General features: G+C 52.9%; 8 protein-coding genes and 2 non-coding genes across 13 annotated transcripts; 6 read left to right on the top strand and 4 right to left on the bottom strand.

Annotated features, from left to right (window-relative positions):
- The first annotated feature begins 19,309 nt into the window (after window positions 1-19,309).
- CLDN3 (claudin 3) lies at window positions 19,310-19,972 on the top strand. The gene has a single exon (XM_060078150.1). The coding sequence runs from the start codon at window positions 19,310-19,312 to the stop codon at window positions 19,970-19,972; it is 663 nt and encodes a 220-aa protein (XP_059934133.1).
- A 19,530-nt stretch (window positions 19,973-39,502) lies between these two features.
- On the top strand, window positions 39,503-41,949 carry ABHD11 (abhydrolase domain containing 11). 3 transcript variants are annotated; one of them, XM_060078382.1, is made up of 6 exons: window positions 39,503-39,669; window positions 39,823-39,958; window positions 40,639-40,812; window positions 40,981-41,151; window positions 41,255-41,436; window positions 41,743-41,949. In XM_060078382.1, exons 1-6 carry the CDS (start codon window positions 39,554-39,556, stop codon window positions 41,789-41,791), a joined length of 828 nt encoding a protein of 275 aa, XP_059934365.1. In that variant the 5' UTR covers window positions 39,503-39,553; the 3' UTR covers window positions 41,792-41,949. The 3 variants fall into 3 exon arrangements, with proteins under 3 accessions (XP_059934365.1, XP_059934362.1, XP_059934363.1); XM_060078379.1 differs by having other exon boundaries at window positions 41,705-41,949; XM_060078380.1 differs by having other exon boundaries at window positions 41,659-41,949.
- LOC132476940 (BICD family-like cargo adapter 1) lies at window positions 41,885-50,268 on the bottom strand. The gene is made up of 6 exons (XM_060079201.1): window positions 50,235-50,268; window positions 47,817-47,884; window positions 42,974-43,069; window positions 42,560-42,654; window positions 42,200-42,320; window positions 41,885-42,115 (listed from the first exon to the last, which is right to left on the bottom strand). The coding sequence occupies exons 1-6, from the start codon at window positions 50,266-50,268 to the stop codon at window positions 41,969-41,971; spliced, it is 561 nt and encodes a 186-aa protein (XP_059935184.1). The 3' UTR covers window positions 41,885-41,968.
- Window positions 50,269-50,386: 118 nt separating this feature from the next.
- TRNAE-UUC (transfer RNA glutamic acid (anticodon UUC)) lies at window positions 50,387-50,458 on the top strand. The gene has a single exon. It is a non-coding gene; the product is annotated as a tRNA-Glu (tRNA).
- Window positions 50,459-53,616: 3,158 nt separating this feature from the next.
- STX1A (syntaxin 1A) lies at window positions 53,617-70,513 on the top strand. Of its 2 annotated transcripts, XM_060120211.1 has the most exons (10): window positions 53,617-53,670; window positions 61,425-61,502; window positions 61,880-61,979; window positions 64,805-64,879; window positions 65,662-65,735; window positions 65,834-65,942; window positions 66,033-66,106; window positions 66,951-67,088; window positions 68,660-68,770; window positions 69,086-70,513. In XM_060120211.1, exons 1-10 carry the CDS (start codon window positions 53,641-53,643, stop codon window positions 69,161-69,163), a joined length of 867 nt encoding a protein of 288 aa, XP_059976194.1. In that variant the 5' UTR covers window positions 53,617-53,640; the 3' UTR covers window positions 69,164-70,513. The 2 variants fall into 2 exon arrangements, with proteins under 2 accessions (XP_059976194.1, XP_059976193.1); XM_060120210.1 differs by having other exon boundaries at window positions 68,577-70,513.
- A 742-nt stretch (window positions 70,514-71,255) lies between these two features.
- Window positions 71,256-82,063, bottom strand: BUD23 (BUD23 rRNA methyltransferase and ribosome maturation factor). The gene is made up of 12 exons (XM_060078752.1): window positions 81,967-82,063; window positions 81,822-81,859; window positions 80,378-80,473; window positions 80,200-80,282; window positions 80,008-80,104; window positions 77,954-78,050; window positions 77,139-77,189; window positions 76,310-76,395; window positions 76,032-76,077; window positions 75,807-75,865; window positions 71,688-71,777; window positions 71,256-71,541 (listed from the first exon to the last, which is right to left on the bottom strand). The coding sequence occupies exons 1-12, from the start codon at window positions 82,012-82,014 to the stop codon at window positions 71,487-71,489; spliced, it is 846 nt and encodes a 281-aa protein (XP_059934735.1). The 5' UTR covers window positions 82,015-82,063; the 3' UTR covers window positions 71,256-71,486.
- LOC132477184 (small Cajal body-specific RNA 20) lies at window positions 72,179-72,309 on the bottom strand. Its single transcript, XR_009530208.1, has one exon. It is a non-coding gene; the product is annotated as a small Cajal body-specific RNA 20 (non-coding RNA).
- Window positions 82,064-82,224: 161 nt separating the features above from the next.
- DNAJC30 (DnaJ heat shock protein family (Hsp40) member C30) lies at window positions 82,225-104,320 on the top strand. Its single transcript, XM_060078442.1, has 3 exons — window positions 82,225-83,389; window positions 86,140-86,298; window positions 104,242-104,320. The coding sequence occupies exon 1, from the start codon at window positions 82,225-82,227 to the stop codon at window positions 82,903-82,905; it is 681 nt and encodes a 226-aa protein (XP_059934425.1). The 3' UTR covers window positions 82,906-83,389; window positions 86,140-86,298; window positions 104,242-104,320.
- On the top strand, window positions 86,273-136,535 carry MLXIPL (MLX interacting protein like; the record flags this gene model as incomplete). The annotated part of the gene is made up of 17 exons (XM_060079200.1): window positions 86,273-86,298; window positions 122,730-122,836; window positions 126,762-126,844; window positions 127,009-127,098; window positions 127,397-127,441; window positions 127,973-128,174; window positions 128,299-128,379; window positions 131,404-131,573; window positions 132,854-133,382; window positions 133,605-133,672; window positions 133,748-133,898; window positions 134,054-134,166; window positions 134,257-134,376; window positions 134,518-134,645; window positions 134,725-134,848; window positions 135,438-135,567; window positions 135,852-136,535. Coding segments are annotated over 17 exons (2,286 nt in total), but the record flags the coding sequence as incomplete, so codon positions are not given.
- Window positions 90,669-94,008, bottom strand: VPS37D (VPS37D subunit of ESCRT-I). Its single transcript, XM_060078430.1, has 4 exons — window positions 93,840-94,008; window positions 92,351-92,522; window positions 91,816-91,898; window positions 90,669-91,203 (listed from the first exon to the last, which is right to left on the bottom strand). Exons 1-4 carry the CDS (start codon window positions 93,975-93,977, stop codon window positions 90,841-90,843), a joined length of 756 nt encoding a protein of 251 aa, XP_059934413.1. The 5' UTR covers window positions 93,978-94,008; the 3' UTR covers window positions 90,669-90,840.
- Window positions 136,536-138,376: the final 1,841 nt, after the last annotated feature.

Genomic DNA, 138,376 nt, shown 5'->3' with positions numbered 1-138,376 from the left:
CACTGCCTCCTGTCCCCCACCTTAGGCTCCATCTCAGAGAACACACATAATCTTGATGTCTCAGCACAGGTGTCCATGTAACAAGAGCCGGCTGCAAAATCACCTCTCCAAGGAGTCCCTGGAATCCCCAGCATCTGAACACATTGGCCATTTCTGCCCCCAGCTGCAGCAACTGCTCCCAGTGTATGTGATTACCCACCTCAGACTGAGACTTCCCAGGGCAGGGCCTGTCTCTTCTCGGCAATGTCTCCCCAAAGGCAAGGCCATGTCTCTCCAATCAGACCAGGGCCTCAGTGTTAGAGATAGCAGGTGTGCCAGACACGATTATTTTTATTGAAAGTTACAAAAACTGCCAGTGTTTACTGTAAGTCCCAAAAAAAAGGTATGGGAATTGGAGGGAATAGTTATAGGGTGAATACTGAGGTTTCTCTCCAGAGCAAAATGAGTCACCAAATTCCAGAAAAGGCATAAGGTGGAACAGCATGGGGATCAGCATATAAATATATAAATTCTCGGACTTCCCTGGTGGTCCAGTAGTTAAGAATCTGCCTTCCAATGCTAGAGACATGGGTCCAATCCCTGGTCGGGGAACTAAAATCCCACAGGCCACAGGGCAACTAAGCCCATGTGCCACAACTACTGAGCCCGCATGCCACAACTACTGAGCCCATGTGACACAACTACTGAAGCCTGCGTGCCTAGAGCCCGTGCTCTGCAACAAGAAAAGCCACCGCAGTGAGAAGCCCATGCACCACAATGAAGAGCAGCCCCTGCTCGCCGCAACTATAGAAAGCCCGTGAGCAGCAACGAAGACCCAATGCAGCCAAAAAATAATTAATTAATTTTAAAAAAAAGAAACTCCAACATGCTGGAGGAAGTGTTGGTTAGTACAACAATTTTAGAGAATCATTTCGCAATATCTGGTAAGGTGGATGACGTATATACATTATGACCCAGCATTTCCACTTCTAGAGAAACTCTCAGGTATGTGTACCTGGAGGACTAGGACATGTGTCACATCTTGTTTGTAATAGAAAAACAATTGGAAGCCATTCAAATGCTCACAAGAGAAGAATGGATAGGAATTGTGACATAGTCACACAATGGAATGCTCTACAACAATGAAAAAAGAATAAACTACTGACATGCACAACAACATGAGTGGACCTCACACACACTGTATTGAGTGAAACCAGGTACAGATGAGTATACACTGTGATTTCACTTATACCAAGGTCGAAAATAAACAAAAGTAATCAATGGTGACAGGAGTTAGAAAGTGGGGAGAAGGATGGGGGTGGGACACCAGGAAACCTTCTGGGGTTATAGAAATGCTCTGTATCTTGATTTGGGTGGTAGGCGCCTGATGTGTTCAAATGTAAAAATTTCAAGCTGTACCTTTAAGATTTGTTCATTTCAAGGACCTCAGTGAATGTATTTTATGCCTCAAAAAAAGAAACTGTGGACTTCCTTGGTGGTCCAGTGGTTAAGAATCTGCCTTCCAATTCAGAGGACGTGGGTTCGATTCCTGGTCGGGGAACTAAGATCCCACATACCGTGGGGCAACTAAGCCTATGTGCCGCAACTACTGAGCCCTCATGCCACAACTAGAGAGAAGCATGTGCGTTGCAACACAGAGCCTGCGCACTACAACTGAGACCCGACGCAGCCACAACTAAATAGATAAATATTTTTAAAAACTAAGCAGGGCTTCCCTGGTGGCGCAGTGGTTGAGAGTCCGCCTGCCGATGCAGGGGACACGGGTTCGTGCCCCGATCCCGGAAGATCCCACATGCCGCGGAGCGGCTGGGCCCGCGAGCCATGGCCGCGGAGCCTGTGTGTCCGGAGCCTGTGCTCCGCAACGGGAGAGGCCGCAGCAGTGAGAGGCCCGCATACAGCAAAAAAAAAAAAAAAAAACTAAGCAGGATTATAATTTAAAATAATAATAATGAGATGCAACTTGACACCCACGGAATGACAAAAAGTCTGATGCTACCAAGTGTTGGCAGAGATGTGTAGCAACAGGAACTCTAATGTGCCGGAAGGAGTGTATAATACTAACAGGCAACAATTTTCGGGAATCATTTGGCAATATCTGGTAAGGTGGAAGGTGCATATACTCTATGATTCAGCAATTCCACTTCCAGAGAAACTCTCACACATATGCACCTGGAGGCATTTACAAGGATGTATGTCACATCTTTGTAATAACAAAACACTTGGAAATAATCCAAATGCTCATCAAGAGGAGAATGGATATAAACTGTGACATACTCACACCATGGAATATACACAGCAGTTACAATGAATGAACTAAAGCTTCCTGTATACGTTTCAAAGACATAACACCATTGAATAAAGCAAATTGCAGAATGATGTGTACAATATCAGACCATCCATGTAAAAATGTTTAATATGCAAGAAGTTCTATGTATTGTGGAGGAATATATACCTAAGTAGCAAAACTATGCAAATCTGAACAGGAAGATGCCATGTCAGCTTCAGGATTGTGTTACCCAGAAGAAGAGAAGTGAGTGGGATAGGGAAGGGGTACAAAAGGTCTCCAGCAGAATGTAACAACTTGCTAACTCTGAGTGGTGGGGTCCCATGGGTATTTTTTATATTATTCTTTGTACCTTCCAGGGTTTTTTTTGGGTTTTTTTGGTGGGGGGGGGGTTGGCCACACCGCACAGCTTGCAAGACAGTTCCCCAGGCAGGGGTTGAACCTGGGCCATGGCAGTGAAAGCGTCAAATCCTAACCACTAGACCACCAGGGAATTCCCCTCGTAATTTTAAAAAACATATTCAAAGGGAAGAGGGCAATTTTACAGTCTGGCTGCAAGCTGGTGGGCTTCCATCTTGGTTTCTGCAGCTGATCCCGGACTGTGCCTTCCCTCCTTCACTCCACATTTCAGCTTTGGCAGCACCAGCTGGGCCAGCATTCTTCTCCCACAGAGATGACCAGCCCTTGGTGGTCCTGCTTGGGGTGGTGGTGGTCTTCTGTGAACATTTATCACTGGTGATAGCAGAATGCAGACATCCAGGAGGGTCCCTGAGTTCTACACAAATTGCCCATGCTCCCCTCCAGTAACTGGGACTTGATTTACCCTCCGTGGTCAGAGTCAATCATCTCAGCCATTGTAGTGATTCCCTTTTGCCTGTTCTTGTAGGCGGACAAGGAACACAAAACAGTCAGGGGGCTTCCTCCCTTCCAGCGCAGTGGGCCTGTTATCATGCAACACCCCAGGGGAGCAATTAACTCCACAGAGTTCAGGAAACAAAACTCTTGACAGTGGGTCATTGGGTGTACTTCAGGGTGATGCCTCCCCCATTTTTGCCCCTCAGTTCCTGGATCCTCAAATAACACTGAGATCCTGGAGATTTAATGCCACACAGGCTTGGTGTCCCATTTACAAAGCATGATCTAGAAGTACATAGGAACCCCCTAACCCCCACCCCACCGTTGAATTTTTTTTTGCTGTGTTGGGTCTTCGTTTCTGTGCGAGGGCTTTCTCTAGTTGTGGCAAGCGGGGGCCACTCTTCATCACAGTGTGTGGGCCTCTCACTATCGCGGCCTCTCTTGTTGCGGAGCACAGGCTCCAGACGCGCAGGCTCAGTAGTTGTGGCTCAGGGGCCCAGTTGCTCCGCGGCATGTGGGATCCTCCCAGACCAGGGCTCAAACCCGTGTCCCCTGCATTAGCAGGCAGACTCTCAACCACTGCACCACCAGGGAAGCCCCCACTGTTGACTTTTTTTTAACATATTTAAAATTTTTTATTTATCAATTTATTTATTTTTGGCTGCATTGGGTCTTTGTTGCCGTGTGCGGGCTTTTCTTTAATTGCGGGGAGCAGGGGGCTACTCTTCGTTGCGGTGCAAGGGCTTCTCATTGTGGTGGCTTCTCTTGTTGTGGAGCACGGGCTCTAGAGCGCAGGCTCAGTAGTTGTGGCTCATGGGCTTAGTTGCTCCGCGGCATGTGGGATCTTCCCGGACCAGGGCTCGAGCCCATGTCCCCTGCATTGGCAGGCGGATTCTTAACCACTGCACCACCAGGGAAATCCCCACCATTGACTTTTTTTTTTTTTTTTTTTTGAGGCACGCGGGCCTCTCACCGTTGCGGCCTCTCCCATTGCGGAGCACAGGCTCCAGACGCGCAGGCTCAGTGGCCATGGCTCACAGGCCCAGCCGCTCTACGGCACGTGGGATCTTCCCGGACCGGGGCACGAACCCGCATCCCCTGCATCAGCAGGCGGACTCTCAACCACTGCGCCACCAGGGAAGCCCCCCCACCATTGACTTTTGAAAGATGTCAAAGTTATCAAAATATGTGGTCTACCACAAGTCAGGTGAAAACCACGTTCCCTCTCCTCTCCTCACACCCCACAATTGGTCCTAAGCAAATCTTCTAGAAGCTGCACCCCCCAAACCACTCTTTCACTCCCAGTCTAACGATCTCTGTTCCTCCTCTGCCCATCGCAACACGTTATCATGTGTATCTGCATTGCCTTTCTTCCAGCAAGCAACTCTTCCTACTTATATTCAATAAGGTGGGAGGGGGTGGGGCAAACTTGGTGCAATTATTGAATCCTCTTTAGCAGGCCAGGGGAGGAGGAAGTCTGATTACACACGTGTTCTGTCGGCAGGAGAAACAGCACGAGGTGTAAGAGCATTTGCAAGATGGCCGTCTGAGCTGCCACGCTGTTGTCTCCCAGGTGGAACCACAGCTGTCTTCAAAGGGCCATTTCATCCCCCCTGCAAGGTCAGATGCTTCTAGATGATGGGGTTCATGATAAGAGCAGGACTCCCAGGACATCACCCCATACTTCTTTTGCTGTAAGGCAACTTCTAGATCAGAAACAATATTGCAAGATTCACTAGAACAGCAAATGAGGCATGAGTAAGTTCATGAATAGTAGTACTGGCAGAAGCATGATGCTCAAGTAAAACAAATCCACATCTCAAATGGGCATCTATCGATGTATGGACACACTGCTGATATCCTCACAACAGGAGTCTGGAGTGATGGCAGTCACATTAGGTTGGCTGGCCCCTAAGGAAGGACAGTGCCATATTGGATTCAGGATTGGTGCTACTTTGCGGCCAGAGGCCACTGGGGTCGGCCTTGGTGAGAGAAAGCCCTACGTGGACTCCCTCCCTGCCGCAGTGGCCGCCACAGTCACAAGGCCATTGAGCAGGGACTGGGCTGTCTGGGGAAGAGGCTGCCTGGTACCCATAGGGCTGCTCATCAGCCAACAAAGATATTTGAGCTCCTTCAGCAGCAAGACTCTTCTTTCGGTTGGAGCTCAGAGTCGGGGCACAGAGTGCCACGGGACTGCCCTGGCTGGGGAACGTGGCCTCTGTCAGTGATAACACGGGAGTCACTAAGGGTTGAATAACCTCTGATAGAGCCCTATCTTAAACCAACTACGCTCTCCTTGGGCCTCAGAAACTGCTTTGTTTAACTTTGTGCTGTTTGCATGAAGATATGATAAGGTTCCCCAAGGTTTAAATAAACTTAGAAGTCAACAGAGTCCATTACCCTCCGTTCCGGGGAAGGGAGGCTTAGTGAGGTGAAGACACAGCACAGTGCAGGGGCTGGGGGCTGGGGTCTCACATGCCTCTCTTCTGCAGTGCCCCCAGCCCCACCCTATCCCAGCTGAGCTTCCCTGGGGTTTCTTTCTTTTCCTTTTCCTTTTTTCTCATTCTGGTTGCCAGTAGGAGACCCAGGGCCAAAACACTAAACTAAAAGGCTAAGCCAGGGGTCTCAAACTCAAGTGGTTACAGGGGCCGAGCAGGTAATGAATATGTGTACAGAGAACCAGGTGAAAGAAAACAGGTGTGTGTGTCGGGGGAATTCCCTGGTGGTCCAGTGGTTGGGACTCCACGCTTCCACTGCAGGGGGTACAGGTTCGATCCCTGGTCTGGGAACTAAGATCCTGCATGGTGTGGCCAAAAGAAAAAGAAAGAAAGGAAGGAAGGGAGGAAGGGAGGAAGGAAGAAGGAAAGAAAGACAACAGTTGGGGGACTGACTCCTGAGAAGATGAAATAGACATACGTATTCCTATTCCTTCTGCCAAGTACAGCTGAAACCCCTGGACTTTATAGATAAAACAGGCATGAGAAGATTGAAAGGTGGAGGGAAGGCAGACCAACTCGGGACCTCTGGACCCAAGGACACATGATGCCCTCATCGTTGTCACCAACGGGCTGCCCGCCCTCAGACTCCTCGTAGCTCATGATGAGTGCCACAGCTTTTCTTTTTCTTTTTTCTCCCAGTTTTATTGAGTTATCATTGATATAGGCACTGTACAAGTCTAAGGCGTACAGCATAATGATCTGACTTACATACATCGTGAAATGATTATCACAATAAGTTTAGTGAACATCCATTATCTCATATAGACACAAAATTAAAGAGATAGAAAAGAAATATATTTTTGCTTGTGATGAGAACTCTTAGGATTTATTCTCTTAACAACTTTCATATATAACATACAGCAGTGTTCATTATATTTATCATGTACCTTACATCCCTAGTACTTATTTATCTTATAACTGGAAGTCTGTACTTTTGACTGCCTTCTTCCAATTCCCCCTCCCCCAATCCTGCTCTGATAACCACAAATCTGATCTCTTTTTCAGTGAGTTTGGTTTTGAAATATAATTGACCTACGACACTGTATTGCTTCCTGTTACACAACATAGCGATATTGCTTCTTGTTACACAACATAACGATTCAATATTTCTATACAATGGGAAATGACTACCATAATAACTATACTTAGAATATATCACCATATAAAGATATTACAAAGTTATTGACTATATTCCCCACACTGTACATTTCATACCCATGACTAATCTATTTTGCAACTGGAAGTCTGTACCTCATAATCTTCCTCACCTATTTCTTTCCTCCCCCCAACCCCTTCCCCTCTGGCAACCACCTGTTTGTTCTCTGTATCTATAACTGTTTCTGTTCTGTTACATTTGTTCATCTTTCATTTTTTAGATTCCACATATACATGAAATCATACAGTATTTGTCTTTCTCTGTCTGACTTATTTCACTTAGCATAATACCCTCTAGGTCTATCCGTGTTGTCTCAAATGGCAAGATTTCATTCTTTTTTTTTTTTTTTTTTTTTTTTTTTTTGCGGTATGCGGGCCTCTCACTGTTGTGGCCTCCCCCGTTGCGGAGCACAGGCTCCGGACGCGCAGGCTCCAGACGCGCAGGCTCAGCGGCCATGGCTCACGGGCCCAGCCGCTCCGCGGCATATGGGATCCTCCCAGACCGGGGCACGAACCCGTATCCCCTGCATCGGCAGGCGGACTCTCAACCACTTGCGCCACCAGGGAGGCCCAAGATTTCATTCTTTTTAATGGCTAACGTTCCATTGTATGTATATACTATATCTTCTTTATCCATTCATCTATCGATGGGCATTTAGGTTGCTTCCACATCTTGGCTATTGTAAATAATGCTGCAATGAATGTAGGGGTGCATCTATCCTTTCTAATTAGTGTTTTTGTTTTCTTCAGATAAATATCCAGGAGTGGAATTGCTGGATCATATGGTAGTTCTATTTTAAAATTTTGAGGAATCTCAAAAAATTTTTTGAGGAATCTCCATACTGTTTTCCATAGTGGCTGCACCAATCTACATTCTCATGAACAGCATGTGAGGGTTCACTTTTTCCACATCCTCACCAAAACTTGGCATTTGTTATCTTTTTAATAATATCTATTCTGACAGGTGAGAGGTGCTATCTCACTATGGGTTTTGTTTTGCTTTTTGTTTGTTTGTTTGTTTTTAAGATTTTTTTGATGTGGACCACTTTTAAAGTCTTTATTGAATTTGTTACAATATTTCTTCTGTTTTATGTTTTGGGATCTTGGCCACAAGGCATGTGGGATCTTAGTTCCCCGACGAGGGATTGAACCCACACCCCCTGCATTGGAAGGCAAAGTCTTAACCACTGGACTGCCAGGGAAGTCCCCTCACTATGGTTTTGATTTGTATTTCCCTGATGATTAATGATGCTGAGCATCTTTTCATGTGCCTGTTGCCCATCTGTATGTCTTCTTTGGAAAAATGTCTACTCAGATACTCTGACCATTTTTCAGTCAGGTTTTGTTTGTTTGTTTGTTTTTTATGTTGAGTTGTATGAGTTCTTAGTACATTTTGGATATTACCCTCTTATCAGATATATTGTTTGCAAATATCTTCTCCCATTAATTGGCAACCTTTTCGTTTCCCTTTGGTTTCCCTCACTGTGCAAACTTTTTAGTTTGATGTAGTCCCATTTGTTTATTTTTGCTTTTGTTTCCCGTGCCTGAGGAGACATATCCAAAAAAATATTACTAAGGGGCCTCCCTGGTGGCGCAAGTGGTTGAGAGTCCGCCTGCCGATGCAGGGGATACGGGTTCGTGCCCCGGTCTGGGAGGATCCCATATGCCGCGGAGCGGCTGGGCCCGTGAGCCATGGCCGCTGAGCCTGCGCGTCCGGAGCCTGCGCGTCCGGAGCCTGTGCTCCGCAACGGGGGAGGCCACAACAGTGAGAGGCCCGCATACCGCAAAAAAAAAAAATATATATATATATATATATATATTACTAAGACCTATGTCAAAGAGCTTACTGTCTATGTTTTCTTTAGAAGTTTTATTTATTTATTTACTTACTTACTTACTTACTTACTTATTTATTTATGGCTGCATCGGGTCTTTGTTGCTGCCCACAGGCTTTCTCTAGTTGCGGCGAGCCGGGGCTACTCTTTGTTGTGATTCGTGGGCTTCTCACTGCAGTGGCTACTCATTGCGGAGCACGGGCTCTAGGCGCGCAGGCTTCAGTAGTTGTGGCTCGTGGGCTCTAGAGCGCAGGCTCAGTAGGTGTGGCGGACGGGCTTAGTTGCTCAGCGGCATGTGGGAACTTCCCGGACCAGGGCTCGAACCCATGTCCCCTGCATTGGCAGACGATTTTTTTTTTTTTTTTTTTTTTTTTTTTTTTGCAGTACGCGGGCCTCTCACTGTTGTGGCCTCTCCCGTTGCGGAGCACAGGCTCCAGACGCGCAGGCTCAGCGGCCATGGCTCACGGGCCTAGCCGTTCCGTGGCATGTGGGGTCTTCCCGAACCGGGGCACGAACCCGTGTCCCCTGCATCAGCAGGCAGACTCTCAACCACTGCGCCACGAGGGAAGCCCTGGCAGGCGATTCTTAACCACTGCACCACCAGGGAGGCCCTCTCTAGAAGTTTTATGGTTTCAGGTCCTACATTTAAGTCTTTAATCCATTTCGAATTTATTTTTGTGTATGGTGTGAGAAAGTATTCCAGTTTGATTCTTTTGCATATAGCTGTCCAGTTTTCCCAACACCATTTATTGAAGAGGCTGTCTTTTCCCCGCTGTATATTCTTGCCTCCATTGTCATAGGTTCATTGTCCATATAAGTGTGCATTCATTTCTGGGCTCTCTATTCTTTTCTATTGATCTAGGTGTCTGTTTTTGTGCCAGTGCCCTGGGTTTTCTTTCTCCCTCATGTATCCCAAACATGGAACTGAAGATGTAGGCAAGTGGGAGATACCACTGGACAAAGACCAAAAAACTCCAATAAAAGTCTGCTTTCTCCAGTCAAAAGACCAAGAAAGAGGCAGCCAAAAAGACAGAAAACTTTTGGACAATAACCATTCTAGGGGAATTTCCTGGCAGTCCCTCCAAAAGACAGTAACACTTCAAATCAGCCTTATTATGGGGTGACAGATTTGGGGCTCTTAGAGATAGTGGTAGCTAGAAGAGTGATACTTCATCCCTGCAGTGGTTTGTTTGGGGGCGGGGTGAGGTGGGCAGAATGCAAGGAGTCATCAGCTGGAATGACCCTTGACCCTGCCTTCAGCGCCTACACAGTGCCTGGCACACAGTAGGTGCTCAATAAATATTTTTCAGCCATTTGTGGGTAGTGGGGGTTAAGGACTCCGCACTTCCACTGCAGGGGGCGTGGGTTCAATCCCTGGTCGGGGAACTAAGGTCCTGCAAGCCATGCAGCACAGCCAAAAAATTTTTTAAATAAAATTTTAAAATAACCATTCTATATTAGGACAAACACCAGAGAAGAAACCGTGGCCTCACCCATACCCACACCACAAAGGCCAATGGGGAGCCTAAGTATGAAATATGAAAACTTTTTTCAATTAAAAAAATTTAATTACAGTATATTATAACACAGTAGTACAACAGGACTCACTCACATATTCATTTGACAAGTATTTACTGAGTGCCTGCCCTCTGCTAGGCACTATTCTACTGCTAAAAATAAAGTGGTGAAGCATACAGACAAGGTCCCTACAGTCATCAAGTTTACATTCTAGTGGACACCACTTTTGAACAGAAATGACTAGAAAAGCATCTTGAAACGTATAAAACCAGATGTCAATAATGGTATCTTTAAATGGATGGGATTATAATTTTTCTAATATCCTATTCCATTTGGACTTTCCTGTATAAGTAGGCATTGCTTTTAAACTTTAATAAATAATAGCCAAACTTGGGAATTCTCTGATGGTCCAGTGGTTAGGACTCTGCACTTCCAATGCAGGGGGCACGGGTTCGATCCCTGGTTGGGGAACTAAGATCGTGTATGGTGCAGCACCCTCCCACAAATAATAATGATAATAATAGCCAAACTCAGCCAATCAAGAAATATATATAGATATGCATTTATTTATTTACTTATATAAATAAATAAAATACAAAAGGTTTTCCTCTCTTCTTGAGTTTTCTAATTATGTTTGACAGTTGAAGCAAAAATCACAACACTGTCTGATGTGGTTCTAAATATATAGAGAGGAAGTGTTTAAGACATATCAGCATGATAAATCGGAGAGGGTAAAGGGACATAAAGGGAGGTAAGTTTTCTATACTTCTCTTGAACAGGTAAAATGATGACACCAAATAGATTGTGGTAAGTAATATACATATAATGTAATATCCAGAAAAATCACAAAAAAAATGCTGTATAAAGTGGTACACTCAAAAACATTATAGAGGGACTTCCCTGTTGGTCCAGTGGTTAAGACTCCACGCTCCCAGTGCAGGGGGTCTGGGTTCAATCCCTGGTTGGGGAACTAGATCCTGCATGCAGCAACTAAGACATAAATAACTATTTTAAAAAGAACAAACACTATAAATAAAATGGATTTCAAAACTGTTCAAGTGGGCTTCCCTGGTGGTGCAGTGGTTGAGAGTCCGCCTGCCGATGCAGGGGACACGAGTTCGTGCCCCGGTCCGGGAAGATCCCGCATGCCATGGAGCAGCTAGGCCCGTGAGCCATGGCCGCTGAGCCTGCACATCCGGAGCCTGTGCTCCGCAACGGGAGAGGCCACAACAGTGAGAGGCCCGCGTACCGAAAAAAAAAAAAAAAAAAACTGTTCAAGTAACCCACAGGAAAGCAGAAAAAAGAAAACAGAAAAAAAAAAAAAACAAATGAAGAGAGCAAACAGAAAACAAAAAGTGAAATATCAGACTAAGCTTTAACATATCAATAATTACATTAAAATGTAAATAGTTTAAATACAGGCATCCCTCAGAGATATTGCAGTTTTGGTTCCAGACCACCACAATAAAGCAAATACAGCAGTAAAGTGACTCACCCATATTTTTTGGTTTCCCTATGCATATAAAAGTTATGTTTACACTATACAGTATTCATTAATTGTGCAATAGCATTATATCTAAAAAACAATGTACGTAACTTAATTTAAAAATACTTCATTGCTAAAAAAGGCAATGAGCCTTTTTTATGAGACTCATGAGCCTCATGAGTCATAATCTTTTTGCAATAGTAACTTCAAGGATCACTGATCACAGATCACCATAACATAATAATAGTGAAAAAATTTGAAATATTTCAAGAATTACCAAAATGTGACACAGAGACACCAAGTGAGCGAATGCTGTTGAAAAAAGGCACCAATAGACTTGCTCAGTACAGGGTTGCCACAAACTTTCAACGTAAAAAAACACAATATCTGCGAAGTGCAATAAAACAAGGTATGACTCTGTATCAATTAAAAGAAATTATCAGAGTGCTTAAAAGCATGACCCAAATATATGTTGTGTACAAGAAACTCACTTCAAATATAATAACATAGGCAAGGTAAATGGAAAAGGATATAGCATGAAAACAATCAAAGGAAAGTAAAAGTGGCTATATTTGTATGACATAAACTAGACCTCAGAGCAAAGTAAATTACCAGAGACTGAGAGGGACATTATGTAATGAAAAAAGGGTCAATCTACCAAGAAGACATAGTAATCCTAAATGTTTATGCATTATCAAACAACAAAACTGCAAATTATGAAGCAAAAGCTGACATAACTAAAAGGACAAATAGACAAAACCACAATTACAGTTGGAGACTTTAACACTTCTCCTGCAACAATTGATGGAACAACTAGATGAAATATAACAAAGTTACAGAACTCAGTGACACCATCAACAAACAGGATCTAATCAACATTTATAGAATACTCCACTCAACAACAGCAGAACACACATTTGTTTAAAAAGCCCAGATAGGGCTTCCCTGGTGGTGCAGTGGTTAAGACTTCACCTCCCAATGCAGGGAACGCAGGTTCAATCCCTGATCTGGGAGCTAAGATCCCACATGCCTTGGGGCTGAAAAAACAAAACAAAAACAGAAGCAATATTGTAACAAATTCAATAAAGACTTTAAAAATAGTCCACATCAAAAAATCTTAAAAAAAAATTTTTAATTAAAAATTAAAAACCTAGATAGACCATATCCTGGGCCAAAATGAAATCTCCACGGATTTTTTTGTTTTTTGGCTGTGCTGCTTGGATTGCAGGATCTTAATTCCCCCACCAGGGATTGAACCCAGATTCTGTCAGTGAAAGCGTTGAGTCTTAACCATTGGATGGCCAGGGAATTCCCTCAACAAATTTAAATTAATTGGAATCATATAGTATGCTCTCTGACCACAATGGAATCAAACTAGAAATCAATAACAGAATGACAACAGGAAAATCTCCAAACACTTGGAAACTAAACAGCACACTTCTTGTTCCATAACTCAAAAGGCAGCCATAGGTCAAGGGAAATTTTTTTTTAAATGCATTGAAATAAGTGAATATGAAAGTACAACATATCAAAATTGTAGAACACAGATAAAGCAGTGCTAAGAGAGAAATTTATAGCACTAAATGCATATATTAGAAAAGAGGAAAAGTTTCAAATCAATAATCTACACGCCCACATCAAGAATTTAGAAAAAGAAGAGAAAATAAACCCAAAACAAGTAGAAATAAGAAAATAATAAAGAAAAGCAAAAATCAAGGAAATTGAAAATTGAGATCAATGAAACAAAGGGCTGGTTCTTTGAGGAAAAAAAAACTGGTAAAAATGACAAACCTCTAGGTGACAAAGACTGACCTTTAGCTGACAGAGAGAGAGAGGGAGAAATACAACTTGCCAACAGAAATGAAACAGGAGCTATCATACAGACCCTACAGATATCAAAAGGATAATAAGAAATATTATGAACACACATAAATTCAACCACTTAGATGAAATGGTCCAATTTCACAAAAAACACAGCTACAACAATTCACTCAGTATGAAATAGATAATTTAAACAGACCTGTAAGTATTAAGTATTTGTAATTTTACAACTCCCAGAAAGTAATCTACAGACCCAGTTTTCACTGGAGAATTCTACCACATTAGTCAAGGTTCTCAAGAAAAACAGAACTAATAGACTATATACAGGTACGCATAATAGAAGATTTATCATAGGAATTGGCTCATGCAGTTATAGGGGCCAAGAAGTCCCACAATCTGCCATTTGCAAACTGGAGAACCAAGAAAGCCAATGGTATAATTCAGTACAGACTGCCCACTGGGGAGAGGTGGGGGCCAGGCTGAGTGTGCTGGGATGGGAGAAAGGGGAGGATGCCACCACTGCAGTAGGGGAAAGGCAGGCCTTGGGGACCTGATGGCTACTTCTGGGGGGCTGAACACTGGGTGGGAGATGGGGAACAGGCTAAACTCCTAGCTGGGGGCACTCTTCTTTCAGTTCCTCTTTTTCTAGCCCCTTGCTTCTTGGAGTTACACACACACAATTCACCCCAAACACACCTAGTCACCTCCACCAGCCAAATCCTTCTCTACCAGCTCTTGCCCAACCTCCTCCTACGGGAAGCTCTCCTGGACCAAGACAGCAACAGAACTCCCCTTCCTATGGTCATTCAGCCCTAACTGGAGGGACTTTGGAGCATCAGTCCCACCTTGGCTCATGCTGCTGTTTCTAGACAGGAGGCTCAGGAATGGAGGAGGGGGAGACAAGCATTGTGCTTGGAGCCCCCAAGCCTCACCCTCCTCTCACCAACTCCCACATACTCTCCATTAAAAAACAGCTTCATCCCACCCTCATTCGCACTCTCTGGGAACACACATACCACACGAATACACACTGCAGCCCCTGCACCCCGCACCCAGCACCATTGTGGTTTCTAACAGCTTTATTGATACAATTTACATACCATACAACTCACAATTTAAACTGTATTATACAATGGTTTTTTACAGCTTTTTTGATACAATTTACATGACCCATTGTGGTTTTTAACAGCTTTATTGATACAATTTCCATACCATACAACTCACAATTTAAACTGTATTATACAATGGTTTTTTACAGCTTTTTTGATACAATTTACATGCCATACAACTCACAATTTAAACTGTACTATTCAATGGTTTTTTAGTATCGTCACAGAGCTATGCAACCATCAACACAATCAGTTGTATCAATAGAACATTTTCATCACCCCAAAAAGAAACCCTGTCCCCATTTAAGCAGTTAGTCCCCATTTCCTCCCAACACCACCACCCCAGCACCACCACCGATCTACTTTCTATCTTTATAGATTTTCCTACTCTGGATCTTTTTTTTTTTTTTTTTTTGGCTGTGTTGGGTCTTTATTGCTGTGCACGGGCTTTCTCTAGTTGCGGCGAGCGGGGGCTACTCTTCATTGCTGCGCAGAGGCCTCTCATTACAGTGGCTTCTCTTGTTGCGGAGCACAGGTTCTAGGTGCTCGAGTTTCAGTAGTTGTGGCATGCGGGCTGTAGAGTGCAGGCTCAGTAGTTGTGGCACACGGGCTCTAGAGCTCAGGCTCAGTAGTTGTGGTGCTCGGGCTTAGTTGCTCTGTGGCATGTGGGATCTTCCCGGACCAGGGCTCAAACCCGTGTCCCCTGTATTGGCAGGTGGGGTTCTTAACCACTGTGCCACCAGGGAAGTCCTGGATCATTTTTATAAATGAAATCATATAATACGGAATCCTTTGCAACTGGTATCTCTCACTTATAATGTCTTCAAGTTTCATCCATGTTGTAACACATATCAGAATTTTATTCCTTTCTATGGCTGAATGATATTGCATGTATAGATACACTCCTTTTTGTTTATTCATTCATCAACTGACATTTAGGACATTTCCACTTTCGGGCTATTAGGAATAATGCTGCTATGAACATTCGTGCACAAGTTTTTCGTGTGAATGTACATTTTCATTTCTCTTGGGTAAATACCTAATAATGGAATTGCTGGGTCATATGGTAATTCTACCTTGTGAGGAACTGTCAGAATGTTTTCAAAAGCAGCTGCAGCATTTTACAATGCCACCAGCATTGTCGGAGGGTTCCAATTTTTCCACATCCTCTGCAACACTTGTTATCATCTTTTTGATTCTAGCCATCCTCATAGGTATGAAGTTTTATCTCTGTAGTCTTTTTTTTTAAGATTTTTTTGATGTGGACCATTTTTAAAGCCTTTATTGAATTTGTTACAATATTTCTTCTGTTTTATGTTTTGTTTTTTTGGCCACGAGGCATGTGGGTTCTCAGTTCCCCAACCAGGGATCGAACTCACACCCCCTGCATTGGAAGGAAAAGTCTTAACCACTGGACCGCCAGGGAAGTCCCTCTTTGTAGTTTTGATTTGCATTTCCCTAATGACTAATGTTGTCAGATAACTTTTCATGTGCACCTTGGCCATGTGTATGTCTTCCTTGTCTACTCAAATGTCTACTCAGATCCTTTGACCATTTTTTTAATTGGGTTATTTGTCTTTTTATTATTGAGTTGTAAGGACCATGGACGATATTGAGCAAAACGCTGATTGAAGCTATTTGCCCAGCGTCCCTGAAGTTTGGCCCCTGGGCAAGAAGCTTTCTGTCTTGCTGGCTTCATCTCCTCACAGCCCTGCCCGGCACATCCACCTCATTCAGGCTCAGGAACAAGGTGCCTCTTCCTGCCCACCACCCCCCTAACCCAAACCCAAGCAGCTCAGAGCAAACCCCTCTTCACAGATGAAGAGACCGAGTCCAGGTGGGAAAGGACTTGCTCAAGGCCACAGGACTGATAAGAGTGGAACTGGACTCCACCTTAGGTCTGTCCAACTAAACCCTCCACCTTCTCCACACTGTTTCTCTGCCCACTGGTTTGTCTGACCCTGGCTGTTTTCTGGTTTGCAGCACACATATGTTTCCTCCGTTCTCATCAATGCCCTGTGAGGTAGGTCATGTAGGCATCAGTCTCCTCATTTGGCAGAGGAGGAAATTGAGGTTAAGAGAGGGGACCTGACTTTCCTCAGCCTCGCAGGTAGCAAGAGACAGAGCTCAGGGCAAAACCAGCAGGAAGCCCACTCTCAGGACAAAAGCATGTGATTTCAGGCGCCCACCCGATACTCAGCCACACTGCCCAAGTGTTCTGCCTCTCCTCCGACCCAAAGCCATGCCACTAACCAGGAAACTGCAGCAGCCAGCAGTCACTGGATGGACCTGGGCTTCAAGATCTTGCTCCATGGCAGCCCCCACCCAGCACCAGCGGGGGCCCTCTTGCTGGGCACTCCCAGCCCTGCCCAACCCAGCCCCAACAGGCCCAGCCCAAGACCTTTGCCCCTGTGAGAAGTAGGACCCTGGTTTCCATGGGCCTCTGGCCCTGTTTACCTCACCCCAGGGCTTGGACCCTTACAGAGGAAGACATAGGCTGCATGCCTGTATTTGAGAGATGTGGGGCAAACCAGAAAAACCCCTAGGCCCGGTTTGATGAGGTTTCTCATCTCGCCTGGAAGTGCCCTAGGTTCCAACTAGATTCCAAAGGCACGTGACTCATTATCAGTGTCTCATTATCAGTCATTTATGCCAGGAGGAGGGCCCCCAGGCAGACAAGGTTGCAGGAACGCAAGAAAGTGATGTTTTTGCATGAACTTTCTAAATCAACTTTCTCTTGAGGACCCAGCACTGTTCTGGGCACTGGAGATACAGCAGTTAATAAAACCAGCAGAAACCCTTGCCTGTTTGGGGACCTTCTGGATGTCCCAGTGGAGCTGACATACTAGAGCAGAGAGAGAGAGTATAAAAAATAAGTAAGAAAAATATAGAGTATAATGCACGGTGTTAAATGCTAAAAAAGAATGTAAAGTATAAAAAGGGGACAGGACATAGTGGGGTGAATAGCTGCAATTTTATTTATTTATTTGGCCACACCACGTGGCTTGCAGGATCTTAGTTCCCCCACCAGGGATTGAACCTGGGCCACTGCGGTGAAAGCAGGGAGTCCTAACCCCTGGACCGATGGGGAATTCCCAGCTGTGATTTTATTTTTTGATTTTTAAAAAATAAATTTATTTTATTTATTTACTTTTGGCTGCGTTGGGTCTTTGTTGCTGCGTGCGGGCTTCTTCATTGCAGTGGCTTCTCTTGTTGCAGAACACGGGCTCTAGGCATGCAGGCTTCAGTAGTTGTGGCACATGGGCTCAGTAGTTGTGGTTCACGGGCTCTAGAGTGCAGGCTCAGTAGCTGTGGCACACGGGCTTAGTTGCTCCGTGGCATGTGGGATCCTCCCAGACCAGGGATGGAACCCGTGTCCCCTGCATTGGCAGGCAGATTCTTAACCACTTCGCCACCAGGGAAGTCCCAGCTGTGATTTTAAATAGTGTGGTTAGGGAAGGCCTGGCTGGGAACAAAAACATGGAAGGTGAAAGGAGTGAGCCATGTGGTCTCTGCAATGTCCCAGGCAGAGGACACGGCAAGAATGGGGGCCCTGAGGTGAGGGGAAGTGAGGAAGGTGGGGGACAGACCTTCCAAGGCCAACTCTGTAGGGCTCTAAGCAAGGCGAGGGATAGCCCAGGTGTGGGAGCAAGGCCATTGCAGGTAATGTCTCTGACTTCCCACTTTTGCCTGGATCAAACCTCTTTCACCACCGTTTCATTAAGGTGGATCCCGGTTCTGACTCCCCGCCCCCAACCCTGGCTCAGCGGGAGAGAGAACCAGGGCTCAGTGAAGGGAGGGGACTCAATGGAGGTGGCTCTGGGAGGGGAGAGCAGCTCAGCTAAAGGGATCAGGGTCACTGCGAGTGTTAAGAGCTGAGAGCTGGAGAGGGGCTAGAGAATCTGAGTTCAGCACTGGCTCAGAGGTGTCTTCTGGGCGCCTTTGCAGGTGGTCCCTGGCTTCCGAATCCAGACGTCCAGGGCTGGCAACCCCATGGCCCTGGATCAGGCCGGGATCCTGCGCTGGGAGCGCTGCCTCAGAGGCCGGAGGGACTGAGGAGCAGGTGCGCAGCTCCCGGGGCAGCGGCCCACTCTGGGAAAACAGCCGCGGCCACGCCCACAGTGGGCCCTCTCTGTCCCCGCGGATACCTGGCAGCTGGCAGCGCCCTCTTCCTCACGCCTCCCGTACCAACGGCGCTGAAAATGCGGGGGAGGCGGAGTGTCCAGCACTTTGTGCTTTTCACCACACACCCCGTAGAATTCGTTTCCGAGCAGTGGGGAACCAGGAGCGAGGGGCGGGGGCGCAGGTCTCGGCCCCGCCCTCTCTTGGCACCCCCCATCCCCGAGCCGTGAGCCACTCCTGGCCAAGTCCTTCCTCCCAGGGCGCTTAGTGAAGGTGGGAAGAGGGGCCACGTCACTGTCCCCAGGCCCGGGAGAGGGCGGCTCCGCCTCTCCCTCCCCCGCCGGAGCGCTGGGCCAGGATCGAAGACTAACCTGCCCCAGCCCAGGGCCAGCCCAGTCGCTGCCGCCCGCCTACAAAGCCACAGGCAGGTGCAGGCGCAGCCGCTGTGCGAGCGGGCAGAGCGGACCCTTTAGGGCGCGCGCCATCCGTGTGTCTTTCCGTCGGTCCATCAATTCGGGCGTCAGTCCGTCGGCGCACCGCCGCTCCCGCCCAGGCCCCAGCGGCCCCGGCCCCTCGTCGTCCCGCACCCGGAGCCGCCCTCCAGTGACGGCCTTGGACCGGCAGCCATGTCCATGGGCCTGGAGATCGCGGGCACCTCGCTGGCCGTCATGGGCTGGCTGGGCACCATCGTGTGTTGCGCGCTGCCCATGTGGCGCGTGTCGGCCTTCATCGGCAGCAGCATCATCACGGCGCAGATCACCTGGGAGGGCCTGTGGATGAACTGCGTGGTGCAGAGCACGGGCCAGATGCAGTGCAAGGTGTACGACTCGCTGCTGGCGCTGCCGCAGGACCTGCAGGCGGCCCGCGCCCTCATCGTCATCGCCATCCTGCTGGCCGCCTTCGGGCTCCTTGTGGCGCTCGTGGGTGCCCAGTGCACCAACTGTGTACAGGACGACACGGCCAAGGCCAAGATCACCATCGTGGCGGGCGTGCTCTTCCTGCTGGCCGCCTTGCTCACCCTCGTGCCGGTGTCCTGGTCGGCCAACACCATCATCCGTGACTTCTACAACCCCTTGGTGCCAGATGCACAGAAGCGCGAGATGGGCTCCGCCCTGTACGTGGGCTGGGCGGCCGCGGCGCTGCAGCTGCTGGGGGGCGCACTACTCTGCTGCTCGTGCCCGCCGCGCGAGAAGAAATACACGCCCGCCAAGATCCTCTACTCGGCGCCGCGCTCTACCGGCCCGGGCACCGGAACCGGCACAGCCTACGACCGCAAGGACTACGTCTGAGTGAGCAGCCGCGGGAAGCCTCTACCACTCCCACGAGCTGGCGCACCCACCAGTACTGCGTGCGGCCTTGCATCGGAAACCAGCCCACCCAGATGCCAGGCAACTATCTCGCTGGACTGGGAGGGGACCTCCCGGCGCCCCCTTCCCCAGCTGCCACCCCTCCTCGGGCCGGGGAGCGGGATTGCGGAGCCCAGGGGCCAGCGAGCATGGACCAGGAAACCTTGCCCCTCTGGAGCGCGGAGCTGGCGTGACTGCCGCTACTTGTTCGTCCCGTCGGGCTGCGGCCTGACAGCCCTCGTTGAGCAGGGACCCGCAGTCTTGAAAAGGGCCACTTGTTATTTTTCAATAAAAACCTTTCGTTTTGCAGTTGCCTGTGCCTCCTTGTCCTGAGCGCGGACAGGCCTCCACCTCCCTGCAGAGCTCTCCCCGCAAGGGCTGGCCTTGGCTGGATTCTGCTCTCCCACCGCCCGGGATGAAGCTTAGAGAGGGACCGAGTTTCGGTAGCCGAGAAAGTGGGGTTGTAAACTGAGCTGGGTGCTCACTAGCTAGTTGGTCCTTTGGCCTGTTCACTGGGGATTCAGACGATGAAGCCCCAATCTGGAGGGGCGGGCATGAGCACTTCCGGGCATGGGGGAGGTGGGAGGAGGATGTCGGGGACCCCCTTCTCCAGGGTTTGCGCCTGGAGCACCGGCCCTCCACAGCGCCCCCCGCACACCTGAATCTCCCCTGTGGTGTGTGAAAGAGCACATTCAATGCTATGATTTCATATTTGGGAAAGGAGAACAAAAAGATCTATTGTTTTGGTAAAACACACCACCAAAGGAAGCTGAGTGGAATCTTCTCACCAAGAGAAGAGATGAGAGAGGGACCTCATTTTCTTCCTGAAACCCTTGAGGGAGGGAAAGAGGGGGGGACTCAGAACTCTCTGGTGACATTCTAATGCTAAGGTAAACAAGGCTGGAAAGCACTTGTGTCTTGGAGAAGGTGTAAGAGGTTCAGGCAGTGGGAAAGGGGGCTGGTGTCCAGAGCCAGGAAAGTGGGATTCCAATGGCTGGGTAGATAGCAAGGTGAGGGAGGAAGTAGCAAATGGGACCCTGGGCCCAGAAGAGGCCAAGTCATGGAGAATCTCGTGTGCAGAATTACAGATTTTGGACCCTAATCTAATGTTATGGGAATCATGGAAGGGGCGTACCTGGTCAAATTTACACTCTAAAATAACCTCTCCAGCTGCCCCTGCAGAACTGGGACTCAAGGAGGGGGATGAAGGCAGGAGACCATCTTAGAGGCTGTGCAGCTATCCCCGTGTAAGATGATGCAGCCCAGAAATAAAGCAGGGACAGTGGGATGGGGGACCAGGCCTGATGGGGAGGGGTGTTGTAAAAGAAGCAAGATGAGCTGGGCTGGAAAACCATTTGGATATGCGGGGTAAGGGAGTGGAAAGAGCTACCTAGGATAACCCCAATTTTCTGCCTTAGGTCACTGACTGGCTGGTGGTGCCGTTTACCAAAATAGGACCACGTTGCTGGGGGAAGATGATGGTTTCAGTTGTGCGTGAACAGAGTTTGGCAAGCCTGTGGGACCTCCAGGCAGAGACGTCCAGGATGTGACAGGACATACATAGAGATCTGGAAGTCAGGAACAGTAAACCTGGCTGTTGTTAGCATACATAGGGCAACCGAAACCAGGGAAGTGGATGAGGTCAGTCTAGAAACCAAAGAGAAAAAAAAAAGAGTTTCAAGAAGGCGGGCGTTGGCAATGGCATCTGAAGCTGCGGAAGTCGTCAGGCAAGAAGAAGCCTGAAGATTAAAAACAGCAAGATGGTCACTGGCGGCCTTAACTAGAGGCGCGGGGGCAGATGCAGTGGACAGAAAAGTGAGTGGGAGATGAGAAGCAGAAACAAAACATGTAGACCAGGCGTCCTAGAGGTTTGGGGAATTCAGGCCAGGAGAGCCACTTGTAGGGGAGCAAGGGTCACAGAACAGGTATTTGGGATTGTGGAGGCTTGCAATTATTTCGAAGTTATTGTATCTCGAACTTCTTGGCCTGCAGCAAAGCGAAAGTGAAAGGCCCCGGGGGCAGGCAGATTTTTTCCATAGAATGCTTCACATAGCTCCCAAAAAATTCTCCTCTAGTTAAGGAACAAGAGACATGTTTTTACCCTTTATGACCCAAGGAAGAGGAAGTAGGTTACCATGAACAGTAAGAGTACCCTGGCTTTAGATCTTTCATTCTCTGTGAGATTCCAGGAAAGGGCTTGGGGTTGCCATTACTCTCTCTCCAACCCAGTCCCTTTGGGAGCCAGTCTTCTAGCCTGGGGGGAAGGAAACAGAGTGACATGGAATATGAAGGTGAGGGGGGCTGCTAGTGATGGACCCTAGGGAGAGCTAGAGGGAGGGGATGTGGGCTCGGGGCAGGGGGTGGGAGGGCTCCATGGGGAGGCCTCAGGGGAAGGGGGCTTAGCCACGGGGAAGTGAGGGGAGGGAGCCCAGTAAGAGGGAAGGGACTCAGAGAAGGGTGTCAGTGAAGGGGAGGGGGCTCCGTGGGGGGAAGTGTCAGAGAGGGAAGAGGCTTAGCAGTAGAGGGGGAGGGAACTGAGATGGGATTTGGGGGTGTAAGCAGAGGACCAAGGGATTGCATCTGCCTTCACCCACCCCCACAGTCTCTTGTTCAGTGGAACCAGGGAGTCAGGTTGGCCCAAGCCAAAACTGAGGGGCACCAGGTGGCTTCTTTGTCCCAGAGGGCCCTGCAGGCAGGAGCGAGGTTATTCATTTACCACCGGCTTCAAGAGGGCAGCCTGGATGCAACGCCTCCCAGCCACACTGTGGCAGAGCTGCAGCCTGAGGCTCTGAGCCAGCCAGCCCACTGTGGTCCATCCCCAGCACACCCGTCAGCTCCCCTGAGCCAGAGAGATGTGGCAGAGAAGGTAGACAGACCCAATCAGATCCTCAGGTGGGGTGAGAAGGGCTCCCAGCCCTCAGACCCTCCCCTGGCTCCCTAGGCTCTCCCCAAGCCTGGGCTCTCCTGCGCTCCCCTAGCGGGTAGTGGTGAGGTATCCTACCCCATCCTACACCCTCCCACCCCAACTCGCACACACATCCTTGCCTGGCTTCAGGATCTGTCCTAACTCAAACTCTTCTTATTCTTTCTGGAGTTTAGGGTCTAAACAGAGGGGGTAGAGTTTGCAGCCTAGAGACCACAAACTGAGGAGTGTCCCACGTGAGGGGTCCCAGGAAATCTTGAGACTTCTAGAGAAGAGAAAGGCATTTGGTGTGACTGGACTGGGAGTCAGCTGGGATCCTCTCCTTTCCCTGTGTGACTCGGAGCAATTTCCTTCCCTTCTGAGTCTCAGTTTCCCCATCATTTCAACATAGGGCTTGGACCAGATGATCCATGAGAGCCCCTGTAACTTGTCTTTTCCATCCCCATTTTTATCCTTATCACCCCCTGCAGAAGAAAATTAGTCAGAACCAAACTGACCAGGTAAACAGGGCAGTTCTCTTTCTGAGTCTCAGTTTCCTCATCTACAAAATGGGTATGATAATAGCACTGAGCTGTGTTGAGGATTAGCTGAGCCATCCTCTGGATTCCCATGCAGTCTAGTTTCACCCCGTCATAGCACATACTACACTATGTTGTTGTTCTGTTTCTTGTGAGATATCCCCTGCAGAAGGTCATCTCCCAAGGTCAGGGGCACTATCCTGAGCTTCTCTCTGTCTGCAGCACCCAGTACAGGCCAGCGCTCATTTGTGCTCCTGTCTATATGCAGGAGTAGCACCTGGCACAATGCTAGACACACAGTAGAACGTCAGTTAACTTGAGTTGGTATTGTTAATATTTTGGGGTATTCAACCAGGCAGGAGTCTGGGAACATGAGGGAGATGGCTGGGTCATGAGAAAGTCCTTGGATTTCTTCAAAATCCACAGACCCTGGAGCCCCCTGCCAGGCCCCTGGGCTCTGTCCCACCCCACCTCCCACTGTTGTGCTGCAGGCTGCCCTGGTCTTGCCACACCTGTTCTAGCTCTTCCTCCTAGCAAAACTAGAAGTCAAGTGTTTTATCAAAGAAATACAGCATTTATTGTGGCTCCCTCGAGGTCTGCGGCAGGCCTGGAGGGACAGACAGTACCTTCCTTCTCCCTCCCCTGCCAGGGTTCCATTCAAGGTCATCCTTGCCAAGACAAGTATGCAATGCAGAGGAGGTGAAGAGAGAGAGAGCGCATTGGCCCTACTGAGGGACCTTGGACAAGTCACTGGCCACCTCCCACTCTCCTCTGTAAGAGAAGTGATGTTGTCCCTGCTCTATTTGATCTCCGTAAGAACCCTGCAAGGTAGGCATTACACGATGAGACCACCAAAGCTCACGAGCTGATGAGGCTGGGCTCCAGGCTCTGCCACCTCCTGTCAATTACCAGCCTGTTATTATTTCTAGATACGTCCACTTCTCTTCTTCCCCACTTGTACCACCGATTCCAACCAGGCTATCACCATCTTTCTGTAACAGCCTCAAGAGGGTCTCCCATCTCCAGACTGCGTCTCCCTACCCTCAACCCTGCTCAGTCCATTTCCAAGCCATTTGGAATAGCCAAGTGACACAGTCCTGAATCTGGCCATGTCACTCCCCTATTTAAAATCCTTCCAGTCCCCCAAGCTGACATGGCTCTTAAGAGCCCCCCCCAGACACCATGGCATGCCTAAAGAGCCCCTACAAGGGCAGAGCCTTGCTTGCCTCTCAGTTTCTGCCTGCACTCTCCGTATTGCCCCACTCTGCCTCCCCACCCCGGCCTCCAAGGCCCAACCCCACTAGACAGCCTTCCCTTCCTCAAAAATCGTGCTCTCTGGACCCTCAATACAAGTCATTCTCTCTTCTTGGCACAGTTTCCCCATCTTCACCTCACCGGTCTTGGGAAGCTTAGAGGTCACTTTATATCCCAGCTGAGGGATGCTTCCCTGACACCCAGCCTATTCCTATAGGGTCCTGGGCATCCCGGGCAACACTATAGCATTTGTCCCTCTGTGTCAGAATCACCTATTTTTTTTCTTTTCTCTCTTTTTTTTTTTTTTGGCCACGTTGGGTCTTCGTTGCTGCGCGCAAGCTTTTTCTAGTTGCGGCGAGCAGGGGCTACTCTTCGTTGCGATGCGTGGGCTTCTCATTGCAGTGGCTTCTTTTGTTGCAGAGCACGGGCTCTAGGCACGCGGACTTCAGTAGTTGCAGCATACTGGCTCAGTAGTTGTGGCACCCGGGCTTAGTTGCTCCGCAGCATATGGGATCTTCCCTGACCAGGGATCGAACCCATGTCCCCTACATTGGCAGGTGGACGGAATCACCTCTTAACTTGTCTTTCTCCTGCCCTAGACTATCAGCTCTGTCGCGGAAGGACCAAAGCATCCTGTTCACCTTTGTATGCCCCAAGCCTACCAGAATGCCCAGCACAAAGCTGATACTCAATAAAGAAGAGACAAGTTAATGTCCATGGTGCCTTTTGGAGACAAAAATGACTGTGTCTTATGTGCAATCAGGGAACAGCAACAGATTGGTTCTAGAAGAGTTCAGAGGTCATGAAGATCTGTAACAGTCTAGGAAGGCTTTGTGGGCGGGGGGGTCCCTGAAAAGGTCTTGAATAAGTAGGTTTTAGATGGGCTGAGCTAAGAGGAAAAGGCTTTCCAGGCAGGAGTCACTGATTGGGCAAAGGCAAGGTGTCAGACCAGAAGTCAGGAGTTGACCAAAAGGTCAACCTGGTTGAAGTACAATATTTGTATACAAGCCAGTAAGAGAAAGGTTGAAAAATTTGAGTAGGGACACGGAGTTACATTTCAACCCAAATTTCTCTGCCTGGTATTCCAGACCCTTCAGTGCCTCCTTCCCAGACCCAACAATGCAGCCACCTAGAGCTGTTCCAGCCTCCACAGTTTTTCTTTTATTGAAGTATAGTTGATGCACAGTAATGCTATATAAGTTACAGGTGTACAGTATAGTGATCCACAATTTTTAAAGGTTATACTCCATTTATAGTTATTATAAAATATTGACTATATTCCCCATGTTGTACAACATATCCCTGTAGCTTATTTCATACCTAGTAGTTTGTACCTCTTAATCCCCTGCTCCTATATTGCCCCTCCTCCTTTCCCTCTCCCCACCCAGTCTCCACACTTTTTTTTTTTTTTTTTTTTTTGGCCATGTTGCACAGCAGCATCAGGGATCTTACTTCCCTGATCAGGGATTGAACCTGTGCCCCCTGCAGTGGAAAAGAGGAGTCTTAATCACTGGACTGCCAGGGAAGTCCCAACACTTTTTACTATCCCTATCCTTCCACCTTGCCTTCTGTCCACATGCTAATCATTGGCAATTCATTGGGAATCCAGATGCATTAAAGGTCTAACACAACAAAACAAACAAGCAAACTAGAAAGAACTAGAAGATAATGCAGAAAGCATTTTTATGATATAAAAATGAGGAAAGCCTCCCTAAGCAAGACACAAACCCCAGAAGTCAAACAAAAAAATGATCAGCTTTGAGTGCATAAAAAATATAAAATAAATAAACAATCTGAAAAGGAAAGTAAGAAAACAATTCCACTTACAATAGCATCAAAATGAATAAAATTCTTAGAAATAAAACCTAACCAAGGAGGTGAAAGACTTGTACACTGAAAAGTACAAAACATTACTGAAAGAAATTAAAGAAAACACAAATAGATGGAAAGACACCCCATGTTTATGGACTGAAAGACTTAAAATTGCTCAGACATCCATACCACCCAAAGTGATCTACAGATTCAATGCAACCCCTGTCAAAATCCCAATGGCGGGCCTCCCTGGTGGCGCAGTGGTTGGGAGTCCGCCTGCCGATGCAGGGGATGCGGGTTCGTGCCCCGGTCTGGGAGGATCCCATGTGCCGCGGAGCGGCTGGGCCCGTGAGCCATGGCCGCTGGGCCTGCGCGTCCGGAGCCTGTGCTCCGCAACGGGAGAGGCCACAACAGTGAGAGGCCCACATAACGCAAAAAGGAAAAAAAAAAAAAAAAAAAATCCCAATGGCACTTTTGTTTTTGTGTTGCAGAAATAGAAAAATTCATTCTGAAATTCATATGGAATCTCAAGGGAACTGAATAGCCAAAAAGAAGAACAAAGTTGGAGAATCTACACATCTGGATTTCAAAATATTACAAAACTATAGTAATCAAATCAGTGTGGTACTAGCATAAAGACAGACATATAGACCAATGAAATGGAATAGAGAACCCAGAAATACACTCTCACAAAAATGGTCAAATGAGTTTCAACAAGGATGCCAAGAACACTCAATGAGGAAAGAACAGTTTTTTCAACTGGATATCCACATGCCAAAGAACAAAGTTGGACTCTTGCCTGACAGCTTATACAAAAACTAAAACTGGATCAAAGACCTAAACATAAGAGGTGAAACAACAAAACTTTTAGAAGAATGTGGGGAAAAAGCTTCACAACATTGGGCTTGGCAACAATTTCTTGGATATGACATCAAAGGCACAAGCAACAAAAGAAAAGAACAGACAAATTGGACTTGATGAAAATTTAAAATTTTGTGCATCAAAAGATATTATGGACAGAATGAAAAGGCAATCCACAGGATGGTTTTGGAATATATTTGCAAATCATGTATCTGATATATGATTAATATCCAGGATATATAGAGAATTCCTAAAACTCAAAAAGAAAAAAAAAAAACAGAAAATAACAACTGTTGGCAAGGATATAGAGAAATTGGAACTTTTGGTGGGAATGTAAAATGGTACCGATGCTGTGGAAAACAGTATGGGGGTAAAAAACTTTAACTACCATATGATCCAACAATGCCACTTTTGGGTATATACCCAAAAGAGTTGAAAGCAGGGTCTCAAAGAGATATTTGCACACCCATGTTCATAGTACTATTCACAATAGCCAAGGGGTGGAATGCAAATGTCCATCTATGGATAAAGGGATAAGTAAAATGTGGTCTATACATACAATGAAATATTCTTCAGCCTTAAAAAGGAAGAAAATTCTGACATATGCCATAATATGGATGAGCCTTAAAGATAAATACTAATTGAAATAATCCAGCCACAAAAAGACAGATACTATATGATTCTACTTATATGAGGTACATAGAGGAGTCGAATTCATAAAGACAGAAAGCAGGGCTTCCCTGGTGGCGCAGTGGTTGAGAGTCCGCCTGCCGATGCAGGGGACACGGGTTCGTGCCCTGGTCAGGGAAGATCCCACATGCCACGGAGCGGCTGGGCCCGTGAGCCATGGCTGCTGAACCTGCGCGTCCGGAGCCTGTGCTCCACAACAGGAGAGGCCACAACAGTGAGAGGCCCGCGTACCGCAAAAAAAAAAAAAAAGACAGAAAGCAGAATGATAGCTACCAAGGCAGGGAGAGGAGGAAAAAGGGAGTTGTCCTTTAATGGGTATAGTTTCAGATTTACAAGATGAAAAACTTCTGGGGACTTCCCTGGCATCCCAATGGTTAAGACTCTGGGCTTCCACAGCAGGGGGTACCGGTTCGATCTCTGGTCGGGGAACTAAGATCTCAAATAAAGAAAAAGAAAAAGTTCTGAATATACGTTTCACAACAACATGAATTTATTTAAAATTACTGAACTATACTCCATAGTTAAGGTGGTAAATTTTATGTTATGTGTTTTTTGCCACAATAAAAAAATTTACATAGAAGGGAAAAATGATCAAATGTCAAAGATAAGCAAGAAACAGGGAGAAAATGTTTGCATCATATGTAAGAGAAAAATGGTTAAAACACCTACTATAAAGAGTTCCTGCAAATCAACAAGAGAAAGTATAGCAGTCCAAAAGAATAATCGGCAAAGGAGAAGAAGCAATTATAAAAATAACTATTTATGCTAATAAACATATGAAAAGATGTATAACTTTCCTTTTAAGTGGTATTTCTCTAAATTCTCTAAGTGAAACAAATTTTCCCCCCTTTTAGATTGGCAAACTTTAAAGATTAATTGTATCACTGGGGGCCTGGCAGAAAGCAGACAGCATGCTGGATTTTATTCTATCTATTTATTTATTTATTTTTTGGCCACGTGGCCAGCGGAACTTCCCCATCTAGGGATTGAACCTGTGCCCCCTGCATTGGAAGGGCAGAGTCTTAACCACTGGACCACCAGGGAAGTCCAGCATGCTTGATTTTAAAGAGACTTTATTGGAGGGACTATGTACAGAGAGGTATGGGTAGAGCTAGGGAATTCAGTAAAGGATATTGAGGTACCAAGAAACTAACAATTTAAAAAAAAAAGGAAAGAGGGCTTCCCTGGTGGCGCAGTGGTTAGGAATCCGTTTGCCAATGCAGGGGACACGGGTTCGAACCCTGGTCCGGGAAGATCCCACATGCCGCAGAGCAACTAAGCCTGTGCGCCACAACTACTGAGCCTGCACTCTAGAGCCCACAAGCCACAACTGCTAAGCCCACGTGCCACAGCTACTGAAGCACACGCGCCTAGAGCCCATGCTCCGCAACAAGAGAAGCCACTGCAATGAGAAGCCGCGCACCACAACGAAGAGTAGACCCCGCTCGCCGCAACTAGAGAAAGCCCGCGCACAGCAACGAAGATCCAATGTAGCCAAAAACAAACAAACAAACAAACAAACAAATAAATAAAAAGAGTTGCATCCCCAGCAGCATTAAAAAAAAAAAAAGAAAGAAACTAACAATAGTGAATAGTGGGGAGCCATTACCCCCCCCAAGCCTAAAGAAGCAATGGGAGGAAACCGAGTTACAGGGTTGAAAGAGCCATGGGAAACAGGGTTGCTGGACAGTAGCCACAGCTATAGAAGGACACACCCTCTGCTGGAACCACAGCAAACCTGGGAGCAGCAGGAGAAACAAATAGTCCAGCATCTCTCTCTTCTCGCCCTCAGAAGCCAGAAGACAAGTCTAATACAGCCTGCAAAGGTGAGCCTCCCAGAGGCGCAGTCAAGAGCGGAGAAAGGATCTGCGACACTAATCAGCACTTTTATGATATCCCATATGAAAGAAAATACTAGTTAACAATTTCTAAGTGTACGTGTTGACTGAATAGTGGTATTATCATCATCATCCCCATTTTATAGATAGGAGAACTGAGGCACAAAGAAGTTATACTAGTTGTCCAAAGTTCACACAGACATTACACAGAGACGCTGGGCTTTGAACTCAGGCATCTGGTCTTCTAGAGCCCAAGTTGTTAAGGACTGCACTCCTCCGCCTCTTGTTTTCCTTTTCCCTTGTTGGTGAAGTATATATTGATACAATAACCAATTTTTTGGAGGGCAATTTGACCACTTCTACAAAAAATAAGGTCCCTTATAAGTATAAAAAAATAGTCTGAGATCCAGTAACTCCACTTCTAGGTAACATCATTCAGAAATATTCAGTGTGCAAAGATATGGGATATTCATTTTATGCCTCTATAGATAACTAGAGCAGACCCCCACCCCCAGCTCCAGTGATAACTCCTGATTAGACTAAACCAATCATGGTGGTTGGTCTCTTTCCCTCCATGGTGATTGGCTCAGACTGGGTATGTGACACTTTTACAGCCAGTGAGACAGGAGGGAAGGTCTGTTGCCAGGCCGCAGGACTAGGCTTCCACTTGCCTAGGAAAGAAAGCACCCCATCTTCCCCTGGACGTCCTGTCAGGTGGTGACATCTGGAATTTTATGCCAGCTTGAACCTCCAAAGAGAATGAGCCCGAGGACTGCGACCAATGATGAGGACATCGATCTGGAGAGGAGGAACCTGGAGCCCTGGAAACATTTTCTATCCAGTAACTGTCTTCTCTTCGGGGCCCTGAATTTCCTCTAGATCTCTTGGTTGTAGGAGATGCGGCTTTTCTTATTGGTTAAGCCAGTTTGATTTGGGGTTTCCAGCCAAAGGGGTCCTAACCAGTACAACTTGGCTGCCGTAAAAGAAGAATCAAGTACAACATCTCTTGTGGAGTACACGTACAGAAAAACAAAAATAAAAATAGCAAATAAATAAGTGAAATCTGAATCTAATCAATCTTCTAGATCAGAAGATCAATTTACAGCACATGCAAAGGAGAGAGGAACACATATACCCAGAATACAGTCAGCAAAATCCAGATGTGGAGAACTCTATAGGACAAATGGGTCCTTCAACAACAAAAAAAAACTCAAGGAAAAAAATGAGAGGTAGGGACATATGGATCAAAAAAGAAGAAACACAAGACATATCAACCAATCACAGCTGTGGATCTTAATTGTTTCCTGATGCAACCTGTTAAAATTTATGGCATTTGTGAGACAATTAGAAAAGTGAACATTGAGTGTATAATTGATAATATTAAGGAATATTAAGTGGTCCAGTGGTTAAGACTCTGTGCTTCCACTGCAGGGGATGCAGGTTCGATCCCTGGTCAGGGAAGTTCCACATGCCAGTGGTATGGAGGGGAAGAAAGAAGAAAAGTATGTAAATGATATGCTGGTTTATGTTTAAAAAACAAATAGGTCCTTAGCTTTTAGAGAAACATACTGAAATATTTACAGATGAAATAGTATGATGTCTGAGGTTTATTTCAAAATAATGCAGAGATGGGAGAGGAGATACATAGGGTAGAGATGAAACAAAATTGGCCTTGAGTTGGTAATTGTTGAAGCTGGGTGATGGGTGATGGTGATTCTATCTCCCTTCATATATGTTTTAAATTTTTCATAATAAAAAGTATTTTTTTTTAAAGGTAGATCCAGGGAATTCCCTGGCGGTCCAGTGGTTAGAACTCTGTGCTTTCACTGTCTTGCTGGGTTCAGTCCCTGGTCAGGAAAGTAAAATCCGGCAAGCTGCACAGCACAGCCAAAAAATAAAAGAAAATGAAATTAACATTTTAAATTTAAATTATAAAGAAAGGTAGATCCAATATACTAAATTAAATAATAAAAATAAATTAAATTTTTTTTAATTTTAAAAATAAAAACTAAAAAAGGTAGATAGAAAAAAATCTCCCTCAGAAATACCTTATTTCTCTTGCATTAGCAAATACCACCCACTCTCTACTATATCCTTCACATCAACATATAAACATGTTTATCTCCCATCTTAAAAAAAGAAAGTTCCTTGACTTCACATCTCCAAAGAGATGCCAGCCCATTTCTCTGTTCACCTCAAGAGCTATCTCACCCTTGATTTTGCTTCCTCCCTGCCCACATGCCAATCAGCCCCTCCTGTCTGCTCCTGCCCCCACCCATTCACCACTCCAGGCTGCTCCTGGCAAGGTCCCTGGGGCCTCCAGGTTGCCATGGCCAACAGTCACTTTTCCATCCAGAGTTTACTCACGCTCTCAGCAACTGTTGACAGAGGTGACTGCTCTCTCTCCTCCTCAGAACTCTCACTTGTCCTGCTCTTTGAGACACCACCCTCTCCTGGCCTTCCTCCTCCTTCTGTGCACTTCCTCCATCTCCCTTCCTGCCATCCTCCAAAGGTCCTCTGTCTTAGGCCCTCTTCTCTTCCTCCAATGCACTTTTATCCCCTGTGAGTGTCTCCTCCATTTCCATGGCTTTAACATCCTCCAGCTCCCAGGCCTCTCCTCCGAGCTCCCCACTCATGCATCCACCTGCCTCCTTGAATGCCACGAAGACAGTAGAGGACACTGGTTAACAGCATGGCCCCTGGAGCCCAACCACTTGGGATTGGATCCCGGCCCTGCAGCTTCCAAGCAGTGTGATCGTGGGCAATTAATTAACCTCTCTGTTGCTCAATTCTCTCAAGTTATTAAAGGAGGGATTAAATAATACATGTACCCTCTCACAGTCATTATGAGGAGTAAATGAGTTAATGGATATACACTTAGAACAGTGCTTGGCATGTTAAACTCAATAAATGTTAACTATTATGCTACCTCATGGGCATCTCAAACTTAACATGCCTCAAGTGGAACTCTAGATTCTCCCTTACCACTTGTACCCTATAGAGGGGGATATCCATCTAATTCTTCATCCAGGGAATTCCCTGGTGGTCCAGTGGTTAGGACTCTGTGCTTTCACTGCTGAGGGTGCAGGTTCGATCCCTGGTCGGGGAACTAAGATCCCACAAGCCACGCCCTGCAGCCAAAAATAAAAACTAAAACTAAAAATAATTGTTCATCCAATCCTATTAATTCTAACTCAAAATATATCTCAAGTCTATCTACCTCTCTCTATCTCCACGACCACCTCACAGTCAAAGGTTACCATCGTCTCAACTAGATATTACAATAGCTTCCTAGCTGATTTTCCTTCCTCTCCTCCACTTCCCCTCTAATCTGTCTCTCCAGCCTTCTCCTGCATAGCCAAATAGTCTTTGTAAAATGGAAATCATGTCTCTCCCCGCTTAAACCCTTACTGGCTCTCATTTCTCTTTAATAAAGACCAAATCCCTTACCAGGCCCCTACATGGACCCACCCCAGCCCATCTCTTTTTTTTTTTTTTTTTTGCTGTACGCAAGCCTCTCACTGTTGTGGTCTCTCCCGCTGCGGAGCACAGGCTCCGGACGCGCAGGCTCAGCGGCCATGGCTCACGGATCCAGCCGCTCCGCGTCATGTGGGATCTTCCCGGACCGGGGCACGAACCCGTGTCCCCTGCATCGGCAGGCAGACTCTCAACCACTGTGCCACCAGGGAAGCCCTAGCCCATCTCTTATATGCCTTTTTCCCCTTGCTTTCTCTGCTCCAGCTTCCTCTGCCTTCCTCTCTGTTCTTCTAACAAGGGGAAAGTCTTGTGTACTTCAGGGCCTTTGCACATACTATTCCCTCTGCCTAAAACACTTTTCCCCCTGGTGTTTATATGACTGCCTCCTTCTTATCCTCCAAATTTCACCTTACCTGAGACCTTTTCTTACCACCCTACTTAATATCTCCCACTCCAATTATTGAACACAGCACCCTGCCCACTTGAAAGTAGAAATGCTGGGGGCGGTTTTGGTTTTGGCTTTTTGTGTTCCTTGAGGAAGAGGGCCATGTAACTGCCATATCCCTGACTCTAAAATTCATATTTAGCATCCGCGGGTGCCCAGTAAATATTTGCCAAATGAATTATTGGATTGTTGATTTATAAAGAAAGTCCGTGTATATGGCATTGTGGCAATTATGAAAGTCAGTTCATAAACTGAGCCATGAAATAACATTATTTCCTTGATGCTCCATTCTGCTGAGGCAGTGGCTGGGCCACAATTCCAGGACATTCAGCAGGGCCAAATTTGCTGGGGGTGTGGTGGATGGGGGAGATGAGGGAGGAGGCTGGGGGGAGGGTGAAGTTGGACAGTATCCAGCCCTCAGGCAACAGTGATCACTGCTGAGGCATCACCATCTTGTCTCCATGGTCCCTTTGGTCCTGTGGTTTGTACTGTGTCTGCTTTGGGCTCAGAGCTGGGAACAATTTTGCAAGCTGCCTATGATCCTGCCTGCCTAGTAAGCCCATGAGCCATTCCTTTCTGGGGACCCTGCCAAGAAGTAAGTGGCAGACCCCTCCCATTCTTGGCCCAAAGACTTATGTCTACTGATGCTTCCTCTTCCCCTCTGGGCTTCAGCTTTTGAAACACAAAAACCAGATTTTCTACTCTTTGGTCTGCCACATGCATCCCCAGGAGCATTGAACACAGAACCCAGAGCACAGAAAAATAGGAAAATGTAAAAAGGAACAAACTAGATTAACATAGAAATATATTAGATGTTTGGAAAAGATCAAGCTGCCTACTATGTAGGGAAAATACTAGAAGGGCCAGAATGGACAGGTCCAGTGAGAAGGTGGTAATGGAGGGGCGAGATGGGGCCGTGGAGATGGACAGAAGTGGATGGATATCAGAGCTGTTTGAGAGATAAAAATCAACAGAACTAGGTGAGGGATTGGATGGGGGTGGAGGAGGTAAGGAAGGAGGCATCAGAAATGACTCCTGATTCTGCCTTGAGAAATGGGATGGCTTTGTCATTGAACATGGTGTGCCAACTTCTGGAACACCCTCCTCCACTGTAACCCCTTCACCTGGCCGATTCCTACTTATCCTTCAGATCTCCATTCAAGCATCACTTCTGCAGGGCCAGTAGGATTCCTCGGTTTTATGCTCTCACTTTCCTTTGCATATTTACCGGGTGTGTGATCACACATCCATTCGTTATCTTCCCCAGCAGACCGTCAGGTCTGTGAATTGATCTGGGCTCACCCCTGCATCCCCTGTGCCTGGAACATAGTGCTCAGTAAATGAAGGCTCCAAAATGCAGGCAGAGGGGGCTGGTGTGCAACCTGCAGGCTGCTGTTTCTCAAAAGGAGTGAAGGCTGCTGGGTTTCAAAATACACAGAATCCCTCCACCCAAAAAGAGGAGGTGTCCTCACCCCACCTACTTTAAGAATGTGTGCCTGTGATGAGGCTGTGACTGGGGGTACAGTGACTGTGCACGTGAGTCTGGAGGTAGGAAAAATGTTGACAACAGTTAGCAGGGCCGGGACTTCCCTGGTGGTGCAGTGGTTAAGAATCTGCCTGCCAACGCAGGGGACAGGAGTTCGAGCCCTGGTCTGGGAAGATGCCACATGCCACGGAGCAACTAAGCCCGTGAGCCACAACGACTGAGCCCGCGTGTCACAGCTACTGAAGCCCGTGCACCTAGAGCCCGTGCTCTGCAACAAGAGAAGCCACTGCAATGAGAAGCCCACGCATGGCACCGAAGAGTATACCCTGCTCACCGCAACTAGAGAAAGCCTGAGCACAGCAACGAAGACCCAATGCAGCCAAAAATAAACAAATAAATAATTTTTTTTTTTTGCGATACGCGGGCCTCTCACTGTTGTGGCCTCTCCTGTTGCGGAGCGCAGGCTCAGCGGCCATGGCTCACGGATCCAGCCGCTCCACGGCATGTGGGATCTTCCCGGGCCGGGGCACGAGCCCGCGTCCCCCGCATCGGCAGGCGGACTCTCAACCACTACGCCACCAGGGAAGCCCACGAATAAATAAATTTAAAAAACAAATAGTTAGCAGGGCCTGTAGCAGGTTCTGTAGCAGAGGAGCAAGTGGGTGAAAGCAGGAGATGGAGGATCTGTGGGTCTGGTGGGGAGCTTGGAGGGGAGGAGGTACACGTAAGGCCTGGAGGCGGCAGAAAGGGTCCCCAGAGGTGTTCTGGACACCAGGGCTAGAGGATGATCACGCGCAGTCTCTGTCTTCTACACGGGGTCCCCAGGAGCCTCCCCAACCTGCTCGGAAGAAAATAAATACTCCACACCATCCACTGTCGTGTGGCTCATTAGTCTGTTGTCTTGTTCACTGGCTGTCTCTAGAAAGGTGCCTGTGTCTAGAAAGGCATGAGGCCCCAAGAGTATCTGTTGATTGTTGAATGAAAGAGGCAGGAGCAAATGTTCTCAAAGTGTTCCCTGAGTCGGGGGGAGGCACAGGGGATTACCACCACTCCCACGCAGGACAGGCTGCTGTGCTGATTAAACAAGATAATGCATACGAAAGTCTTGGCAGTTTAATAAACTCAGGTTCAAAATCTGGGAAGAGAGAAGTTGGGTTGGGGGTGGGGTGCTATGGGAGTATTCTGGATGGGAGTCACTTGAGGGGGGCCACGGGGACAGCCCCAAGGGAAATCTCGAGGGGTCTTCCAGGAGCCCCGGTGACACCCGCCTGACCGACACCCCTGCCCCACCTGGCGGCGGGCAGGAATTTGCCCTCGTGACCTCCCCAGGCGCCCTCCTGTCACCATGGTGACCAATCGCGGAAACAAGCAGCCTGATTGTCCCTGCTCAGCGGGGCAGGTGAAACCCTGGCCACGTGACCGATACTGAGCCAGGTGCGGTTAAGGGACACCCGCCACCTCCCTGTCTTAACCCATTCAACGCCGCCGCCACCAGGGTGCAGTGTTCCTGCGGCCGCAGGCCACACCCCCTTGGCTCTCAGTCCCCAGCCAGAAGGGCGGTGACGAAATACTCGGAGCGCTGCACTAGGAGTCACACAGCTGGGAAAGGACTTCGGGTTGCGCCACACGGGGGCTGCATGAGTGGAGTTGGGTGACTTCACCTCCCAAGTCTCCATTTTCTCAGCAGTAAAATAAGGATGCTAACACCTTCCCAGGTTGGACGGCTGGAAACAGAGATGCGGAAGTGGAAAGTCGATCACCGAGGTGGAGCGTCCTCATTCTGTGCCCCATTTCTCCCCCTACATCAACCTCAGCATATCAGGGGCTTGACACCCCCCCAAGTAGGAGACCCTCACCAACCACCAGCGAGGCCACTGGCCTGTTCCTGACAAGATGGGAGGGGTGGACGGCCCTAAGGTTGACCCCTGCCCAACACCCCATCACCAGAGTCCTTCCAAGGTAGCAACAACCCCTCTCCTGGCCCCACTGCTTCTTCTGGAGTGTTCAAGTGAAAACCTCAAGCCGTGGTTTTTCTGCTTGCCAGCCAGCCAGGTCCTGACCGGCCACGTGACACAGCTGGGGCCCTGGACTCAGAAACGTCTCAAGACTGCTTCTGCCCCTAGACCCAGGACTCTGGCTGGGGGCAGATGGTCAAGGGTTGTGGGCCAGGCTCAGGTTACCCAGTTAGACAGCAGGCTGGGGTGGGGATGGGGGCCCACCTGAAACCACCTTTGAAATGCTACTCTTCTGAATCACCACCATGACATCAACCCCCTTCCCCTTTATCCACCAGTTCTAGAAAAACTCCCTACCTGATCTCCTCCAAGGACCCCTCCCAGGACTTGGACCAACCCCTCTCCAGGGCTCAGATGTTCTCATCATGCCCCTATTGACTATACTGGCAACAAATGATCACACCACCTGGTGTGTTTAGAGTCCCCAGTGACCTCAAAGCCCTCCTCAGATTAGAACAAAACACCTGCCCATCACCAGGCTGGCTCAAGATGGGGGCCACTTCATTAGGCAAGGCATATATGAGGCCATGGAGTTAGGATGCATCCTACTGTACTGATTCCATCAGGCTTGTCCTAAGGAGGTGGGGGAGAAGCCAGTGGAACCCTGGCTAGCCCAGGTGCCATGTCCTGGAGGGGGCACTGACCCAGCTACCAGCTGAACCTACACCTAAGCCTCAGCTAGTGCTTGAATCTCTCCATAATCATTCAGTAAAATTACTATTGCACTTTGCGCCAGATGAACAAAACATGGCCCAGGTCCTTCAGGAGCCCCCAGCCTATGGTGGACACATAGGAGTCCAGACTCTGACAAATGTTTTGAGAACATGTGGTGAAAGAGATTAGTTTCAACTGGGAAAAGCTGGGAAGGCTTAAGGAAGAGGTGGCAGTTATCCTGGACCTTAAAAGACATTGAGGACTTGGGCAACTGGCTATCTGGAAAGTGGACACAGCATCCCAGTGGGAAGTGGTGTGGGAAAGGACCTGAAGGGAGGTGTGCAGTATAGTCCTTGGGGGTGCCTGGCACTGCGCAACTTGTGGGATCTTAGTTCCCCGACCAGGGATTGAACTCGGGCCCTCAGCAGTGAGAGCACGGAGTCCTAACCACTGGACCACCAGGAAATTACCCCTGACCGTTTCTGAGCAGAAGAATGCTGTAGAAAGAGCAGCTACTCTTGCAACTGCTGAAGGCTGGACTGCTGTGGAAGCCAGCTGAGACCTGAGACAATGTCGCCACTGCCACCGCTACCCCAGACTGGTCAGAGAAAATGGCAGCCAGTCAGTGCTCCAAAAGGAGGCGACTTCCCTGCACGATGTGCTGAGGGGGGTGGGAAATAAAGGTCTTATTTATTTCTCTGCTGGTAAATGGCGGGCGGGGGTGAGCAGATCTGAACCATTTCAGCTCAGTGCAGCAAATGCCCCCTTTAGTACAAACACCTGACCTCCCACCTTGACTCGCAGACCAGAGGTCACGTTATACCGCTTGTAAAAGTTATTTGCCTCAGTTTCCTCATCAGTAAAGGGCGGGAGCGGGGGTCGAAGGGCGGGTTGGAAATGACCTCTAGAGTCTCTCCTAGCTCTTTCTAGAGTAGACTTCAGGAATGGTAAGAGGTGCTCCATCCAGCCTGCCCGGGCCCGCAGCTGTAGAGCACGGCGCCTCCAGGCTGGCACCTCGACGACGGGAGCCACTCATGGCGCCTCTCGCCTGCGACCGCCAGCGGCACAGAAAATACAGCATCCGGAGCAAGCCAGGTGCGGGGTCCGCAGCGGGCCCAGGCAGCGCCTCCTCGGCTTGCCAAGGATCTGCCCCGCGGCCAGAGTTCAAGCCCCAAATCCAGTACGTCACGAGCTGCGGGAACGTGACTCCCAAAACTCAGGCTCCGATTCCCCGCAAGAACTCTGCGCAAGGAGGGGCCGGGCGGAGCTTAGCAGGGCGGGGCCAGGGTATTGGTTGGCTCCGCCCAGGGCGTGGCCAGGTGCGGTGCTCTCGCCTGTGGGCTTGGTGCCCACAGAGCTACGTAGTGACGCAAGGGGCGGAGCCTCGGGGGACAGTTTTCCGGGATTACGTAAGGAAACGTGAGGGAAGGAGGGGCGCTCCGCGATAGGGGGCGGGGAGAAGGCGGGGCTCCAGTCGGAATTGGGCGGGGCTCTGAGCGAGGCGGAGCCGGGGGACGCCACGAGGTGCGCGCCGGGAAGGAGATCCAGGAGATGCTCCGCTGGGCCCGCGCCTGGAGGCTCCCCCATAGGGGCCTCGGCCCCTCCAGTCCCAGCTTCTCCAGAGTGCCTGTCGCACCCAGCAGCAGCCAAGGCGGCACTGAGCCGAGGTCAGTCAAGGGTGTCAGGTGCAAGTTCGTCCTTCGCCCCTCCCCCTCCAGTCCAACCCAGATGGCTCCACTTCCTCCGCTTGGGCCCGCCCTCTCCCAGGCCGCTTCTCCAGCCGGCTCAGACCCTTCCCCTACCCTTGCTCCTCCCGCCAGGCCGGTGCCGCTTTCCTACAGACTTCTGGACGGGGAGGCAACCCGCCCGCCCCTCGTCTTTCTGCATGGGCTCTTCGGCTGCAAAACCAACTTCAACTCCATCGCCAAGGCCCTGGCCCAGCAGACAGGCCGGAGGGTGAGCTTCCGGGGGAGGTGGGGACCCGAGGGAGGTGGGGCCTGGGTGGGCGGGGCCCTAGAGGAGGCCGAGGTGTGGCCAGCTTCTCTGTCCTCAACGCTGGGAGTGGCAGGTCCTTCTCGACAGAAATGAAAGAAGAGATTGACCTTCTAAGGCTGGAGGCCCCAGGGCAGACCCAGGCCCTAGATGAACCCCATTCATTCCCTCGTGCTTTCACCCATCCTGTCCTTCATTCGTGTTACAGGTCTGCGTGCTGCACCCTAACCTAGGCTCTGCTGTCAGATGCCTAAGCACCAATACTCTACCCCCTAAGGGGGCCAGACCCTGCTTGTTCACCAGGGATGATACGGGGCTTTCCACCTCGTACAGCAGCCCGTCCTGCTGTGCTCCAGCTGTTGCCAGTTCTTGGTGTCTGCTTTCTCTGGAGTTGCCACCCAGCTAGGCCATACCTCCAGAGACGTGGTCACACTCCTTGGGCCTTCTGGCACAGTGGCTCCAGGTTCGTCATCTGGGCCTCCAAGTTCTGAGAACTGGGCCTTCTCACCTTTCGGGCCCTTCGTCCCCTTCTGGATCTCCCCACCACCCCAGGCTCTCCACCTCCCTCGGACTGCAGATCTGCCAGGCTTTTGGCTATGCCCTGAATGTGGAGGCCAGAGCTGCCCTCCTCGTCCACTCCCCAGGTGCTGACAGTGGATGCTCGGAACCATGGTGACAGCCCCCACAGCCCAGACATGAGCTACGAGGCCATGAGCCAGGATCTGCAGGACCTCCTGCCCCAGCTGGGCCTAGTGCCCTGCGTCCTCATTGGCCACAGCATGGGAGGCAGGACAGCCATGCTGCTGGCACTTCAGAGGGTGAGCCGTCTCTATCCAGGGCTTCTTCCCATCCACTGTAGACCCTGAGTGCCCAGTAGGCAACCTGGAACTCCACTGAGCCTTGGATGGCCAAGTTCAGGATCCAGGAACTAGGCCTGAGACCTGCTATGCCTGCCCTAAGGTCCCCAGTCTGATTCTCTCCCACAGCCAGAGCTGGTGGAGCGCTTGATTGCCGTGGACATCAGCCCAGTAGAGAGCCCGTCCAGCTTGAACTTTCCAAACTACGTGGCAGCCATGAGGGCCATAGACATCCCGGATGTGGCGTCCCTCTCTAGTGCCCGAAAACTGATGGATGAGAAGCTCAGCTGTGTTATCCAGGTAATGCACCCAAGCCCCTGTATGGTGTTGTGGGCAAAGGAAGAGTGGCGGCCCCGGGCCTCACAAGGAGTCCCTCCCACCCGCAACTGCTGGACCCCCACAGAGCATAAGCATGCGGCAGTTCCTGCTCACCAACCTGGTGGAGGTGGACGGGCGCTTCACGTGGAGGGTTAACTTGGATGCCTTGGCCCAGCACTTGGACAAGATCTTGAACTTCCCAGCACGACCAGAAACCTACTCTGGGCCAGCCCTCTTCCTCCTGGGTGGAAACTCTCAATTCGTGCTGTAAGCCAGGCTGGGTGGTGGGAGGGGCATACCTGACTTACCCAGCCCCCAGCCTGGGGAGGGCTGGGGTGTGGGCAGGGGGCGCCTGAAAACCCAGAAACACCACTGGGCAGCTGGACTCACGTGGCTCTCCATCCCTCCCTGCTTGGCCTCCACTTCTCTCCTTCCCTCTCCATCTTCCTACTTTCACCCCTTCTTGGTGGCCTTCTCTCCGGCGGACAGTCCCAGCCACCACCCTGAGATTAGACGGCTCTTCCCTCGGGCCCAGATGCAGACCGTGCCTAACGCTAGCCACTGGGTCCACAGCGACTGCCCGCAGGACTTCATGGCTGCCGTCCGAGACTTCCTGGCCTAAGAAAGGCCAGAAGGGGACACGAAACCCCAGGCTTCAAGGCCCTGCGGGCTGCTCCTTGTTTCTGCACAGAAGGACTCAGGTGGGCACTGAGAGGGCACGAGGATGCGTGGGGGGTGCGTCAGACCTTAAACTTTAATGAATAAAGTTACTCCTCCCAAGGTCTTGGGCTGAGCTCTCTCACCGCCAACGTCCCCACCAACTCAGGGAGAATCTGACCCAGGGGGTCCTGGCAGTGCCAGGGTCCATGGGGGCTCCCAGGGCGCCCCTGGACTCTCTCTGCAGCTGACTCTCGACCTGCTGCCTCACCAGCCGCTGCATGTCGTCCTGGAGGCAGGAGAGCAGGTTCAGGGGCCAGGCTTGTGCCTGTCTGGCCCTGCCCCCTGGGCCCGGCCGGCAGGTCCACCCTACCTCCCAGGCCTCCACCTCCTGCCTCAGTCTCAGCTTCTCCTCCAGAACTTCCAGCAGCTGGGCCTCCACAGCTCGCAACTTGGCTTTGAATATGTCCAGCTCAGCCTCCACTGCCCGCTTCCTGAGGGGGCAGAGAGAGCAGTCTGGGCACCAGGCCCTGTAGATCCGGTTCTGGGCCCTGGGGGTGGACAAGTATGGCCACAGCCCCCTCCTTGTGACAGAGTGGATATTTGTGTGTGTGACAAAGTGTGGCTTTTCTTCCAGGAATGCCTGACGTCCCCCCTTCCCCTCCTGGCAGGACGGAGCCTGAGGGTGAGCCAGCCACCACCCTCCCGTCCCCCACAAGCAGCTTCCTCTCACTTGGCAATGGCTTCATCCCGCTCCCGGAGGACCTGGTCCAGCGAGGGCTCTGTCTGGGTATCCCCCAGTGCTCCAGCCACTTGGGATTCTGGGCTCTGTGGTAGGGTGACAGAGGAGAGAGTAGTGGTTTGCGGCTTGCCTGGACAAGGTGCCCCACTTGGCCCTTCCGCCCTGGCCTTGGCCCTGATGCTGATGTCAGGAGGGGAAGGGTCTGAGACGTTCTGTACCTGCCCCCCAGTGCCCCGGTCTCATGGGCAGGGACTGCATCATGCTGAGGGGTTAGTAGGTGTGGCCCCTTCCTACCTAAAGGAAAGCAGAAGGGGCAGGGTTTTGTTCCCCCTCCCCCCAAAGGAGGAAAGGAATTCTCACCTGATCCCCAGGAAAGAGACAAGGTGGGTTCAGAAGGACACTTACCCCTCGAGGGCCCCAGACTGAGAGGGTGGCCGGGTGACTGGGACTCTTGTCAGCAGGGTGGGGCAGGCGGAGGACGTGGCCCTTTGCCCTCCCTTCCTGTTAAGGCACTCCCTGTCAGGCCCCGCCCCGGGTAGGCTGACCTTGTCCCTGCCTCCACTCCTGGATCCTGGAACCCTCCAGCCAGATCCAGAGTTTCCTCACCCATTCCTTGCCCAGGTATGCATGCCCCTCCCCTCAAGGGGGCGCTCTACTCACGTCAGGAGATAAAGGAGTGACAGCCGGATGACGCCAACGCTGAGAGACAGGTGCCCCAGTCCCCCATGCTGAAGAGTTGGCATATTGGAAGCTTGAGTGGCATCACCACACATACAACCATAACCTTAGCTCAGCAGAAAACGGAAGGGCAAAAGTTCAACCGTTCCTGGCACATGGCTCCTAACATCTTGAACGGTCCGTCCCCCGCTAGCAATATCCTCCAGTATTCCCACAATAGTGCTCATTATTCCTCCAGTATTCCCAACATTCTGATCCTGGAGTGTGGGTGGAGGTGCTGTGCTCTGAGTGGGGGGGTGGGTAGGGGAAGTCTCAGAATCTCAGTATCCCACACCCCCCTCGATGTGACCATTGAGAGCACAAGTGACCTCAAACGTGTAAGAGGGCCTCCCCATTGAGAGGCCTTTGCAGCAAGGTTCCATCTTGGGGATTAGACCCTCAACCCCACTCTAAATAGTACATACTTCCTCCAAGACCCCCCAGGAAGCTCCCTGCAGACATGACTCCTGGTTGTCTGGGTCCCCCTCAGCCAGGTGCACCTCTAACAGCCAGACTCCAGTTTCTTTGGTTGAACCCAGGTGAAGAGGTGGAATTGAGCTATACCCCCAAAAACCCCTTTTGTGGAGGAGATTCATTCAGTGTGTTTCTGGAGGCTGCTGTATGTCATGATCCAGACAGGACCTCTGCTCTCGGATCTCTGGGGCTAGCAGGGATGAAGCACAGATATAATCAGAAAAGGGTGTCAGGGAGTCAGGAAGAGTGGAAGCACAAAGGCCCCTCACATCCAGTCACAGGGGTTCCACAGGAGCTTGTCCAATAATGAATCCCACAGGCCAGCAGGAGTCAGCCAGAAAGGTCTAACACTCGTGCCAGGCATTTCTTTTATCTTAACTTTTTACTTTGAAACAATTTCAAACTGCTCTTCAATGTCAAAAAATATATATACATATATATATATATATATATATATATATATCCTTTTAGGGTTAAAAAACTAATATGGTATCAAACATTGCACCCAGTTGTCACATCTCTCTGGTCTCCCTCAATCTAGAACAATTTGCAGCCTGCCTTTTAATTTTGACCTTAACATGTTTGAAGATTACAGGGAACTTGTTTTGTAGACTGTCCTTCAATTTGGGTTTGTCCATTTCTTTCTCACAATTAGACCACTGTTACATATTTTGGGCAGAAATATCACAAAAACGATGCTGTGCTTTTTTTTTTTTGGCCACGCCGCACAGCTTGCGGGATCTTAGTTCCCCGACCAGGGATTGAACCCAGGCCACGGCAGTAAAAGCACTGAGTCCTAATCACTGGACCGCCAGGGAACTCCTGATGCTGTGTTCTTGTATTCAGTATCATTTAGAACCATGACTGGTGTTGGTAATGTTGATCACTTGATCATAATTAGTAGGTATTGGGGAAGGGAGGTACTTTAAGACTATGAAACATCCTTTTCTTCATCCCACTTTCACTCATAGGTTTCAGCATCCATTGATGTTTCTTGCCTGAATTAATTATTAATACAATGGTTTGCAAATGGTGATTTTCCAATTTTATCATTTCTTCTACATTTATTAGTTGGCCTATTATAAAAAACTTTTTCTTCACCCCATTTATTTATTCATTTACTTATTTATCAGATGAACTTGTGATTACCTATTTTATTCAATAGGTTATAATCCATTCCTGTCATTTATTTTGATGCTTAAATTGTCCCATGATTGGTCAACGGGTGCCCCTTGCTGACCTCTTGTCATTTTGATGCGTCGCATCATTCTTTGGACACGTCCATTCTTTCTGGCTCAATAAGATAATTCCAGGGGCTTCCCTGGTGGCGCGGTGATTGAGAGTCTGCCTGCCAATGGAGGGGACACGGGTTCGTGCCCCGGTCCGGGAAGATCCCACATGCCGCGGAGTGGCTGGGCCCGTGAGCCATGGCCGCTGAGCTTGCGCGTCCGGAGCCTGTGCTCCGCAACGGGAGAGGCCACAATAGTGAGAGGCCCGCATACCGCAAAAAAAAAAAAAAAAAAAGATAATTCCAGGTTCATCTTGTTTTTCCCTGCCCCAGCCCTGGAATTAACCATTTCAGCAAGAATACCTGTTTCTTTTTGGTGGAGAATAATATTGAGAAACCAAGATCTGGGTGTTAGTTGTGCTCAATGCAATTAGGGTAACCTCTACTGCCAGGCCCACTCAGTAGACACATGTTTATATATACACATAAACATACACATTTGTACCTATGTTTATTCCTTTATCTGTGTGATGGTTAATTTTATATGTCAACCTTACTGAGCTGCTGGATGCCTAGATACCTGGTTAAATATTACCTCTGGGTGTGTCTGTGAGGGTGTTTTCAGAAGAGGTTAGCATTTGACTTGGTGGCCTGGGTAAAGCAGGTGGCCCTCCCCGATGTGGGCGGGCATCATCCAATTCACTGAGGGCCTGAATAGAACAAAAAGGCTGAGCAGGGCTGAATTCTCTCTTCCGGATTGTTGAGCTGGAATTGGTCGTCTTCTGCCCTTGAACTGGTACTTGCACCATTACAGCTCCCTGGTTCTCAGGCCTTCTGTCTGAGTCTGGAACTCCACCACCCTGCTTTCCAAGTCTCCAGCTTGCAGACAGCAGATTGTGAGACTTCTCAGCCTCCATAATTGCATGAGTCAATCCCTCATAATAAGTCTCTTTCTCTATATTTATCCTATTGGTTCTGGTTCTCCGAAAACCCGAACTAATACAATTTCCATATATTGAAAAATAGTTTCCATTCAGACCTTAAATTCCAGTGGCACAGGGTTCATCCTAGCTTTCCCCCTTTCCAGATTTTTACTTCCTTTTCCCCAATTGTCTTCAATATATTTTATAATTTGTTCAGTCTCCCTGTAGGTAGCTAATCCTCTGAGACAACAGGCTGCCCCCGACTTAGATGCCCTCCTTACATGGGGGTGGGTCCGGCAGGGCTGCCTTCCCATCCCACTCCAGTGCCATCTGCATGCATGGTCCTGGCTGCCACTGGGCTATCAAACATTTCTAAGACTTTTATATTCGTTCATTCTACAGATATTTATTGAGCACCTACTATGCTTCAGGCATGTTTCCAAGTGACGGACATAAAACAGGAAGACAAAGTTTCTTGACCACCGGAGCTCACATTCTAGGGAAGGGAGATAGACAATAAACAATAAACAAATGAGTATACCAGATGATAAGAAGTGCTGTGAAGAAAAAGAAAGCAGGGCAAGAGAATGATAAAAGACTAGGAGAGTGCTATTTTATATAATTCTGTACTACCCTAGGGAGATCACAAATATTAACCTACCACTGAGATGAAAAATGACCATTCTCATGACTTGGAATAATTTTTCCAGCAACAGCATCATTCATGGATTCAAAAAGCTCTGGGTTCCCCTGATGGTTCAGTGATTAAGATTCCACACTTCCACTACAGGGGGCACGGGTTCAATCCCTGGTCAGGGAAGTTCCGCATGCCATGCAGTGCAGCCAAAAAAAAAAAAAAAAAAAAAAAAAAGTTCTGTATTTCCAAGCACAAGTGAAGATGACACATTCAAGAAAACTGTATTAGAGAACTCAAAGGAGATGCTAGGGATGACACATGATATGACAATGAGAAGCAGAAATGCAAGTGAAGGGTTTGAATAAACTTTCACAAACCATGAGCGTGGAAAAGAATTGTTTCGAAATAAAGTTATTTGTAAATATATGTGATTTAAAGTATTTCCATTTTAAATGTTTTCACTAAATATCATTACTAGGGAGCCGCTTATTTCATTTGCATCCCTAAATGTTTTAATTAGACTATTGGGCCAAATTTCTTTTTTGAAAATCTTCTCATTGGGAAAAGGAGGGCAATGTATTCAGGCATATAGTCAATTCCATCACAAATACCTTAAATATCACACACTGAGCACTGAGGCTCATTCCCCAGCTGCCTACTGCCCGTATCTCCCTCCTCTGCTGTGCCCCCAGGATGGCTGAGCCCAGGCATCAAGACTGAGCTAGAAGATGGTGGGCTGGGGTTGGGGAGTCTGGAAGAGGGAAGGAGAGCTGCCTGCTGGGCAGGGCTGGACTTTGTGGTCAAAACAGCTTGGATTTGCAGGGCTAGGTGGCTTACAAACCATGTCACCCAAACTTCAGTACCTGGTTTGTGTTTACCTCTCTGAGCCTCATCGTCCTCATCTGTGAAATGGAACTAAAGGAGGGCCTTCCTGATAGGGTCACAGTAAGAGTGACCCTTACACAATGGCCAGCACTTTGTACAATAATGGGCCAGGGCCAGACTTCCCAGGGGAGGAGAAAGAGGGAGTAAATCTGCCAGAAAGCAGCAGAAAAGCCACAACAGGAGAACATCAACACACACACACACACACACACAGATGGACACGCACTCTCCCCAGCCTCGGAGCCTGGGTTGGCTGGCCCTTCCTGCTCTGAGCCCCTCACAACTCTGCCCCGGGGACAGAATTCCTGAATTCTACACAAGCTGCCTCCCCTTCCGCCTCCAGACCCCGAAAGCCCATATACTTCCACATCATTGTCTTGTCACTGTCAGGGTGTCTCTCACACCAGCCCGAGAGCTTCTGGAGGACAGGTAGTGACTGTCATCATCCCAACCTGGGCACACAGGTGCTCAGCCGTGAGGGCGTGGGCAAGGCAACACCGGCCTTGCCCAGCAGGTGGCAGCAGTTCCCAATATTAGGGATCCCCACTCCCACCCTCCCAGCTGTTGGGATGGAAACCCCAAACCGTGCTGGGGCGAGGGAGCTCCCAGACGCCCAGCCTTTCCTTCAGTGCTCCTTTATAAGAACACGCCTCATTCAAGCATCCAAGTGTTTATAACTCAGTCTGCAAACACACTTTCTGTGCCAGCCCTGGGGAATCAACAAGAACATGACCCCGTTCCTTCGCTTTATGTGTCCCCATCTAATGAGGGGACAGACACTTAACACACACTATATGCACACAGGACAATAGTGCTATAGTCGGGATAAATACAGGTCTTGGTGGGACCACGCAGAAGGAGTCCAAAGCTCATTTTTGGGTGGTCAGAGACAAATTCTTGGAGGAGGTGATGTCTAGGAGGGAAGGACTAGAAGTCATTGGCCAGCTGCATGCGGAGGAGGAGAAAAGAGGGAGGAGAGGGCCCCAGGCATGTGCAAAGGCCTGAGAGGAGGGTGCAGGTCAGGCATTACAGAGGCTGCTCACAGGGTGGGAGGGAAGGCAGCCTCCAAGAAGCGAGGCAGGGCCAGACCACAAAGGACCTGGAAAGCTATGTTGTGGCACCAGCATTTCCCCCGCTCCTCAAGGAGAAAAGGAAACCTGAACAAGTAGAGGGGTGCAGAATGCCAATGTTGGGGCACAGTGATGCCCCTTTAATGAGAGTGGGGAGAGGGCTCTACAGAACATTGGTCTGGACTGAATCTCCATCAATTAACCACATTAAAGAATGCGAGTGATGTGTATTGTGGGGACTGCCTGGTTCCCACAGGGACTAAGCCCTGCTCTCTCACTGTCCATGTCCTTGTTCACAGCTTTGCCCTAGAATGCCCTTCCCCCATTCTCCACCTGGCCACCTCCTACTCATCCTTTAAACCCCAAGTCAAATGCCCCACCTCTGTGAAGTGGTCCCTGATCCCAGGGAGGTGGCTGCTCGGGTACTCATGGCACCTTGTGCAGCAGCTTCTACTTTAGCTCCTGCCATGGTTCTGGCTCCTCCGTCTCTGGCCATCCCTCACCTGTCAGTTTCATCTTCAGACCTTCACCTTCTTCCATAGACACAGACACACACACACAGACACACACATTTGCACATACTTCCCTAGACTGTGGCCCACAACTTCCATTTCCACCCCAAGCCAGACTCCTCCTGCCTTCCAAGTCTCCAGCCTGTGTGCCACACGAATGCCTCATTGACCGTCTGCCTGTCTCCTCTGGATGTCAGGGCAGAAACCTTAAATACTACACATCCTGGTCGAAACCCTCCCCCAGGTGCCAGTTCTGTGCTTATCTGCACATGGTCAGTCACAGGGCCTGTGGCTTCTAGTTCATAATATCTGTCACTGTTTTGTCTTGTTTTGTTTTAAATAAATTTATTTATTTATTTGTTTGTTTTCTTTTTTTGGCTGCACTGGGTCTTCGTTGCTGCCCGTGGGCTTTCTTTTTAGTTGCAACGAGTGGGGGCTACTCTTTGTTGCAGTGCACAGGCCTCTCATTGCAGTGGCTTCTCTTGTTGCGGAGCACGGGCTCTAGGCATGCAGGCTTCAGTAGTTGTGGCACGTGGGCTCAGTAGTTGTGGCTCAAGGGCTCTAGAGCACAGTCTCAGTAGTTGTGGTACACGGGCTTAGCTGCTCCATGGCATGTGGGATCTTCCCAGACCAGGGCTCGAACCCACGTCCTCTGCATTGGAAGGCGGATTCTTAACCACTGCCACCAGGGAAGCCTCTGTCACTGTTTTAACGTTTTACGACAAACATATTCTTTTCATAATTGAAATAAAGTGTAGTTGTATTAAATAAATCTCTCTCTCTCTCTCTCTCTTTTTTTTTTTCTTGGACACATGGCTTGCGGGGTCTGAGTTCCCTGACCAGGGATCGAACCCGTGCCCCCTGCAGTGGAAGCAAGGAGTCCTAACTATAGCTACTGGACTGCCAGGGAATTCCCTTAAATAAATCTCTTGAATGCCTTTGACCCTTCTCTCCAGCCGATGGGTCCTGCTCTTGTTCACACAGTCCCAGTCTCTCTCCTGGACAACGCAGCAGCCTTCCAGCTGGGCTCCATGCTGCTATAGATGAGCCTCTTCCCTTGCTTTAAGACCATCTATGCTGGCCTCTTCCAGCCTGGACCTCTCCCACAAATTCTAGATTCCTATGGGCAGTGGCCTACTTGCCCTCCCTGGTGGGATGTCTAATGGGCCACTCAAACTTAAGGGTCCAAACCCCGAATCCTATTACCACCTGCCACCCACCTGCCACCTGCTCCTTCTCTAGTTTTTCCTCCATCTTTGCAAATGGCAACACCATTTTTCCAGGTATTCAGGGCAAAAAACTTGACTCCAGGCATCCTTGATGCCTCTTTTTCTCTCAGTTGGCTCTACCTTTAAAATTTATCCAGGGGAGCTCCCTGGTGGTCCAGTGGTTAGGACTCAGCGCTTTCACTGCTGTGGCCCAGGTTCAATCCCTGGTTGGGGAACTAAGATCCCGCAAGCCACACGGCGCAGCCAAAAAATAAAATAAAATAAAATATATCCAGGATGTAACCACTTCTCATCACCACCATTGTATCACCTTTGGCCCAGCTGCCTGCGTGATCACAACTTCCTAAATACGTCCCTGCTTCCTCCCGTGTTCCCTTCCGTCTGTTCTCCACTCAGCAATCAGAGCAATCCTGCTGAAGCCCAAGATGGATCAGGTCCCTTCTCTGTTCAAAACCCTCTGGGGGCTCCCATCACCCTCAGAATCAAAGCCAAGGGACACACAGTCAATTCCAAAGCCCCTCCCTCGACTCCTCTGACTTCACCTCCTTGGAGCTCTTCTTCACCCACCACACTCCAGGTATCCTCACCTCCTTGCTGTCTCTCCGATATGCTAGGCACACTCCCTGCTCCTGGTCATTGCACTTGATGTTTCTTCTGCCCAGAATGCTCCTCCCCCAGAGACCTACATGTCTCACTCCCTCACCTTTATTTATTTATTTATTTATTTATTTAGAAAATCTTTTTTTTTTAATTTTTTAAAAATTTATTTTATTTTTGGCTGCGTTGGGCCTTCATTGCTGTGCGCGGGCTTTCTCTAGTTGCGGCGAGTGGCGGTTACTCTTTGTTGCCATGTGCGGGCTTCTCATTGCTGTGGCTTCTCTTGTTGCGGAGCATGGGCTCTATGCGCGCGGGCTTCAGTAGTTGTGGCATGCGGGCTCTAAAGCGAAGGCTCAGTAGTTGTGGCGCACGGGCTTAGTTGCTCCATGGCATGTGGGATCTTCCCGGACCGGGGCTCGAACCCATGTCCCCTGCATTGGCAGGTGGATTCTTAACCACTGCACCACCAGGGAAGCCCCCCTCACCTCTTTTAGATATTTACTCAAGTGACACCTTCTCAGCAAGGCCCTCCTTGACCACCTGATTTAAAACTGGAATCCTGCCTCAAACCCGGCACCCTACTCCTTCTGTCTTGCTTTATCTTCTTCATAATATATTATCACCATTATGTATATTATTTGCTTGTTTATCATCTCTCTCCTCTACTAGAACCCCATGAGGGCAAGGACTTTGTCTGGTTTTCTGCCATGTCCCCTCTAGAATAGTCAGCTCATAGTAGATGCTTTTTGATTAAGGGAATGAAAGTCGGACCCTTGATTGCCTCCCCCCTTGTCTGCACAATGAAGTTTAACGTTCAACGCCTCCCTCACTGGACTCATCTCCCACCCACGCTCATCCCCATACCTGAGCACCACAGCAGGCTCCTGAGGTTCTCCAGTTGCTCTCCACCCTCACCCCAGCGTCTGGGCACACTCCTTCTGTCTTGAATGCCTGCACCACTGCCTGCTGCAATGCCACTCCTTCAATATCCAGCTTGAACGTCACTGGCTCTGGGAAGCCACCCTGAATCCTTCACGTACTGAAACCATGTCTGTCTCTCCCACCACTCTAGGAGCACCTTAAGTGCAGAACAGTGTCCCCAGAACATGCATTCCCAGGTAATGTTTGATGAATGAATAAATGAATGAGAGTAAGACCTGTATCAGAAAGGCAGTTTAAGTTGAAGGGCACACATTCATTCTCTATTCATTTTTCATGCTACCATTTAATATTCATCTCAATAAGTGATGCTGGGCATGACACCAAGATTCTCTGAGGGCAGCAGCTGTGTCTCCCCTTCCTGCCCTCTCCCCACAGGGCCAGACACTGGGCTCTGGGGCTGCACCCATGACTCACCCCACTGAGTCACCCTGCACAGGGGAGAGTACTCTGAACCAGGAATCAGCAGCTTCCCTGCCACCTGTTCCCTGTAACCCTGGGCAAGTCCCTCTAGCAGGTGAGTCCTGGTCTCGCATCGGTCATATGGGGCGCCACCAACACTTGCTCTGTGGGACACTCAAGGTTGAGGTCTGGATAAGTGGAAGGGGTGTGGCTGCCTCTCATGCTAGGCTACATCTGAGCTAGTCTTGGACCAGACTTTCCAGGGAAGGAGGGATGGCTGGAACAGTGTCTCCAGCCTGTCTGCCAGCCAGCTAACCTGTGCCCACAGTCTGGGAGAAGTGCCGGGCCTGTACACACTGGTCAGCAGGGGGCTGGCCCAGCCCCAGAGCAACACCTTGGCAGCCCTGGGGAAGGGAAGGGGGAGTGCTTGGCTTGAGGTCAGAGCATCTGGGCCAGGGCACAGAGGGGGCAGCTGTGTGTGTGTGTGTGTGTGTGTGGCTGCCGCTCAACAAGATGCTGGCAGGGACCAGAAAAGAAGCATCTGCTACTGACTAGCCCCCACCCACCACCCCTCCACAGTATTGAGAAGACCTTCCCATTAGTCCAGAGGAGCTCGGCCCCTGCTTAGCTACTCCCAGCTTCTAGCTAGGAAGTAGGATCTCAGGCCCGGGGCTGGGATGCAGGGCTGGGAATACAGGGAAAGGGGAAGGAGATGGGGCTATAACTTAGATCACCTTACCCCAAAATAGAGGGGTGCCTGCATCTTGCTGGGAGTGGAAACTAAAGGAAAAGTGGTGGTCACTCAGCATCGGACTGTGAACTGAGGAATTCTGGGGAAAGAAGGGGCCAGAGCCTGAGTCTGGATGAGACGCTGGGAGAAGGCAGGAAGGGTAGGGGCTCAAAGGCTGGAACTCTAGAGGGTTTTGGCTGGAGGAGGCTTTTGGAGGGGGATGCTAGAGGTCCCAAGGCAATAAAATTAAGGAGGGAGGTGGGGTCTAACCTCTAGCAAATCCCCGAGGATATGAGGGGCTCTGGGGGTGAAAAGCCAGGGTCCAGAAGGAGGGATGATGAGCGGCTGAGTCGAGGGATGGGACGGAGGGAGGACGGAGTTGGGACGGGAGGGAGCAGAGACTCTGGGAACCGACCCGAGGCAGGGATCAGGCGGGCGTCGAGAACGCAGGGGGATGAGGTCCCAGGGCTGTGACCCTACGGAGGACCTGATTGGGTCGGGGGGAGGGTGGGCAGTGGGAGCGGGGCGCCAGGGTCCCAGAATTGGGCTCTAGGCTGGGACCCGCCAGGGCGGGGCGGGCGCGGGGCGGGGCCGAGCTGGGGGCTGGGGGCTGGGCCGGGGTCCCGGGGGCCGGGGCGGGGCCGGGCTGGCGCTGCGCAGCCGCGGGGCGGCCGCCGCGCATGCGGGGCTCACAGGGCTGCAGCCGGTGCCGCTGCCACTCCCGGGAGCATGAAGGACCGAACACAGGAGCTCCGCACGGTGAGTCCGGCCCCTGCGCGGCGCCCCTCGCTGCCCGCGCCCAGCGCCCGGGCCGCTCCCCGACCACCTCTGGCGACCGCTGGGGCGATAGTCCCTGCGTCCCTGGCCAGGGTGGGAGGGAGCAGTGCCGAGCCGTGGACCCCCATCCGGGTCCCGCCCCTTGGACCCAGTGGGGTCACGGGCTCGCGTGAGCTCGGCTCCGATGGTTCGCGGACTGACTACTGGAGCCCGGGGTCCTGGATAAACTTTTCGGCGCCCCCTTCTTTTCGGGGGTCGGAGGGATATTCTGGAATATCGGTGGCGGGACCGAAGCCTGGCCTCTCGCTCGCCCCGCGGAGCAGGTCCCGACTCTCTCTCCCCACGGTGCCTCATCACTGACCCTCCTGCCCTCCCTCTGGTTTAGACAGACCGGGACCGGTGGGAAGGGGCCGCGGGCGGTCCCCTGTCCAGAGCCCCGCTGCAGGGCGCGCTGCGGAAACGGGGCGGTCGGGTGTGGCCGGACTCCTCCGTTGGGCGCTGTTTCGTGGGGCGACCGCCGCCCCCATCACCTTCCATCACCTGTAGCTCCCATCACCTGTGGCTCCCCACTCGGTGGCGATCGGCATCTACTGCCCGCCCTGGTCCGGGAGGGGTCAGACCCGCTCCCGGTCCACATTCCTGGCTTCCGGGCAGCCCGGGCCGGCGTTTCCAGACCCTTCCGGGGTTCCCTGGTCTGATTCCGACCTGAACCTATTTTTCCACCTGTGTTTCGGAGGCCCCTGGGGTGTGGCTTCTGGGGCGGGGTTCCGGTGGGGGAAGTAGAAGGATGCTCAAAGGTTCTGAGTCAGAGCCCGCCCTCTCCCAGCCCTGACAGAGACCCCTGCCGCCTGCTCCTCATCATCAAGGCCCCCCTCCCCTGGCCTCTGCTATTAACCAGGGTGTTCGCACCTCTCCCTTTAAAGGTGGCAATCCTGGGGTGGGGGGGCTGGGGGGGACAGAGAAGGAAGGGAAGCCTGCCTGTGGGGAGAGGGGCATCAGGGCTCTAGACCCAGTTGAGGCTCCTCTGATGCCCTGGCTCACCCCCCTGCTGGGAGGCTCCCACCTGCTGATCTCTGTGGTGGGGGCGGGGCTAGCTCAGTGTCTCCCCAGAACACTTCCCCTGCTACCCACCTTAGAGCCAGAGACCTGGGTCCCCTTATATGGAAAGTTCCAAGGGTCCTTTGGACTTTTGATCCCAGGGCTTGTCCTCTCTGCCCATAGGTTCCCTGCATTTGTGCCTGGGTCTCCCACCCGTTGTACCAGTCTTGTCTCCTGGGCAGCGTGGGGCTGGAACCTGTGCTCTCCTGCCTCCGTGTCCCCCTTGCTCTGGCTGCCAGCCCCCACTCTCCTGTCAGACCTGTGTTATTCCTGGCTGAGTGCCCAGCCCCTGGAGGAAACCCCACAAGGTTTCAAAGGAAGAAGATGGTCCCTCATGTCGTGTATGGTGTCTAAACACTTCCCCCGCCAGCCCTTGTGGTTGCCCTCAAGTTTCCTGTGCTTGGTTGAGTCAGAGGGAGTGTGGTTATCTTGGTGATGAATGGCCGTGTGGTGCATTTGCTGGTGTTTGGGTGCCTGGTGGGTCAGGGGAGGGCGTATGTGGGAACCAGGCGATCAGGGAGAGCACAGTCCTTTACATCTGACATCCTCTGACTCATCAGCTTCATCCTCTCTGCTGAAGGGAAAACTGAGGCACAAAAGAGATGTGGCTGGCCTGGAAGATGAAGTGGGATGGTAGAAAGGGGCTTCACCTAGTCCGAAAAATAGTCACACTCAGACCTGGCTGAGACCTAAGGCCTAAGAGATCTTGGGCTGTAGGAAGCTTGAAGCCAGCTCTTTGCTCTGGTGTGTGTCTGTGATTCCCCCCTTCCCCCCAGCCAGCACACATACATGCACACACACTAGCCAGAGTGGTCTTTAGGTGGTGAGGCCTGGCTTCTCTGAAAGTAAACTGAGTCTTCCTCTCCAGACAGGCCCCCAGTCCAGGCATTCAGCGCCCATGCAGGCTGCTGTACTCATGGCTGGGTGGCTCTGCCCCTTGGGGGTTCCTAGCAGCCTTGAGGGTCCGCTGGCAGGAGCCCACACTGGGTGGGGTGGAACCATTAGTATGGGGGGCTGTCATTCCCACAGGTCTACGTCTGGGCTGCATAGATTCCTATCTATGAAGTGGAAGTAGGAAAACCTAGAACCCAGTTTCTCAGGGCAAGAGGGGTGGTCACAGGTCTCCTGACTCTGACTCCATATTTGGGGGAGACCTTGAACCCCAGGAGCCAGAATCCCCAGGAACTGAGACTCCAGTGCTAGCTGGGCTGGACAGAGGGTGGCGCTTGGGACAGCCGCTTGCACCACAGCCAGCCTCCCTCCCTCCTCCTCCCCCCTCCTCCTCCTTCCCCACCACATTTGGAAGGAAGGCGAAGGGAGCTTATTTATAAAAGTCACACTTGGGGAAGGAGCTAGCACGTTTCCTCAGCACTGCCAGCCAGGCCCAGCCCTCCAGCCTTCTCCAGCCCTCTTATCCCCTGGAGCTGATCCTCTCATGCAGAGGGAGAATGAAGGGGTCCTCACGGGCTGGTGTGGGGACCTGAATGCTCTCCACAGCCCTCAGAGATCAGATGGGCAGCCTGGAGGCCTAGGACGGGTGGAGACCTGGGTCACCAGAGTATGCCGGGGAGACTTTGGGGACGCGGTGTCCGCAGGCAGCCCCGCCTGGCCTGCAGCTGCCTCCGTCCCCCAGTTCAGAGGCCTCCCTGGTTTTCTTTCCAAGAACTCCTTGGAGCTGACCACCCCTCCCTGGGCCCAGAATGGTGTTTATCTACGTTCTGGGCCATGTGAGACACAGAGGGGCCTGCAACAGGAAAGAGGAGGGAGAATGGGGTAGCCAGACCCAGGAAGAACCTTCCTGGAAGGAGAGGACTTGGGATGGCCCAGAAGGAGGAGTTGGATTTGAATGGGAGGAGGGAGGGTGGTCCAAAAGAAGGGACCAGTATGAATAAAGGCAGAGGGATGCCCAACCGAGAGAGAATGGTGGGTGGGCCTGACATCTGGTCTAGAGCAGGGCCCAGCTCACCGGGGCAGCACTCTGCTGACCGGTTCTCTTTTTCTCTCTCACTGCTGGGAAGAGACTGGGGGCTCCCGGGGCAACAGCAGGCAGGTTGGTGCCTTAACCTCTCCATGCTCATTTGTCTGTACAGTGGAGCCAGCTGGCGTTGCCCTGCAGAGCAGAAGAAACGGGGGTGTAAGAATAGACCCAGGCTAGGGGCCCCCTCCTTCCTTCGTTCCTTCTCATCACCTCCTTGGAGTTTCCCCACAAAAAAAAAAAACCCAGTGGATTTGGGCACGTGTTCATCTGAGGTACAGATGGCCTCCAGGAACTATTTAGTCCAACCTGCTATTTTACAAATGGAAAACTGAGGTCAGAAAGGGCCAGGAGTTTATCCAAGGTCACACAGCACCTGGAGGGAGGTAGAGCTCAGCCCCTCCTCACAGCCCGAAGCTGCCTCCCTGAGCTGCTCTGGGGCCCTGCTAAGGGGTAGACCTGGCTGAGGGCAGGGATCTGGGGGGGGGGGGGAGGTTTGCAGGATGGGGAAAGGAGGAAGGGGTCAGAAAGGGGAGCCCTCTCTTTCTGGAGACCCAGCTCGGCCTCTCGCACACCCCTGACTCAGCTCTGGGCCTCTCTGCTTTAGTAATACTGGCTTTGATTAGTCATTAAAAAGAACAAGGGGAAAAAAAAATAGCCCTCGAGACAGACAACAGCAACTCCTGCTCCAGCAGGAATGAATCAAGCCTGCCTGCCCGCCTGCCGCAGTCCCCCAGGACGGGCCTGGAGGCTGCCTGGCCTCCGCACCCCTTGGAGGATTCACACTCTTACTTCCAGGAGGGTATCCTGGAATCCTGGAGCCTCTGCTTGGAGAGACCACCAGGGCTGCACGCGTGGTGGTTCTAGTGGGATATTCTCTCCCCTGTTGCAGCAGGTCCTTGTGGTGGGGCAGCGCTTGCTCACTTCCGCCCCGGTTTTCTCTTCTGATTGCTCAGGCTGGAGGTGATGATGCTGGAGCCGAGATAGCCAGCCAGCCAGAGAGGAGTGAGACCAGACCAGTGGTTCTCAATCCTGGGGGGGCTTAAAAAAACTTAACCTCACCAGCCCCATCCCCATAGATTCTCATTTGGTCTGGAAGCTGTTTTTTTGTTTTTTTTTTTAATCCCCCACCGAGGGACTCAGGTCCCGGGCCAGGGTTGGGAACCCGTGAACACTAGAACCAAAAAACAAACGCCAAGACAAATTGGATGTAGGTTGGACTTGAGAGGAGGAGGAAGAGTGTGGATGCTCCCCCCAGTTTCTGACTTGGGGGACTCTTGAGAACGGCGTTTCTGAGCAGGGGGGTTCAGAGAAGGGGGCTCAGGAGAAAGAGGTGGAACTTAGTTTTGGCCAGGTGGCAGGCAGGGTGCCCATATGATGTCTGGGTGGGTTTGTCCAGAAGATGTTTATACCTTTGAGTTTATAACTGCCTCACGACTCCAGCTGCCGCCTCCACGCTGCAGCCTCTCAAGTCCCCAACTCTAGTCCATCCCTCTTTCCGGAGCTGTGACTGCCACTTAGAGAGGGTTGGCGGATCCCCAAGGGAGCTGGGGCCCTAATCATTGAGGGCTTTGGCCTAGATGTGGATGAAGTTGCAGGGGGCAACAAAGGCATAAACCATCAGATTCTCACAAACTGAAGCAAGGATCAGAACAAATGAAGATCCTTCACTTGAGCCCAAAATCCAACCAAGTAAACAGGGTGGGGAAGGGCTTGGGGGCTTTCCTTGGCAGGAGGAACTATATCATCACTTCTGTGATCCCTGGCTGCATTAACAGAGGTAGACTATGTAGAAAGAGGGAGGTGATGGGTCAGCTCTTTGGCACTGCTCAGGCCACAATCAGCGGCAGATTCAGTTTATATCTTGTACTGCTGGAGAAGACAGAGGCTGAGTAGAACAAGTCTGGGGCAGGGGCTGCAACTTAAGGCCTCTGGGAAGGATCTGAAGGGGAGGGAATGGTCAACTTGAGAAAACCGAGGAAGGATGTGGATGCTACCTTCAGATCTCTGGCAGGGCCAGCCCAGGGAGAGGGCACCAACAGGTTCTTTATGGCCTGGGGCCAAACCGCAGGAATGGGAAGGACTTTCTAACAACTGGGGCTGCTCCAGATAGGCAGAAGTGCCCGGGAGAGCTGGTGTGCTCTCCATCCCCGGAGGTGTGAAAGCTGCAGCTAGATGCTGTGGCCAAGGTGACTTTTCAGGTCCCTTAGGGCTTGAGAGTGTGTGCCTGTGGCTCCAGTAGGGATGCAAATAGGGTGTGGGGAACCAGAGGAGCAAGATACCCACCCCAGGGAGCTGGGGAAGGCTTCCGAAGGAGGTGGCATCTAAGGATGAGGGGAATGTCAGCTTCATGTAATTGGCACTGCCGGCAGAGGGAGCCACATGGGGACAGCAGGGAGGATAGTGGGTAGATTATAGGGGCAGGGAGATGGTTATAGGTTATAGGCGGAGTGTGGTGAGATCAGATTTCAGCCTGGGGCAGTGAGATGAAGAGGGGGGTGAGAGTGAAAAGGTCCTGAGGAGGAAGAAGTGGTAGCACTTGGTAAGGAAGGGTGCCCTTGAAGCATCCCCTCCATGTTTTGCTCAGAGCCACAGCTGTTTGACCCAGGCTGTGAGGTCAGGCCCTAAACCCTCCAATTGATAGAGAGCAAGGAGGAGGGTGTGGCATCTCTCCCGCCACCCTTCTGTTGGAGAAGCTACTCAAGTGCAGCCTCTGTGCAGGGAGGCTGTGCAGGTAGCAGGTCAGAACTGGCTGGCTGCCTGGAAAAGATAAGTCCGTTTCACAGATGGGCAAGCTGAGGCCCAAAGGGAGGCATCAGCCCCGGGGTCCCTGGTAGTGACTCCCGTCTCCAGTGACTCCGGCGCCCTTGTCTTTGGCTCTAGCTGGTCATCACTCCGGAAGGGAAGGGAGCTGGAAAATTCTCCTTCTGCCTCTTCCCGTCCACCTGTATCCTTCTCTGGGCACCAGAAGGACAGAGAAGCCAGGATGCTGAATGGCAGGAACTCCTGGGGCCACTTCCCAACCTGGCAGGCTGCCGGGGAGGGGGCCCTGGGGTTCTCCAGGCTGCACTCTGCCTCAGTGTCCCTAGGGAGTGCTCCTCTGGCTTGGTTCCTGGGCCTTAAAGTATGGAAATGGCTCCTAGATTCTCTGTGGCTAAGGGTGGGCTTGGTGGGGGATGGGGGCCACCTGGCGGCAGCCACAGGCACTTGTGGAAGCGAGGATTTATTTCAGCTGCTGGGGGAGGAGGTGTGATCTCTTGAGGAGGGGGGCCACCTCCATAAAGCTCCCAACCAACCCCCTCTCTTGGTTGGTCCCATTTTGGTGGGGTAGTGGGACCCCGAGAGCCCCAGGGCCACAGCCCTTTACAGAACATGCTGGGCTTCCCCATCCATTCTCAGCCCGCCTCCCCCAGCATGGCGTCACTGTCCCCATTTCATAGAGGAGCAAACAGACCCAGAGGGGAAGTCCCTCAGCCAGTCAGTGTCTGTGCTGGGCCCAGAACTCGGCCCCTTCCCCAGCCGGCGGGGGCCCAGCCTCCCTGGCCCCACAGCCTCCCCATCCCCTCAGCCTCTGCCTGCCTCCATCCTCGCAAGAGAGCATCAAGGTGAGGGCTAGTGCCTCCTGCCTGTGGGGTGCTGAGAAGTGAGGAGGCATGACCCAGCCCGAGAACCCAGGTGACCGTCCTGCTCTGAGCATCTGGGCCTTGGCTGTGGAGAGGGACCTTGGCCTTACCAGCAGAGTGGGCCGACCATGGCTGATTCCAGGTGTGGGGCGGACAGTAATGAGCATGGCCGGCATGCTGGGAGGTCAGAGGCGTAATCACCCCCACCTCCTGATGGGCTGGCTTTTGTACGGCTGCCCCTGGGGCCGCGGGGTGAGGCCTGCACCTGCAGCTGAGGCAGGCCCTGGGCCAAGTGGCAACGTGACTGGCCTCTTGTGCCTGCCGGACCCAACTCTGGGCCTGGAAGGAAAGAGGATCAAGGTCAATGTCAAGACTAACAAGGAGGGAGAGTTCCCCGAGCGCTCTGAGGGAGCAAGCCTGGCGGATCACAGAGGCCCCTCACGGGCAGTAGCTCTCAAGCCGGCCTGGGTGTTGTGCGGATGGCCCATATCTGAGCCATTCCACCTTTTGGCAGGCAGGTGTTTGTGGTGCCCAGGCCTCCCCCTGCATGGCCCTCTGCTGAGAGAGAGCTTGGAGCTCAGGGCCAGCTTGGGAACTCCAGGCAACCTGTCTCAGGCAAGGTGTGAGCTGGGGCCAGTGGCCGGGGGACTAAGCCCTGAGGTTTGCTTGCCTAGCCTGTGGCAGGGCCTCCCCAGCAGCACCCTAGGGTGAGGGGTGTGCTGGGAGGACCCCAGTCCTGTGGGGGAGGGGAGGCAGCTGAGCAGGGGAAGGAGTGCCTGGCACGGAGGTGGATACTTGGCCCTGTCACCAACTTGACAGGCAAGGCCTCTCTCCATGATCATGCTGGGTCCCCAGGGATCCTCCAGGTCTCACTGCGGCTGGGAGCTGAGGGCACAGCCAGGCCTTGTCCCTGCCAAGGGCCCTGGAGCTGCAGCCTGCGGGCCTGCTGTATGTAGATGCTGGGCAGTTTGGGTGTCCAGGTCCAGTGGGACCCAGTGGTCCTAGCACAGATCCGCTCATGTGTGCACACCCCTGTGCAGGCCAAGGACAGCGATGATGATGATGATGTCACTGTCACCGTGGACCGAGACCACTTCATGGATGAGTTCTTCGAACAGGTGGGAGCAGCACACCTGCCTCTCCCCAAACACTGGCAGACCCGGGGTGGCCACGTCTCACCTCTGAGGCAGGCCAGGGCTCTTACACACCTGCGCCTGGCTCAGCAGCCCACAGGCGCCAGTTAATGAGCCCATTTTGAGAGTGAATAGACTGAGGCTCAGAGGGGAACAAAGTTTGGGATGGCCCATTCCTCCCCACTCCTACCCCGGTCTAGAAGGATCCTTGGAGCAGCCCCGCCTCCCCTCACCTACCCCCTGAAGCCCGGCCCAGTCTGGCCCTGAGCCCTGACCTCTAGCCCTACTCTGGGCAAGCCCTGGGCCCAAGAAGCCCCCCTCCCTGGATTTTTGCCTCCAGACCACCTGGCCTTGGTCCACAGGTGGAGGAGATCCGCGGCTTCATTGACAAGATCTCAGAGAACGTGGAGGAGGTGAAGCGGAAGCACAGCGCCATCCTGGCCTCCCCCAACCCTGATGAGAGTGAGTGTGTAGGTGTGAGGAGCCCCACAGGCCTCCAGGAGGGCGCTGCTGCGGGGAGGGCCGCCCTTCATTGTTGGCCGGCTGAGGGCTGCCTGCCTGCGCCTGGCCAGGCTGGGGAGGGCTCCATGGGGAGCCTCAGGAAACACAGCTGTCCCAGGCCCGGGGTGGGGGGGTTCAGTGCCCAGTACCACCTGCGGGATGCCTGGTGAGAAGGGCGGGGTCAGGCGCCAGACCTGCCCTCCCCAGGTGAGCTGGCTGTTTTCTAAGGCAGCACGGCTGGCCGGCTGTAGCCCTGGGATTCTGGGAGGGAGCAAGGAGGGAGGCAGCGGCCTCTGATCAATAGAAGGCCTCTCAGCCCAGCCTCTCCCTTTCCCTCGCCTCCCCAGGGGAGCAGATGGCAGCTCTGAGGCATCAGCGCTGTGGGAGGGCAAGCCGGCCAAGCAGGCAGAGTTTCCGGAAAAAGCTGGCAGCCCCGGCACTTGGCCATTGGTACCCCAGAGCTGGGCGTTCTCAGGGCTCCAGGCAGTGACCTCGCTCCCCCTGCACAGGGAGGCTGTGTGGGTCTGCGTTTCACTCTGTCTCCAGACGGGTCCCACTGACCTGGCTGTCACGATTCCCGTGGAGGTGTTGATTACTACTACACTAACATGGGCCAGGCTGACAACATGCAGGCCCGTGACCCCCTCCCATAGAGGGGGCTCACCCTCAGCCCTGGGGAGGCAGTGACGGGCTGGGGCCCAGGTCAGCCACCTGGACTCATCAGATTGGGTGTGTGCACTGCTTGCCTGTTCTCGCGGCTTGCTCACCTCCTCTCTCCCTTCTCCAGCTCCTTTGGAAGGCGCCAGCCTATGGGACCCCAGGACAAAGCACGGGGGAGGGTCCGGCTGCCGCCCAGGTGGTCATGGGATAGGACCTACGGTCCATAGCCCACCACCCAGGCACCCAAAGCTTGATTTTGTTCTCAACTCCAGCACTGCCTCCCTATCCATGGCCTCTCAGCCCCAGGCCCACAGGCATCCTCAAGCACCCAGAATAAATCTCTCCACGGCCCCAAAGTGTGCTTGAACCTGAGGCCAGTGTCAGGCCCTTTGAAGGCAGAGTGAGTCAGCTGGGAGCCGGGGAGACTGTCCCAGGAAGAGGTGGAAAGGAAAGAGGGACACCCCAGAGCAGGGCATACATCCAGTGCAGTCGCTGTGTCGTGCTGCTTTGCCCCTCTCCCGAGAGGTTTGTCTGGGACGGCGGTATGTGACGTGGTTTGTCCGTGGGCCCGTGTGTATCTGGGTCAGCGCCTGTCCCTGGTGGGTCACTCCTGGTGAGGCGCAGGAGGGGGCTGACTGTGGGGCGAGACTATAAAGAGCTGGGAGTTGGCCTCTCACCTGCTGGAAGGTGGGGCAGGCGGGGGGCGACAGAACTGCCCAACTCCCCCAGCCTTGGCTGCCTTGTGCCACCTTCATCAGACTTCACTAGTGACCAGTTAAGAATCGCCACCCATGAACTGGGCAGTCAGGACCCGGCTGACAGTCACTGATGTGGGCTACCCGGCACTCCCCAAGGGGAGGGGGCTCCCCATTAAGGGTTCTAGGGCAGAGGCGGAGCAGAGTTGAGGGGCATCACAAAGAGAGTTGGCAGTGGGGGGGGGGCTTTCCTGGGCCAGGCTTGCTCTGCCGCCTCTGGGGGCTGCCATCCAGGCTGGGCTATTCTGGGTCTGAGCAAAAGAGGCTGCGACGTCAGAGCAGCTGGTAACCGAGTCTGCCTTTGTTCCTATGAACAAGGCCTCTTCCCCCGCTCCTGGAAGCCCCCCACTCCACCTCATTCACATTCCACTTGGGAAGTGGCCCTCCCACTTGATCAGCCACTGTAAATGCTCCTCCCGAGCCCCCTATGGGAGAAGCCCCAACCCCAGAAGCAAGCACAGAGTGGATGAGAAAGGCTCCAGCCAGGAGCTCAGTCCTGGTTTCTCCAGGGGGTGGAGCCATGGGGGGCTGCCCTGAGGCTGGGCTCCACCCAGCACCCCAGAGGGAAGCAGCCATCTTGTCCCGCCTTGCCAGCCAACCCCTCGCAGGGAGCAGGGCTAGCTGGGCACCTCCATGGCCTCTGCCAGCTTTACGGAGATGGTTCCAGTTGGAACAAGGGCCAGAAACTACGCCACAGCCCTCCCCGAGCTTCACCCCCTGATAGGCCCCGCTCCATGCTACCTCTAGAGCTGACTGTACCCCAGGGGCCCACCTCTTTGAAGCTCTTCTCCCAGCTCCCACCTGGCCGGGTGCCTCCAGCCCCCATCCACCTACCAGGCACTCAGCAGCTGGCCTTCACTGAGCTTAGCACCTGGGGAGGGGGGCTCTGTGAAGAGAACAGGGTCTGCCCTGCCCAGGGTGCTCGATGGGGGCCGGCTTCTGCCTCCTTGGCCCCTGGCCCGCATCAGCCCATCAGCTGGATGTTCACCCCCAGAGCCACCAGGTAGCGCTAGGTGAGCCCGCACCTCCACCTTCGACTCAGGCAAGTTATCAAGTAAACGTTCCCCAGTGCCACCTTCGGCATCACCAGCTGCTCCACAATTACTTCTGCCTTAAATTTAGCCCCATCTGTTATCTGCAGGGGGTTGGGGGGAGCCAGCGAAGGCGGAAGGGAGGCTCCTTGGAAGGCACATGAGAAGGGGTGAGGCTGCAGCTGGTGTGGCCCCGGCCCGGGATTGGAGGGGCAGGCGGACTCTTAGCCAGGGGACGAGGGGAGACCAGGGTCTGCCCAGAGCCCCCTCGGGCCTGAGCCTGAAGATCAGGCATGGGGGAGCCCAGGGTGTCTACCCGCCACCCCTTCTACCTCCCCAGAAACCAAGGAAGAGCTGGAGGAACTCATGTCTGACATAAAGAAGACAGCAAACAAAGTTCGCTCCAAATTGAAGAGTGAGTCTGGGCTCCAGGCCTTGTCTGGGATATGGGGGGCACTCCAGGCCTGCTTCCCCCACACAGCCCATGGAATTTCACTGACTCTGAGGGGTACATTGGGTCTTGCTTTCCTTTGTGAGGGTGCCATCATGCGCCATTTACTCAGCAGCTACCTGGCAAGGCCTGTTTGTGCCAGGCTCTGGGCTGGGCCTTGGGACACATGCCTGAGGCTCCGTCCAGGGAGTGTTCCACTCTGGGCACTGTCAGCTAAAGAGAGTTAAAGGAGTGGCCAGCAGTGCCTGGTCCCACACAGGAGCCCCCATGCACTCACGTGAGCACAGGCATGCATGCCCCGGAATACACAGGCCTAGGGGTCCCGTGCCCTGTGGTTGTGGCCACCTAGCCCTGCCCACCCCCCGACCCCCTCCACGGCATGCCCCACTCCTCGCTCCATGCACAGCCTTCCTGAGCAGGAGAGAGACAGGGTGGGCCTGAGCCACCAGGCCTAGCACATAGTAGGTGCACACACACACAAAGATACACGGCTTGGTGTGTGCCTGAGGCCTCACAGGTGTGTCTGTGTGTGTGTGTATGCACGCACCCACACACATCGTGCCTGGAAGAGCCCTTGTTGGCCCCTCCATCAGTGCCTGGAGCCCCCTCTTGCTCTGCTTCCTGTGTGACCCCACTCAACAGACAACACACATCCCCCCAGGGGAGGTCCTGAGCCAGATCCTGGGTGTGTGGGTGGCGAGACAGCGGTGAATGGGGCAGGTTATCAGCAGCTGGCTGTTCCCCAGGCATCGAGCAGAGCATCGAGCAAGAGGAAGGCCTGAGCCGCTCATCCGCTGACCTGAGGATCCGAAAGACACAGGTGTGGGCGGGACCTCGGGGGCGGGCAGCCAGGCACCTGAGGCTCTGGGGCCCGGTGGGGCTGGGCCTAACACCTGCACCCTCATCTCGGGCCCCCAGCACTCCACACTGTCCCGGAAGTTTGTGGAGGTGATGTCCGAGTACAACGCCACGCAGACTGACTACCGCGAGCGCTGCAAGGGCCGCATCCAGAGGCAGCTGGAGATCAGTAAGCTAAGGGGGTGGGGCCAAGGGGCGGGGCCGGGCTGCCGCTGACCACCCTGCGGAAGGCCGGGCTCAGCGTGACCCCTGCTCACAGCCGGCCGGACCACGACCAGCGAGGAGCTGGAGGACATGCTGGAGAGTGGGAACCCTGCCATCTTTGCCTCCGGGGTGAGTGTGGACCCCTCCCCCTGGGGACCCTGGTGTGCGTGCAGAGCGCTGGATCTGGGCAGTCTTTGGACACAGCCACCTGTGAGGCAGGTTTTAGAAAAGAGAAGGCCGAGTCCCAGAAAGGGTTAGGGACCAGGCAGAGGTCACACAAACATTAGGGGCAAAGGGGGAATTAAGACCCGTCTCCTGGTTCCTCCCAGTTGGGTCCGCTTCCTAGCTACCCCTGCTCATTTGCCACCAGCTAGGGGCTCCTTCCACCAGCCTCAGGACCTTTTACCCCTCTTGGAGGACACGGTACCCTTGGCCTCTCTACATGCAAGTGAAGCTCCATGTTCTACCTGGCAGGGGGGCTTCCTGAAGGAGGTGGCACACAGGGGAGGCAGCTTGGGCGTGTGGTTCTAGGAGGGGGTGTCAGCTACATTCAGTGTGGGAGGAAGAACAAGAGGAGAGGGGATGGGAGAAAGGCCGAAAGGCCATTCAAGGCCTGGGCCCCTCGGGGCAGTCGTCTTGGGCTCCTACAGCGCTGGTGGTAAGAACTACCACTCAGCTGTTACTATGCACGGGCACAGGTGGGGAGGGTTAGCCCCGTGTTACAGGTAGGAAATCTACAGGTAGGAAATCAGGTCTCCGAGAAATTAGGTAACAGCTAGTAAGAGCCGAGCAGAGAGTGGGGGGAGAGCTGCGGCTGAGGAAGAAGCCTCAGGCTCTGCTGCCAGAACATTCTGCTCAGGCCACTGCACATCCCAGTGGCCTGCTTCCACCCTTGGCCTCTTGCTGTCCCGGTCCCCACCCCTGCTCCCTTCCGCCGGTCCCTGGGTCCCAGCCCACTGCTCCTACCCTCTAGATCATCATGGACTCCAGCATCTCAAAGCAGGCCCTGAGCGAGATTGAGACGCGCCACAGTGAGATCATCAAGCTGGAGAACAGCATCCGGGAGCTGCACGACATGTTCATGGACATGGCCATGCTTGTGGAGAGCCAGGTGAGTGCCTGGGGCCCCACCATCCCGCCCCCAGCAGCACCCAGGGCTGCACTAACCCTACCCTCTCTGCCTGCCACGCTGCCCTGCCCGGGAGGAACCGAGTCTTCAGGTAACTAACCACGTGCTGATGAAACTGCCGTCAGGGTCCTGCCCACCTGAAGGATCCTCTCTGCATGGCTCTGCTTGGCCTTCTAGGACCCCAGGCCCTGCATGGCCCTACACACCTTCACCCAGCCTTGTCCTGTCTTGTTCACCAGCTGTGTGTCATGTGGGCACTGTGGATGGGCACTTTTCTAGGAGCCGGAGGTATAGCCGTGACCAGGACAGCTGAGGGCCTGCTCCCTGAGAGCTAATGTCTGTTGGGCAAAAGGGCAGCATAAGTAAACGATGAATGGCATATTCTCCAGTTGTGCCAGACGTTAGGAGGCGGCGATGGGACAGCAGCGCTTCTCAAACTTTAAAGTGCTCAAGAGCCACCAGGAGGGCTTGTTATACGTTTCCCTATTCTGGTCCCCGTTCCCAGAGATTGGTAGGTGGGGTGGGGGTTCATAAATGTGCATGTCGCACAAGCTCAAGGGTGATGCCGACGCTACTAGTCCAAGGGCCACACTTGGAGTGACACAGTCACTGCAGTGGCCACTTTGGACGGGGTGGTCAGGGAAGGCCTCTCTGAGGAGGCGGCATTTGAGCTCCGAAGACTTCCCAGGGGAAGAGTGAAGAGCTGGCCCAGGCAGAGGGACCAGCGGCACCACAGTCCTGAGACCAGCAAGAGCCTGACTTACGTGAGGAGCAGAAAGGAGGTCCGGGCGGCTAGAGCACGGGGAGAGCTGGAGATGACAAGAGGTGGGGTCTTGGCAGGCAGTGCTGGGCTGCTGGAGTCTCTTCTAGATTGGAGGGTCTTAAGTGTGGGAGTGGCATGGCCCGAGTTAGGAAGCAGGGAGGCCTTGAGGAGGCTGCTGCTTCCACTGGGGCGAGAGACCATGTTGCTGTGGACGCCTGTGGGTGCAGTGGGCTTGGAGAGAGCGGCCAGCCCTCAACACGCTACTGCTGGGAGTCCTGGGCATTGTCATGGTCGAGTGGCCTCTGGGGGCTGCCTGGGACCAGACTGCAGGGCCCAGGAGGCCTGTAGGACTGGGCGGGGGGGTCTTAAAGGTTGAAGACCAAAGCCTGTCAGGGCTGGACAGAACCATCATGCCTGGGGAGGATGGAGTAGGGGGCTCACCATCGTCACTATGGCCAGACTCCAGCCCACCCACTCCCGCCCCTGCCTTCCTCTGCCCCGTGCTGTCCTCTGCCCAGCCCCGGGTCAGGGCCCCTTCTGAGCATCCTCTGCATGGTCCCCACCCGCTTGGCTGAGGCTGCATGGCCAGTTCCCGCCCCAGGATGGCTGCATTTCAGGGAGCTGCGCCGGGTGCCTGGCAGAGGCAAAGGGCACAGGTGAGAAGCTCTACCCCATCCCCCTCACACTCCCCTCTTCTCTAACCTCAGGCTGCTTTCCCGAAATCCTGCCCTGGGCCCCCTCGTAACCCTGAGGGGGGCCCTCTGGAGCTCGGGTGCCCCTGGCCCTGCAGGGAGAGATGATTGACAGGATTGAGTACAACGTGGAACATTCGGTGGACTACGTGGAGAGGGCTGTGTCTGACACCAAGAAGGCCGTCAAGTACCAGAGCAAGGCTCGCCGGGTCAGTAGCCCCAACCTTGCCTGAGCCCACGTCCTCATGCACGCACAGAGCCCCCAGACCGTCACAAAGCCCTCCGCACTCTGCCTGCACCCTCCCTCAGCTCTGACCAGAGCCTCCAGCGCCCAGTTAAAACCCCACCCAGATACGTTCCAGGCCATCACTTCCTCCCTCATTCAATCCCCCAGACTCTCCAACCCTTATCCCTCACCAGAGCCCCTCCCCAGCCGCCCCACAGCCTCAAAGCTCTGCGCAGAGGCCCAGCCCCCCTCCTGGCCCCACCTCCGCGCTGAGGCCTCTCCCTGCTGCCCTGTGCAGAAGAAGATCATGATCGTCATCTGCTGTGTGGTCCTGGGCATCGTCATCGCCTCCACCTTCGGAGGCATCTTCGGGTAGAGACCACCCCACCGCCACTCCGCCCTGGACGGCCCAGCCCAGGAGGCCGCCTGGCTGCTGCCACCTTCTGGCTCGAGCCCTCTCCTCCCCACCCCATACCGCTCCTTTCTCTGCACAGGGCCCCCCATCCCCACCCTGCCCTGAGCCGTCGTGTGCATGATCTTTGTGACAGTGTGCGTCTGTACAGAGGAGGCAGAGGGGAGCCAGGCTGGGAAACAGCCAGCCCGGTGGGGATGGGCCAGCAAGGGACAGACTCAGGCCCTGGCCCAGGCCACTCCCCTTATAGGCAGGGCTGCCTGGGGTAGTTAGCCATGCTCCCCTCCCCCGGCCTTCAGTCATTCCACTCCAGCCTGGGGTCTGCCCTCTCCTGGGATCAAGGCTCTCTGGACCCCAACCTTGCCTCCTACTGACCAGCCCCATCTGCCCCATCCTGTGTCCTCTCCAGCTGTCCCCATAAGCCAAGCCCCCTGAGGGCTGGGGACCAGCTGGCCACATGGTGCTGCTTTTCAGGTTCGGGGAAGGGTGGCCCTGAGAGACAGCCCAGCTCTAAGCCTCTAACAGCCACTCACTGCCAGGGAGGCTCAGGGTGCCGTGGCCGGGTATGGCTTCTGGCCTCTGGCCATGTCAAGACCAGGCTTCCTCCCCTGCCTCGGGGCAGAGTCCAACAGGTCTTCAGCTGCCTCAGCCTCCCTTCCCACATTCCTACAGCCCCAGGAGCAGCAACCCCTTTGGGCTACGCCTGACCCCAGGTAATATCCTGGAAGAGGCTGACTGGTGCCTGGTCTCCAGCCACCCTCGGAGGTAGGGAGGCAGAGCAGGCCCCGGCCAGGCCTCTGCACGGGTAAAGCCCACGGCCCGGGCCAGCCACTCTCCCCGGCAGGCCCTAGTCAGGTCCTCAAGCCATTGTGTGTTGCATGTTTGGGACAGTGGTCCCTGCTCTCTTGTGCTCGGGAAGTCAGCGTCCCTTCAGGCACCTGCAATCTCGTCCTGCCCTTGCTGCCCCCCACTGACGTGCCACGTGGGTGTCAGGTGTCTGGGATGCAGTGTTCAGCAGCCAGCCAGGGAGGGGCACCTCCCTCCTCCCCACTGTCTCGGGACTTCTCAAATCTGAGATGTGCCCCCACCCAAAACCCGTCGCCCGCTGACAGGCAAGGAGCATGCATGCGAGCGCATGCGGCAGGGGCCGGGGCCAGGTCTGGGCCCCGCCTTCCCTCGGCTTTGCTCCTGCCCAGTGACTGTGACCGCTGTCCGTGTTGCCTTCTTGAACAGCGACTCCCTTCCCCCTCCTCCACCCCTTCACCAAAGGTCTTGGTACAACCAGCTGCCCATTTTGTGAAATTTTTATGTAGAATAAACATTTGTACCTGTACCACGCCTCTGCTCTACACTTCTTCGTGTCACGGCCTTAGGACTGGGGCTGATCGTATGTGGCACCACGGGGCTCAGAGGCCAAGGATCCCAGCCGCCTCACTTGGCCTTCACCTCCCAGACCCTCTGGCCCCTCCGCCCCAGCCTGAACATCTCTCAGCTCCTGCTTAGCACCTGACGCCTATTCTGTACTGTGGGCCCAGTTCTACCCCCTCTTCCCACTGGAAGAAGCACCACTGGATCCCCTCTCATCACCCTGCTGGACAGTGCCCCCCGGGGCCGAACCTGCCCTTCTGACCACTAGTGATTGGAGAGAAGACAGGCCCCAGAGGCAACCAAGTGCTGGACTGGTCAGCTGATGTGGCGGCTCGGGGTTAAAGTCAGCCCAGGCCGCTGGGTTGGATAGTGCCTTCAGACCAAAGGGAAACCAGAGACTGAGCAGAGGCCTCAGGCCAATGGGTACCACGGATACCTTTCATTTCATCCTGCCCATGCTTCCCAACTTTGCCTGGTGTTGTAATACATAATATAGTCTCACCTAAGTCACATATAAGCAGCCCTAAATTAACCTACCTTGTTCCCTGAAGGTTAAAAGAATGCTTTCAAACATTAAGTTCTTTAAACCTAACTCATAACCTGGGAATCAAGCCCCCACCAATAGAGGAACTTCAGAAATCTGTTTAGGATCACAGAGCTGGAAAATGCCAGAGCCGGAGTTGCACAGAAATTCGTTTACTGCTTTTAGAACAAAATAAGATGCTCTCAGAACTTTTTTTAGTGAAGAAAATACTTTTAGAACTTTAAACCTTTTTAGAACTTTTCTAAAACACTTTTTGTCAGCTGATAAAGTAGGCACTTCAATATAGAAAACCCTCCAGAAGCAAGTGCCTGGGCTGGATGGCACAGCTCACAACTGTGTGGTCCCCGAGCTGTCCCACTGGATGTGGCCGCCTGCTCAGAAGCGGGGCTTGCGCTTGCGGCCGGTGTACTGAGTGTCAGGTCGGACCTCCCTGTGCGAAGAAGTAACAGGGGCGGGAAGAACAGAACTGTCTCAGGAAAAACAACAAGATCCCCTGGGACCCCTGAGGCAGGTGAGCCCCCGGGCCCTGGGTGGCCAGACCCTCCCCCTCCCCCACCCTGCCCCACCTGCACTCACTTGCCCTGCCGCCGGCGGCGCTCCTTCTTCTCCAGCACCCACTCTCGGCTCTTCCTCACCACCCTCCGCCTTGCAATCTTGTACGGGACCCTGTGCAGGAGACACGGCTGTGAGCAGGTGGACAGAGTGGCCTGGCTGGCACCCAGGTTAATCCCGGCAGGTAAGTGTGGTGAGCTTCCCCCGAGTCAGGTGGCCTCAGATGCCCCTTCCACAACAGAAGTCCCCATTCTGGACACCCACTTCCTGGTGACATCTGCTGGGGCCAGAGCGGTTGTTTAGGAGGAGGCAGGAGAGGTGGAGTTCCCCCCTCGCTCGCAGGCATCCACACGGTTGACCACGTGGTTAGGCATGCATACATACCTGCCTGTGGGGCAGGCAGGGGCCAAGTTACTTTTGGGGCTCACAAGAGCCGATCCAAGGAAAGCAGGCCCTAGTCTGGCTGTGAGGCCAGCCCGCTTGGTACAGATCAAGTTGGGGCTCCCAGCAACTACAGGTGTCTGAGGTAGGAAAACAAGGCTGCCCCGCTTGTGGCAGCCCTGACAACGATCCTCAAGGGTGATCTTGGCCTCCAGTCCTGGCTGAGGAGAAAAGAGACCTTCCACAGCCCTATGGGAGAGAGGCCCTGAGAACAGGGGAGCCTGGGCCCTCGAATCACATCCCCACCTGGCAGTTGGAGTCCAACTGTTTTCAGCGTTGAACACACCACGGAGGCTGCTTGCCCTCTGAGTAACCATTCCCTGAGTACCTGCGTGCACGGCCCATGGATGTTCTACAGTGGCTATGAACCAGCCCTGCCCCTAAAGAGCCCAAGGCTGGGCTGTGGTAGCGACCACCCGCACGAGGCAAAGCAAGTGCAGAGAGGCCAGGAGCTGCTAAGGCAGTGATGGGTAAAAGGAGAGGGCCACAGAGGTAAGCTGCTTCATGCAGAAGGTGGGCCAGTATTCCAGACAAGAAGCAATACATGAAAATGAGGCACAGGGAAAGGACTGAAGAGGAAGGTTAGGGAGCAGAAGAGCCCTGTTGCCTGGAGTCACTGAGTGTAAGAAGGGGAAGGGCCCACGTTGAGACTCTGAGGGTCAGCTGAGGATTGAGTCATCCTCGTAAGTTTCCTCCTCGCCTGAGGACCAGTGGAAGCCGGACTGCATGACACACCCTTCCGGCTGCTACTTCTCATCTGTTCTAACCTAACAGTAAAAGTCAGATTAAAAAAAAACACCAACTCAGAATCCCACCTGGCTGGTCCAGTTCATGGAGGTGTGAACAGCAACCAGCAAGGAGCGTGCTCTCCCTCCAGGAAGCAGCGAGGCTTTCTACCGAAGGAGGAACACAACATGTCCTAGACTTTGGGGTGTGCAGAGATAGCAGTTCACGAAAGAAAGTTAAGAGGGCCTACAATGAGGGGGCAGGAGTCCAATGTGCCAGGTGCAAAGCAGGCTGCTGCAGATGCAGGACTAAACAGATGCAGGACTGATCCCCAGGAGTCTCTAAGGAAGGACAAGCTCTGGGGTAGCACAGTGAACAGGGGGCAAGATGTGAGCTGCAGGAGGGATGATGGGAAAGAGTCATCAGGGGAGACAAAGGGAGCAGTGAAGACGGTGAGCGACCCTGACCACAGGTGCCAAGAGGGAAGCGGAGTCCACAGTGCAAATGCCGGAGGGGACAGAGCCTTTGGAGAGAGCAGCTGAGGAGTGGTAGGGTAGAGGCTGGGTGGCGAGGATTAAGGAATACACAGGTCAAGCAAAGTTGTTGGGGGGCGGGGGGAAGAAATTAGAGATAAGTCAGGTAAAGGTTTAAAATACTTTTCCTTGATTAACCTATTTATTTACAGTAAGTGGCCTGAATGTGATCAGACAGAAGTGACAGCACCGGGAGAAGCCCGATCAGCCTTACAGTAGACAAAGGCCTCCTCCCACCCTCCTCAAATCCGAGGACTTCCAGAGGAAGAGCCTGTAGGGAAATGAGGTCCGCGCCAGGCACTGTGCTGAGTCCTGTACAGACATGCCCTCAACTCAGCACACTGCCCGAGGGTGGCACATCCCCCCCAATTTTAAACAGACGAGAAATGGATGATCAGGTCCCAAAACTTACCTAAGTTTACAGTTAGGACACGTCGTCTGTAGACACCGGCGTGAGGACAAGAGGGAGCCTAAGATGGACGGAGGGGAAGCAGGAGACGGGGCCACTCCCTGGGAGCAAGCGATGGGCACCTTAGAGCAGAAACGGCTAGGAGAGCCCCCAAGTCCCCACGGGGAATGGGCTGAGGAAGCTAAGGGAGATGACCGCGGAGGGCCAACGGGTCAGAGGGCATCAGTCCACGGTGGACACGAGGACTGCACTCATGATTTTCACCACAGGTGGGCCTTCCTAACTCATCCATTCTCGGCTCATTTTTCCTCTTAAACGTCTTAAGAGTCTGAAAACCTTTCACCCCTACCAATCAGAACTAAGAAATCACCTCCTTCTTCACTACCTTATAATCAACTGTTCCTTCAACAAATACTGAACACCTTTTGCAAACAAGACACTATTCTGGTGTCAGGGATACAGTGCAAGTCCCCACCAAGTTTTCATTCTAGTTGGGGACAGAAGTAATACCAAGTAAACGAATACTTATGATTTAGAGCAGTGAAAGATGGTAGGGAAAATAAAGGTAACGAGAACTCAACTGAAGATACTGAACAGAGAAATGGCAAGATATGATTTACGTTTTTAAAAAGTAGAAGAAAAAGGGAAGTCTCCGTCTTGCTGCACAGCAAATGAATTCAAAGAAGCAAAGTCAGAAGTAAGGAGACAAGTGAGGTAGCTTTCAGTAATCTAGGCAGCAAAGACAGAGACCAGGCAGGAGTGGGGAAAAGGGATGGAGTGACTAGATGTGAAATGTAAGGAAAACAAGAAGGGCTGAGAATGCAAAGAATGGAGGGAGGAAGTTCGGGGATGAAGACCAAGAGCTCTGTTTTGTCCCAGAGCCCCGTGGGAAGTCCAGGTATGGATATTTAGGAGGGGAGGTGGTTTGGAAAGCAGAGGTGGGATTGAGACCAAGGATAGAAACCTGGAGGTTCTGAATCTGTAGCTGGTGTCTAAGGCAGCAGCACAGAGAGAAAAGGGGTCCAGGGTGGGCCCCAGAATGGACCGAGAAGGAACAGCCAGTGAGGTTAACAGAAAACCAGGACCGTGGGTGGGAGGCCAAGTGAGGAAAGCATTAGGGGAGCGATCGGCTGCATCAGCTCCTAATGAGCGGAAAAGTTACAATGAAGATGGAGAAGGAAAAAAGACTGGGAAGTGACCATGGGTTTGGCGAGACAGCCTGGCGGTGGCCTTGATCAAGAGAGCAATTTGTGGGGCTTCCCTGGTGGCTCAGTGGTTGAGAGTCTGCCTGCCGATGCAGGGGACATGGGTTCGTGCCCCGGTCCGGGAAGATCCCACATGCCGCAGAGTGGCTGGGCCCGTGAGCCATGGCCGCTGAGCCTGCGCGTCCGGAGCCTGTGCTCCACAACGGGAGAGGCCACAACAGAGAGAGGCCCGGTACCAAAAAAAAAAAAAAAAAAAAAAAAGACAGCAATTTGTGATGAGACAAGCATGAGCCAGAGGAGGGGACTGAGAACAGCAGGGGAGCCAGTGTGAGGAGTTCGGTCATCAAGGGAAGCCGATGAACAGGGTGGCCGCCAGGAGCTGTTATGGGGTTAAGGGAGGACCCTTTTTGAAGACAGGAGAAATAGCGCAGGATGTTAGTGTGCTGATGGGGATGACTCAGGAGGGTAAACATGAGGATGTGGGAGAGGAAAGGGAGCCACAGGGGCCAAGTGGGGATGGGGTCCGGGATGTAGGTGAAGGAGGCAGACTTGGGAAGAGGGGACAGCCTGCTGGGTGTGGCAAGAGGGCAGGCAGAGAGGAAGGCTGCCCACAGGCATCCAGAAGGGCTCCAATAGCTCAGCCGGAGGCAGGTGCAGGCACAGGTCTGAAGGGTTCCCAGGTCCTATTTCCGCCTTGGTGTCTCTGCCACACCAGACCCTGACAGACTTGGTCAAAGCAGAGAAAAACGGAGGAGTCTTGCTGCTGTGTCTAATGAACCTGGTGGCAGCAACCGCCTGCACCTTAGGCAGGGCTGAACAACAGCCTTACCTCTCAACCGTGAACGTGGACTCCCTGGCCTCCTCTTCCTCCTTATCTTCGTTCTGGGCCTACAGAAACCAAAGTGCTCTCAGATCACCCTGGAGATCTCTCAACCCACCTGCCCCGCCCCAGAAGGCCTGGCACCCAGGCCTGAGTCCTTCTAACAGGTAGATGGCCCGGCCCCACCAGAAGGGAAGCCAGAAGAGATGGGCCTACAAACTCAAGGTCCCTCACCATTGGTATAAAGGTCGAAGGTCCAGAAAACAAACAGAGGTAGAACCTGAAACAAGAAAGTGCAGAGTGAGGGCTGGGCTCAGAAAGCCTCACAGAGTAAGACAAGTCCTCCCCCTCCCTGCCACAAACAGGTACAGACACAGCCAGGCCTCTTGCCTGCCCGGGGCCCCAGTGACCCAACCCAGCACTGCTCTGGTCCACGCATCAGTGGCCTGTGAGGGCCACACTGCCACCCTCTCTCCTGCAGCACAGGCAGCACCCTGGCCCCCGGCACTCACTTCTTGGCTCTGGCGCTGTTGGGGTAGTCCACCAATACACCACCAGTGAAGCCGGCCTTGGTGGCCTGGGTCGTGATCAGCTCCAACTGGGAAGAGAACAGCGCGCAGTCAGGCAGGGTGGCTGGGGGAACAGCAGCTTCCTGCCCCCTCCCCTGGCCCCCGTCTGGTCCCAGAATGGACCTTGTCTGGGAGAAGTGAGGGTCTTTATCAGACTATTCCCAAATCTGAGTCCCCGAAAGCCATGCAGAGAAGGTGTGGCCTAGAACCAGCAACAGCAGATACCTCCCTCGGGGGATTACAGAATGACCAAGTCCCCCTGATTCTCACTTTCTAGCCCAGGGACCCACCTCCCCACTCAAATCTCAGGAGATGAATGGCCACCAACTGCAAGGCAGACTCATTCATGTTATCAGTCAGGGACAGCTCGCCACTTGTCAGTCAGAGTCGGTACCTCCTACCCCTCACTGCTCATGCATCACACTCCACAGAACAGTCAACTGTTGATGTCCTCTCCCCCACCCCCAGTTATTTCTTCGGTTATGGAAATCAGTAATATCAGATGGTTTATCTCTCAAGAGAAGACAGACATCCTACCACCCCCCCGCCCCAGGTACCCCTCTTCCTTAGGACATTAGGTCATAAAATGTGCCAGCAGGGGCCACTGGCGACCACTCCCGGGAGCTCAGCCCCTCCCTTCCCACCAAGCAGCCTAAGGTTGCTTGTTCTGTCACCTCCCAACAGCAGGAGGGCAGGTGGGTGAGGAGCAGGACAGTTTACCTATTCTGGGTCCCTCCCCCTTCCCTGCACCTCCACTAGCCAAGGGGTTCACCTGCTCTGAGTTCTCAGGGTACAGCTGCAGGACAGCCCGAGCTCCATGCACCTGCAACAGAAACATGGCTATCTTTCAAATACCCCATGGGGTCAGGACCCAGACACTCCTCCCTTCCTTATTCACGAGATATTTATTGCGTTCCCATTATGTGCAAGGTATACTGTTCTCAGGGCTGGGAAACAGCCATGGACAAAAGAGACAGCCTCTGAACTTCTGCAGCTCACATTTTAGTGGGTGAGGTAGCTAACTTACCGTAGTGATTAAGCGCCAAAAAGAAAAGTAACTTAGGACAAGGGATGGTGCATGACAGCAGCTATCAAGTTTACTTTTGGCTCAAGGAAGGCCTCTCTCTGAGGGACGCTGGAGCAGAGACCCGAATGTAGTAGAGGGCTGGTTATTTAAATGTCTGAGGGAAGAGCATTTCAGCAGAGAGAAAACCAAACACAAAGGCCCTCAGAACTTCAGGGTTAACCCCAGGACCTGAGAGGAAGAGAAACCATATAACGCCCAAGACCCAGCAATCTGCCAGAACAACCCACTCTAAGAAAGCCAGGGGTGAGGTGAGAGGACTAAGGGGACCAAGGAACACCTGGAGCCAAAAAAAAAAAAAAAGTGAAAGAACTCACTTTTAGGACTTAGAATCGCAGACTATCATCTAATCCTAAACAGTGGAAATCAACACCATCACTTCTAAAGACAAGATGTGGTCCCATCTAAATGGCATTCCCACGGGGCACCTCCACTTTATCATGCTATCTGCAGGGCAAGGGAGGGACAGGCAGCCAGCCCAGGTGGGAAGATCTCATACTCACCAGAACAGAGTAAAGAGCAGAAAAGAAGCAGTACAGGCGCTTAGCAGGAATGTCGGACTTCTTGTTAGCATTACAGAGCCACTGCACCGCAGAAATGCTGAAAGAGGAAGGGACCTATTCAGGAAAGGGAACGATACGCAAGGTTCGATCTCCAGGCGAAACCCTCCTGCCCACGACTCTTTGTTGGCACGTGCAGGTCCACTCCAGGTCACTATTCTACAATGCAGGACCAAATAGGGTCTACAGAAGGTGAATGTGAACTTCTCGTGGCCAGTCCAAGGAAACATTTCCTCAACCTTACTTCTGCACACATCTCAAGTTTAGCATTACTCAGCAGGTCAAGGCTCTCCCTGCCACCTACCCCTTCATTCCCTTCCTCCAATCAAGGGAAATATGCTTTGGACTTACACAAAGCCATTCGCTCTCCTCCTAAATCACTTCCTTCAACTGTACCTGCTAACTGTCTCCACAATCCCCAGATTTAAAGCCTCAAGCAGCTAGTATGTCCTCCTTTCCGACACTCCCGTCCTCACTGCTGTGCACATACATCTACAGAACCCCAAACCCTGCTGGTGTCTCCGACCGTCATCTCCCAGCTTTTACGTTCCTCCACTACCCTCCTTGGTCAGCACTCATTACCACCTCCATTGCTTCGACAACCTAACTTATCTCTCCTCTCGCGTCTTCTCTCCTTTTAAATAATCCTCCTACAACACAGACCCGATCTCGTCACTCCCCAGCTCCCCATCAACTACTGAGTAAAACCCCAACTTCTCAGGATGGAGTTAAAAGCCTCTGGGAACCGACCCCACACAATCTCATCTTCCGTAGAATTTCTCATTCCTCCCTACATCTATGAGACTCCTTTCCCCACCCACTTCTGTGCCTTTGCTCACACTGTTCCTTCACTCTGAAAGCTCCTCCTTGACTATCCAAATTCCTCCCAACCTCAGGGCCCAGCCCCGGCCCCTCCTGCTTTCCTGTGCTCTTACTTCTCTTCATAACTCTGGTGGGTCCCATGATTCCCTAGTACACACCCCACACTGGGGCTCACATTTAGTAACTTGGTCCACATCTTATAGCACCTAAAAAACCATGGAGTCTTAAAAACAGGGGCCTTTATTTCCACAAACAGCACAGCACCTTGGACAATTTCTTGCAGGTAACAAATGTTGAAAAGAAAAAGCCTGCCATACCACCCCTCCTCTTAAAAACAAACTAAAAATGACTATTTCCTCCTGAAACATACAAGACCAAATTGCCGGCCTTTGGTTTTCTACAGCTTAGAACATCTCACCTGATCATTACTAAAAAGCAATTGCTATCTTTGCAATGTTTTTTCTCCCCTCCTGTTTTGTTCCCACATGTAAGCTAATCCCATACCCTAAAAAAAAAAAAAATCTTCGAATGCAGATTTGTACTCCTCACCCAGATTCCTACTGTGTATTGCTACAGCTCAATCTATTATCACAGGAGGTCTTCCCCCAGGTAATGATTAAACTATGACTTCCTACCCTAGCCCCTACCTCCACCCCACCAACAAAACAATAAACCAAATACTAAACAGAACTTACTACAGAAGACAAAGAACTTCACGTTTCTAACTGTAATTTCAGTGTTCTAACATCTGTTATCAAAGTACTACGTACACATTCAAAACTTGAACCTGACGCCACAGAAAGGACTCCTAAGCCACCAAAGAGATTGGAGCAATTGGGGCCACTCTCCACTACAAAGTCCTTTGAAAAGAAGTCAACAAGATGGCTGCTGGGACCCATAAAATGGCTCCTAGAGGCTCAGAAGACCCCCCCACACACACACACACACAAAGCAGAGAAACTTATACCATGGTGCGTGAACCTGGCAGTGCAAGATAATCACAGGAGTAGTTTTGAAATACAAAAAAATACATATTTTGGGGCCTTGCTCTGACCTTATACATCTGAAAATCATGGGGGATGTGTATTTTTAAGTATTCTGTGTGATTCTGCTGCACAGCCAGGTTTGGGAAGCACTGGCCTGCAGGACTAAAAGGAGGACCTGAAGACTCTCACCTGATACAACCATCAAAGGAGCCCGGTTTGAAGGGGATGCCCTGACCCATGTCCCCCAGAAGCAGGTCTCCCTCCGTTTCTCGGTCCAAGGCAGCATCTACATTGGAGAAGAGTGGGTGAGGAATCAATCTGCATCACTGTTCCATACTCATGCAGGGGAGTCCACTCCAGTGCTAAACAGGACATACTTACCCAGCATGGCAGGGCTGATGTCAATGCCCACCCAGTAGTGCCCCTCATCTGAGAGGTAATCTCCACTCAGCCCAGAACCACAGCTGGAAGACACAATCAAATGGGGACTCAACAGTGTGAGTAGCAAAGACATCCCACCACCTACCTGGACTATCTGAACTGAGCCCCAGGATCTCACCCAATATCCAACAGGTAACAAGGTTGATCCTCAGGCAGACAGAGGAGCTCCAACGCTCGCCCAGCCATCTTGGTTTGGACATCAATCATCCGTGAGCTAAAAGGCAGAAACACAAGCAAGTGGTAAAGGAGTTCTGGGCTAAAACCTCACCCAGACCAAAAAAAGCCAAAGAAAGAGAAAAAGGAACAATCATCCTGAGGTACCCTTTCCCGGTCAACAAACTGGACTACAACTATTTAAAAGTGACCCCAAAAGTCCATGTAATACAACGTGTTATTCTGTTCTGACACAAATTAAAACTGTAGTAGCTGCAGAGCTAATGTGAAGTTAACAAATCATTTATGTAATGACCAACCATTGGGTATTTTCAACTCTACCAGGCTTTGACATTGTATTACTTAAATACATGTTTTCTAGAAGAATTATCCACTGTAGCTACTCCCATATAGAAGGGTGAAGAAGACACAATAAGAATTATAGCAGTGCTGTCCATGAGAAACATAACGCAAGCCACTTGGGACATTCTAGAAGCTATGCTTAAAAAGAAATTAAATATGTAAAGTTAACTGTAGTAATAGTTAACCCAACATACTCAATATTACACTTTATTTAATCCAGTATACTCAAAACATCATTTCAATACATAACATAAAAAACAATAAAGCATTCTACATTTTCTTCATATGAAGTGTATCAGATTAAATATGTTTCAATAGATGGCTGATGATTACTGGTTACCATATTGAACAGAAGAGGTCTAGAGTGTATCTGGCTTTCCCAAGATCCAGGGAGAGTCACACGTACCAGTTTTCAAAATGCCTAACACAGGGCTCTGCAACTGGAAAAAAGTTTCTATTTGCTACATAATGACAACTGACCAAAGGGTTTTTGCTGACTCTGTCTGTACTCCAATTTGAACAAAAAAGAGAAAAGAGGTATCTGCAGAACTTTCTTACAGAGTACTGTATCGGAAAAAATAGGTTTGGAAGTCCTTGCTCTAGCCGTCATCTGTTAACTGACTTCATAATTATACAAAAAACTCTCCTCTACAAAATTCAGATACTCTACCAACAGCTGTCCTAAGGATTTACTGAGATAATGTAAACTGCAGCATACAGTAAGCATTCCATGAATATTATTTCCTTCCCCCCAACAGCACTGATCCCTTACACATCTCCACTGCGTCCTACCTGTTTTATCACATGCTTAAAATAAGCTGTCGTATGAGACAAAGTAGGCGTGATCCCTCCCATTCTGATGCTAAGGTTACTGAGACCCATTCGGAAGTTTAAAATTGACTCTTCCAGTGTCAAAAATGGGATCAACTCAGGTCTCTTCTTTCCCCCACCCCCAAATCCTGCGTGCTTTCCAAGCAACCTCCGCAATCAGGGCAACTTGCTGGTTCCCGACACCCGACGCCTCGCAACATCCAGGCTCCCCTTACTTGCGCACGTATTTCCGGGCTTCATTCTTGTCGTAAAACTGCAGGGACGAGAAAAAAAAAAAAAAGGGTGGCGAGTCGAGGAAGAAATCAAGACGCGGAGGCCCTAGGAGAGGAGAGAGGGGTGTCCGCGGAACACAGGCCTCACCAGCTCCGGAGGCCCGCTGTGCTCGGGTCTCTGCCCACGGGACGCCATCGCCACGCCTCAGCAACAGGACTCATGCGATTTGTTCCGGGAGTCCGGCTTTTATGCCCTCGGCCTGGCGCCCTCCTCGTAATACGCATGCTCCACCCATCTCCCCGCCTTCTCTTTTACTCGATTGGCTACAAGGGCAGACGGGATGAGGAAAGACGCACGGCTCCCATTGGCCAGTTCATCTTGCACCGCCCGCCTGACTCATTCAAGATGGCTGCCCAGCGCGATGTGAGGTGGTCGCGGCTATTACTGTGGAGGTTGTGGCAGGCCCGGGGGGTTCCACAAAACTTGGGATCGGGCCTGGGCCTAAAAGCGAGAACTTACTCCCGGAGCGACGGCCCGTACTCGCGCACGGCGCTCTATGAGCTGCTCGGCGTCCCCTCCACGGCCACGCAGGCGCAGATCAAGGCGGCTTACTACCGGCAGAGCTTTCTCTACCACCCGGACCGCAACGCCGGGAGCGCCGAGGCTGCCGAGCGCTTCACGCGCATCTCCCAGGCCTACGTGGTGCTGGGCAGTACCACCCTGCGTCGCAAGTATGACCGCGGCCTGCTCAGCGACGAGGACCTGCGCGGCCCCGGGGTCCGGCCCTCCAAGACGCCCGCCGCCGAGCCCGACTCGCCCCGCACCCAGCCGCCTGCCTCTCGGACCCAGGGCCGCGGTCAGGCCTCGTCGGGAGCCAACCGCACCATGTTCGACTTTGACGCCTTCTACCAGGCGCACTACGGCGAGCAGCTGGAGCGCGAGCGGCGCCTGAGGGCCCGGCGGGAGGCCCTTCGCAAGCAGCAGGAGGACCGGGCCAAGAAGGGCTTACGCTGGGACGAGACCCGAGACACGGCTTTATTCTTGGTTCTGCTCACAGTTTTCATCATCATGGGCTTTCGTTTTTAATCGGAGAGCGGAGGGAAGGGGAGCAGCCGCGCCACCGCCCCCCCCACCCCCAAGAAAACGGCCTTTCCTGTCTTCTTGAACCCGTTGCCTCCATTGTCTACTGTTGTCTACCTCTACTGGGGTCCGAAGGAACTGCTCTCCCCTTTCCCTTCCCCACCCGGCCAGCTTAGCCATTGACCTGCATATCCCTACCCCTCTGGTCCAGAAAAGGAGGCTTTTTGATGCCCAAGAAAAAGGCTCCCAATGAGGAGTCCCGAAAGCCCGAGTGTGAGGGGTTTCCTGGAGGCCCTGGGGTTCCTGCTTCCAGATGTCAATTTCTGGAACACTTGCTGTGGCTTTCCTGTAAAGCTCCGAGCAAGACTCGTCTGCTGCTGTGGGGCTCCTCTGTAACCTTGAAACGTGCAATGTGACCAATTGCGACTGCCAAAAGAAAAATTCTGGGGTTATAAGAAACTTGTCTTTCTGTGAGTTCCCCAAGCCACAGGTGAGACCCAGTGTAGGGTAAAGATGTGATCTGTGGGAACCTGGCCATTCTTTGGTGGTCAGACCCCACTCCGCCTTCTGTTGGTGGTGAGTGGGAGTGGGAAAGAAAGCAAGGTCGTGAGCGTAAGGAATGAGCCTTCCTGTGCCCATGCTTATCTTATGTATGACCTCGGAGAGGTTACTCTGTGGACGTGATGGCAGAGGAGCAAATCGTTTGCTCTCTTTCGTTCTGTCACACTTGATTATCCATGTTCTAATAGGCTCAGTGATTAAAGTATGATGCCAGGGACTTCCCTGGCGGTCCAGTGGCTAAAACTCCGTGCTTCCACTGCAGGGGGCGCAGGTTCAATCCCTGGTTGGAGAACCAAGATCCCACATGCTGCAGCAGCAGGGGGGAAATATATATATATAGTGCCAGTAGAGTCAGATTTGTCCTTGGGACACTGTGCCTGGCACCTGGGCATCCCTTGACCAGCCAGCCCCATTGCTAACTGTGCAGCTCCTCCCTTCCCAAAAATAGAGCAACAAACTGGGAGTTTTGAGTCACCTGAGTGTGGCCCAGCCTCCTGTTTCGCTGGCAGTGCTTATCGCAGGCCCTACAAGCCAAGTCCTTGAAACATGGCTACTTGAAGCTGTGGGAATTGGGGGAGTTTGAGTAGACCGGACTGTTGAGTAACAGGAGGCACAGGATGGAAGCGCACTTCCTTATTCAGAGCTGGCTGAGGGTTTTTTGGTTGTTGTTCGTTTCCTCTTTTCCTAATTGGTGCAGTGGGTTGTCACTTGGCTAGAGCTGTGGTAATCCAGTTCTCTTAACCGTGAATCACTGCACGTGGGGTGTGGCTTAGCTGTGAGATGGTAGGTACTCAGGTATGTACTGTGGAGCGTAAAGCTGTGGGGTAGGAAAACCTTTGCAGGAGATCTACAAAGGTAAGGGCCTAAGTAGGTTCTGAACAAAGCCAGAGGTGCTTTGCTATATTAACACCAATTCCTGCACTCAATCTTTTGTGGCGGTCCTTGGATACATTGGGAGAAACCCGTAGCTAGTGCAGCTTGGTCTCTTGGGAACCATTCTGTTTTCTCTAGCCTTGGAGGTTGGAGGCAAACTCTTAGTGGCTTTGCAGTGACCATATGATTCAGTAGTAAAGATTTAAGCCTACTCTGGTTCAGACATGCTGGGCTCATGGAGCCTTGGTTTGGGGGCAAGGGCATATGTACTTTAAAAAAGAACATTTAATGTTATTATGTTTCATATCTGGAAAACAAGAGGGAAAGTCTTTTCAAACTGCAGGAAGTGAAGCTTAGTAAAAGGTACAGAGGCTGGTGATTCTCAACCAAGGAGTTGGGGCATAACAGTGTCCTTGGGGCAAGATTCTATCAACGTTTCGATCAAATGGGGTTGGGGTTCTTTTGGGTCTTGTTTGTAAAAGCACTAGTGGTCTGTGATAATCTGGGATCTTTCTCATGGGCTCTTTGACATAGATCTCTCAAATTTGTTTTCTCTCAGTGAAGATCACAGTAAAGAACATTCCCTCGGGCCCCAGAACATGGAGATAGACCCAGAAGGTTTGGAGTGGTGGGGTCCAGACTCTGTGAAACTTCTGGAATACTCCATGCAACTCCAAACAGGGTAGTCAATAAAATTTATTAATCATCCAACTCTAAGCCTCTCCTTAGGCCTAGAACTAGGCCCACTCTATTCTATAGTGCCATCCTGCCTGCCTCTGGTTTTTGTTTTTGTTTTTTGCGGTACGTGGGTCTCTCATTGTTGTGGCCTCTCCCGTTGCGGAGCACAGGCTCCGGACGCGCAGGCTCAGCAGCCATGGGTCACGGGCCCAGCCGCTCCGCGGCATGTGGGATCTTCCCGGACCGGGGCACGAACCTGTGTCCCCTGCATCGGCAGGCGGACTCTCAACCTCTGCGCCACCAGGGAAGCCCTGCTTCTGGTTTTTTTAGGCCAGAGCTAAACTCTGAGAGACCCCACTCCCTACTGTCCCTGAAACTCAATCTGGGCTCTTCATGGGAGGGGAGATGTGTGGGAGGCTTTTTGAAGGACCCTCCCCAGCTGGCTCCTGTTACATCATTTCTCCCTTTCTGGCCCCCCTGCAGTTGTCCTTTCTCAGCTTCTTACCTGCCCTGGGAAGGAGAGGCTAAACCAGGCCATGGACATTAGCCCCTGCCTTCTAGGGGCTGCTCCCCAGTTCCTGATAGAGGAGGAAGGCTGAGACATGGTCAGCTTCAGTCCCTTTTCTCCCTTTGGTCACAGACTGAAACAAAACTATAAGTTTGGACCTAGGAAGAGAGACTTTGGACAAGAGGGGCCCAGCTTGCTCCATGCTGTGCTCATTGGGTAAGGGGTGAAGAAGAGTACCAGGCTGAGTGAGCAGCACACACAGATCCTAAATGGGGAGACACGGACAAGAGGATAGGAATCAAAGGTGTACATGTCTAGGCAATTGTGATATTGTCTTTGGGCTTGATCAGGACTTCGTTTTATTCCTCCTGAGCCTAACTGTTTTCCCCTCCATTGTCCTTTGTTTATTGCTGGGTGAAAAGATCCTTTACACATTCCAGTGCTGAAGGAGTAAGATTTCTTGCTTCCTTCTGCGGTTCTGGCATTTCATTCGCTGAGTGCACCTTGCCCTCTGTAATGGTCCCAGCATGAGCCAAGGTGAATAAGAATAGCCTACCTTAGGCCAGTGAGTTGTCCGTTGGTCATTACTGACCATGTATATATATCTCCATCCCTTATAGCCACAGCCTGAAGCTGAGACACCAAGGGTGGAGCCCAAGTGAGTGGCCACCACACCTGCTTATGGAAAATGGCGAGGAGTAGGGGTCTTGTCTCGGGCCTTTGGGCTTCCAGGAATGTCACCAGATCCCATGAAGGGAGGCTGAGAGAAGGGACAGCTGGTAAGTAGCGGTGTTACTTCACTCTCTGGAGTTAAGTGCTCTCTCCTGGCCTTTGCCCTCTCAGTTCCTCAGCCCTGTGATGAGGTCACACACTGTCTCCTGCCTCTGAGCAGGACTGTAGAAGGCGCACCTTGCCTGCCCTCAGCGGCTTGGCTCTCAGGCCAGGCTTGGAGCCCTGGGGGCCATCAGGTTTGTGCAAAGCAGCTGGGGTCCCTCTGTTAGTGTTTTAGGGTGATAGCAAGACCTGAGTCTGGACCTCATGAACTTGCATATGCTGGGGATTGCTAGGTGCTCTCATCCCCCAGAAGCAGAGAGCTCACCTTCACCATCTGTTGTAAGGTCATAGCGTCACTATGGATCTAGCCATCTTGCCACTGTCTGTTAAGGCTATACAAACCTGGGGCCCCGTCGCTAGTCTTGAGGTGGGTTGGCCCTCCCATCCTGCCTCTGCCCTGTCAGTGTTCACATCCTCGGTCCTGGGAGGGGACTGCTGCTAGACAAAAGAAGGCCTGTTTCTGGAGGACGAAGAACTGACCGAGATTTGTGGTTCACAGGCCACAGCTGACCTGCACACAGCATTTGGCTGCGGCTAGCACAGTGTCTTAACTTTAGGCAATATTCAAAACTTGGAAGACTTTGCATAAAAATCTAGATTTCTGACTTCTCTCAAAAGAATGAGAAAATGTGCCGCCATTGAGCTTCCTCCCATACTTTCATGACCGCCTGGGAGAAGCTGTAAGGTCTGCCTTTCAGATAGGACCTTGCTCCCTGGGCTGCTGCACTCTCACCAGCAGAGGGGATGTGTCAGAGGTCGTGATGCACACACTTGCACCATTTTGCTCTTAGTAGAGAAATCTCTCTCTCTGTATCCCATGTCTATTAAGAGGAAAACAGAAAAAAGCGGGGGGGTCATGCATTTCCAGGAAAATGGGGGAGGGTGTACTTTGTGGAAACAGCTGCTTTGCACTGTGACCTGGCCCCTACAGGCATTTGAATTTGCAGATCCCTAGGTTACCTCCTATGTTATTAAAAGAGCTCACACTTTATGCAGGGAGGCAGAGTATAAGTCTTATTTTCATTGTGGGACAAGAAGAATCTTTTGAGAGGTCTACAGCAGTGGCAAGGTCCCAAACAAAGCCAGAGGTCCCTTGGTACAATAACACCGATTCCTGCACTCAATCTTTTGTGTAAAATCCTTGTATAAATTGGGATAAACCCTCAGCTAGTCCAGCTTGGTCTCTTGGAAACGATTAGATTCTCTCTAGCCTGGGAGGTCAGGGGCAAGTTCTTAGCGATGGCTTTGCAGTGACCACATGATTCAGTGGTAAAGGTTGAGCTCAGTAAGCCTTGATGAGGGGGCACACAAAAGTACATTGAATGTTACTATGTTTCAAATTTGGAAAACAAGGTGGGAGGCTTAGGAAAATATGCAGAAGCTAGTGATTTCCAAACAGGGAGGTACACAGACTTTCTTGAGGGGGAGGAACACCTTGTTTTTATCAAAAAGGAGTGAGAGTTTTGTTATTTGGGCAATTTTTTTTTTTTTTTTTTTTGGCTTTGTTGGGTCTTCGTTGCTGTGCGTGGGCTTTCTCTAGTTGCGGCGAGTGGGGGCTACTCTTCATTGCGGTGCACAGGCTTCTCAGTGCAGTGGCTTCTCTTGTTGCAGAGCACAGGCTCTAGGCACGGGGGCTTCAGTAGTTGTGGTTCGCAGGCTCTAGAGCGCAGCCTCAGCAGTTGTAGCACACGGGCTTAGTTGCTCCACCGCATGTGGGATCTTCCTGGACCAGGGCTCGAACCTGTGTCCCCTGCATTGGCAGGTGGATTCTTAGCCACTGAGCCACGAGAGAAGCCCTTTGGGCAATTTTTGGTTTTGGTTTGTAAAAGCACTGGTGGCCTGCAATAGGTAGGACCTTTCTCATGGGCCCCTTGAGGGTCTACCTCAAGTTTATTCTCTCTCACAGAGGATTATAGCCAGGAGCATTCCCTGGGACCCCAGACCTGGAAATAGAAAGTTCCAGAAGTGATCTGGCAGGAGAGCCCAGACTGCCTGGAACTTTCCAGAATATTCCATGTACCTTCAAGCAGAGGGGTTAATCAAGTTTATTAACCATCCAACTCTAAGCCTTTCCCATGGCCCAGAACTAGGCCCATTCCACTCTGGTGGTATCTATACCCACCTGCCTCAGGTCTTTGGTGTTTTTCACGCTGGAGCTGAATACAGAGGGGCCTCACTCCCTGCGTGCTCTAAAACTGAGTCTGAGCTCTTGAGGAAGGTGAGGGGTGTGGAAGGCCTTTTGAAGGACCCCATCTGGTTCTCATGGTAATACTTTTCTCCCTTCCCAGTCCCTCCCTTGCCTGGGTCATTCCTTCCTCTTCTTCTTACCTGCCCTGGGGAGGGGAGGCTGAACCAGACTGTGGACATTAGCCTCTGCCTTGTAGAGGCCGCTCCCCAATTCACAATAGTGGAGGGAGGCTCAGGCATGACCACCATTAGCCCTTCTTCCTTTTGGTTACAAACAAAAAACTCCCTAGAAGCATGGACCAGAAGTGGGAGGCCAGGCCGAGAGGGGCCCGGCTTGCCCCAGGCTGTGTGGAGAATGTGGGAGGTCTTCTGGGGCTGTTCAGTCTTCTGTCATCTCAGGCAGGCACCTGGTGTCCTCCCCAGCGTCCCTTGTCTCCAGCACATCAAGCGCTAGCAGTGTGGAGCAGGAGAGCCACGGCCACTGTGGGATGAAGCTTCTCAAGTGGGCACTGTCAGTGCTTTGCCCCTGCTGGGGGTGAATCCGACTGCACTTGAGGGGCTTCCAAGAGCTCGGGTGGGCCAGTCCCTCTAACTATTGCCTGTATTTCTTAAGAGCTCATCAAGCAGTCACTCAGGTGCTGCTCACTCATCTTTAGGGATGGGGGCCAGCCTACCAGAGCCGTAGCACCCGTGGATCAAGGGCCTCATACTGAGCCAAAATCTGGCTCCCAGTGGTTTCCACCCCTTGGTCTTGACTCTAACGTCTCGCTCTACGTGAAGCAGTCCTTTAGAGACTCAAAGGCTAGCCATCACGTACTTGTATGTAACACAGATCCCTCAACTGTTCCGTAGGGGACTTAGCCCCAATCCTCTTTCTCATTATACTCCAAAGGTGCTGTTTTGGGGTTCCCTTAGAGTTTAAAACTTCAGTAAAAAGTAAAGCCAAACCAGCAGTTGCCTCATTCTAGATGGTTATAGCCCCACTAACATGGACCAAGATCACATTCGCTTCTACAGCACTCTGACTGTCCCCTCTTACTTGCAGGACCTTCTGTGACTTCCTGCCAAACTTCCTCTCATTACTTGACCTAAGCTGATCCAAGACATATTCCTACTCTCCCATCTTCTTGTCCCACAGTCATCAGCCAAGCTGGCCACCTAATGTTTACCCGAGCTGAAGACAGGTAGCTTCAGCCCTATAGAACCCTCTCCATCACTCAGTGGGGGTGGTCATTTGGCAGGCCAGAGAAGGAGCAGGTACCATCCTGATTGGGCTTACAGGCCACCCAGGAAAAGAAGGTGCATACAGGTGAGGCAGTTGGAGAACTGTGATGGAGCAGTGTGCTTCTGGCCAGAAGTGCTGGGAAGTTTAAGAGTTAGGGAAGACTCCCATGGGTTGGTAATCAGAGAAGGCTTCATGGAAGAGGCAGAAGCAGTGCTGGACCTGAAGGACAGCCGGGCTTTGGATGGGCAGAGAGGAGAGGAGGGCATCTCGAGAGTAGGAAGCACAGGAGCTGAGATGTGGAGGCTGCAACAGCAGAGTGGCTGGATGAGGGAGCAGAGAGGAGTCAGGCAGCATCGTCATCCTCATCATCACATTTATTGACGGCCCCTGGGAGGCGGGGCTGGGGACAGAACATACAAAGACAAGGACCTGCCCTCAAAAAGTTTCCATTCTAAGGAGACGGGGACAGAAAAATACAGAATGGTCTTTCCGGGGGAGGGCCCACTCTCACCTGGTGCAGGTCAGAAGCCCCTGGCCTACCTTGCCCCAGGGTCTGGAGCATGAGCCGGGCAGGTAATAGCCCCATGGCCCTGCCCCACAGCTGGGGCCTGACCACCTGGCTCCTAGGTGGTGGACCCCAGAACTGGGGGAAAGGTAGGCTCAGGACATGATGGAAAACACTCCTGTCAGCCTTGGCATTGTGCGAGCCTAGTGGAGTGGCAGGGGGCGATAGGCCCCCTAGGCAGGGCCCTTGAAGGAAGTGGGCATCTTCCCAGGCCCCCATGAGTAAAGTTCTTTCACTGGGGCTGGCCCATCACCCGGGAGGCCCCAGCCGGGGAGAAAAAAAGGCGGAGTTTCCTCAGCGGCAGAGGCATAATACCCCGCCCACCCCACTCCCGGCCCTCTCTGGGCATCTTCCAGGTGACCCTCCTCCCCAGTTCAGCCTCCGGGGCCAGGGCCTGTCTAGGGCCAGGGGGAGGGGCCTGCCCCTCCCCCCACCCCGGCGGTGGGGGAGGAGGAGGAGCCACGCATCAAGTTTGTCTGGGCCCCCCAGTGGGGAGCCATACCCTGGATCCTACCGGTGGGGGGGCTCTGGCTGCGAGGGCCGAGGGCTCAGCAGAGGGGCTGGGCCTAGAGGGCACCCGGGGGAGCCCTTCAGCGGGGGCACTGGGCGGGAGTCCAAGGGGGGCAGGCTCCGGGGCACTGCTGGTGGCCCCCGGGCGGCCCCAGTGGGCAGGACAGCGGCAGCAGGGAAGGATTTGGGGGGATCCGCAGCAGCAGTGGGGGCTGGCTGGCCAGACCGCTCCCGGCGCCTCAGCAGCTCCTGCAGCTTCTCCGCCTGGGTCCGCCTCAGGTGGGCCAGGGCACGGCCTCGTTGGAAGGCGGGCAGGAAAGCCTCCAGGCTCTGCTCCCCCAGCAGCAGCTGCTCCATCTGCTCCTGGGACAGGAGGGAAAGGACAGTTTGGGAGGAACATGACCAAAGACTGAGGGCTGGTCCTCTCTCCTCCCACCCTGAATCCCTCCCGATGGCGACCACCCACAGCTCGGGCATGGGGCACCTGAGTTCCAGCCTGGGCCTGCCACTTGCTGAGTGACTGAGGATGAACGTCCTCTACTCTCAAGCCTTGATTTCCTTACTATCACCAGACCTGCTGGGCCAGGGATGAGGCGGGATCAGAGATGGAGACACACTTGAAGTAGACAGATGTCTCTCATCAGGGCCAGGGCCCTCCTCCTCCACCTCTTCAACTCACTGAGCACTGTGCTCCCAACCCAGCACTGAGACATCTGTCCCAGCTCCTCTGTAGACCCAGCCTAAGCTGCCCTGAGATGTTCACAGGAAGTTGGGGGAAAAGTTACAGGTGGGGACGGTGGGCCTTGTGTCCAGTGAGGACAGCAATGCAGCGGGCACTCCTGGGAGCCAGGCACTCAGGGCAGGCTTCCTGGAAGGGGGGCTCTCAAGCCTGCAATGTAAGAATTGAGGGGAGGGGGATGATGATAGGATGGGACACCCCTCCCGGTCCCCAGGCCCAGCTGCCCCTTCTCTCACCTCAGCCTCCTGCTCAGCTTCTTCCAGCTCAGCCTGCAGCCAGCCCAGCGCACAGTGGGGGCTCCAGCGGTGCATGCTCTCCTCTGAGGGCCACAGAGGGACAGAGTGAATTAGCCCCTGCCCTCAGGGCCTGTCACCCAGGGCCCAGACCTGACTCTCACTGACCCTGTGTGTGATTCTATGCTTCCCCTCCCCTCTCTGGAGCCTCAGTTTCCTCATCTGCACAACATGCCTGTCGGATCCATTTATGCTCCTCCCCCCCAGTCTTAGTCCGAAAGAGGGAGCAGGGCCTTTGTCTCCTAGAGCACCCCAGGCCCTTGGGTTTTGGGCCCCATTTTGGCCTCTGGAACCCAGCTCTACCCATCGACTGCTCACTTTCCCAACTCGGTAATTTTCCAGCAGTAGCACCCCTCAAACTTGCCTGGGGAATAGGTCTGCCCAAGTCCCAACCTTCAGAGCCTGGCACTTCCCAAGGCCACCCAGCCAGATGGCCAGCTGCCCCCCACCCCAGGCAGTTCTCCCAGCTGTCCCTCACCCAGTCGCTGCAGCTTGTCTGCACAGCTCTCGGCCACCTCCCGAAGCTCCTGGTACTTGATGGCCAGGGCAGCGCGGCCCATCTCCAGGCGGGGCCGCAGTGCCAGGTTCTCCTTGGCTAGAGCGTAGTTGGAGGCCAGGCATGCCTCGCGCTCCAGCTGCAGGCCCTGGAACTGCCGGCAGGGAAGAGCCCAGAGGCCCATTCAGGGAGTGTCTGCCCATGGCCACCTACTGCCACCCTGGGCGACAGTGCCCACGGGCCAAGCCGAAAGCACCCCAATCTCAGGATGGCGAGCCAACAGGTGGAGGGACGATAAGAGCCCAGACCCCGCTTTGCCTCAGTTTCCTCTTCCACAAAGTGAGCTAAAAACATCTACCTTATAGGGTTGTTGTGAGACTTAAGTGAGGAAAACTACGAAGACCTCTACAAATGTTAGTTAATTTTTAATTTTCAATTAATATGTCTGCTCAGGTCCCCGAGGAGTCCCCCTCCCTCCTCTGTCCCATTTTCCATGCATGGGCAGCTTCCCTCTCATTCCAGGCCTTTGTCTGTTTCCTCCTCAGGTGTTTGTGCCGAAAACACTCCCACCCCCTGCTCTTACTCTCCAGTGATGTCTTCACCCTGTCCCTGCAAAGCACCCCCTCAAACCCCCCTCTCTTCCCTCGCACCCCCTCCTCTGCCCTCCAGTGGAATCCCCACACCCCAAGGAATACACACCCCCTTTTCCTCCCTGATCCCCTAGCACCTGCTCCCAGCTTTCCTTCTCTTGCAGAAAGCAGACCCCTTTCTTTCCTGGCCCTGGAGAACGCTATTTCCTTGTTACTAGGCGGGCCGAGCCTCCACTCCCTGCCCCTGGAGAACGCACTACCCTCCATCTGTCCCCTATAGGATGCACACGCCCCTCCTGCCTGCCTCCCTCCAATGTACACTTTCCCTTTCTGCCCCCCCGAAGACAACCAGCCCGGGCCTATCTCCTGTGAAATATACAACTTTCTCTTATGGTGGCCTATGGAATACACGCCTCAGCTTTCAGTACCCCTCCCCACCGGAAGACATAAAGCCCCCTCTTACACTCCCAGACCACGGACGCCCTCCCAACGGCCCCCCCAGGTGTCACACAGGCCCCTAGTTCTCCCCATGGAAGGCGCCTCCCCTTTCTGGCCCTACAGAACGTGGGTGTGCGAACCAGGGCCCCCACAAACAGCCGCCCTGCGCCCCCCGGAACACACCTCCCTGGAGCAGCCGCTGTAGGACACGCCTCGCGGCCATCCCGGGGGGTGCACGGGCGCCTCCCTTGGTCTCCGGCGCCCCACCCGCCCCAGGCCAGCTCAGGGCGCCCCCTCCCCCGGGGGCGGCTCCGCCGGGCCCACTCGTACGTGCCAGGCTCCGGAGGCCCCTCGGCCCGGCCGGCGCGGCCCTTCGGTCGGTTGGCAGGTCCGGCAGGCCGCGGCCCGTCCCCCGCGCCCCCCGCCCGCGCCCCCCGCGCTACCTTCCTGCTGAGCCGCACGATCCGGTCCAGCTTGGGCTCATCCTGAAGCAGGTCCCGGAGCTGCCCGGTGCTGAGGATCCCAAAGCGCCCAGGGCTGCCGGGCTCCGGCCCCGCCCGCGCCGCCCGGGCCCGGTACATGCCGCCCGCCCGCGCCCCCAGCTCGGCTGCTGGCTCGGCCCGCTCGGCCCGCTCCGCCCCGGCTCCGCTCCGCTCCGGCTCCGGGATCCGGCTGGGGCTCTGGCTCCGGCAGCGCGCGCCGCTCCGCCGCTAGAGGGCGCCCCGCCCGCTCTTAAAGGGGCCGCGGCGTGGAGGCTGGGGGTGGGGTGGGGAGGGGGCAAGCCGCGCCTCTTTCCACCCCGGCCGAGCCGCGCCTTGCCGCGCCTCCCGCATCCGCAGATCGCCTGGCAACCCATCCTCTTCACGCCGTCCGGATATCTAAGGCGCCTCTCCTTTCCTCTCCTCCCGGCCATCATTCACCACGCCCCCAGGCGCGGACTCTCCCACCCCAGGCCTTTACAGTTTGCAAGGCTATTTCACATTTACCCCGTGAATTCGCACAATTTTCTGAATTTGGCCGGGTGCCAGGAGCTCCTGCCCGCTGCTAACTTGGACAAGTCATTCACTTCCCCCAGCCTCAGTTTTCCTTTCCATAAAATAGGATGATAACACAATGTGAGGATTAGAGGTAGTGAATGTTGTATCCCTTACCTGTAGTTAAATGAATACCTAATACGAGTTATTGTTATTTTAAAGATGAAGGAACAGATTCTCAGAGATGATGTCACCTCCCCAAAGTCACATTACAAGTAAACGACAGACAATCTCAGTTCTTCCTGTATGTGCAGTGTCCACGGAGCACACGATGCCTCCATGCTGGGCACTGGGCTGGGCCCTGTCGGGACATTGTCTCTACCCTCTAAGAGCTCATGGATTAAGTCAGAGTCACATTCTCACTCAGCTTACTTTAGTACAAGACAGAATGGTGGGTGTCATGGCTTGATGTCTTCCTTTATGAGTCCCATGTGATGCCTGAAGATGTCATGTACCTTATCTTCACAACTAGGCTTGGCCAGTGCCATTGTCAGGAAACAGACACTCAGAGATTGTCACCTGTCTAAAATCAAACAGTAGCGAGTGAGCTTTTTCCACTTCACCACACTACTAAAAAAGCACCAAGGGCCTCCCTGGTGGCGCAGTGATTGAGAGTCCGCCTGCCGATGCAGGGGACGCGGGTTCGTGCCCCGATCCCGGAGGATCCCACATGCCGCTGAGCGGCTGGGCCCGCGAGCCATGGCCGCGGAGCCTGTGTGTCCGGAGCCTGTGCTCCGCAACGGGAGAGGCCACAGCAGTGAGAGGCCCGCGTACAGCAAAAAAAAAAAAAAAAAAAAAAAAGCACCAAGGTGGCACCAGGGCACAGAAAGGCTCACCAGCAGAAGTGACATTTGAGCTGGGTTTTGAGGGATGAATAGGAGTTCTGAAGTTGAAGGAGAAAATAGTGAAACCAAAGAGAAGTCCATAAGCCAAGGCATAGAAACTGAAAGTGCCCAACAAGGACTTTCTCAATCCAGCAAGAGCACAGGGGGCGTGGTGGAGATGTCTGAGAAAGAGACAAAACTGATGGAGTGGGGCAAGACAGACTTGCTGATAGACTGTGAAGGCAACACTTCTTCCACATTTTTATGGCAACTGAAATTTGGTTTTCCTTTTCAAGACTCAGCTGGAACATCACCACCTCCAGGAAGCCCTCTCTACCTCCCCAGGCTGCATTGTGTGCCCCACAGTCCCTGATGTCCCTCCACCACGGTCCTGGGTATTATCAAGAGCTCTTCCACACTTCCCAGTTTCCTGGCTATGATCTCCCTGGTTCTGATCTGCATCCTCCAGACCCACTGTTTCCACTAAGCTTCCAGGGGTCTCCTAGACACTCCCCCTGTCCGGCCCTCCTTTGGCTGGGCAAGAGGCAGTCTTCACTCTAAGAGGCCCTGGTGAGATCTGATGGGAGCTCCTGCCTTGGCTTGTCCCCTCTTCATCACCAATCCCCCTTTGTTCAGCCCAGTGGGCCCCCTGTGGAATCCCACAACAACGGCCCTGTGAACCTTCCCTACACTCCTCAGACCTCCTACACCCAGTCCTACCCCCTCAGTAGGTGACTCCACTGCCCATCACATGGGAGAGCTTCTGCCACTTCCTGCCCCACCTCTTTGGATCTTCTCTGCACCTGCCCCAGTGCCCTTTCTTCTCTCCTTCCTCCAGGAGGAGGAGCCTCCCCTCATTCCAAAGCCAGCCCAGGTACCCTTGCTGTGGGTCTCACCTTCACCTGCCCCTCCAGGATGCCTCCCCCACTGTGGTAGTTATGTCTCTTTCTTTGTCTCTTTCACCTTTAATTTCTGCCTTTAGACTGATACCTTCCTTTCACCACCCCCACCCAATATTTTGAAAGTACCCTGTTATGAACTGAGTACTTCCCCCAAAAACTGATATGTCAAAGCCCTAACCCCAATGTAATGATATTTGGACATGGGGCCTTTGGGAGGTAATCAGGTTTAGATGAGGTCATGAGGATGGGGCCTGATGATGGGATGGGATTAGTGCCCTTATAAGAAGAGGAAAAGAGACCAAAGTTCTCTCTCTCTCCACCAGTGTGAGGTCACAGCTAGAAGGCCACTGTCTGCAAACCAGGAAGAGAGCTCTCACCAGAAGCCAGATCTGCTGGCACCTTGATCTTGGGCTTTCCAGCCTCCAGAATTATGAGAAATAGGTATCTTTTGTTTCAGCCACCCAGTGTGTGGTATTTTGTTATGGCAGTCCAAGCCTACCAACATACCATCTAGACTCTGTACTCCCTGCATCCATTTCCTCATACCCGCCCCCCCCCCTTATTCCTTGACTCAGTCTGACTTCACCCCCACCACCACCACCACTCCAAGCGCACTGCACTAGCCAAGGTCATGGACTGCTTCTTACTGCCAGGGCCCTTCTTTTTCACATTCAACGCCATTGACCATCATCTCTTTCTTGACCGCATAGCAGTCAGAGTCCAGACATTTCACAGGTGTCAAGTTGGCAAAAATTAAAAAGTCAGATAATATCAAGTGTTGGTGAGGATGGGAAGTGACAGGAATGCTTTTGTACTGCTAGTGGGAGAGAGAATCAATTCACTTTGGAGGGCAGTTTGACAAACTCGTAATTCAAAGGTGTTCGTATCACACTACCCAGCTGTTCCCCTCTGCAGTAGACAGAATAATAGACCCCAAAGGTGTCCACATCCTAATCCCTGGAACCTGTGAACATGTTACCTTCCATGGTGAAAGGAACTTTGCAGATGTGATTAAATCAAGGATCTCGAGATGGAGAGATTATCCTGGATCATCCAGGTGGGGCCAGTGTAATCACAAGGGTCCTTATAAGGGGGAGGCAGGAGGGTCAGAATCAGAGAAGGAGGTGTGACAGTAAAATCGGAGGGTCAGAGTGAGAGAGAAATTTGAAGACACTACGTTGCTGGCTTTGAAGATGGAGGAAGAAGCCACGAGCAGGCAGCCTCTAGAAACCAGAAAAGACAAGGAAATTGATTCTCCTTTGCAGACTCCAGAGAGAGTGCGCCCCTGCCAATACCTTAATTTCAGCCTAGTGAAACCCATTTCAGACTCCTGACATCCAGAAATGTAATGTGTTGTTTTAAGGCACTAATTTGGTAATTTGTTACAGCAGCGATCGGAAACTAACACAAACTCCTAGGAATTTTTGCTGTCTTGGACTAGGAGACAAGAACAGGAATGTTTGCAGTGGCTCTACTTGTAATGATGAAAAACTGGAAACAACCCAAATGTCCAATATAGTGGAACACTTCATACTACACAGCAACAGAAATGGGCAAATTACAGCTACACATGTCAAGTTGGCTGAATCTCACAAACAATACAGTGAAAAAAAGACAGCCTCAGAAGACTACATTCAGTATAATACTGTTTATGTAAAGTTTAGAAACATGCAGAACCGAACTTTATATTATTGCTTGGAGGTACGTACAAAGTAAAAGTACAGGAACAATAAATACCAAATTCAGCAGTGTGGCTGTCTAGCAGAACAGGGATGGAATCAGGGAGGAGACAGAGGGGACTTCAATGGCATTAAGAGATAGTTCAGTTCTTAGGCTGAGTGAGAGTACACAGGTGTGCACTGTATTATTCGTTATATTAATACTTTGGGGTAAGCCTGAAAACTTCTATATAAAATTAATAATTGTTAGGGTCAATTTTTAGACTTAGCTTTGAAGTCAGACAGACCCGGGTCCCATTCTGACCTCTGCCACTTCCTATGTGACCAAGAGCAAAGTCCTTAATTCCCTGAATCTCAATTATATCATCTGTAAAACGGGTAGTTGAAGGATTAGGTGACTTGATATGTGTCTACCACAATGCCTGGCACTTAGTCGGTTCTCCGAAAACAGCAACTGCAATGGGTTCCTCTTTCTAGAAATGATCCATTGGATTTAATTTATGGGGTACCTACTGTCTTCCAGGGGCTGACTGGAGAAAGAGAACACTTCATCTTCATGGTTCTGCTCCCTGATTCAGTCTTTTTCTAAAAAAAAAAAAAAAAAAAATTATTTATTTATTTTTGGCTGCATTGGGTCTTTGTTGCTGCGCGCGGGTTTTCTCTAGTTGAGGAGAGCGGGGGCTACTCTTCCTTGCGGTGCGCGGGCTTCTCATTGCAGTGGCTTCTCTTGTTGCAGAGCGTGGGCTCTAGGCTTGTGGGCTTCAGTAGTTGTGTCGCGAGGGCTCAGTCGTTGTGGCTCGCGGGCTCTAGAGCGCAGTCTCAGTAGTTGTGGCGCACGGGCTTAGTTGCTCCACGGCATGTGGGATCTTCCAAGATCAGAGCTTGAACCCGTGTCCCCTGCATTGGCAGGCGGATTCTTAACCACTGTGCCACCATGGAAGCCCAATTCAGTTTTTAAATTCATTACTCTCCAAGGATTCAATCACCACCCCCTCAAAAAAAAAAGTAGCTTTATTGAGATACATGCCATACAATTCAACTATTTAAATTGTACTATTCAATGGTTTTTGGTATATTCACAGAACTGTGGATCCATTGGCACAATTTTAGAACATTTTCATCGCCCTCAAAAAGCAGCTCTGTGCACATTAGCAGTGACTCCCCATTTCCCCCAGATCCCACCCCGACCACCAGCCCCAGGCAACTAAGCTACTTTATGTCTCTATAGATTTGCCTGTTCTGGACATTTCATACTAATGGAATCCTATAATATGTGGTCTTTTGTGACTGGCTTCTTTCATTTAATATAATTTTTAAAATAAATTTATTTGTTTGTTTATTTTTGGCTGCGTTGGATCTTCGTTGCTGTGCATGGGCTTTCTCTAGTTGCAGCGAGCGGGGGCTACTCTTCATTGCAGTGCATGGGCTTCTCACTGCAGTGGCTTCTCTTGTTGTGGAACACAGGCTCTAGGTGCGCGGGCTTCAGCAGTTGTAGCATGCAGGCTCAGTAGTTGTGGCACGTGGGCTCAGTAGTTGTGGCTCACAGGCTCTAGAGCGCAGGCTCAGTAGTTGTGGTGCACGGGCTTAGTTGCTCCGTGGCATGTGGGATCTTCCTGGACCAGGGCTCGAACCAGTGTCCCCTGCATTGGCAGGCGGATTCTTAACCACTGCGCCACCAGGGGAGTCCTAATATAATGTTTTAAAGATTCATTCATGTTGTAGAATTTATTAGTAATGATTCCTTTTGATTTTTTTTGTGGTACATATGTGACATAAAATTTCCCATTTTAATCATTTTAAAGTATACAGTTCTGTGACATTAAGTCCATTCCCCTTGTTCTGCAGCCATCACCACGATCCATCTCCAGAACTTTTTTATTTTCCCAAACTGAAGCTCTATGTCCATTAAATACTCCCTCACTATTCCCCCCTCACCCCAGCCCCTGACACCGACCATTCTACTTTCTGTTTCTATGAATTTGACTACTCTAGGTGCCTCATATAAGTGGAATCATACAGTATTTGTCCTTTTGCAACTGGTTTATTTCACTTAGCATAATGTCTTCACGGTTCTTCCATGTTGTATAGCATGTCAATATTTCCTTCCTTTTTAAGGCCTAATTATATTCCATTGTATATCTATTGATTCCTTTTTATACCAAATAATATTCCATTTTATGTATATACCACAATTTGTTTATCCATTCATCAGTTGGCGAACATTGGGGTTGTTTGATCTTTTTGGCTATTATGAATAATGCTGTTATAAACATTGGCATACAAGTTTTTATGTGACATGTTTTTTCCTCTTGCTTATATACCAATGAGTGGGTATATGATAATTCCATGTTTAATCTTTCTGAGGAAAGGCCAGACTGTTTTCCAAAGCAGTTGTGCCATCTTACACTTGCACTAGCAATGTATGAAGTTCCAATTTCTTCACCAACACTTGATATTGTCTATCTTTTTTTCTTATAACTCTCCTAGTGGGTGTGAAGTGTTATCTCATGATTTCAATTTTGCATATCTCTGGTGACTAATGATGTTCACCATCTTTTCATGTGCTATTGGTCATTTTTATATCTACTTTGGGGAAAAGCCTATTCAGACACTTTCCTCATTTTTCAGTTGGTTATTGGTCTCTTTATTTTTTTAAATTAATTAATTAATTTAATTTATTTTTGGCTGTGTTGGGTCTTCTTGCTGCACACGGGCTTTCTCTAGTTGTGGCGAGTTGGGGTACTCTTCATTGCGGTGCGTGGCCTTCTCATTGTGGTGGCTTCTTTTGTTGCGGAGCATGGGCTCTAGGTGCACGGGCTTCAGTAGTTGTGGCACATGGGCTCAGTAGTTGTGGCTCACGGGCTCTAGAGCAGAGGCTCAGTAGTTGTGGCACACGGGCTTAGTTGCTCCGTGGCATGTGGGATCTTCCCGGACCAGGGCTCGACCCTGTGTCCCTTGTATTGGCAGGCAGATTCTTAATCACTGCACCACCAGGAAAGTCCCATGTCTCTTTATTTTTGAGTTGTAAGAGTTCTTTATATATTCTGGAAACTAGTCCTTTATCAGATATATGGTTTATAATTTTCTCCCATTCTGTAGGTCGTCTTTTCACTTTCTTGATGGTGTCCTTTTCTTTTTTTTTTTTTTTTTTTTTGCTGTACGTGGGCCTCTCACTGCTGTGGCCTCTCCCGCCGCGGAGCACAGGCTCCGGACGCGCAGGCCCAGTGGCCACGGCCCACGGGCCCAGCTGCTCCGCGGCACATGGGATCCTCCCAGACCGGGGCAGGAACCCACGTCCCCAGCATCGGCAGGCAGACTCTCAACCACTGCGCCACCAGGGAAGCCCCGATGGCGCCCTTTGATGCACAAAAGTTTTTATGAAAAGTCTGATGAAGTACAATTTATCTATTTTTTTCTTTTGTTGCTTGTACTTTGGCATCATATCTAAGAAACCATTTTCTAATTCAAGATCATAAAGATTTATTATACCTTTATGTTTTCTTCTAAGGGTTTTATAGTTTTAGCTCTTCCATTTTGGTCATTGATCCATTTTGAGTTAGTCTTTGTATATGGTGTGAGGTAGGGATCTGACTTCATACTTTTGCTTGTGGATATCCAGTTATCCCAGCGCGCACGCACACACACACACACACACACACACACACACACACACATCCCTTTTAAAATCTGGACCTCAGGACTTCCCTGGTGGTGCAGTGGTTAAGAATCTGCCTGCCAATGCAGGGGACACAGGTTCAAGCCCTGGTCTGGGAAGATCCCACATGCTGTGGAGCAACTAAGCCCATGCGCCACAAATACTGAGCCTGCGCTCTGGAGCCCGCGAGCCGGAACTACTGAGCCCACGCACTGCAACTACTGAAGCCCGCGCACCTACAGCCCATGCTCCGTGACGAGAGAGGCCACTGCAATGAGAAGCCTGCACACCACAATGAAAAGTAGCCCCTGCTCACCATAACTAGAGAAAGCCCACGTGCAGCAATGAAGACCCAATGCAGCCAAAAATATAAATAAATTAATTAATTTTTTAAAAAGTTCCTTTATGTTCTTTTGTAATCACTCCCTCCAGTCTCTCCCACACCCCTCAACTCCATCCCCAGATAACCTTGATCTGCTTCCTGTCACTGCAGGTTAGACTGCATTTTTGAGAATTTTACATAAATGGAATCATACAGTGTATACTATTTTTCTTATTTGGCTTCTTTCACTCAGAATAATTCTTTTGTTATTCATCCAGACTGTTGCATTTATCAGTTTGTTCCTTTTTATCTCAGTATAATATTTCATTGTATGGATATACCACAATTTGTTTATCCATTCGCCTGTTGCTGGACCTTTTGATTGTTTCCAGTTTAAGGCTTTTTTTTTTTTTCAGTTTAAGGCTTTTACAAACAAAGCTGCTATTAACATTGTATATGTCTTAGTATGGACATAGCCTTTCATTTTTCTTGACTAAATACCTAGGAATGAAATGACTGGGTCAGGTGGTAGGTGTCTGTTTAACATTTTAAGAACCGCCAAACAGTTTTCCAAACTGTTTTAACATACCCACCAGCAGTATCTGAGTTCCAGTTACTCCATATTCTTACCAACACTTTATATGCTTACTCTTTTTCTTTTTAGCCATTCTAACGGGTGTGGAATTCCTTTGTTTTGATAAAAATAGTTTTGGTATATAGACACAGGAGTCTAAACAACAGATCATTTGTAGCTGTTTTGAACCTCATAAAAAGTGAAGGCTCTGACTTCAGCTGTCTTATCTTTCTGCTGAAGGGGACACTCTCCTACCATATTATGAACATGTTCCCACAAGCACGGGGCTAGGTACACGGGAGGTGTCAATCCAGGCTGAAGAAATAAGCAGCCTGATACCCCCAGCAGCCTCAGAGCTCCACCATCTTCCTTGTGAGAGGCTCAGACATTACCTGCCATCCTGAGGACAGCAGCCTCCTGGACGTCACCCCACAGCAACCCTTCGATGAACTATCTCCCACCTCTGCCCACAGTCAGTTTCCCCCATGCCCCCTTATTTGATTTAGACAGTCAGCATCCTACCAGGCACTTAGGCTCAAATCAGGAAAGCCTTTCTCACCCCTAAACCTTTGACCTGTCGACAAATCCTCTTCACCCAATTCTGCCGACATTTACAAGTGTGTTATTTTGTTAACAAAGGTCCTGTTCTGGGGCTGGATCTAGAGTTGAATGAGACCCAAGACCTTTGGCAAAGTGACAGTCAGTCCCCTCAGCTGGGCAAGTCCTCCCTCCACCTCCCCAAGGCAGTTGTGCAGTCCTGGCCCAGCTGAGGCAGACATGCCACTCCTGGGCTGAGTGCCCCCTCCCCTCTTTTATGGCTCATGGGGTCTGCATTTCTTTGTCTAATGTCTGTGTTCCTCTATGATTTTCTTCCTTTTTCCTTTTCCCCCATCTCATACTTGCCTATAGACCCCCTTCCAGTCAAGCCAGACTCTTGACTATTCCCCAATCTCACACTGCATCTCTACACCTCTCCTGCCTTTGCCCAAGACGTCCCTCTACCTAGAATGCCCTTTATGGGAATTCCCTAGTGGTCCAGTGGTTAGGACTCCATGCTTTCACTGCTGAGGGCCCGGGTTCAATCCCTGGTCGGGGAACTAAGATCATGCAAGCTGCGTGATGTGGCCAAAAATAAAAATAAAAAGAATGCCCTCCCTCCCAATGCCTTGTCCTAAAACTACTGAAGAACTGACCCATCCTTTTGGCCTAGCACACACCTCCTCCTCCACAGGCAGAATCAGTCCTACCTTCCCAGCACACTCTGTCCCAGCCCTGATCCCAGCCTGACCTGTACCAGAGTCATTAAAGACTCACACATCCCCACTCCTTGCTAGACTCGAGGTCCCCTGTGAGACAGAGTTTGTGTCATTTTTCCAATCCCAGCCCCCAGCACAGGCTCTGTTACATGGCCGGTGCAGGGCCAGGACACCTGGACTCAAATTTCACTCTATGAACCTCAGACAAATTACTCAGTATCTCTGTGCCTCTGTTTCCTCATCTGTAAAATAAGGAAAAACACCCACCCCATTTGGTTGTTGAAGGGATTCAATGAATAAACCCACATAAAGGGCTTAGGAAGTGTAGGCAGGACCCTGGCAAGTGGTCAGTGCTTGACAAATCTTAGCTAGAAATGGTAGTAATTTGTTGCTGAAATGAGACCCTGTCCTCACTCTATAGAATCTTCATATAAAGGGGAAGATATCTTCTACTTATCTTCAGGAGACTTCCTTAAATGAGGAGACCCCCAACCCTCCCCAGTTTCCATTAAGGGAGGGGGAGCCATCCACCAGAGTCATTTAACTCACCTCCCTTCTTTCTCAGCGTCAAAGTAACCATGAACGTCCTCCTCCTTCAGGAAACCTTCCAGGATTGGACTGCCTCAAGGAACTTCTGCTTCCCTCTGTCTTTCTCTGATGTGAAGGCCATCCTCTCCACCCTGCTTCCCATCTTCACCTTGCTCTCCTCTTATTCTGCAAGGGATGTAACATCCTCCAGACCACTTCCAGGTCAACCTGAGGTTTTTCTATAAGTGTAGCTGGAGCTAAGAGGGACCCTGGAGAGAGAAGATCCTGTCGGAACTTCCCTGCCTCCCCTGTTTTACATATGGGTAGGCTAAATCTAGGATGATCAGTTAAATCTGAATTTCAGATAAACAGTATGAATAATCTTTTAGTATAAGTATACCCCAAATATTGCATGAGACATACTTAGACTTAGTGGTGGGGTTCAGGGAGAGGGCAGAGGCATAGGAGGAGACAGGCACCCAGGGGAGAGAAAGGAGGTCAGAAAGAGGTTCCAGGAGGAACCAGGAGCTCAGGGAGGGTAAAGGGTGTGGAGGGGGAGGGCTCCATAAGGGGCGGGGTGTGTGAGAAGGGGAGGGCTGCTCAAGTAATGGGAGTGGGGATCGGTGAGGACGATGGGAAATCAGGGAGAGAGAGCAGGTCTCAGAGGCAGGAGGGGGCTCAGGTCGGGGCACGAGTGGAGCTGGCGCTCAGGGAATGAATGGGGCTCGGTGAGCAGGATGGGAACTCAAGAGAGAAGAGGGGCTGCGGCTCAGGGCGTAACCGAGGCTGTCCCAGGCTCTGCCTCTGCCCACCTGGGCCTGGCTCCTCACCTGTGGCGCCTCCCTTCTCCAACCCAGCCCGCGGGTTGGGAGCCGGGCACTAAGCCCCGCGGAGAGGGAGGTTAAAGGTGAGCGGCACGAGCGGGTCGCAGACGGGGATTGGCAGGCGCTGGGCTCATGGCCCGGGCCAGGGCTGCCCCACAGGCCGCCGGCTGGGTGAGCGGTTGCCACCCACGTGCTAAGGAGAGAAGGAGGCACCGGATCAAGGGGCACCCTGAGGGGGCGGGACGGCGGGCGCCGGGCAGTGCCAGCGTCCACACCCGCTGCGTAGACAGCGCAGAGCCCTCTGCCGCCGGCGCAGAGAAGACACAGAGAGCAAGTGGCCTTGGCCCGGAGCATCCCGCGTGCGCCCCGGACGCCGCACGGACGCAGCACGGGAGACCCCGTGGCCCTGACTGGGAGCCACCACGCCCTCCGCAGATCGCGCGGAATCCAGGTAAGGGGCGTAGAGGGGGTCGGGGTCGGGGGCAGGTGCCTAGCCCGAGGAGAGTCGGAGCCTCCGTTATGCTGGACCTCAGTCTCCCCACCTGTCAAATGGGGAGGGGCGCTTCTATGGCTCTGCTGAGCTGAAGGGGTTAATACTCTCGTGTACCTGCACCCCTCACTCAAGCGGGGCGGGGGCGGGTAGCGAAGAGGCAAGCTCATACCCCAGAGAGGGCTCAGGATCAAGAATCCAAGAAGAGTTCATCCTGCCTGCCCTTCCAGGAGGCCCACAGGCTCCCACTGCTTCCTCGGTCCCACTGGCTGGGCTGGGATTGAATCTGGGTCCAGGGGGCTCTCCATGGAGCCGAGTGTGGGTCCAAGAAGCCAAGAGGGAGGGCCTTCCTCCCTGTCATTCCCCCCTGCCCTGGGCAGTTGTGGGTGCCAATAGAGAAGCTGGTTCCAACTGGGCCCTGGATCGGGGCAAGGACCCAGACTCCTCCTGGCTGGTCAGGAAGAAGCCAGCTGTCTCCGTGGGGCAGGGAAGCCATATGGATTCCTAGTCACCAGGCTTCTAGTCAACAGGTAGGGACTAAGGAAGTGGTGAAAGGCATCCCCACTGGTCTGGCTCAGGGAGGCCAGGGGTCCCTGCCGGCTCCCAGCCACCCTGCCCCCAACCCCAGGTCTCCTGAGTCCACCTGCGGGGCCAGGAAGCCAGAGTCAGGCCTGGACTGGGTTTAGGAGCTTCGAGCTCTTCTCTGTGTCTGGCTGTGTGACCATGGGCATGTTACTTCCTTTCTCTAGGCCTGGCTCTCCCTCTGTGACATGGGGAGGCTTGTTTCTGGGCCACTGGTATGGAGACAGGGACAGAACAAACTGGGACACCAGAATGCTTTGGGGTACAGGGCAGCCCCCTCCAAACAAGGTATCTCTGGTCCGTCACAAGGAGGATGATGTGACAGGGTCAGTTGGATCAGGTGGCAGGTGAGGCCAGGAATCTAGCCCTGGCCTCCATCTTGCCCAGGTTCCTCAGCATCTGGCCAGATCCTCAGAAGAGGGGCCTGGGGCTCTCAGGCCTGGGAACCTGAGCACTGGGCTCAGGCCCACCCCGGGGAGGCTTAGCTCCTCAGCCACAGGGCAGAGACAGCTTCTGGGGGAGGAGAGGGGTTCCAGCAGAGGAGCTCTGAGCTGTGACAGCCAGGATTCTCCCTCTCTTGAGAGGGTGATTCTTCTGAATGTGCCCCTCCACCCCTACCCCCTTACCCTGCTAAGGACACAGTCTACCTTAGACCTGGGCTCAGTTTGGAATCATGCTCAGGGCTCAGGCTGGGATCAGGACTCAACCTGGGCTCAGGTGAGAGGGCCGCTGAGAGCTGGGGTCAGGGCCCCATGTGGGGTCATGGAACGCTGTGAATGAAATCCTCTGACACTGGTGCGAGTGACTTTGTAAGCTGAGGTGGATGGGAATGAGCTTTGACAAACTGCAGAGTGGAATGGAAGTGGGAGGGGCCGTGCTTTGGAGGCTCCCACGACCTCACCTGCCCAGACCCTCAGACTCCCCTCCCAGGGTCTTCCCTCTGAGGCTGCCCTTGACCCCACTGCTGGCCCTGTGGCGGGCAAAGGCGGGCTGAGACCTATGTTGGCGCTGTCGGGCTGGGAGGGGCCCGCCTTAGGCCAATTCTCGCTCCCTGGTCAGGGCTGAAGAAGGGGTTTGGGCTCAGAAGCAGAGGAAGGAGAAGAGAGGGTCAGCTGGGAGTGGGAGGAGGAACTGAAACTCGCTGTGCACCTACTGTGTGCCAGGCACTGTGTGGGGGCTCTTCTGTCTCTGTTTCCTGCTTCCTGATAACCTGATATGGAAGAGGATATTCTCTCCACTTTAAGGATGAGGAAACAGAGGCCTAGAAAAGTCAAGGCACTGGCTCAAGGTCACACAGCCTGGAAATGGCAGGGCTGGGTTCAAACCCAGGCAGCCTGATTCCAAAGCTCTGGTTTCTGTTCCCACTGCTGCCTCTGACTCTCCTCCAGGTGACCCTGTCCTCTTCTGGGCCTCACTCTGCTCATCTGTAACCTGGGCCTAAGCATTCTTACCCAGACAGTTGGGCAGCGGCTGTGGGCGAGTGTGTGCTCTGCATTCAGGGGGTGTATTCCTGGGTGCTCATGGGTGTCCTCATGGCCTGTGCCCACCTCATCCATTTCTCTATCTGTCTTTCCTGCTCCTGAGATACAGGGGCAAGGCAGCTCATGTTTGTCTCTCCTTTGTGAAGTAAGCTAAGCTGACCTTGTGTAGGGGACCCTGACAGACCCCAGCAGGAAGGAACAGAACATTCCCAGGACAGGGCCTGGCACCAATAAATAGGTGACGCCTCCTCCTGGCTGGCCCTGAGTTATGGAGGTCAGCAGGCAGGTGAGTGAGCAAGTGACAGTCAGCTGCTGGGGGCCCCCAGTAGCCCCATGACTCTGGGTGAGAGAGATGTGCCTTCCTGGGACCCCCTTTCCATGTCAGTCCAGGAGTCTGAAGCCCTGATGAGGCTGGTGTGGGACCACAGTTGGTATGACTCCTAGAGCTCCCAGCACTGAGGAGGCCTGGGGATTCTGGGCAGGGCCTAGCTGACTGTCGCCCACCCACAGCTGGTTTGAGAAGGCTTTTTCCATCCCTGAGTCCCCTGGTGGAGGTTGTCCCCTCATTGTCTGTATCCTGCAGCACCTGGTTCTTTCTCTAACACCATACCCAGAGCTGTTGGCTAGGAAGGAAGGAAAAAAGAAAGGGCAAGGGTGGGAGAGGCAGAGAGAGAAGAAAGAAGGAAACCCACACTTACCATGTGCCAACCACTGGCCATCATTCACGTATTTCACTTAATCTTCACAACAACCCCCTAAAGTAAATATAACATCATATCACCACACCCATTTTAAAGATGAGAAACCAGGGTCTTCCCTGGTGGCACAGTGGTTAAGAATCTGCCTGCCGGGCTTCCCTGGTGGCGCAGTGGTTGAGAGTCCGCCTGCCGATGCAGGGGACACAGGTTCATGCCCCAGTCCGGGAAGATCCCACATGCCGCGGAGCGGCTGGGCCTGTGAGCCATGGCCGCCGAGCCTGCGTGTCCGGAGCCTGTGCTCCACAACGGGAGAGGCCACAGCAGTGAGAGGCCTGCGTAACGCAAAAAAAAAAAAAAAAAAAAAGAATCTGCCTGCCAATGCAGGGGACACGGGTTCAAGCCCTGGTCCGGGAAGCAGCTAAGCCCATGCGCCACAACTACTGAGCCTGCACTCTAGAGCCCACAAGCCACAACTACTGAGCCCTCGTGCCACAACTACTGAAGCCCGTGTGCCTAGGGCCTGTGCTCTGCAACGAGAGAAGCTACCGCAGTGAGAAGGCCACGCGCCGCAACGAAGAGTAGCCCCCGCTTGCTGCAAGTAGAGGAAGCCCGCGCACAGCAACGAAGACCCAACGCAGCCAAAAAATAAATAAATAAAATAAATCTATTAAAAAAAAAAAAAAGAAAGATGAGAAACCAGTGCTCAAAGCCCATTATACCATTCCCTCCTTGTTTAGGGGTCGCACTCAGAGAGGACCCCAAAGTCAAAGAACAGGGGCAGGTTTGAGCACTACAGTACATGCCTCTGTGCCAGGGAGCCCTGGACTGCCCGGGCATCGTCTGACTCTGACATTTCTCAGGTAGGCAGGGGTCTGAGCGGCCAGGGAGGTCCTGGCCTTGACAAACATTCCACCCCCCCAAGGCACCCCCATTCTACTCTCCGGGGACTGACTCTGGGCAACCACACCCACACCCCACCTCGACACGCAGAGGTGGCCAGAAATGCACAAAGAAGGAGGCTGCACTGCCAGGCGCACCTGCTTTCTGTTTCCTCCTCTGTAGAATGGGTCGACTAACACAGTGGGCCCTGTTCTGCCTCTCCTGGCCCGCTCTCGTGAGACTCCGATGGTGCAGCTTGCAGAGCTGGGAGGCAGGAGGCCTGGCGTGGTCACTGACATGACATGCTGGTGGTCTGAGACAGCCCCTGAGCCAAATCAAGCCCCACTTTCCCTCTGTGTAACGTGGCCTGCGGACACGTGGTCTGCAACCCTCTCCAACTTACAAACTTCTAGGTCGTGGATATGAGTCTTGAGCAGCTGATGAGACCCTAATCCTCACACCCCCTCCTGGAGAGCATAGGGAGAAGGACTTGCCAGTCCTTCGTTGACTCAGCAAGTATTCACAAAGCACCTACTGTGTGCCAGCTGCCCCTTCCACCCTGGCACCTGCACTTCAGCTCCATCTTGGGTGGGCTTATCTGATACTTGATATTTAGGGGCGGTCAGGTCATTCTTCAGTGCCTCTGAGCAGCCCAGTGGAAGGACACACTTGGGCTCTGCCATCGGACACACCTGGGCTCAAATCCAGGCTACACTACTCATTAACTGTATGACCTGGAATGACTGTCCTACTCTCTCTAACACACGTAAACAAACAACTCCCTGAGCTAGGTGTGATCTGTAAACTGGGGACCATCGGCCCTATGTGACAGGTGTTTGGGTGGGTTGATTAGACACGACAACCAATGTTCAGGGCCTGGCAGGCCACTGGGAGGCCTGGTTGTGGTACAGCGGGAAACATACATATCTAGTTTTTGTCTCTGGTTCCTAGCACACAACTCCTAAAACCCATGGAATCTTCAGAGTGATAAGTGTCTTTTGTATGCTAATGAGATGACTGGTGGCCCCCTAGATAGTTTTGAGCTGGTCACTAGGAAGATCAAGGCATGATTGGAGGGCTGGAATTTTCAGCCCCACTCCCGATCTCTGGGGAGGAGAGATGCCTGGAGATTGAGTTCCGTCACCAAGGGCTAATGATTTAATCGATCGTGCATATGTACTGAAACCTCCATAAAAACCCCTAAATGAAGGCGTTTGGAGAGCTTCTGGGTTGGCGAACACATGGAGGTGCTGGGAGGGTGCGTACCAGGAGAGGGCATGGGAGCTCCGTGCACTCTCTGCTCCCATACCTTGCCCTGTACGTCTCTTCCATTCAGCTTTCCTGAGTTGTCTCCTTTATGCTAAACTGGAAAGTGTAAGTAAAGAGATTTCCTGAGTTCTGTGAGCCTTTCTAGCAAATTATGGAACCTCAGCCAGGGATCACAGGATCTCCTGATTTATAGCTGGTTGGTCAAAAGTACAGGTGACAACCTGGACTTGTGATTGATGTCTGAAGTGGAGGCAGGCTTGTGGGACCGAGCCCTTAATTTCTAACTCCAGGTAGACAGTGTCAGAACTGAATTGAATTGGAGGACACCCAGCTGGTATTGGTGAATTGGAGAAGTGTTGGAAAAGACCTCACGCATTTTGTGTCAGCAGTGTTGTGAGTAAAAACTGCCCACTGGCAAATGGCAGCCATCGGCATTTTTACAGACGACAGACTCTTGGTGAAACACCAACTCCAGGCTGGCCCCCATCCTTTGCTCTGCTGTGATGCCAGTGGCACATTCTGCCCCCCTAGCTGTTCACAACACACAAGAGGCTGGGCTGCTTCTGCCCATGTTACAGGGAGGGCAGCTGAGGCCCAGAGAGGGCAGATGGCTTGCCTGAGACGACCCAGCCTCCCTGATGAGCCAGCCTCCTGGGCCTTATGCCCTGAAGAGAAGGTGTCCCCATGGGGTCCTTGGGCCCTGCAGAATGAGAATAAAGTGTCAGACAAGCTGGGGTGGGAAGCTGCACCCCCAGCTTCCCCAGCGTCAGATCGGCCAAACAGGGAGTCTTTCCTGTTGTTTAGGCAGCTTTGATCTCTGGACTTCGGGGTCCTCAAAAAGAGGGGAGGGGTTCCCATACCATCTTCTACTCCTCTTGTTTTCTTTACTTTTTTGGAGGATTTTCCCCCCTGGTTTCAAAAGCAATACACAGGTATTACCCAATTTTAAAATTTATAGAAATTTATAAAGTAAATATCTCTATTACCCACCCCCCAAAGACTACCAGTGTCATAGTTTGGTGCCTGTATGTCCAGACTTTTCTTCTTTTTTCATATGTGTGTTTACTATTATTAATTTACTCACATGGGATCACACTTCACCTACTGTTTTATGTTTCTTTTTTAATCAGCATTGCGTCTTAGTGATTTTTTCCTATTTCTGCAGCTGTAACAATGATGACAGCTAGCATTACTGTGGAAGCACTTTGCGGGTATTAATTCACTTAATCCCCATTAAAAACTATGAGAGACAAATCCTATTATCACTATTTTACAGATGAGGTTGTTAACAGCTACATAGTATTCCACTGTAGGGACTTATCAAAATTTATTCAACCATTCTTCTGTTTCTCAGTATTATAAACAGTCCTGCAAGGAACATCCTGGTACATCTTTGCACACTTATGAAGATATTTTTATAGGACAGATTCCTGCAGTTGAAGTTGGTAGGTCAAAGAGTACCAACATTTTTGGTGTAATAGATTTTGCCAAATGGTCCTGCAAAAATATAGTCCCATGTTACTGGTCCACCGACAGAATAGGAAAAAAGCCTGACCTGGCCCACGTTATTCCTGCCTCTCCCTGGAGTGGGACAGGGGTTCTCAGGCTGCCCAGGAAGCAGCCACAGTGCTGGGTAAGAAGTTTCTGGGCAGGGAATTCTCTGGCGCTCTCACTGCCAAGGGCCTGGGTTCAGTCCCTGGTTGGGGAACTAAGATTCCACAAGCTTTGACCAAGGCCGGAAAAAAAAAAAAAAAGTTTCTGGGCAGATAACCCCTCCAGTTATGCCACAGGCCACTAGAGAAAGCCCGCACAAAGCAATGAAGACCCAATGCAGCCAAAAATAAATAAATTTATGAAAAAAATGTATGAACTGGGACGGACTTCCCTGGTGGCGCAGTGGTTAAGAATCCACCTGCCAATGCAGGGGACATGTGTTCGAGCCCTGGTCCGGGAAGATCCCGCATGCCGTGGAGCAACTAAGCCCATGTGCCACAGCTACTGAGCCCACGTGCCGCAACTACTGAAGACCGCACGCCTAGAGCCCGGGCTCCGCAACAAGAGAAGCCACCACTGTGAGAAGCCTGTGCACCACAATGAAGAGTAGCCTCCTTTCGCCGCAACTAGAGAAAGCCTGCGCGCAGCAACGAAGACCCAACGTGGCCGAAAAAAAAATGTATGAACAATATGACACTACTTGTAATATCACTATATGTAAATATAGAAGCAGAAGGTCTATAAGCATGAAGTGTACTTTTCCCAAAGAGAAGTGACTTTTTTCTTTCCTCATAGGATGAGACCCGTATTTTTTGATAGAATAACTGGGTGCTTCTGATATGAAAACTCATCCAGTCCAACTTCCTCTTTGATGTAGTCATATTTATCAATTGTCTCTTCATGATTTGTTCATCCATTTTTCAGATACAGAAACTGAGACCCAGACAGGGGAGATGACTTCCCAACTTGCTGCCGGTTAGACACACAGCCAAGACTCCTCTTTCTCACTCTCATCTACCTCTGCATCCTCTATTCCCTCAACTCACTCAACGATCTCTGCCCCTGCCAAATCCTCCTCTGGGCCTGATGCACCGTCGCTCTCCCCACCTCCTAGATGCCTGATGCACCCCCAGCCTAGGCAGGCTTCCGTGAGGCTGCATGTGCATGTGCAAACTGAGTCTCTCTTTTAAAAAACTTGTAAGTCTGACGTCCATATAGAAAGTGTACACATCATAAGTATCCAGCTCAGTGAATACTCACAGTGAACACACCTGTTACCTGAACCCAGATAAAGAGACAAAATGTTAGCAGCCCCTTCTTGATCCCTTCTAGTCATCCCAAGGCTAAAACACAGCCTAACACCAGAGATTAGCCCGTTTTGGAGCTTTATATAAATGAAACCTTACAGCATCCACACTTCCTTGTCAGGCTGCTTTTGCTCAACAGACTGTCAGTGAGATTCATCCATATGGTTGCATCTGGTGGTAGAGCGTTCGTCTCATTGCTGTGTTAAGATTCTGTAGTGTGTCTGTGCTGTGATATATTTATCCGTTCGCCTGTTGATAAACATTTGAGCTGTTTCCAATATTGAGCTAATAAGAATAATGCTGCTCTGAATACTCTTGTACATGTCTTTTGGTGCACATACGTGCATGTTTCTGTGGAACTGCTGGGTCATAAGGTACGTGGATGTTCAGCTCTGGTAGATACTGACAAATAGTTTTCCAAAATAATTGTGCCAAGTCACACAGCGGTGGTGGCAGTGGATGGGGTTCTGTGCACACCACATCCTCACAAACAATTGCTAGTCCTTTTAATTTGAGAAAGTACGTATTTGTAAGGCAGGCTTCCATCAGATTGCCTGGGTTTGAATCCCATTCTCTTTTTAAAAATTTTTATTTTATTTATTTATGTTTTATGGCCGCACCACGTGGCATGTGAGATCTTAGTTCCCTGACCAGGGATCAAACCCGAGTCCCCCTGCAGTGGAAGTGCGGCGTCTTAACCACTAAACCACCAGGGAAGTCCTTCCCATTCTCTTTTTCCCTTGTGACCGTCAGCAAAGCCTGTTTCCTTGTCTACAAAATGGGTTGAAAGTCATGGGGCTGTTAGGAAGATTCCCTAGACTGAGTAGGTTAGGCTCCATAAACATTAACTATTTATAGTTAATTCTCACAACAACCCTCTGAATCACTTCCCTTCCTCAGTTTCCCCTTCCGTAAAATGGCAATAAAAATACGAACACACCCACACAGTGGGGAGGATTATCAGTAAGTGAAATAATATATTAAATGCCTAATTTTTTTTTACTGAGATGTAATACACTTATTATCAAATTTACCCCTTTTCACTGGCTTTTAGTATTTCACAAAGTTGTGCAAACATCACCACTATATAATTCTAGAACATTTTCATCACCCCAAAAAGAAACCCCATACCCCTTGTAATCATTCCTCATTTTCCCACACCCAGCTAGTCTCAACCCCTGGCAGCTGCTAATCTACTTTCCATCTCTATGGATATTAAAAGTACCAAATCTTTGCTTTTCTATATGTTTTAACTTTCGCAAAAGTGAAATACCTAGCACTGGGACAGGCGCATAATGTGCACTTAATAAATGTTATCTATGTGTGTGTATGTGGATGGATAGATGGATAGATAGATAGATAGACAGATGGATAGGTAGAGCACACTTAGTAGATAGATATAATATAAACTCATTCACTCAACAAATACCCATTTGCACTTGAGAGGAAAATGGTCCATTTAGAGAAGTAAGATGTGATTCTTGCTTTCAGGGAATTTGCCATCTAGTGGGAAGAGAGGTAGGTGCATGTGAACGCAGGGCAGAGTGAAATTACAGTTGTATCTGAACAAGATGCTAGAGGAGGAAGTGGCATCTAGGGTCCATCTAGGATGGGTAAGCTTTCCTGACGTCGAATGGCAGTCTGGGGGAGCAATCCTGAGAACTAAGGCTGGGAGACAGGGAGGGTTTGGTGTCAGGCAGGACCCCTGGGACGGCCACGTCTTCACACCCCAGACAAGACCCCGTCCTACATCTCCACAGCTGTGAAGAAGACTTGTCTGTAGCGAGAGGTTATAAACACTGGGTGATACAGGCCAAATGGGAAAGGAGCGAAGGGGTGACCTGGGCTAGTGCACGCAAGTCTGCACTGTCATCTGGGCAAGGACACTCTGAACTGGCTATGCCCTTGGTCTATGGAGAGTGGCAGCCTCATAGGTGTAGGAAGCAGGACTTCCAAGTCAGATCTGCCTCTGCCTTTTCTCAGCTGGGGACCTCGAGCAACTGCTTCCCCTCTCTGAGCCTGTCTCTTCAACTGTAATATGAAACTAATAACACTTACTTCAGTAGCATTAGAGATGATGGTTCAAAAGTGTTGGACACAGTGCCTGGAATGAGGAATACATACTCCCTTAAATGGCCATACAGATAGGTTGGGGGAGGCTGGACAAAGTGAATGAAGCACACATTCAAGGCCTCAGGAAGGTTAAGGCATTTAGAACACTTTTAGTTTATTTATTTATTTATTTATTTATTTATTTAGACTAGTGATGGATTGTATTTATTTATTTGTTTATTTATTGCCTGCATTGGATCTTCGTTGCTGTGCACAGGCTTTCTCTAGTTGTGGTGAGCGGGAGCTACTCTTCATTGCAGCGCGCAGGCTTCTCGTTGCAGTGGCTTCTCTTGTTGCAGAGCACGGGCTCTCGGTGCACAGGCTTCACTAGTTGCGGCGCGTGGGCTCAGTAGTTGTGGCTCGTGGGCTCTAGAGTGCAGGCTCAGTAGTTGTGACACACGGGCTTAGTTGCTCCGCCACATGTGGGATCTTCCCGGACCAGGGATTGAACCCATGTCCCAGAACACTTTTTAAAATTTAGTAATTGATATACGTATTTTTTAAATTGAAGATGTCATCATGGGAGAAATGAGAATTTGTGGACTTCCTTTTATTATTCAGATAAGTGAGTTTATTTTCTTTTTCCAAAATTCATTTGGGTAACTGTTTTTTGTTTTTTTTTTGCGGTACGCGGGCCTCTCACTGTTGTGGCCTCTCCCCATTGCGGAGCACAGGCTCCGGACGCGCAGGCTCAGCGGCCATGGCTCACGGGCCCAGCCGCTCCACGGCATGTGGGATCTTCCCGGACACGAACCCGTGTCCCCTGCATCGGCAGGCGGACTCTCAACCACTGCGCCACCAGGGGAGCCCTGGGTAACTGTTTTGTATTTTTTGTGTCATATTGTTTTTTTTTTTAATTGAAGTATAGTTGATTTACAGTGTTGTGTTAGTTTGTCAGGTGTACAGCTAAGTGATTCCTTTTTTAATATATATATTCTTTATATATATATATTTTTTTCATATATATATAATATATATTCTTTTCCGATTCTTTTCTATTATAGGTCATTACAAGATATTGAATATAGTTCCCTGTGCTATACAATAGGTCCTTCTTTATCTTGGACTTCCTTTTATTTGTTGTAGTGTTGTTTTGTTTTGAATTATGTGCAGAGGGATTGTCTTTTCAGTTCTTAAGCCTCCAAAGGTATTATCAGGCCCTCAGGAGGGCAGAAATGGGGTGCAGATGCCTGTGGAGGGTTAGGGCAAGGGGTGAGGGAGATAATCCACCCTACTGAGAACCAGCTCAAGGGAAAGTCTTTTGAACCACAGAACACAACTCTGAGATTTTCTCCTGGGGACAGGAGGCCTGAGGAGCCTGGGAGGGTGAGCTGGAATGCTAATAGCAGGGACGGAGAACCAAGGGTGGTTCAAGTTGCAGGACCCTAAGAAATCACTGAATTCAACTTCCCCATTTTACAGAGAGACAGATCCCCAGTAAGAGACTTGCCCAGGGTCATTCATGGAATTAGTGGCAGAGCAGGATCAATTCAGGTGTCTGCTTAAGCCAGGGCCCCGGAAGCTAGGAGGCACCAAGGGAGAGGAGGCCCTGCTTCCTACTCCTACCTCCACAGTACGTTCTCCAAGTCCCTGGGTGCCCAGCATGGGGGCTCAGATACTCTAGGACGCAGTTCTGCCTCAGGGCCCGGAGGCCAGGGGAGAAGTCAGACAGGCACATGAGGGAAATCCACTGTGCCAAGGATCCCCAAAGGGCCACTTAGGGAGGGCCCTCTCTCCAGAGGAGGCAGGCTGAGGTGGGCACACGAGGAGCCCCAGAATTTGGGAGAGGTGGGCAGGGAGAATGAACCCCCTGCAGAGAGCAGCAGGGGGCAAGTGGAGCAGGGCAGCTGGGGCTCCTGGGAATGTGAGGTGACTGTTTGTCAGGGACAGAGGGAACCTGTCCAAGGGACGTGGTGTGTGGAAGCGCTGGCCTGTGACCAGCCTGGGTAACCATTTCAGCACCTCAAGCGGTCCCAGGGGCCCTCGGGGCACTGCCATTTGATTGTGGGGGCTGTGTGATCCTACCATGGGATGGAAGAAAGTGTGTGGGGGAATCTTTTCCAAGCCTTCAGCCCCCAAATGACCACTTCCTCCCCTTTCCCTCCTGTGACTTAACTAGGCCACACCCTCTGCAAAACTAAGGGAGGTTAACATTTGCCTCCAGCCCTCACCTGCCCCCACACCAGAGATAGCCCTGGGTGGGAAGGCCGGAATTCTTCTAGACCAGGCTTTGTGGCTGTCCCTCTGTAGATATGTGGGCCTGTTTCCACTCCTGTGGACTCTGGTGCCCCCTCTGATGTGGGGCAAGAACTCTTCCTCTAAGGATTGTTAAAGGCGCCAGTGAGGTGACAGGTGTGATTGCCTCAGACCGAACAGCCTAGTTTGTGTCCTCTGGGTGAGAAGAGGGCCTTCAGAAACAGGAACACAAGGTGGACCACTGGGTTGGTGAGAGGAGGGGGCCCAGAGCAGATGGCCTGCCTAGGGGATGTCCAGGGGAGGGTGACCAAGGCTCTGCCTTGCCAGCGATTACCCATCACCACTGGTAACGATCCTGCGTGGCCAAGCAGGACTCACGCTCATCTAACCCCCAGGACCTCTGTGCAGGTACAGTGATGATTATAATGGTAACTGGAGGTATTGAGACCTTCCTGTGGGTAGGCCACGCGAGACTTCTGAGAGGTGGGTGCTTCCAGCTGCGTGGAGCACTGAGAGGGGGTGAATGTGAGCCGGGAGATCAAAGAGAGCAGGGGGGCAGTAGTTAGGTGAGGGGCTTCACGGGAGGGCACCCCTGGGGGCAGGAATCCCTGGCACTGAGGCGCTTTCTGGCTCAGGTGTGAACGACTCTTCTTGAGACCCCTTTTGGGTGAAGTAGGGGCGGTTCCGCCAGGACTCCAAGTGGTCACAGCATAAGGAAAGACGGGAGGGGACATAGGGACCTCCTCCTCTTCCAAACTCTAGACCCGCGGGAGCTCCAGGCCAGCATTCTCACACCTGGCAAATTGATTATGCTAATTTAAGCCAGCCCCGTCCACTCCCGCACGCCACGAGGCTCCGCCCCTTCGAGCGACCTATCGTGGTTGGAGGGCGGGGCTATGCTAATGAGCCGGCCTGGCCCGAAGGGCTGCGCGGCCAGCTGCACCTAGCCCAGGCGAGGCGGCAGCGGCTATGGCCACGGCCGGAGCGCTGGCGGGTCTGGTCGCGGGCTTGCAGGGCCCGCGGGTCGTCCCCAGCCCGGATTCCGACTCAGACACAGACTCGGAGGGCCCAAGTACCCGGCGCAGCGCAGGCGGGCTGCTCCGCTCGCAGGTCATCCACAGCGGTCACTTCATGGTGTCATCGCCGCACAGCGACTCGCTGACCCGGCGGCGCGACCAGGAGGGGCCCCTGGGGCTCGCCGACTTCGGGCCGCGCAGTATCGACCCCACACTCACCCGCCTCTTCGAGTGCATGAGCCTGGCCTACAGGTGAGGGGGGCTTCGGGGCCGACGACCTCGGCCCTCCATGGCGGGACCGCGCTCTGGGGCCCCGGACACCCCACCCGGCCCCCAGCCTTGGTCCCGGCTGCTCTCAGAGACTCCGGCCACATCCTGGATACCCTCCTCTCCCCAGCCCGGAGCGTCCTCTGACCCCGGCCTAGCCTACTGGCCCCCGACATGCTTGCGCGCCTCCTGGTTCCCATTCCTCAGCACCAAGACCCCTTCCCTAAGGCTGGGATCTCCTGCCCTCCACCTCGACCTCCGTAGGCCCACCGCGGGCCTCTCTCCCCCGTCCCGACCCCTCTGCCCCCAAAGAATGCCCCCCAGGGCATCCTTTGCGCTCCCAGGACCCTAGGCCATCCTAACATCCCCACCCTCCACTCCGGGGGCCACTCCACCGGACAACCTGCAGCCTTCCGCTCCCAACGCGGCAGTCCCCGCTCAGGCCCGCTCTATTCTTGCACCCTCGCGATACACCTCGCGCCCATGATTGTCCCAATTCATAGACAACGTCGACTGAAACCCAATCTCTCATCCACCCTGCACCCCTCAATTGCTGGGACACCTGTTCTTGACCTGCTAGGTCGAGGTTGGCGGGAGAAGGGTGCCCCGGCCGGCCCAGAGGGGCGCAACTCTTAGTTTCCCAGCCGTGGTCCGGCAGGGGGTGTTGCAGGCCGCGCGGGGCTGGTCTCCAGGAGGCCTGGCCTCGCCCACCCGGGTCGCCACGCGAGGTTGAGCGCCTAACGTTGCCTGGAACCCCTGCTTGACGCGTCGCAGAGCATGCCGGCCGTGCCCGGCCCCAGCTCCACGCCTGTGTCCCGGGGGGGGGCGCGAACCGGGGTCCTGGCTCAGTGCCCCGGAGAGCAAAGTTCCCCGGAGCGGAGGGACCAGGATAAATTATCAACCGAGAACCGTAGGGGAGAAAGGGGGATCGGCCAGCCTTGATCTTTTCTCTGTGTAAATATTCCTCTTCCTCTGCGGCGCCTCCTCCTCTTCTGAGAACCGCTGGCTACAGACCTGCACTTGTTCTGACTGGGATCGAGAGCTGGGGTGGGGATTGGGGGGGAGTGTTGCCCACCCCCCACTGTGGCGCCCAGCCTCAACTCCATTGGCTGGACGCTTTGTAACCTTGGCCCACACGCTCTGGCCCCGGGCCCAGGTCGTGTTGCAATCTGATCATCCAGAGCACCAGACCTGTGTGGAAAGTTCAAATTCCCATCCCTTTCCTCCCTCCCCTCCTCGGACATCAGGGGACCTCCTGGGACAGGGCATCTAAGGTCATGGTACACCAGATTTGGGCACCCCTGCTCCCCGGACTCCCCCAGGGTCCCCCTTTTCCCATCCATTCCCAACTTAAGCTTTCTGCTTTACTTTACACACTGCTCTGCCTGGGCTGGCTCATGCCCCTATCCCAGACCACAGTGACCAAAAGGGGAGGTTCAGGGGAAATTGCAAGGCAGGGGGCGTTGCGCACTCCAAGAACCGCCCGCACTAGGAGGCTGACAGGAAGCTGATGTGACCCCATTCAGGGGCAGCTGGGGTAGAGAGGGCTGGGCTTTCTCCCTAAACCCCCAGAATATTCAACCTCCGTGGCCCGTCCCAGGTGGGGTCCTAAGTGCCAGGGACGTTAGTGGCTCAGTATCAGAGGAGTCTTTGAGTTCCCCCATAGAGGAAAAAACTGGGGCTCAGACTGGGACAGTGTTTTAGCCCTTAAAGACCCCTAATTTTAGGGGTTCCTTGGAGGGGAGAGGATTGTGGAAGCTGGGGTATCCCAAGAGAGTAAAGAGATGGGCAGGGACAGCAAGGCAAGGAGTCCAGAGGTGCCAGGAAGAACTGGCCAGCTTGACCCGGAGGACAGCCTGCAGCTTGGCCCGTGTTCCGTGGTTCTGTGGGTGGAACCCTCAGGGAGGCAGGTTCTGGAAGTTCCAAGAAAACACTTGTTCATGGTCAGAGCTGGCTAGCTATGGAAAGAATGGCCTCGGGAGTGAGGGGGAGCAAGCAGGACTCTAAGGAAATTTCCAGGGAAATTTCCACAAGGTAGATATGTGGGGGGGGGGGTGGGGGAGGGCGGGGTGTTCTGAGTTTTCTCCATCCCATCTCCAAGATTCCCAGAATTTCTATTGGTCATGAGAATTCCTTGAACCCTGGTCACAGGCTTTTGGCTCCCGGCTGGGCCCCTCTCCTCCCCTCACAGCCAACAGGCCCAGCACAGACCAAATCCTTTCCTCCTGGGCGTGGATGTCACTGTCTCACCTCCCCCAGCCCTGCCTGGCTACCTCAGCAGGCAAATGGAGGAGGGAGGGCAGGCAGGCTGGGGGTAGGGCGCTGGGTGATCAGAGTGGGCTGGGAGGTTGCTGGGATACAGGCTGGGGCAACAAACTCAGGAGTCCCCCCAGGTACCACATAAGAAGCTGGCCCAGGAGGTATCAGAGTGCCCCTACCCCATGTGTCCCTATTAGACAGATGGTGTTTATCTGACTTAGGAGGGAAAGGGACCAGCCAGCAGACCTGGGTGCTTGGGCCATGTACTCTATTTGGGTAATGAGGCCTGTTGTGCCTGGGGGTAGCAGTCCCCCCCAACCCCAAAGCAAACACAGGAGCTTGGAGACCAGAGAGTAGAGGGGACCCAGTGACCCATGCACTCAAAGGGCTGCAGGAGCCAGACTGTCACCCACCTGCCCCTCACCCCCAGGAACTGGGAGACGGCCCTGGAGAGAGCAGGCCTGGTGTTCTGAAAGACTAAGCCTTGGGGCCTCAGCCTTCCATGTGAGCAGGGGTTGGAGAAGCTGGGCCAGAGGGGACTCATGCATAACCCCAGCTTGTGAATCATGAGGAGCGAGGGAGGAGGGAAGAGGGAGGGACCAGCAGGGGTCTAAGACTTAGAACATCTTGGCCTCAGCTCCCCGGGGGTGGCAGACTCGGCCTGTGCCCATCAGGACCCTGAGAGTCAAGCCCCTCACCTGGTAGAGCCCTTCCGTCTCATGGATTTGATTGACTACTAGGGTTAGAGTCAGGGTCAGGGTTAGGGTCAATGTGCCCCTTGCCCATCACTCCACCATCCTAGCTGCCTTCCTTTGGGTGGGCCCTGGTGGCTATCGTGTTGCGCACACCCCTGGGAAGGGGCGCACCTTCCAGGTCAGTACAGATTGCCATCCTGGGATTCTGGGCTGGGCAGACACCAGAAGGGCAGTGAAAAGGCTGTGGCTGGCTGCTTGGAGGCTGCCTCTGGTGAAGAGGCTCTGTCTCTACTCAGACAAACCTTACCCATCCCCTAGGCCTAAGGGGGCCAGTGAGACTGGTGGAGAAAAAGCCACAGGTCCTGAGTGAGTCTCCATCATGTCATGTGACCTTGGGCATGTCCCCTTCATTTCTTTTTTTTTGCGGTACACGGGCCTCTCACTGTTGTGGCCTCTCCCGTTGTGGAGCACAGGCTCCGGATGCGCAGGCTCAGCGGCCATGGCTCACGGGTGCAGCTGCTCTGCGGCATATGGAATCCTCCCAGACCAGGGCACAAACCCGTGTCCCCTGCATCGGCAGGCAGACTCTCAACCACTGCGCCACCAGGGAAGCCCCCCATTCGTTTCTTGACCCTCAGTTTCCTTAAGTAAGAGACAGGCGAAAACCCTCCTTAGCCAGCCTATGAGATAGATGCCTGTGAGGCCAATGGGCATTGTCTTTCTGACACCTGAGCTGATAAACAGATTTCAGCAGGTCTCACCAAAGAACACAGAGGCCCCAAGTGGGGACCTGGGAGAGTATTTTAAAGGTCTGCCTCTCAGGGTAGGCATTTCAGGCAGATTAGAGTGAGGGGCAGGATTTGGGAGGGGTGTCCCTCAAGTTGCCCACCATAGATGAGTGCCTCGTGCATGGAAAGAAAGTGGAGCCAGCCCCCTCCAACCATCCCCTTTCTCCACGCCCCCCCTGACCCAGCCCTCTCCCTCTGACAGTGGCAAGCTGGTTTCTCCCAAGTGGAAGAATTTCAAAGGCCTCAAGCTGCTGTGCCGGGACAAGATCCGCCTCAACAACGCCATCTGGAGGGCCTGGTATATCCAGTGTGAGTGGGCACCACAGGCCCCAGCAGGAGGGCTGACAAAGGGGCTGCCCCAGAAACCCCCAGGGCCCTCAGGGCCAGCAACCACAGAGAGCTTTGGGGGAAGCCAGGTCCCCAGCATCAGGACCCCTCAACAGCTTCTAAACCCAGAGGGTCTTGGGGGATGTGTCCCAAAGGGTGCTCCCCACTGTGAAGTTGGACACAGCAGGGGTCACCCTTCGGAAGTCCTAAAGTGAGCTGAGATTTGGGGAACAGTTCAAGGCCCATTCTGCATCCCATTAGTGTAGTCAGGTGCCTCAAATGCCAGGGTAGAAAGAGGCATTCAATACTATCCGGGCCAATCACACCGCTTTGCAAAGGGAAAACTCAGATCCTGGTGGGTCTCCACCAGCCTTCCATTGACGTCCTTAGCTTCCCCACCATGGAGATTTGGGGGGAGGGGGCCCAGAGAGGCCACGTGGAAGGGACTCTGGTCTTGGAGTCACCCAGAGCTGGTTTCCCACCCTGGCTCTGCCCCTTGCTGGCTGTGTGACTGCAGGCAAGTTGTCTAACCTCTCTGAACCCCTTTTTTCATCTATGAAATGAGGCCAAGAGTCCTAACTTTGATGGCTGGCATGGGGATAACGGGTATGAACAGGGCTGGCACAAAGTTGGTGCTTAATAAATGATGAATCCGATGTACCCTTGAGGAGGTCACGGTCATTCATTTGGGGATACAAAACCCACCTATGCCCCATGGCAGGGTAGCAGAGGCTGAGAGACCTGTGCTGGACCTTGTGCTGGACCTATTCCAGCTCAGTAAGGTCCTCCTGTAGGATCAAAGGCTGCGCTGAGCTGGGAACACAGCGTAGGAGGGACCACACGGTATTCTCTGTAGTGGCCCCACTGGATTCCATTCAAGCAGAGAAAACAAGTGGGTTTTTTTGTTTTGTTTGTTTTTGGTTTCTATTCATCTTTGTGCCTGGCACTTTCCTAAATCATCTTATTTAAGGCTTCTTAGCAACCCTGGGAGATAGGTTTTATCACCCCCGTTTTATGGACGAGCAAGTGAGACCCAGAAGGCTAGTGACTTACTCAGGGTCACTGAGCATAAGAGGAGCAGAGAGCTATGACTGGCTGTGAATTCAGGGCTCTCCAACCCAGCCCAGCGCCCCTTCCACTGCTTCCAGCTGGCTGGCTTCCAGCCCTCGCCTGAGAATGTTAAGGATGGGCCCTGCCCAAACCAGGAAGCTGATAGGCCAGGGGGAGAAGATGTCTCTAACTCCCTCACCCTCCCACCCCACCCCGAGTTTTCACCCTCTACGCTTTCCCCTCAAAGCTGGATGGGGTGCAGACCCTTCTCTCTGCAGAAGAAATTTCTGATGCCACCCAGAGGTCCTCACCCAGCTTGTGGCACAAGTTGATGGAAGGACCCCAAGTTCTAAGTCAGAGGGGGGTTGAGTCAAGTTCTAGCACACCCTAGCTGTGTGACCTTGGGAAAGTTCCTAGCCTCCCCCAGTTGGTGCTTGCTCATCTGTAAAGTGGGAATCATAATAGACCCTATTGCTGAGGTTTGCTGTGAGTTTTCAGCGAGATAGATGGTCCACATCTCAGCACAGGGCCTGAAACACACAAGGGCTCCCTGAAGGTGAGCTGCTGGGATTTACTACTATTATTGTGATAATAGCAACACCAGGCCTCTAACAAATGTCAGGATTCCTCCTCCCTGAACACGGAAGGTTTGCAGGGGGGCTTCAGGAAAGGGGGAGGAGTGGGATTGCTGGAGGGCTGCCTGGCTCCTCCCCCTCACGCCCCCACCCTTAGGCAGGCTCCTGGCCTCCAAGAGCCCTTCCTTTTCCACACCCCCAAGACATCTTGATTTCCTCTGATATCCCAGAGCACCTCTCATGAGCTGACTCTCCACCTTGCTTTAGCTCATGTGGTGTGTATGCTTTCCTTGTCTCTCCCACTAAGCTGGGAGATTCATCCCCGATTCATTCATGGATCCCCTGTCCCAGCATCTATCCCAGCATAGGTGCAAGGGCCTAGGAGGCTGCATGAATGGATGAACTTATCATTGTTAAATAAAGCATGTCCCAGCTCTAAGAAGCCACATGACCCCTGCCCTTCTGTCCAGAGCACAGGGTTGCCAAGTGGGGAAGGGCAGAGCCTGACCAGGCCTGCTCAGCGCTGACTCTCTGGGGGCCCTGGGCAAGCCCAGTCTTTCCTGGTGCTCATATCCTCAACTAGGCAGCCAGAAACAGATACTCTGACATCCTCCTTGCTCTAACCCCCAGGAGTCCATGCAGCCTGGACTGCTGTGTGCCAAGCTCTGTGCCAGATGTAAGGATTTGGGGCTAAAGGGCACAGCTTCTGCCTTCACTCCCAACGGAGAGGCCAGCATGTAGAGAAATGGCCAAGGCAGGGTGGAAAGTGAGGCACATGGGACCATGGGGTTTCAGACAAGGGAAAGCTTCCTAGAACAGGGGCAGCCCTAGGCTATCCTGATGGGAGGGCAGACGTGATGAGGCAGAGGGAAGGGAAGGGGATTCTACGTAGAATAAAACTAGAGGGCTGTTGGGGGTGGGGGTGGGGGTTAGGGTCTGGCTTCAAGGTGGGGCATATGAAGGCGATGGAAAGGCAGGAGAAGCAGTGGGGCCAGTCCCGGAGGGCTTGGAAGCCAAGCTAAGGGGTGTGGGCTTTATCCTGGAGGTTCAGGGAGCCATGGAGGGGTTTAGGCCTGTACTGCCCTTTAGGAAGAATTGACTTGCCCGCATCAGGAAGATGGGCTGGGGAGCATGAGGCTGGAGTCAGGGAGGTCTAGGCAAGAAATGACACCAGACCAGGGGGAACAGTGAAAATATGGAGGGGAGGGGATGGTGGAAGAAATGCCACACACCCTTGGGATTGAGAGGGTTAGTCCATGGATTAGATGGGGACACTGGGCGAGGGTGGGGAGCTGGGAGAATGGGAGGCAGTGTTGGCAGTCCAGAGGAGGCTTGGGATTGGGAGGGAAGTTCCCAAGTGATGAGAGTGATGTTTTGAGACATCCTAGTGGAGGCTCCCCAGGCAGCTGGAAGATGGGTCTGAAACTGCAAAGGAGCAGGGTGAGAGAGGCTAGGGGGAGTGGGCCTGGCAGAAGGGCCAGTGAAAAGTGGTCAGGGAGATAGGAGAACAGAGGGAAGGTTCCCGGGGCTTAGGGAGGAGGAGGGTGCCCTACAGCCAAGGTCTCGGAGGACCGGACTGGGGAGGGCCAGAGCCTTGAGTTCAGGAGCTGGGCCAGTGGGGTGGGTGTGCGGGCAGATGCTGAGGTACCGGAGGTGACAGTGCAACTGGGAGGGCAGAGGTGGATGTGGTGTGCCAGAGTCTGGGAGGAAAGCAAAGGGGTGACGGGAAGAAATTTAGCTTGTTGGGAAGCAAAGGAAGGGGAAGGTTTGAGAGGTAAAGGAGAGCCTGGAATTTGTTTATAGGCCAAAAAGGAGCCTGGAGAGAGATGAGGGTTGAAGACAGGGATGGGAGTGGAGGAGGCAGAGAAAGGGCTCAGGCAGTGGCCTGAAGTGGGCCAGCGGTGGTTCTCTGGGATGGAATTGGGCATCCTGAAGCAGGGGACCAGGGCTCTGGACCTCTAGCCCGCCAGCCTGACCAGGACCTTCTTGGGGCAATTAACTTCGTGTGGCCCAACAATGCCGTTCAGCAAGCATTGCCTGCACACCTACCAGGCTCCCAAGGGGGCAGATGGGGTGTGGGAGGTTTGTTTTACAGGGTCTCATAGAAGAGGGAGATCTGGGAGAGCTAGAGCAGGCAGCAAGGCTTCCTGGAGGAGGTGGCACTTAATCAGAGCATGGAAGGCCAGTCAGGCAGGATTTCATAGTGTGGCACTTGAGTCCCAGTCCCTTTGGAGTGGGAGATGAGGGAGCTGGACACCCCTGACCTGGCGCTCTTCTCTCAGATGTGGAGCGGAGGAAGAGCCCCGTGTGTGGCTTCGTGACCCCCCTGCAGGGGCCTGAGGCTGATGAGCACCGGAAACCGGAGGTAGCTGAGACCACGGGACCAACCACCTGCCGCCCCACCAAGCCAGGCCCCTCCTGCCCATCACTCCTCATGCTGAGCGGGAGGGGCTGGCCCAGAGGGAGACTGGGTGAGGGGTGGGGTCAGTGCCACCCCTCGCACTGAGTCCCCTATCCGGCCCTCCTCAGGCCGTCGTCTTGGAGGGGAATTACTGGAAGCGGCGCATCGAGGTGGTGATGCGCGAGTACCATAAGTGGCGCATCTACTACAAGAAGCGGGTCAGTGGGGGGCCCTTTCCCCTGCGACTTCTGGCCACGGCCTCTCTTGCAAGAGCCCCGGAGGGCTTCCCCCCAACCCCAAGCCCGACCCTGTCCTCCATTAAGACCGAGGCCGACAGTGCCACCCAGTGGCCACAGGACCTCCTCGCAACCTCCTTACCTCCCAGGGCCAAAGAGCTTCCATGGGGAAGTGAGGGATCCGGTTGATCTAGGGGAGCTAGTGAGTACGGGAGGCCTTGGCGGGGAGCGATGGAGGAGCGGAAGGGGATCCAGTGTCCACCTTTGTGTGTTCCTGCAGCTCCGTAAGTCCAGCAGGGAAGGGGATCTCCTGGCCCCAAAGCAGGTGGGTGCTCCCTGGACCCAGAGAATGGATGCTTCCCTCTGGGTGCGCGAGGCAGTGGTGGTGGGGTGAGGGTGGGACGCGAGTGGAGTGGGTGTGTCCTCTGGTTGATTAATTGAGCTTTTCTCCTCTTGGGAAGGGCAACATCGGAGCGCAGTGGTGGGAAGACCCCAAGCCTTCTGGTTCACTAAGCAAGTGGTGGGGAAGCATGGGGGAACAGAAGGCTCTAAGAACTGGGGACCCAGGTAGGGAAAAGTGTAGGCGCAGGAAGGGACCCTCATCTCTTCAGCAGGCCACCCCAGCCTCTCTCCTGGGAGGAGTTGTTGGAGGCCAGTGGGGTGACCTTAGCCTTTCAGGCAGCAAACTGGGTCCACCGGAGAGAGGAGAGGAGGGGCTATATGCAGAGAGGCCCTCTGGGTGGCTGACCACTTCATCCCCCAGGCAGGGGGCGGTGGGAGGCCCCTGTGTCTCCAGACTGGGAAGGAGTAGGGCAGTGGAGCCCGCCTGGGGCTGCTGACAGCTCTGTCTCCTCAGGGGGAAGGCGGGTGGCAGCCACCGGAGCGATGGTGCGAGCAGCTCTTCACCAGCGTGGTGCCCGTCCTGCTGGCGGGCCCAGAGGAGGAGACCGGCGGGCGGCAGCTTCTGGATCTCGATTGCTTTCTGTCCGACATCTCCGACACACTCTTCACCATGACTCAGCCTGGCCCTACACCCCTGCAGCTGCCCCCCGAGGACGGTGAGGGGCTGCGCCAGGAAAGGGAGGCCTAAGGGGATCCAGGCAGTCAAGGGAGGATGGCCGGGCATGGGTGCCCCCACTCCGCCCTGCCCGATGCTGCTGACATCACCACTGCCCCCTCCAGCCTATGTCGGCAACGCTGACATGATCCAGCCGGACCTGACGCCTCTGCAGCCCAGCCTGGATGACTTCATGGAGATCTCAGGTGGGGCAGGCCCCTCCCCCTGGGTGAGTGGATGGTCAGGGTCAGTAGGAGGAAAGCCCCAGTACGCTTGAGACCTCAGGCCAGTCCCAGGCCCCTCTGGGAGGGCGGATGATCTGGGTGATTTCTCAGGGATCTTCCTGGTCTCCCTTTGTCTGGCCTTGGGATGCAGGTGCTGTGGCCTCAAGTGAGAGCAAGCCAGACAGGGTACCTAGCAGGGGACAGGGGACCAGGAGCATTGAAGCTGCAGGCTCTGGGGAGTTCCCAGGAGAGCAGTAGATGCTGGGACTGTCTCCGGGGAGAGAGGGACTTTGATGGCTCTCCTTTGTTCGGGTCTATTTATTAGTGTTTATATAATTCATTAAAAAAAACTATTTATTAAAGAACATTTCAAGCATACACACAGGTAGGGAGAGAGGGTAGTTCACTGACCCTCATGGAATCCTCACCAACGTCAACATTTATCACCTCTTGGCCATTCTTATCTCATCTAGACCTCACCCAATTCTTCCCTCCTATGTTATTTTTAAGAAAATCCCAGGAATCGTATCTTACAAAGCATTCTTTAAAGTAGACCTTGGCCCTGGCTCCGTCTCCTGAACCCCAGGGCCACCAGTCGCTGGTTTCTCATGTCCCTCCAGAGATACCATGTCTATATAGCACATGTGGACCAATGTCTCTTTTTGTCTCTGTAGCAGCCTGTTTCCCGCATTGCTTTCTTCACTTAGCTGTAGACCTTGGAGACTGCTGCTGATAGCCACACACTTAGGGGGCTCCGGAGCCATGCTGGGGGTCAGACCTGGAGGCTCAGCCTGTCTCAGCAGAGGCCTCGGGCGCAGAAAGGGGGTTCCTGGGATAAAGGCTTGCATTGGGTGACCCCTCCACTCCTTCCTGACTGGCAGGGTCCTGGGCCTGTCAGTTAAGAGGTGGAGGCCTATGGGGCAGGGACGAGGGAATGAGGAACCACCCCCATGCCTGCCTGGGTGGGGGCTGGGGGCTGCGGGGACAGCAGTGTTGATGGCAGTGCCCTGGGAGCAGACCAGCCTGGGAGGGCAGCAGCCCCGTCTGGGCACACAGACCCCTGCTGCAGGTAGGAGCCCAGCCACTCCCCCGCAAACCCGGGCTCTGGGCAAAACCTGACCGACCGGGGCTGGGAAGCGACTTCTCTCAGTGCAGGGTGGCTGCCAGAGTGGGGGCCAGCGAGGGCAACCTACAGTAGGGGGTGTGGGTCACACAGGGGAGGCGGCTAGTGTGGCCCCCTTAAGCGCCCCGTGAACTGGGAGGGCAGGGAGCGCCAGGGCCGTCAGGGCTGTCGCTTGGTCCCCAAGAGCTCCTCACTTGAGAGGAAACCTAGTGAGGGGGCCATAACTCTGTGGAGGGAGGGGGCTTGGTGGAGGGGCTCAGGGAGTGGGGAGAGGCTGGGTGAGGGCCACTCGGGGAAGCACGGGGCGGGGGAGGGGCTCAGCCAGGGGATGGCAGGTCAGTGGGGGCGACAGGGTGGGAGGGCTCCGCGGGTGGCTGGGACTCGGAAGTGCCTTCTGCCGGCGGGGTGGGGACACGCCTTGGTGACTCAGGCTGGGCTGGGCTTGCTGCTCTGTGAGCCCCTCCGGGTTCTGGGGAGTGGGCGGCATGGGGAGCAGCAGCTGCTCTGCGGCCCTGAGCCTCCCGGGGCTACGTGATGAGGCCCATGGTTCCTGGGGGCCGGGGGTGGAGGATCGGCGGCCGCTCACCCGCAACCACCCAGTCCTTCTGTTGAAGGGAGGCAGGAGGACAGCAAGAAGTTCCCTTTGGACCTTGTGGCCGAGAAAGACACACAGACACACACAGAGGTGGGCACAGGGCAGACATGTACACACAGCACCTCACACCAGGGCAGGTGCACACGGACTCAGACAGAGCTCCAGACAGCGGGACCGACACACAGGGAGGCAGACAGACAGGTGCTACATGAGACTGACACGCGCAGAGCCGGCCATCCAGCAACACACGGGCCCCCAGTCACATGAGATGCACAAATAAGACCCAATCTGGCTCGAGGTTTGATGCTGGCTTATCCCACTCCTGAGTTTCCTTCAAGGGGCCCCTGGGAGAAAGGCCTGACCACCTGTCTTGGCCAGGGGGCTGGGGTCCATCCAAGGCCAGTGGGGTCACGTCTGACCAGACCAGGAGGCCTTGGGAGCTGGTGCAGACAGGAGGCTGTTCAGGGTCAGAGAAAGGTGCCCGGAAAGGAGCGGGCGGGCGGGCGGCGCCCAGGCCCGGGATGTGGTTAGGCCACAGGCAGCTGCTTCCCAAAACCAGAATAGCCTGGGGCTTACACAATCCGCACCTCGAACAATCTGGCTGCCCCCATCCCTGCCAGCAATTCCAGACCTTCCAGCACCCCCTCACTCCTGCCCCCGCTCTGAGCCCACCCTCTGACCCCTGCTCTGACCCCCCTTAGTCCCTTCACCCACACTCCTGAGCTCTGTCCCTGTAGCCCTACCCATTGACCTTCCAACAAACCCGACTTGTCCCAGACCCACTGACCTTCTGACCCCTCTCACCCCTAACTCACTCCGTGAACTCCTGACACCATGATGCCCTTTTCCCCATCCTAGACCTCCTCCCCTTGGACCCCACCCTTTCCCTCCCCGGTAGTCTCTAGTACCACCCCGCCCTGCCACGTCCCCAGCAGAGCTGGTAACAGAAGCAGACAAGGCCTGGGATTCCCAGGCCGGGAGTGGGGAAGGGGGGCCTCTGGAGCCAGTTTTGGGGCTCGGTGGGAGGGCTGCTTCCTGGGGTGTCCCACTGACACCCCCGCACATCCCCCTGCTGTCTCCCACTCAGGCCCATCCCACCAGAGCCTCTGCTGTGGCTTCCCCTGAGTGAGACAGAAACTCTCCCAGTTTCACAATCTCCTGTGGAAGGCCCCCCCTCCCTTGCTGGCCCCCACCCCACTGCCAGCCCAGCCTGGGGACAGGGCCAGCCCGCTGCTTCCAGCCGTGGCCTTAGCCCTGACAGCTGCCACCCTGTGTGTCCAAATTACAGATTTCTTCACCAACTACCGCCCTCCACCGACGCCTACACCCTCAAGCTTCCTGGAGCCCCCCAGCTTCGGCCCCATGGCTGACCCTGTCCTCAGCAGTGGGATCCTGGGCTCGGAGGTGCCCTCTGCCTGCTCGGGCATGACCCACCTCTCGGGACATAACCGCCTGCAGGTGAGCTCACCCTGCTCAGCTCACCTGCCCACACCCCGGAGGTATTGAGGGTACTTCCTGAGTATGCTCAGTCCATCGTAAGAGACTGGAGGGGGGAGAAAGACCCCATCTGTGCCCTCCAGGAGGGCACTGTTCAGCTGGGGAGGAAAGACCCTCGTGAAGCAGAACTGACAAGATGGTTGCGGGGGAGCCTGAGGACAGAGGAGCGTGGAGCTGGGCTGCTTGTGGAAGACTTCCTGGAAGAGGGGGTAGTTCTGGGCCTTAGTGAATGACTTGGGTTTGGGCAGAAGAAGAGACCAGCAGAGGGGAGGAGAAGCAGGAACGGAAGCATGGAGGCCGAAGCTGAGCATGTGCATTTAGGAAGCAGTGACTCTATCATTTTGGTTCAGGAACTCCCAGGTGCACTTCAGATGTTGCCCCCATGATGCTAGGATAGTTGCCTTTTCCCTCCGTTATCAGACTTCTCAGGTACTAGCATAGTTCATTGTTTGAGAGGTCTCTCTCCTCGACTAAACTGTGAGCTCCTTGCTGGAAGGGCTATGCTTTACTCACAGCTGCATCTTCTCATACTTAGCACAGTTCAAGCACATTAATGGCACTGGGTAAATGGTTGCCCAATGAGTGAGCAAGTGAGTGAATGGATGAGTGTGTGGATGGATGGGTGTGTTGGAGAATAGATCGCTGGGTTGTAGATGGGGGTAGATGCTTACATGGTTGGTATATGTATAGGTAGGTGAGTGGTTGGTTGGATGGATGGGCTGGTGGATGGATGTGCAGCTGGTGAATATACAGATGGTGGATAGATGGACAGACTATGGATGGGTTGGTGGGTGAGTAAGGAAGTATAGGTGGTTGGATGGATTGGTGAATGGGTTAATACCTGGTAGGCTGGTAGAAATATAGGTAGATGAGCTAGCTCATAGATGAGAGCATAGATAGGTAGGTGAATGGACGGAGGATGGATGGATGGATATGGATGGATGGATGGATGGATGGATGGATGGATGGATGGATGGATGGATGGATAGGTTGGTAAGTTATTTGGTGAATGAATGGGCAGGCAGGAAGATTAATGTTCTTTCTCATGCCTAATTTGTGCATAAATTGATTCCACTCTTTCCCCTCATTAGATTATAAGTTTCCTGGGGTGTGTGTCTGAGGCCAGGAACCATTTCTCCCAACTCTCCCAGTGCCCAGTCCAGAGCTCAGCCAGGGCAAGAGGCTGCCTGGGAGGCCTCAGAAAGGCTAGCTCTCTCCCCTGCTCTCTGTCCCCCAACCAGGCTCGGAGCAGCTGCCCTGGCCCTCTGGACTCCAGTGCCTTCCTGAGCTCTGATTTCCTCCTTCCTGAAGACCCCAAGCCCAAGCTCCCACCCACTCCCGCATGCCCACCCCTCCTCCAATACCCCAGCCCTGCCAAGGGGCTTGGCCTGGAGCCCAGTGCCCCACCTCCTTTCCCTCCCATTGCTCCACTGCCTGCTATGCTGCAGCAAGAGCCTCTCTTCTCTCCCAGATTCTCTTTCCCTCCTGTCCCTCCTGCCCCGGGACTGTCCCCACCGTCTGCTCCCACGGCCTTTTCACCCACCCCCCCGCTGGGTCCAGGCCCTGCCCCCGCCCCCTTCCCCGTAGACCTTCTACCCTCGGGGTACTCAGAGCCCCCGTTTGGGCCTCACTTCACCGTGCCCCAAGGCACGCGACCCAGAGGCAAGCCCTCTACCCAGTCCCCCAGGGGACGGAGACCCAGCCCCCCGACCTTGGCCCCTGCCACTGCCGGGGGCAACAATCCCTGCCTCGCACAGCTGCTCACAGCAGGTGAGCTGGGAAGGGGGCTGGAGACCAGATGCGGAGCGGAGAGCCTGTGGATTAGAGGGTGGAGGCTAAGGGGCAGGCTTAGCCGGAGGGCAGGTGGCAAGGAATGAGGGACCTGGGCCCTGAACCCAAAAGCAGTGTGGGCAGTGAGGAGGGGAGGGATGGGGTCTTGGGAGATGATGAGATGGGGGCCCCAGCAGCCCTCACAGTTCTGTCTTTGCACAGCCAAGCCTGAGCAAGCCCTGGAACCTGCGCTCGTGTCCAGCGCCCTCCTCCAGTCCCCAGGGTCCCCGGTAAGATGGCGGGCACTGGGAGGTGGCGGTGAACCCCGGGGCTTCACCCCGACTCTCTGCCCTTCTCCACCCCAGCAGGAGATAACCCCCGAGTTCCCCTGCACCTTCTTTCCCCCGACCCCGGCCCCTACACCGCCCCGACCACCTCCGGGTCCAGCCACATTGGCCCCTCCCAGGCCCCTGATTGTCCCCAAAGCGGAGCGGCTCTCGCCCCCAGCACCCAGCGGTAAAGAGGGGTTGCAGGGATCGGGGAACTCTGTGGGGGGAGGGAGGGGAAGGAAGAAGGGGGGACTACATCTGGGGCCAGGATGAGAGGGCCAGGGCAATGGGACCCTCTCCCCTGTGTTGGTCTGTCTGTGGGTCTGTCTGTCTCTGACACAGGTGGTGAGCGGCGGCTGTCTGGGGAGCTCAACGCCCTGCCGGGCCCGGGGACTCTGAGCATGTGCATCTCTTCCCCTCAACGCATCGTAAGCCGGGGCCATCTGGACAACAAGGTGGCACCATTTCTCACCCTAAGGTCTGTTTGCTCCCCCCAGGCCCTCCCACGCCCCCTCCTAGGCTCACCCCACTTTCTGCCCCCTCAGACCGAAAATCGGCGCATCACACACATCTCTGCGGAGCAGAAGCGGCGCTTCAATATCAAGCTGGGGTTTGACACTCTGCACGGGTTGGTGAGCACGCTCAGCACCCAGCCCAACGTCAAGGTGAGTCTCCAGCCCAGGTTGGCAGCCCCGAGCCCCAGGGCCCTCCACACACCTGGTTGCCTCCTCCCATCCCAGTGCCTCAGTGGGTCCCAGGGTGGGGGACCCCCAGTCCCTGAGCCCAGCCCTACGGTGCTGCTGTAGATGAGCAAAGCCACCACGCTGCAGAAGACGGCCGAGTACATCGCCATGCTGCAGCAGGAGCGAGCCGCCAAGCAGGAGGAGGCCCAGCAGCTCCGGGACCAGATCGAGGCGCTCAATGCCGCCATCAAGTGGGTGGGGGGCCCTGCAGGCGCTGGGCCAGAGGGCCTGCTGCCTGACTCCCCGCCCTGACCTGCCCCGTGCCCCCAGCCTGTGCCAGCAGCAGCTGCCTGCTACGGGAGTGCCCATCACACACCAGCGGTTCGACCAAATGCGAGACATGTTCGATGACTATGTCCGGACCCGCACACTGCATAACTGGAAGTTCTGGGTAGTATCCTCCCTTGGCCAGTGGCGGGGTGAGCGCTGCAGCTGGACCAGGCTGGGCCTGACACAGGCTCCGCTCCCCGGGCCAGGCAGGGTCTCAGAGCTGATCCCAGAGGAAAGGGCTCCGATTCTACCCCCTCCTTCAAGGCCCTTGGCATCTTGGCCAGCAGCATTACCCAGTGATGGGCTGGGAGCAGAGGGAAACTGAGGGGGAGCCCCCTGGGTGAGGGGACCACAGCCCTGCCCTCAGAAAGTCCCAGGGGCAGTTTAGGAGAACCTAAACTTGGAGTAACATGACTGGGGTGGGCCTGTGGGAAGACATAGAATCTCTCACTCCCTTACCTGGTCAAGCCCTTGACTGAGCCAGGGCAGGAAGCCCAGGGATGGGGGATAGTCCAGCCCAGAAGGAAGGTCCTGGAGGAGCTGGGGGAAGGGCCTGAGAGCCAGAGAGCTGGGAGAGCCTTAGAGTATGGGAAGGCGGCTACAGTAGGAGTCCTTAGGGTTCAAGGCTGGACAGTGGCCAGATGTCAGGGCTACATGTGAAATGGATGAGGGTACCAGCTGGATGACAGAACTGCTCCTTGACCTGGGTCCAGTTCAGCATCCTCATCCGGCCTCTGTTTGAGTCCTTCAATGGGATGGTGTCTACGGCAAGCCTGCAGAGCCTCCGCCAGACCTCACTGGCCTGGCTGGACCAGTACTGTTCCCTGCCAGCTCTCCGACCAAGTACGTGAGCCACCTGCCTGCTCAGCAGGGTGTCCAAGCCTCAGGGCAGGGGGTTCCACCCTACTCAGACCCCAGGTCCAGCCTGTCTTCACTGTGGCCTAGGGTTTTGTCCATCCCCACCATGCCCCCAGATGGGCCACCAGGACACCTGCAGACGGAGATCCTAGGAGGGGCTGACTGACAGTCTTGCTAACTAGTACCTCCCCCAATCCCTTTGTCTTCAGCATCCAAGGGTAGGGCTCTGACCCCAGAAAGTGTCTCTCCCTCTCTCTCTCTTTTCCCAGCTGTTCTGAACTCCCTACGCCAGCTGAGTACATCTACCAGTATCCTGACGGACCCAGACTGTATACCCGAGCAAGCCACACGGGCAGTCACAGAGGGCACCCTTGGCAAATCTTTATAGTGCTGGCCGGACTGTGCTGCTCACTCAGCTGCCCTGGGGCTGCTCTCCCTGGGCACTCCCCTCCTGCTCCAGGTCCTGGCTGTCAAGCAGGGTTTCTTCTGATCTCCTGGGAGCCGGGAAGAACTGAGGTCCAGTCCCTGCTCTACTATAGCAACAATGCTGTGACCTGGGGAGCTCATCTTCCCTCTTTGGACCTCCATTCTCCAGTCTGAAAAATGGGGACAGGGAAGCTTCAAGTAGAAGAGGATCCCAAGGCCTTAGCAGCTGTGGCGCCTGGGGGCCTAAGCTGGCAACTCAGGGAGTTTGAAAGAGGGAAGGGGACGCTTGTCACTCCCACCTGCTCCCCCCCACAGGTCAGGCACAGGCCTCTGTTTCTAAGCCGGGAAGGAGAAAAGGAGGTTCCTTCTCTCTGCTCCTCCACGGGTAGCCTGGAGGGGCTGCAGGATGGCATCCCTGAGTGAGGCCAGGAAGGTCTGATCCCAGGAGAGAGCAGGGCAGGGGGTGGCCAAGCCAGGGGAGGCATCTGGTATGTGTGTGGATGAGTGTGTGTGGATTTTATAGAGAATTCTTGACCAATAAAAACAGAAACTGTCAGGGACTGTCAGAGTTTCTCGCTCTGGGATGGAAAGAGAGCGGTTTGCAGTGGGAGGTGGCCTTGTATAGGGCCTCGCTGGCCATGAAGGGACCTTAGCTTGTCCTCTGAGCTGGAAGCTCCTGGAGGGTTTTGGTTTTTTTTTTTTTTTTTTTGCGGTACGTGGGCCTCTCACTGTTGTGGCCTCTCCCGCTGCGGAGCACAGGCTCTGGATGCGCAGGCCCAGCAGCCATGGCTCACGGGCCCAGCCGCTCCGTGGCATGTGGGATCTTCCCGGACCAGGGCACGAACCTGTGTCCCCTGCATCGGCAGGCGGACTCTCAACCACTGCGCCACCAGGTAAGCCCTCCTGGAGGGTTTTGAGTGGAGGTGAAAGAAGATCAGACAGAGCTTCTTAACAGGATCCCTCTGGGGGCTGAGTTGTGAATAGGCCACAGGGAGTCAAGGGAGGGATGACAGACACTCAGCCTGGAAATCCTCTGTGGCCAGGGGGAGGTTCAGAGAGGCTCGCCACCTTCTACGCTGGAGGAGGGCAGAGCCGGGACCCCAGCGTGGAAGTGACAGGGCCTTCCATCCGAACCATCCAGAAGGAGAACGTTGCCTTAGCGGGTAGTGGCGGCCTCACTGCGTGAGATGTGCAAGCAGAGGGTGGGTGGCCACCGGGTCGGGACGTCTGAGAAGGAACTGATACTGCAGATTGGAAGTTGGGGCAAATGGCCCCAATACTTCGTCAATCCTTTTTAAAATTTTCTTTTTTGGCTGCACCGCTTGGCTTGTGGGATCTTAGTTCCCCGACCAGGAATTGAACCCGTGCCCCCTGCAGTGAAAGTGCCAAGTCCTAACCACTGGACTGCTGGAGAATTCCCTTTCATTGATTCATTTAACAAATATTTCCTGAGGGCCTACCACAGACCAAGCTATGGTCTTGGCCCTGAGGAATCTGTTCACCGCTGCACCCCTCTCCTCGCGGAGCTTACATTCGGGCCTGGCGAGTCTGAGCCCTCTCACGTGCTCAGAAACCTCTGGAGACGTTTGGGGAGACATTTGCAGGCTAGCAACAGGAGCTGGCTTTCTGGGGGCTTTGACTTTCCCTCAGTCATGTAGAATAATAATGACGATAACATGAGTAACTGCACCATCATCTAGTGTTTACCACGTGCCAAGCACGATTCTAGGCACTTTATTTATATTCACCCACTAATCCTCTCCACACCTACCTCTGTAGGTCTGCGGCGAGGATTGAAGAGTAACTATTCATAAAGCACTTACTACAGTGCCTGGCATATAACGCGATGGAAGATTTATCGTAATGATTACTATTGTCCCCACTTTACAGATGAAAAATTGAGACAGAGAGAGGTTAACTAGCCCAAGTTTGCACAGTTTTTGAGGTGCCCACCCAGACTGTCTTGCTTCAGAGTTTCTGCTTTTAGCCACTTTTTACTGTGCAGGTGACAGATGTACCCAGCCTTTAGGTGGTATCTGCTGCTGCAGACAAAGGCTTGAAGAGGCTCTCTGAAAGGTAAATTCCTGGCAGTTTGTGTGCTGCTGTTTTCACCCACTCATCCTGCCAGGAAGGTCCCCATAAGACATCCCCTTGACCCTGTGTCCCACTCCAGAGGCCACCTTCCCTTAAGAGAGTCGTCTACACCTGCCTTCCCTCCTTCCCCTCCCGTCTGCCCCCAGCCCCCTGCCTTTGGGCTCCTCCTCCCTCCCCCACTTCCTCCCCAGCCTCACCCCTGCACAGACTCTGCTCTCTCCAAGGTCACTTGGCTCCCTTATTGCCAAATCCAACAACCACTTCGCAGTGCTCC

Source organism: Mesoplodon densirostris, chromosome 16 (assembly GCF_025265405.1).
Source record: "Mesoplodon densirostris isolate mMesDen1 chromosome 16, mMesDen1 primary haplotype, whole genome shotgun sequence".
NCBI lineage: Eukaryota > Metazoa > Chordata > Mammalia > Artiodactyla > Ziphiidae > Mesoplodon > Mesoplodon densirostris.
The sequence above is the reverse complement of the archived record's forward strand: the minus strand, read 5'-3'. Positions and strand labels throughout refer to the sequence as shown.

Coding starts and splice junctions, on each gene's coding strand:
- CLDN3 (XM_060078150.1), top strand. CDS start 19,310: ATGTCCATGGGCCTGGAGATCGCGGGCACCTCGCTGGCCGTCATGGGC.
- ABHD11 (XM_060078379.1), top strand. CDS start 39,554: ATGCTCCGCTGGGCCCGCGCCTGGAGGCTCCCCCATAGGGGCCTCGGC. Junction 39,959..40,638: donor CCCAGCAGACAGGCCGGAGG/GTGAGCTTCCGG, acceptor TCCACTCCCCAG/GTGCTGACAGTGGATGCTCG. Junction 40,813..40,980: donor TGCTGCTGGCACTTCAGAGG/GTGAGCCGTCTC, acceptor TCTCTCCCACAG/CCAGAGCTGGTGGAGCGCTT.
- LOC132476940 (XM_060079201.1), bottom strand. CDS start 50,268: ATGGAGGAAAAACTAGAGAAGGAGCAGGTGGCAG. Junction 43,070..47,816: donor GTGTGAGAGACACCCTGACA/GTGACAAGACAA, acceptor GTGCCTTAACAG/GAAGGGAGGGCAAAGGGCCA. Junction 42,116..42,199: donor AGGAGGTGGAGGCCTGGGAG/GTAGGGTGGACC, acceptor TCCTGCCTCCAG/GACGACATGCAGCGGCTGGT.
- STX1A (XM_060120211.1), top strand. CDS start 53,641: ATGAAGGACCGAACACAGGAGCTCCGCACG. Junction 61,503..61,879: donor TGGATGAGTTCTTCGAACAG/GTGGGAGCAGCA, acceptor CTTGGTCCACAG/GTGGAGGAGATCCGCGGCTT. Junction 65,943..66,032: donor CCAGAGGCAGCTGGAGATCA/GTAAGCTAAGGG, acceptor CCCTGCTCACAG/CCGGCCGGACCACGACCAGC.
- BUD23 (XM_060078752.1), bottom strand. CDS start 82,014: ATGGCGTCCCGTGGGCAGAGACCCGAGCACAGCGGGCCTCCGGAGCTG. Junction 76,078..76,309: donor AACAGCGCCAGAGCCAAGAA/GTGAGTGCCGGG, acceptor TTCTTGTTTCAG/GTTCTACCTCTGTTTGTTTT. Junction 71,542..71,687: donor CGCCGCCGGCGGCAGGGCAA/GTGAGTGCAGGT, acceptor TTCTTCGCACAG/GGAGGTCCGACCTGACACTC.
- DNAJC30 (XM_060078442.1), top strand. CDS start 82,225: ATGGCTGCCCAGCGCGATGTGAGGTGGTCGCGGCTATTACTGTGGAGG.
- VPS37D (XM_060078430.1), bottom strand. CDS start 93,977: ATGTACCGGGCCCGGGCGGCGCGGGCGGGGCCGGAGCCCGGCAGCCCT. Junction 92,523..93,839: donor TCGTGCGGCTCAGCAGGAAG/GTAGCGCGGGGG, acceptor CCCTGCCGGCAG/TTCCAGGGCCTGCAGCTGGA. Junction 91,204..91,815: donor AAGCTGAGCAGGAGGCTGAG/GTGAGAGAAGGG, acceptor CTCCTGTCCCAG/GAGCAGATGGAGCAGCTGCT.